We start from the raw sequence: 136,989 nt of genomic DNA on the forward strand, positions 1-136,989 counted from the left end.
TCGCTTATTGAACACGTCGCCGATGCTGAGACACACGGCCAGGTGCCACGCCCACAAGCATAACGAGTGGCACTTGTTAAAGACGCCCGTGTCTGAAGATTGTACTCACACGAGCGTTGCATATTTGGCAATTAGAAATGGATGCCAAAACAGGTGTGTGCGGCCCATTAATTATGCCACACCCTTGCCCCTGCCGCCCCCCCTCCCCCCTGCGTGCCACCCAGCAAGACCGTAATTGCCGCAAAAGGGGGCGTGCATCGGGTGCAGGCATGAACGCATGAACATTTTGCTGCAACTACGACTAGAACATGGCCTTAATTAACGACCAGGCGGCTTACAATAGGCGAACTGTAATTATCAAGATAATAACCACAATACAATTATGAGGAATGGCCACGAAGCACGCAGTTACACACACTCACACACACACACACACTAGAGAGCACCTATGCATCCATGGGCGGGGGGGCAGCTAAAATGGCCTTGCTTAAGCAATTATCCAATTATTCTGGTAGATGAAAAACACCGACTGCGAATCCGAAAAGCAAGTCATTCATAAATTTGTTTTCACTAAGGAACAAACATCCAAATTCTAATAAAACGATTGTAGAATTGTCTTATCGGAATCTTTGCTTGTGGCTACTGTGATTAAAAATATTAAATAGTCTGGCAGAAAATGCAATTAACTCACCCGAAATGTCCAAGCAGACGGAAGTTAAATAAGTGAGAAGCGCATAGAGAGGCACCAATGAAGAAAACAAAGTATCTAATATAATAATGAGAAGAATGAAATAAAATAGTGAGTAAATCAAATCAAATATATAATAATAATAAAATGCAATTTCTCTTAAGTTTCAATTAAATAACACACGACAAAGGTCAATGTACGAAAAACCAAAAGCCACAGACATCACGCTGGCATGGCGAGCAGTTAGGGCCCCACTGTGACTGATAAAAAACGCCCTAATTGGCTCAGATATTCAATGAGCTATAAAGGTGAATAGCAAAAACCCAGCGATAACATCGCCTAATCAGCTAACATAGACGATGGCTGGGCCACAGGCAGTCTATAAGTAGCCGTCCGATCGAGAGGTATGCATCCAAAACTTCTGCTGCTATTCGCTTGCCTCAGCCTGGCCAAGGGACTGGATCAGCTGCGCTATGACAACTACAAGCTGTACAAAGTTCAAATCGAGGATGTGCAACAGTCTCAGCTGCTCAATGAAAATGAGAATGCTCTCAAGGTAGGTCAAGTCAATCGAGAATGCTCCTCCATATAGCCCACACTTCTCCTCAGCTCAGCAGCTGGCGTGAGGCGCGTCATCCGGGCGACTACTCGGACTTTATGTTGCCACCCCAGAGCCAGGAGGCTTTCGAGGATCTGCTCAACAGGCACAACTTCAGCTACAGCATCAAGATTGACAACGTGCAGCGCCTGATCGATGCACAGCGTCCAAAGCAACGCACCAGCCAAATGGAGTGGACGCAGTACCACACGCTGGACGAGATCTACGCCTGGCTGGATGTGATCGAGGCGCGTTATCCTCACATTGTCACACCCTTCACGATTGGCAACTCCTATGAGAGTCGCCCAATTCGAGGCATCAAGATCTCCTACAAGCCCGGCAATAGCGCCGTCTTCATCGAGTCCAATATACACGCACGCGAATGGATCACCTCGGCCACCATCACGTATTTCATAGACGAGCTGCTCGTGCCCCGCAATCCGGCTGTGAGAGACATAGCACAGAATGTGGACTGGTACATCATACCCGTGCTGAATGTGGACGGATTTGTCCATTCACATGAAGTGGTAAGTACCAATAAATAACTGGGTGGCGATATATTCTAATGGTAGTTGATATACGCCTAGATTAGATTGTATCCAAATAACTAGGTGCCGACAAGATTACGAGCTAGTCTTATCAAGCTCTTTGTAATTTTAAGCAGTCAAGAATTGCTACCAATCAATTTATTATTTGTTTATTGTTTTCCCTTTTTTCTTTAGGAACGTCTGTGGCGAAAGTCGCGTCTACCCTCGGATCCCGCGGGCAAGTGCATTGGCACAGATTTGAATCGCAACTTTGACTATCGTTGGATGAGTGAGTACAGTCGAATATCTCTCTATCTTTCTTAGTTTTTGGGTGTAATATTCATATTAATTTGATAATTTCTATTATTCAGTGATTGGCGCCTCAGATGATCCTTGCTCCGAAACGTATGCAGGTCCCTCTGCTGAATCTGATCCGGAGATAAATCAATTGACAAGTTACATAAACAACTCCATACCGGAAGGTACCATTAAGATCTATATATCCCTGCATTCCTATGGACAATATGTGCTGTCGCCTTGGGGTCACACCGCTGACGAGTTTCCCGAACATTATCCCCAGATGATGGCTGTTGCTAAAGGATTCGCGGATGCTTTGGTCCGACGCTATGGCACAGTATTTACTTATGGATCCAGTGCCACAACTCTCTGTAAGTTCTATATAATACTTATGTATATCTAGAAGTACTCCCTATCTCTATCTTTGACTATTTTAGATGCCGTATCTGGTTCTGGCAAGGAATGGGCCTATGGTGTGAAGAACATAACCATACCATATACCATAGAGCTACGCGATAAAGGCGAGCTGGGTTTTCTACTGCCGCCCGAGGATATAATACCTGTGGCACGTGAGGTCATAGAGGGATTTGTGGGCATGATAGCGGCTGCCCGGGAAGTTGACGTCCTGTAAGCTGCTTAGCACTCAATAAAGGAACACTCGGAAAACAAGACACCTATAATCTAAGTCTCCATGATCCTTCACGATCTCTTCATATTTCCACAGCCAACCTCTCTGACACCCTCTTCTAACTGTCTGTGCCTTTGGCTGCGATTTTTATAACCTCAAGACTTTAAATAAGGCATTTGTTTGTTACATTAGACACAGAGTAAGAAGTCAAAGCAAGCCCGTTTTGGACGCAAGCAATGCCAAAAGTACTTGGCCATATTTCAAACTTATGGCCCAAAACCTTGACATGTTCCCTCCAGTTGCCTCCTGTAAGTTCGCTGCACTTCACATGTGAGAAAAGCTGTCCGAAATGTTCAAGCAAGCAAATTGAACTTGAGGTAAACATGCAACTTCCTTCCTAGTGGGGTTTTCCTTAGCTTATCCTTGGGCTCCCAGCCGCAACGAGGACACATTTCTCGCATGGCATGCAAAGCTGCCATTTTGCGGAGTCGTGAAGCGCCTGGGACATTTTAGGGCTAATTAAATCCAAAACATGTGACTGCGAAAAAAAATAGGCGAATGCTAAACACTTTCCGGCATTGACATTTCTGCCAGTTGGCTGCAAATATTGCGCATACGCCACGTCCTCCAGACAGCCCGCCAGCCAGCCGGCCAGTTAAGTAGCCCGCCGGAGAGTCCAGATTTATGTTATGTCAATGGCTTTTCGTTTTTTTTTTGTCCACAATTAACCAAATGCATTGGCGCAAAAAATGCACGCCAGGAAGCGGCTGTCCGTGATATTTATGACATTTTAAAGGCTGGCATCCGGCTAACAAGGCGAGTCCTTGTCTTAAAGCTGCCTGCCCGAGTATCCTGGCCAATTAAAAATGCGGCGCTGGCTTATCGCACGCGCAACCAGGAGTTTTCTTTGGTTAAAAGTTTTACACAATTTTCCACGCCCCTCCTCCCCCTGTGCAAAGGTGTTGAAAGTTGGGCGCAACTTTGCGCCAGAGGCCCCTTGTATACCACGAACCGGGCTTTAATCCGGCTTGCTAGCTTTATTGCGCTGATAAGAAATTAATGTGCATGAATTTATTGGTGCGAGTCGCTGCCTGCTGGCAATTAGCAAGCTAATCAAATAAGCCCCAGCTAATTGTTGTTAGCTGTTGCCACTTGCCAGCTGCGAGTTTCGACAGTCGAGTTTCAGTAGAGTCTCGACCCATCCAGCGCCAGAATCTTAAGCCCGTAGCAGAGTGTCATGGCCATTTCGAGTATGGCATACATCTGCATGCTATACACGAGTATAATCTTGACTAGAGCTCTGATAAAGTTCGCCGCATTCAGCACGGAGAGGCTCCTCATCTGGAGAAACATGTGAAGCGCGCCATTCCCAAATCCGTAGAGGCAGTGCATTATGTAGGGTATCATAAATAACCAGTTGCAATTATAGCGCACCAAAACACGGCCCCGCAACACCTGGTGACTGGGCAGGCATAAAGCCAGCACGGCGGGCATGGTATAGAAACTTGCCTGTATCAGAGCCGGCCATATGTTTAGTATACGCACTCCCAGCATTTCCTGTTTCGATTCGGTATAGAAGTACAACTGCGGATGAAGCAGCATGCCCCAGCAGCTGAGAACCAACACCAGATACATTCGATAGAGCTTCATTTTAAATCGGCATATCGATAGGCAATGGCACAATTTTTCATAGTACACCTAGCTTTTTAGTTGACTTTCTGATGTTTATATCAAAGTTCTGGGATTGTTAAACTGTAGAAACTCATAGCTGATAACGAATGGCTTACAATCCCTTCTGATTAATAGAAGTAAGCGATAATATATCGATTGGATCAAGAAATCGATAAGGTATTAGTTGGGGCAAGTATTATCTACGATATCGCCAGAACCAGGAAATTGACAAGACAGCGTTGGCGCAATTAATCGACTAAAGAGTGATTTAAACAAGTAATCTACAAGATAGCAAATTTCACAAGTGATCGATTTGTCGTTGGTTTCATCAAATAATCGAAAACATATCGATTCGAGCAAGTAAACAACAAGATATCGCATAGAAGAAATAATCGACAATATATCGGTTATAAGTAAGTAATTTATAAAATATCGGTTGAAAAACAACTCGATTAAATATTAAATAGAACAAGTAATCTAAAACATATCGATTGGGCGAGTGATCGAAAAGATTTATACAAAAGTGAAATAAAAGCCAGATACATTAAGCTAACATGGCTTTATCTGTTACCAGATTCAAAGCTGGCATAGTTAAAAACTCTTTAAAAAGTTAATTTATATAAATTTGGAGCTTAAATAAGAACACTACACTACATTATCGATTAACGATAGCAAATATACACGGGAATATCGATGTACAATAACACAATATTTAATACGCTGAGCTTTTATGTTGTTTATCAGTTATTTATATCAAAGTGCGTCAGTTTTAATTTGTAAGGGTAAATAAATCAATTTTTGGCTGATTAAGAACTGCCTGAAAGCCATTGTGTGCTTTTCTCATTATCTGATACACGAGCTTTAACATCAATTAGCAATAGATTATATTTAAGACGATGGTAAAATCTTGTAGCTATGCGAGGCTTTTAATGAATAGATATGAGGCCGTGCGCTTGGGAGCTTCTACCCCCAGCTTCGTTTTCCTTAACTGCCTCATAAGTCCCTTTGATGCGTTTCTCCTGGTCACATCTAGAAACCTCACACCCTCCGCAGCGGCGTAATAAAAAACACACGTTGGCACACCTCATGCGGTGACAACGGCAAGGGAAACTATATACAACCCCAGCTCTGTTTGTCTAAGACCCGCGCAAAATATGACCAAGCGCCGAAAGTCCTTTAAGCACTCGCCACAGGACAGCCCCGAGGACATAAAAAGGCCTAAACAGAATTTCGCACTAATGCCAGCGACAAGTCAAACTGAAGGCTGGAATCTCCGCCAGCGAGCGCTGAATTTATGTGCTCCGGGGCGGCAACTTCATTATGCAGTGACCTACAATGAAATGGGCTGCCGTTGCACAAAATTTATGTGCAAAGTTGAGAGACAGCCTAAGTACCGGGGGCTTGGCCAGACAACTTCAAGTTCCTCTAGCTCTATGCTGACAAGGCAGCCAGTTAAAAGAATCAAAGTTTCAGCTGAGATAAAAAATGATATAAAATAAAACCAAAACCTCAATTGCCGTGGATATTGAAGAACCATAGAAACCCAACGATAACATCGCCTAATCAGCTAACATAGACGATGGCTGGGCCACAGGCAGTCTATAAGTAGCCGTCCGATCGAGAGGTATGCATCCAAAACTTCTGCTGCTATTCGCTTGCCTCAGCCTGGCCAAGGGACTGGATCAGCTGCGCTATGACAACTACAAGCTGTACAAAGTTCAAATCGAGGATGTGCAACAGAGTCAGCTACTTAATGAAAATGAGAGAGCTCTCAAGGTAGGCCAAGTCAATCGAGAAGGCTCCTCCATATAGCCCACTCTTCTCCTCAGCTCAGCAGCTGGCGTGAGGCGCGTCATCCGGGCGACTACTCGGACTTTATGTTGCCACCCCAGAGCCAGGAGGCTTTCGAGGATCTGCTCAATAGGCACAACTTCAGCTACAGCGTCAAGATTGACAACGTGCAGCGCCTGATCGACGCACAGCGTCCAAAGCAACGCACCAGCCAAATGGAGTGGACGCAGTACCACACGCTGGACGAGATCTACGCCTCGCTGCATATGACCGAGGCGCATTATCCTATACATAGCAACGAGTGGATTACCTCGGCCACCATCACGTATTTCATAGATGAACTACTCGTGCCTGGTAAGCCAGCTGTTAAGGATATAGCCCGGAATGTGGACTGGTACATAATACACGAGCTGAATGTGGACGGTTTTACGTACTCGCATGGCATGGTGAGTGCCGAAAAGAAGTCACTTGCTGGCGATATAAACTCAAGATTAGATTATATCTAGAGCATAAAAGTTGCCAAAAAGTGTACTAGACCCCGTTAAGCCTTATCAACTTCTTTGTTGGGAGTCATTAAATAAATAATTGACTTTTGATTTAAGGAACGTCTGTAGCGCAAATCTAGATTTCCCTCGGATCCCGCGGGCGAGTGCATTGGCACAGATGTGAATCGAAACTTTAACTATCGCTGGATGGGTAAATTTGAATGTTCACGTACTTATTGTGGAATATCTAATAAGATAGTCTGCGTTTCTTATAAGAATCTGATTTAATTTCCTTCTATCAAAATCTTTTAATGCTAACTTCTAGTGGCTGGCGCTTTAGATGATCCTTGCTCTTGCGGGTCCCTTTGCTACATCCGATCCGGAGATAAATCAGCTGACCCGTTACATAAACAATTCGATACCGGAAGATTCCATTAAAATCTATATTTCCCTGCATTCGTATAGCCAACTTGTGCTTTCACCTTGGGTCACACCGCGGATGAGTTTCCCGAGCATTATCCCCAGATGATGAGGGTTGCTCAGGGATTTGATGATTCTCTGGCCAGTCGCTATGGTACAGAGTTCACTTGCGGCTCCAGTGCCGCAACCCTCTGTAAGTTCTGCAAGTTCTTCATAAATTCCAGCCTAAGCTATCTATCTTTGAATATTTCAGATGCCATTTTTGGTTCAGGCCAGGACTGGACTAACGGTGTGAAGAACATAACCATGCCGTACACCATAGAGTTGCGCGATAAGGGCGAATACGGATTCCTGCTGCCGCCGGAGTATATAATACCCGTGGCACGTGAAGTGACCGAGGGATTTGTAAGCATGATAACGGCTGCCCGGGGAATAGATGTCTTGTAAGCGCCTTAGCACTCAATAAAGAAACCCCCCAAACGGAAAACAGCCCCCCCGTTCGCAAGCCCATGCCAGCGACGGCGCCACTGTGCTCAGAGCTTTTGGGCTCCGCCCCAAAAACGAACGGCACGCCGAAGCTTCCAATCAGCGACGACGATGCGGAAAACTGAAACGAATGCTGCCGAGCTCTGGCCTTGATAAGGAAGAGCAGCAGCAGCAGCAGCAGCAGCAGCAGCAGCTAACAGCTAACGGTTCGGTTGCATTTTCTTTTTTATTTGCCATACTGGCTGCTTTTCCGTTTTGTTTTGCCATTTTCATTGCTTTTCTTTTTTTGCGCCAAGTGTGAAAGGCGCCGTTGGCCGCCAAGTCTCCGCCTATTTTCAACGCGCGCGCAGCATCCTGCTGGATGGCAGCTCGGCAGCATGCATGCGGCCTGGCTACACATAACTGTGTATAGCCTTATGAGAGGGGGTGTGTGGGTGGGCAGCGGAGGGGGGGTTGGGGGGCTGCGAGGCTCCTACTCGTATGCGCGTCAGCAAACAAAAATAAACGCAACGAATGGGAAGCGACCAACGAAATGCTTCAGCTGCCACAACATGGCGTCTATCCGGGCTTATGTGCTTGGCCCACATACACACACACACAGGCACACACACAGTTACACATATCTTTATGTACATGTATATATAACATGGTCGTATAACGGGCATGTCTATTATTATTATTGTTGCCTTGCACTTATTTTTTTCAATTTGTCTAATGAAATTGCTTTTTCCACTTGCACGCTGCAGAAAGCAGCCAAAAAAAAGAGGATGGAAAAAAAACCAACAGAAATCTTGGAAAATTTCGAGAAAATATCACGTTGACACTTTTCGCCATTGCGTTGGCTGCATGTAGCATAAGATGTACATACATGTGTGTGCGTGTGTGTGTGTGTGCTTGCCTTTTTTACTCACTGCTCATTCTGCATATAAATTGAAATTTACGAGGCTCGCTTTTCTTCTTGTTGCTGTTGCTGCTGCTGCTGCTGTTGTCAGTTGCACCTTTATGACAATTTTCCTTGCTGCCACTTTTCTATTTTATCGTTTTATTTTTTATTTTTTCTCAACATTTCTGTTGAATGTGTTGCGCATATTACGGTGATGAATTTTTCTCTTTGAGTTATGCAAGCGCTCAGATGCGGGCGGGTGCGGAGCTCAGGGCCAGCCAGCAATATAAGCTTACTTAGCCAAATTGCCGTAGCGCAAATGAAGGATACGAAATTTGCCTAATAAAATTGTCCAATGCAATCAGTTATGGCTTGGATTAGTCCAAATGCATCTTAAGACAAAATATCTTAAAAGCTTTTTTATACCTTCAAAACAAATAAAGTATCAAATAATCAAATCTTACGTAGAGGGCAATGCAATAACTCTCCAAAATGTGGCTCAAAGTTGATAGATGTAATGTGAAAGATTGTTGATCCCTATATACTATTCTAGAAGCTACATATCAAATTTGGTAATTCTAGTGCTCAAAAAACAGAATTTCGATATTAATTGTTATCGATTGTTTGGAAACTGGACAATTTGTCGGTATCGATTATCAGAAACAATAGATAGAAGGACCTACGTTTAAAGATTCAAGTCCCTAGTTCTTATAGATTCAAAGATCCACGCGTTCATACATACGGACGTACAAAGGACGAACAGAAAGACAGACGGACAGAAGGACATACGGACAAACGGATAGACCAAAGGACAGATAGACGGACAGTCAGATAGACATGGCTTAAAAAAAAGATTATCAAAAAATCAAGAGATTTGGAAGTAAAACTAAAGTCAAGATTGGACACATGCAAGTTGATTCAGTTTTTACTAAGTTATTGATGTTTAAAATTTAGAAGGAATATTTACTTCGGAAGCAAGCAACAAAATTGATGAAATAAAACACAATTTAGGCAAGTACATAATAGTTTTCTTGTAAAACAAATGGAAAGAAATTGAACACAATTAATAACCAAAATGTTTCGGAACCCTAAAAATCATTTCAGTTCTAAAAAAGTTATATAAGCTAGGAAGAAGTGAGTCAAGGCCAGATCAGTCATAGCTAGATGAATTGTCGCCATATCTCTGATTGTCTTTGATACATTTATAGACAATTAAAGTAACTCATTTTAGCACTCACTGCACGACTGCGGGGTGTAGAAAGCATTTGACATTGTTGGACAGCTGTATTGATTCATTAGAAGTAAGTTTCGATCCGGTTGGCGTTCAATTATGAATCGAGTGCGGGAAGGCGGCCACTCCAATTTGATAATTCAATTCTGCAATCAATGCTGATGACAGCCAATCAAAAATCAAATCAAATGCGCTGGCTTTACACATGGCCAAGCCCCAAAGCCGAAATCGCTTTAATTGCTGCCAAGGCAATAAACCTCAACGGCAATTGACGCTTGACACTTGAGCGCTGAGAACCAAGCGGATCGGACAACAGCTGGCTAAGGCACCATCCGCCAGCCTGGGGACTGTGTCTCCAGCGAAAGTATGACGACGACGATGAGGATGACGACGACAAAGCTGGGCTTCGATATTCCCAGCGCGCGTCATGAAGCTGCGGCGTCTGCGCCATTTTTGGATGCAATGGCAATGAGAATGACCAGATCGAGAGAAAGAGTCTTAGGCAAGCGCATAGTGCACCATTTCGTGCCGAACCGAGATCCAAGAGGAGCTGACGGAGCTGACGGTACGCCTACCAAGAGTTATGACAGGCCACAGAGCTGTGCCTCCTTAAAAGGCAAAAGGTGCGTCCGTTTATGGACTGACGGCGACGATGGCGTGTTGACAATGATGTGGATGATTGGTGTTTTCTGTTGTTTCGTAAGATGCAGCAGCAAGGGTAACCGTTCCCGACAACCCAACCCCATCCTCATACCCGCCCGTCAACCCAGTTGCCCAACTGGTCCCGTTCACGTTTCCTGTGAATCGGCAGAAAGCAGCACAGATCAGCAGGCCTCGGGAGTAGAGAGTCGCGTATCGAGGCAAATGTGCGTCGTCGCCGCGTTGCCTTATATGAACCGAGGAGACATTCGTCTAGACGGGCTGGAAAAAATCACAGCAGAATCATTCAGCAATGCCAAGTTTGGATGCAGCTACTCAATGATTGCCATGAATGAAACCCACGAAGCGGCCAGCGAGCAATTAGTATGCGCCGATTGTGATCACTCGGAAGTAATGCTAATTTTTCTTTTTTTTTTTCCTTCTCTCTTACCAGCTAGCCCTAACTCCCAGCCCAGCGCCTTTCACTTGCTCAGCAGCTACTGGGCTAGTTTTTTTCTCTCTCTAAGTTGCCCAAAAATGGTCTGATGCAACGGCCCAGGAGATGTCATTAACATTAGAGAGCAGGTGAATGAATGCAGCTGACAGGCGACAGGCGACAGCTGAGCTGCTGAGCAGCTCCATTATGCAGTCGGAGGCAGCTTGTCTATGCCATTAAGGGCGTTAACAGGGAGCATTAGTAACCTGGACGCAACACCTGACGCAGCGTCGACAACAACAACACCAACAACAGCAAGGAGGTCAACTTCAGACAAAGGCATGCAAATGCGATTTTCCCGCAGCCCGAACTGAAGTAAGAAAAACAACTTTTACGCTAAGCAGATGAACAACATTTGCATACAAGCCCAGTCTGTGCCCAGCCTGGCAACAGTTTCTTTTTCTCTTCTTTTGGTAGCGAAATCAAAAGCTTTTTAAAGGATATTTCATATAATTTCACGCTTAAGAGACAAGCAACATGCGGACAAGTTGTTTGCTTGGTGGCCAAGGAAATTGGAAAAAAAAAACGCCGGGAAAAGCTGGCCGTAAACACTTGAGACCGCGACCCCCAAAACAGTCAAGAGCAGCCGTTGCTTTACCCACGTGCCAAGCTGCTTAGGAAAAAATGCGACAGACCTCGAGCTCGTCCTTCGTCCTTACATTTGATTGGCGCAGCCCGTTGTTGTTGTTGTTGTTGCCGCTGCGAAATAATTTGCATGCGCCTTTTAAATCAATTATTGTTAAATATTTATTTCTTGCCAGTCCATTTTAGAGGGGTTCGCCTGTAGCCTCGTCCATATTATCCTAACATAAATTACATGATTGATTTCATTCGAGCGCAACAATAGAACTGTGCCACATAGGAGTATAAACAGGAGCAGGAGCAGGAGCACAGGACACAGAGCTCAGAGCACACAATGCGTAAGCAGAAGAGAAAACAATGGGGGCAAAAAGTAAACAAAATGCAAATACGCTTCTTTCTTGGGCTCTGACATTGGCTTTGGCTTTCGTTCGTTTGCGTTCGTTCTCCTTGGCCCCGGCTTTGGCTTAGGGCCTTGATTAAAAAGCTTCTGAATTAGCATATCATTTAGTGCAATATCTATAAATACTTAGAAGCACACGACCGATAAGCAGGGCCGTGGTCTGAGAATATGATATAAGAATGTGCCACGCATACGAATAGGTAGACTCTCAATGGATCTGTCAAGCGTGAGAGTGGAGCAGTCTATATATAAAAACTTTCCCTAATTGACTGAATTATTGACTGATTGGTAATCAATCCACAACTCAAATCGCAGTAGATTATGAAGTCGAAATACTGCCTGTAGTTATATCCCTTATGAGATGTGGAGCGCGGAGTTTTAGACAATTTCACTTTCAACTGTGAAAAATAAGTGAAAAACTAAAAAATGTTTGCTTACCATTCGATCGATTTTGAAATCATCATCAACAGATCCTGCGAAAAGTTCAAATCTTCCGAAGAATGGCGGTCGAAGGATATCAGAGCGAATTCTATATTCTTCATCAAGTCAATTTTTAAAAGCTCTACAATATAAAATAATGAGAAGGGAATAAATTAACGATAATCTTTGATTGTATTTTTTTTCATCCAATACTCTTCAAAATCATTTTTACACATGGAAGTTTCATGTAGATTTAAACAGGTTTAAATTTCACACATGTCGGGAATGGGTTAAAAAATTAATTCCAAAAATGTGTGTATATAAACTAGTCTCGGACAACGCCGGGTAATACCAGCTTGTTTATTATATATACGCCTTTATATTTTGCTTTTCAATGCTAAAAATTGCATTTGTATTTTTAACGATTAAAATGTTTTTAATTTAAAGTACACTGTTTTACTTACGAATATACATAAAGACTAGCAGTTATTCCCCGGCCTTGCCCGTGTCAAGTTCTGTGCCCATAATTTTAGACATAACTTTTTCAACCAATCCTCGTCCGTGAAAATTTTAAAGCTTACCAATCAGTCAGTCAGGAAAAATTGTTTTCTATACAGAGATTGAAATGTTATATTTTTCTAGAATAACTATTCTGGGCGATACGAAGTTCCATTCTGAACATTTGGAATTTTTCACACAGACAACCTATATCAGTAGCTATATTTATTTAGGCTCGTTTCTTTATATCTATATATATATATATTTTATTTTGATTTTTTTTCAGTCAGTTTATTTTGTATGGCTCGTCCGCTGTTGGCGCATCGCTGGAGCAATGTGTAGAGAGTCGTGTGTTTTGCTCACTGGCGCGTTGACATCGCCATCAAAATGCTTTGACGTGGTTTTTGATTGACAGGAAACTCATAAATAATTCATGTCATTAAATCATGTTACATTTTTTTTCTCCTTCAGCTTTCTGCTTCATCTTCTGCAGCCGCAGCAGCCGCGGCAGCAACATCTTCAGCTCCCTACTGGGAGCTACGGTTGGCGGGGCTGCGGCATCCCAGGTCCGGCTATTGAAACGGGTTTCTTTGGCAAGTGGACGGAGGACTGCAAGTGCTGGGCAGTTAGTCAGCTCTGCTCAGGTCTATGCACAAGACCTAGCAATTAAATGTCAAAACTGAGCCACACCACCCCGCCCCCTCAGCCCCGTTCCCCTCCCCCTCTTCATTCGCCCCCTAAGTGCATGTAACTGTAACTCAATTCACGGGGACGAAGCGCAGCACTCGGGCATTTTTTTTTTTTAATATTTCTTGCTGGGAAAACTTGAAGGAAATAAGTTTTCAATGAATATAATTATGCAAAGCAGTTGGGTGCGCCATTCTCGGACCTCTTTGGAGGCGCTAAAAAACGCATTAAAATTACCAGAACTGACGAAGATGACAAAAACAAAAAGCTCCAAAAAAAACAACACACAAAATGGTGATATGAAAGCAGCTTGGGCATATTTAAATAATTCAGCTCGTAGCCACCCCCCCCCCCCCTTCCTCTCCACTCGGCCTGTCATAATATTTTCATATTATTGCTTGTTTTAATTCCTTGTTTCAAGATTTCATATTTTTTTTATTCAGCTTTTTTTCTGGCTGCCATTTTCTTAACGTTTGCTGTCAATTGTCCTTCAGCGTGTCTGACAGGCAAAAGTTTTTAATTTTTATCAAAGATTTTCGGCGCAGTTTTTAATGAAATTTCTGTCGCTGGGCAGACGCCCGAAAAGGATTCGCCCGCTTGCCGCGCATAATTTGCATAAATTTTATTTATTTTTTTTTTGTTGTATTTTTGCGGAAGCCATTTTTAATTTGTGATTTTCCTTGCGAGTGTCCTTAAGGCAGCTTTTCCGGCAACTTTTGCGTGCGGTTTTAATTAAAGTAATTTATGAGGAGCCTGTTCCGATCGTGGCTGCTGTTTACTTAAAGCTGGGCAAATCATTTTAATTGCTTTGCGAGATTCGCTATATTTTTTTTTTTTGTAGCAGCAGCAGCATTAGTGCCACGCCCACTCGACGACCAGCCAGAGCTTTGTTGTCGATGGTATGCGGCGATAATAATTACACGTCACGCTGCCACGCAATCAAAACATTATTTGTGCAAAATCACGGAGCTGAACTGAAGCGGAAGTGATGAAGGACTTCAGCACTTATTGGCTGCACGCGTTCTCGACAACGACGACAACGACGACCAAAAAGAAAAAAGTTTAAACAATTTTTGGTTGCCCTCAACCGCACCCCATTTGCATTACCGGCCCAGAGCCAGGCCAGGCCAGGTCTAGAGTCAGCGCCAAAAACAGCAGCAAAACCAACGCCCGATGACGCCGCCCAACTCCCAACTCCCAGCTCTGCTGTCCCTGGGGCCGCCACTTCGCGCGTGTAAAATTCAACGCAACGCGTGCGGTCACGTGGCGGGCGGGCGGACGGGCGGACGGGCGGGCGCACGGACACGCCCACATGCATGATAGTCGCAATCGCTTTGCTGAGATTTCAACAAAAAAAAATCTGTGGCACGGCAACGCATCGAACATCAGTCAAAAATGATTTCTGTCCAGTGCCAATCAACGGAAGAGGAAGAGCAGCGACTAACAACGCAAAATTGACGAAAATTATGTAAATTGTTTTCCCATTTTGTGACTACGGGTGGTACGTGGGAGGGTAGTGGGAGGGTTGTTAGCCAACGAAAGGAGTGCGAAAATTTGCCTAAATGCTTTACAGCCAAACGGCGAAACGAAACATGGCAGGAGTCTGTGCCGCAGGGACAAACAAGGACATCTCCAAACTGTTGCACACAAACAATGTGACAGAAACATGTGTTGCCACAATCAACAACGGCAGATCCCCGCCTCGTGGCATGCAAATGCCGGGCTGCAACCCTTTGACAAGGCCCACAACATTTACAATTGACTGACGATATCAGATATTTTCATACTTCTGGCTGTCGCAGTGTAGCCTATTACTTAAACAAAGACGACAAAACAATATCTAATAAAAACGAGCTATTAAGATATATTTACTCTAAATAAAAATGCTCTCCCAGATAATGCTCCCAGATTAAGATGCCATATTGAGAAAAAGGCCAAATCATGAACAAAAGCAAAGCCTTATGAAAATCGGATGAGTTTTGACCAAGTTATGGGGTTGGGAAATTTTGATCCATGCATATATGGGATATCTGAGGTTCCATTTTACCATGAATTTCGACCAAAAATCATGTTCCCAGATTTAGATGCAAAATTGATCTACGAGTCAAACCATGAATAAAAATGCAAACCATATGAAAATCGGATGAGTTTTGACCAAGTTATGGGGTTGGGAAATTTTGATCCATGCATATATGGGATATCTGAGGTTCCATTTTACCATGAATTTCGACCAAAAATCATGTTCCCAGATTTAGATGCAAAATTGATCTACGAGTCAAACCATGAATAAAAAGCCAAGCCTTATGAAAATCGGTTGAGTTTTGACCAAGTTATGGGGTTGGGAAATTTTGATCTATGCCTATATAGGATATCTGAGGTTCCATTTTAACATGAATTTCGACCAAAAATCATGTTCCCAGATTTAGATGCAAAATTGATCTACGAGTCAAATCATGAATAAAAAGCCAAGCCTTATGAAAATCTGTTGAGTTTTGACCGAGTTATGGGGTTGGGAAAGTTTGATCTATGCCTATATAGGATATCTGAGGTTCCATTTTAACATGAATTTCGACCAAAAATCATGTTCCCAGATTTAGATGCAAAATTGTTCTAGAGGTCAAACCATGAATAAAAATGCAAACCATATGAAAATCGGATGAGTTTTGACCAAGTTATGGGGTTGGGAAATTTTGATCCATGCATATATGGGATATCTGAGGTTCCATTTTAACATGAATTTCGACCAAAAATCATGTTCCCAGATTTAGATGCAAAATTGATCTACGAGTCAAACCATGAATAAAAAGCCAAGCCTTATGAAAATCGGTTGAGTTTTGACCGAGTTATGGGGTTGGGAAAGTTTGATCTATGCCTATATAGGATATCTGAGGTTCCATGTTAACATGAATTTCGACCAAAAATCATGTTCCCAGATTTAGATGCAAAACTGATCTACGAGTCAAACCATGAATAAAAAGCCAAGCCTTATGAAAATCGGTTGAGTTTTGACCAAGTTATGGGGTTGGGAAAGTTTGATCTATGCTTATATAGGATATCTGAGGGTCCATTTTAACATGAATTTCGACCAAAAATCATGTTCCCAGATTTAGATGCAAAATTGATCTACGAGTCAAACCATGAATAAAAAGCCAAGCCTTATGAAAATCGGTTGAGTTTTGACCAAGTTATGGGGTTGGGAAAGTTTGATCTATGCCTATATAGGATATCTGAGGTTCCATTTTAACATGAATTTCGACCAAAAATCATGTTCCCAGATTTAGATGCAAAATTGATCTACGAGTCAAACCATGAATAAAAAGCCAAGCCTTATGAAAATCGGTTGAGTTTTGACCAAGTTATGGGGTTGGGAAATTTTGATCCATGCATATATGGGATATCTGAGGTTAACATGAATTTCGACCAAAAATCATGTTCCCAGATTTAGATGCAAAATTGATCTACGAGTCAAACCATGAATAAAAAGCCAAGCCTTATGAAAATCTGTTGAGTTTTGACCAAGTTATGGGGTTGGGAAAGTTTGATCTATGCCTATATAGGATATCTGAGGTTCCATTTTAACATGAATTTCGACCAAAAATCATGTTCCCAGATTTAGATGCAAAATTGATCTACGAGTCAAACCATGAATAAAAAGCCAAGCCTTATGAAAATCGGTTGAGTTTTGACCGAGTTATGGGGTTGGGAAAGTTTGATCTATGCCTATATAGGATATCTGAGGTTCCATTTTAACATGAATTTCGACCAAAACTCATGTTCCCAGATTTAGATGCAAAATTGATCTACGAGTCAAACCATGAATAAAAAGCCAAGCCTTATCAAAATCTGTTGAGTTTTGACCGAGTTATGGGGTTGGGAAAGTTTGACCTATGCCTATATAGGATATCTAATGTTCCATTTTAACATGAATTTCGACCAAAAATCATGTTCCCAGATTTAGATGCAAAATTGATCTACGAGTCAAACCATGAATAAACAGCCAAGCCTTATGAAAATCTGTTGAGTTTTGACCGAGTTATGGGGTTGGGAAATTTTGATCTATGCCTATATAGGATATCAGAGGTTCCATTTTAACATGAATTTCGACCAAAAATCATGTTCCCAGATTTAGATGCAAAATTGATCTACGAGTCAAACCATGAATAAAAAGCCAAGCCTTATGAAAATCGGTTGAGTTTTGACCGAGTTATGGGGTTGGGAAAGTTTGATCTATGCCTATATAGGATATCTGAGGTTCCATTTTAACATGAATTTCGACCAAAACTCATGTTCCCAGATTTAGATGCAAAATTGATCTACGAGTCAAACCATGAATAAAAAGCCAAGCCTTATCAAAATCTGTTGAGTTTTGACCGAGTTATGGGGTTGGGAAAGTTTGACCTATGCCTATATAGGATATCTAATGTTCCATTTTAACATGAATTTCGACCAAAAATCATGTTCCCAGATTTAGATGCAAAATTGATCTACGAGTCAAACCATGAATAAACAGCCAAGCCTTATGAAAATCTGTTGAGTTTTGACCGAGTTATGGGGTTGGGAAAGTTTGATCTATGCCTATATAGGATATCTAAGGTTCCATTTTAACATGAATTTCGACCAAAAATCATGTTCCCAGATTTAGATGCAAAATTGATATACGAGTCAAACCATGAATTAAAAGCCAAGCCTTATGAAAATCTGTTGAGTTTTGACCAAGTTATGGGGTTGGGAAAGTTTGATCTATGCCTATATAGGATATCTGAGGTTCCATTTTAACATGAATTTCGCCCATAAATCATGTTCCCAGATTTAGATGCAAAATTGATCTACGAGTCAAACCATGAATAAAAAGCCAAGCCTTATGAAAATCTGTTGAGTTTTGACCGAGTTATGGGGTTGGTAAAGTTTGATCTATGCCTATATAGGATATCTAAGGTTCCATTTTAACATGAATTTCGACCAAAAATCATGTTCCCAGATTTAGATGCAAAATTGATCTACGAGTCAAACCATGAATAAAAAGCCAAGCCTTATGAAAATCGGTTGAGTTTTGACCGAGTTATGGGGTTGGGAAAGTTTGATCTATGCCTATATAGGATATCTGAGGTTCCATTTTAACATGAATTTCGACCAAAAATCATGTTCCCAGATTTAGATGCAAAATTGATCTACGAGTCAAACCATGAATAAAAAGCCAAGCCTTATGAAAATCGGTTGAGTTTTGACCAAGTTATGGGGTTGGGAAATTTTGATCCATGCATATATGGAATATCTGAGGTTCCATTTTAACATGAATTTCGACCAAAAATCGTGTTCCCAGATTTAGATGCAAAATTGATCTATGAGTCAAAACATGAATAAAAAGCCAAGCCTCATGAAAATCGGTTGAGTTTTGACCAAGTTATGGGGTTGGGAAATTTTGATCCATGCATATATGGGATATCTGAGGTTCCATTTTAACATGAATTTCGACCAAAAATCATGTTCACAGATTTAGATGCAAAATTGATCTAGAGGTCAAACCATGAATAAAAATGCAAACCATATGAAAATCGGATGAGTTTTGACCAAGTTATGCGGTTGGGAAATTTTGATCCATGCATATATGGGATATCTGAGGTTCCATTTTAACATGAAGTTCGACCAAAAATCATGTTCCCAGATTTAGATGCAAAATTGATCTACGAGTCAAACCATGAATAAAAAGCCAAGCCTTATGAAAATCGGTTGAATTTTGACCAAGTTATGGGGTTGGGAAATTTCGATCCATGCAGATATGGGATATCTGAGGTTCCATTTTAACATGAATTTCGACCAAAAATCATGTTCCTAGATTTAGATGCAAAATTGATCTACGAGTCAAACCATGAATAAAAAGCCAAGCCTTATGAAAATCTGTTGAGTTTTGACCAAGTTATGGGGTTGGGAAATTTTGATCCAAGCCTATGTAGGATATCTGAGGTTCCATTTTAACATGAATTTCGACCAAAACTCATGTTCCCAGATTTAGATGCAAAATTGATCTACGAGTCAAACCATGAATAAAAAGCCAAGCCTTATCAAAATCTGTTGAGTTTTGACCGAGTTATGGGGTTGGGAAAGTTTGACCTATGCCTATATAGGATATCTAATGTTCCATTTTAACATGAATTTCGACCAAAAATCATGTTCCCAGATTTAGATGCAAAATTGATCTACGAGTCAAACCATGAATAAACAGCCAAGCCTTATGAAAATCTGTTGAGTTTTGACCGAGTTATGGGGTTGGGAAAGTTTGATCTATGCCTATAGGATATCTAAGGTTCCATTTTAACATGAATTTCGACCAAAAATCATGTTCCCAGATTTAGATGCAAAATTGATATACGAGTCAAACCATGAATTAAAAGCCAAGCCTTATGAAAATCTGTTGAGTTTTGACCAAGTTATGGGGTTGGGAAAGTTTGATCTATGCCTATATAGGATATCTGAGGTTCCATTTTAACATGAATTTCGCCCATAAATCATGTTCCCAGATTTAGATGCAAAATTGATCTACGAGTCAAACCATGAATAAAAAGCCAAGCCTTATGAAAATCTGTTGAGTTTTGACCGAGTTATGGGGTTGGTAAAGTTTGATCTATGCCTATATAGGATATCTAAGGTTCCATTTTAACATGAATTTCGACCAAAAATCATGTTCCCAGATTTAGATGCAAAATTGATCTACGAGTCAAACCATGAATAAAAAGCCAAGCCTTATGAAAATCGGTTGAGTTTTGACCGAGTTATGGGGTTGGGAAAGTTTGATCTATGCCTATATAGGATATCTGAGGTTCCATTTTAACATGAATTTCGACCAAAAATCATGTTCCCAGATTTAGATGCAAAATTGATCTACGAGTCAAACCATGAATAAAAAGCCAAGCCTTATGAAAATCGGTTGAGTTTTGACCAAGTTATGGGGTTGGGAAATTTTGATCCATGCATATATGGAATATCTGAGGTTCCATTTTAACATGAATTTCGACCAAAAATCGTGTTCCCAGATTTAGATGCAAAATTGATCTATGAGTCAAAACATGAATAAAAAGCCAAGCCTCATGAAAATCGGTTGAGTTTTGACCAAGTTATGGGGTTGGGAAATTTTGATCCATGCATATATGGGATATCTGAGGTTCCATTTTAACATGAATTTCGACCAAAAATCATGTTCACAGATTTAGATGCAAAATTGATCTAGAGGTCAAACCATGAATAAAAATGCAAACCATATGAAAATCGGATGAGTTTTGACCAAGTTATGCGGTTGGGAAATTTTGATCCATGCATATATGGGATATCTGAGGTTCCATTTTAACATGAAGTTCGACCAAAAATCATGTTCCCAGATTTAGATGCAAAATTGATCTACGAGTCAAACCATGAATAAAAAGCCAAGCCTTATGAAAATCGGTTGAATTTTGACCAAGTTATGGGGTTGGGAAATTTCGATCCATGCAGATATGGGATATCTGAGGTTCCATTTTAACATGAATTTCGACCAAAAATCATGTTCCTAGATTTAGATGCAAAATTGATCTACGAGTCAAACCATGAATAAAAAGCCAAGCCTTATGAAAATCTGTTGAGTTTTGACCAAGTTATGGGGTTGGGAAATTTTGATCCAAGCCTATGTAGGATATCTGAGGTTCCATTTTAACATGAATTTCGACCAAAACTCATGTTCCCAGATTTAGATGCAAAATTGATCTACGAGTCAAACCATGAATAAAAAGCCAAGCCTTATCAAAATCTGTTGAGTTTTGACCGAGTTATGGGGTTGGGAAAGTTTGACCTATGCCTATATAGGATATCTAATGTTCCATTTTAACATGAATTTCGACCAAAAATCATGTTCCCAGATTTAGATGCAAAATTGATCTACGAGTCAAACCATGAATAAAAATGCAAACCATATAAAAATCTGTTGAGTTTTGACCGAGTTATGGGAGTCGGAAAGAACGACCTCTGTGGGAAATGTTGACCTATGTGGAATATTTGGACATATGTCAAGTTTAAAATAAATTCTCTCTGAGACCTTAGCAAATGCGTTTTAAGCCGATCGGACTGTAAACAAAAAAGTTCTATACAAACGTTTTTGGCGGGTGGAATTTTCCGAAGCCCAATCTTAACGTGCGCATAACTACATTGTAAATTTTATAATTCGAAATTTAACATCAAGAAATTGGACATATTTAGTTGGAAAATGTAAAGTTTGCTGCACACCATTTTCTTAACTCCATTATAAACATTTGATTGAGAAATATAATATAGCTCATAGCCCTTAAGCCCATTATCCTATATAGTATGTGCCGTTAGGCTGGTAAATCTATGCATTTACATAAAATGTTATCCTCATTGTAATAGGAGGACCAGATCAATATTATGATATTGTTACGCATTTGTTGTTTATTACTTCCTGCTTGCCACTATCCATTTCATATTTTTATTCCGTTTCCCACCAGCCAGGACATCCCCCGGCGAGCTGTCCAACCCCCCTGCCAGGCTAAGCGACACACGTCCGCAGCAATAAAAGCGCAAACGTTTCAATTCCGTTGCGGCTGACAAATGCACATGAATTGCCGCCGAATCTGCCCCAAAAATATTATAATGATAAAAAAAAAAAGGAGAACAGAAAAGAAACTTTATCTCGATGCCGTCGAGTGTTTTGATTTGTAACGTTTCTCACTTCATTATTATGCAATAAATTCACATGGCAAACTCGCATAATGGGCATCGAGCGACATCTACAACATAGTTAGGGCTAAGGGCGAGTTTTCCGAATAGTTCGAGGGGGTTTGTTCGTTCGTCCTGTTGTTTCTGGCAACGGAAATAGAGCATCACGCTGGACGCTGAGTATTTGCGAAAAGCAATGATGCTGAACATGACAAAGCGCCGATTTATTTAATATATTTCACACGAGCTTCCCAGTTAATGGAGGCAGTTCTTTGCCAGAAGCTCAACATATTGGGTTGTAAAATAATCTGTGGCAACTTTTTGCTTGGCGAGTTGCCAACCACATGTATAAAGTTTTGTAAGCAAGCTTTTGTTCATTTTGAATGTTAGCCTTAACGCGCGCCCAGAGCTTGAGCATGAGCTTTAAGTTTAGAGCACAATGCCGCAAGCTTTTTCTCAAAAAATTCGCTGCCCTTGTGGATACTTCAATATTTATCTGACTGCAGCTTTCATTCAACTAACTGCGAGTACCACCCAAAAGCATGCCCGGCAGCGCTGAAAGCTTCAAAGAACTCAAACCCCAACCCAAAAAAAAAAGTTCGTAAAGGCTTTTCAGTAGCAAAAACCCACCCCTTGTTGAACTACTGTGAGAGCTGTCTTGAGCATAAAAGCTCCGGCCATGCTTTCTCATGTGCTGGCATGTAAGCTGCGCTCCGCTCATTTGTCGCTGCGCTCTCTCTCTTTGATTCTGTTCCTCTCTCGCACTCTCGCGCGCCGCAACGCGCCGAATGAGAAAAGCACAAAAGTGTGCTGTGTGTGACACAAAGAGGAGTGTCAGGCAGCATAAATTTCAGCATACAAAATTCCACACACAAGCGACGCGTCGCAGTCAAAACTTTTTCGGCGAGTTTTCCGCAGAAAATCCATAAAAATGAAAGAACCGAGTGTAAATATTCAATGAAAATTGATGCGCAAAAGTTCCTTTTTAGTGTTTAACCAAATGTGTAAATAAAAGTAAGCGATAAATGCTGTACGGCAAATATTTTGCCGCTAAACAAATGTTCTCCGATTCCGGAATCTGAATAACGGAAAACGCGCTGCGACTGGAGGCACCACCGAGTGTGTGTGTGCCCAAGTGGGGCTGCGTATAAATCAAACAAGTTTCTATAAAAACGCGCACACGAAACCGTCGAAACGCTTGAATACAAAATGCCAAATGGGAAATGAGAATCATAAATAAAGCATAAATTATGTTTTTGGCAGCAGAAACAAAAATATTCCATACAAAAAAAAAAAAAAACGCCGCGCTACAAACGAAAATACAGATATATTTTGGTTTTTTTTTTATAAATAGAAAAATCAATTTCGCACGCAGCGCGCACTCAAACACACACACGCACGCATACAGGAGCAAACAGCAGCAGCAGCAGCAGCAGCAGAGAGAGCGAGAGAGAGGCGGCGCTGGAGCTTGCTCTCGCTCTTGCTCTCCAAACGAGTGTATTGGCTTCGGCTGTTTGGCGCCTCACTGCCTGCCTCATTCGCCTGCCCATGTATGCTAGTGCGTACGTGTGTGCATGTGTGTGTCTATTATAAACTTTACTGGTGAGCAAGAGGCTGATGCTCTGCTTTGGTCAGCAGCGCGCTGCTCGGCTATGTGAGAATAATTGAATAAAATTCAAGTGTTTTTGTTGCATTATTTGTTGTGCTTATTATTGTTATTTGTTTAAATTAGCAACAACAACAGCAGCAACAACACCGCACGCGAGTGTTGAAAGCTGTAAAACGCGCGCGTCTCAACAGTAACAGCAACAGAAACAGAGGCAACAACAACAACAACAACAACAAAAACAGCGAGAGCATTTTTGTATGGCAGCCCTGGAGCCAAACCCTTTTATGGGTTTTGTCGTGTCCTGTGCCGTGTGCATGTTTACAAATTGACGCTGTAAATTGAATTTATAACTCGAACAGAGCGAAACAAGTGGTTGGGGGCGGGGCAGCACAGTGGGTCGCCCAGGGGGGGCGGCGCACAGTGTGGCCAGGCGGTGTGTGTCGCTGTTACGCTGGTCCAAGGCAAAAAGTTAATTTCCGCTACTTTTCAAAGTTTTTTTTTTGCGCTTTCGTGTTTGGTTTGAACTAGAAATGGGGGTGGGTGGGCGTTTTACGCACGACGTCGCTCAGAGAAGAAGAAGAACGACGTTGTCGTCGATGTCGACAAATGAGTTGCTCGAGCAAGTGGCTAACGTGGAATGTTCCATTCTCGCAAATGTTTTTTTTTTATTATTATTGAATGTTGTTGTTGTCGTTGTTGTTGTTGATGCTGCTGTCGCATAAAAAACAATTTCGAAACGTGCAACAACAAACAGCAGCAGCAGCAGCAACAACAACAACAAGAAATCAAATAAATTAAATTTACACACATAGTTAAATTAGTGAAAATTGAATAAAACACAAGAAAGCACACACACACACACACATCAAAGAGACGTGTGACAAAAACGTAAATAAAATAGAGGCATAAAAAGAGAGTGGGAAAGAGAGAGAGCGAGCAAGATAGAGCGAGCGAGCAGGCGAGGGCAGCAGATACAGGTCGTCAGCAGACTACGCAGAACGTGTCGAGCAACAAATTAATAAAAATATAAAAAAAAAAAAATTGAAAACAACCAAAAACAACAAGAACAACAAGCAAAACAACACACAACGCCAGCCTCAACCTAAACGTCAGCGTCAGCGTCAACGCCAGCGTCAGCGACGCCGTCAACAACAGACGCAGCAGCCGCCGCAGCAGCAGCACAGTCAGAAAATGGGCTGTGGACAGAGCAAAATACATTTATATCCCAGGAAATCGAAGAGTAAAGCAAATGGCAAGAAAGGAGGACATGGTAAGCAGCAAATCAAAGGAGTCGCGGCTCTGCATGTGTGTGTGTGAGTGCGAATGTCTGCATATGTGTGATTGTGTGTCTATTTGCCTTGGCTACACTCACGCTCGCACACAAATAACAAAAGCTTACACGCATGACGACATCAATTTGCCTGCAGCTGTGTGTGCGTGCGTGTGTCTACGTGTGTGTGTGTGTGCGTGTGTGTGTGTATAAGCCACCTGTTTTCACAATGAGGACATCATTGATTAATATGTCAGCAGCAGAGCTTAGGCCGTGCATTCACAAACTAAAGGACTAGGCTTATAACTAACACACGCATGCATGCCATAAATATAACATATGTATATATGCATGTGTGTGTGTATGTGTGTGTGCATGTGTGAGCTTATAATAAAACACTGAAAAATAAAATTGTTGCCCTAGCCTACATTCAAAACTTTCGGCAAAGCCCCGAGAGCCTTTTGTCATGTTTCTGCTGCTGCTTTTACAGTCTTTCACTAGAGAGTGGATGCATGCATGTGTGTATGTGTGTGTGTGTGTGTGTAATTAACTACTAAAAGGCAACTTGTTGTTGCAGTGGGCGCACCAGTTGAGTGGGTGTGGCCTCTTTGGGGCCCTTGTCTCTATTTGTATATGTGCCTGAATGCCTGTGTGTGTGCATGTGCGTGTGTGTGTGGCTGCGTTCAAAATGGGTTAACAAAAGTGTAGCATACACAAAGGCGCCATTGTGCCATAAAAGGCCCCATTGCTGTTGGTCCTAGGTTCGTCAGGCTCACGCTTCTTTGGACTGCCTGGATTAATTATAAAGTTTTTCATTCATATCGTATTTCGACGAATTTGCATTAAAATGCATAACTCGTCTTAATTAAATTTGCAAAGGCCTAAATGAATGAGCACCGCAAAAGGTTGGCCAATTTTGTACGTAGGCTCTAAGATCCTGGTAGATATGATGTCTTAGCTAATAATACCAAAGATTATATACCCTTGCATGCATTCAGCTAGGAAATGTTTGTAAACAAACCTTACTTCCGACTAATTCTTGCTTTAGCAGCCATATAAAATGGAAGCCAGCCAGATTGGATACGACTTTATAGATATATTGGCAGATTTTTTCCATTCATTATTTGACGGATTTTTACCATAGAGCTATATGATAAAGTATTCCAACCTAGCATATTCTGTGACAAAAGGGTATAAAATCGAGCTGGACTTCCAATTTAAGGCAGATGTTCTACATAATATAAATCGGCGATATTGACTTAAATATGCTTTAACATACCACGAATAGTTATCTAAATTCCTAAATTGTTGTTCTACTTTTCTACGACTTCTTCAAATGTACTTTGAGCACTCTCTACGCCATTTCATGAAGTGCTCCCTCCTGCCCGCACCCATAAACAAAGCAACATCTTATTGCTTTAGTTTTCCACTTGTTTACCAAACTTGCCGCCTATTTACATATTGCTTCTGCCCTCTCAATCTCTGCCCTTAGCCGATTCGGACGCGGAGACGGACGAGGATGAAGGCCACATTGAGGATGCGGAGAAGGCGCAGCAACGTGAGCGCGAAAAGAATGACGAGACCGAGGAACAAAGCAATAAGGACATACAGGACACCGAGGAGGACGTCGCCGTGTCGCTGCTGCGTGCCAAAAACCTGTCGCTGCTACAAAGCCAGTAAGTAGCAAGTTGCATGCCTCACGTGGCGCTACCCCATGCCCCACACCTAAATCCATCCAAACTAAAACTGCCTGCACCTTGCAGAGAAATATCATCAAGCCAACAGAATTTCTTTCGCATGCTGGACAAGAAGATCGACGAGGTATGTCGCTAAACACAATTAAAGATAAGGACCTGAAGTAAAGTAAATATATTCGCAGGGCCCCGACTATGACTCGGCCAGCGAGACGGAAATTGCCTTGGAGGAGGCACGACTGAATGCACTGGTGCAGCATTGGGAGTCCGCTAGCCTGACCGCATCCATATGCTCCTCCGCCAGCCGGTCGCTGCAGACGACGCCAATACGTCAGGTGGTGCAGGTGCCGATCAAGACGAGAGGCGCTGCCGGCAGCAGCGGCCCCGCTGGCCATCTGCTGCAGCCCGCCGCGGCTTGCAGCAACACGCTGCCCACGACGGAGTATCTACCTCAGCACGTGATGGCAGGGCGACAGCAACAGCAACAACATCAGGCGGCCAGTCTCTATCAGCAGCAGCAGCAACAGCTAATCCTCACGCAGCAGCTACTGCCGCAGCTCGATGCCAACCTCGTCAATACGTCCAATGCCAATGCAGCTGCCGCCGCGCAACTCAATCAGCTGCAACAGCAGCAGCAACAGCAACTGGTTCTCTACCAGCAACAACAACAGCAACAACAACAGCAGCAGCAGCAGCAACAACAACAACTGGCTGCCTATGGCGGCCACCTGCTGACGCTGCCCGCCGGCGGGAAGCCGCAAAGCGTCAGCCCCAAGCGTATGATGTATGGCGCCGCACCCTCGCCGCCAATCAGCGCCGCGCCTGTTCAGTACATTGCCGCCAACTCGCCGCTCATGCAGACGGGCGTGACGGGCTTCCTAAATGGCGCCGGCGCTACAGCTGGACGCACACCCTTGCAGCTGTCCTACTACGGAGTACCGAGCACTGCCCCCCAAAGTGCCGCCCAACAAGCGGCATCAGTTCCCATCGCCTCCGAAACTTACGAAACACAAACCGCTCCACACAGCCAAAGCCAGCAGCAGCAACAGTTGCAGCAGCAGCAGCAGCAGCAACAACAGTTGCAGCCGCAAACGTCGCAGCTGCAACAACCGCCAAACGCAGCCGGCGCCTACTACGGCGAGGTCATGCACACCGTGCAGGTGAGAGGGCGAGCCAATGAGATGGCAAATTCTGAACATAAAAGGGGCACGAGATCCTAACTAAAATTTGATTTATACTGTAGCTGGTTAAGAATAGGAAACGACTCCGACCCCATAAATTATATATATTCCTGATCAGGTCGAGTTAATACAGCCATGTCTGCACTTAAGAGCTAGAGAGATTTGGAATGTCGGTCCTCCTAGTATCCACGCAGTATATAACCATGTCCGTTTATCTATTTCTATTCAAAATAGTCTCCCATTTGTAAAGCTATCGTCATGATATATAGTTCCGCCTTTCTGTATACTGCAACTGGCCTGATCGTATCACTAAAGAGTTTCCATGGGAATGATTAAAGAAGATATGAAATGTAATCTTAGGGAATCTCAAAATCTGAATCATCTAAGAGTCAATCCCTCTATCTAAATGATCCCGAGGAACTCGGAACTCTATTTTATGATCCTAACATAAATCTGTCTGTCTCATTTTAGCAGCCCGCGCCACCACCAACGGAATATAAATTTCCGCCGGCCATCAGCGTGCAGAGATTGGCGCCTCAGGTGCAGCGGCAGCTGCGCGAGACGCAGGAACTTATAAAAGACTCGTGCCCGCAGCTGTATGCGGCGGGCTATGGCAGCCCAGGACCACCGATACGCAATCCCAACAGAAATCCAACTAGAACTAGACCCACCCTGGAGACGCAGTTCTCGCAGGAACTCTCGTGATATCTATATATGTAAACAGCAGGCAGAATCGTAGCAAACCAAACACAACATACTTAGTCAACTGCGCCAAAGAAACAAAAAATTAAGCAAAATTAACACACATTAAAAAAAAAAACAATTAAATTTAACTAGAAAAAAAAATTTAAAAAAAAGCGAAAAAAAATCGATAAAAATTGTAAAACTGCACTCAATGTTTCAGTACTCCCCCCCGAAAACTTAGAACAGCAACAACAACAACTAATACTACTGAAAATTATGCGAATCAGGAAATAAATTGCATTATAACTATATAAATATATATATATATATATAAATATGTAAAACCCGATTAATCAGCAGGCAGCCAAAAAATGCGAAACATTGAAGGTTTAGTATGCGCCAGACAAATAGTTTAAGGATCGAGTATAACACATAAAGCTATGTAATAAAAAAAAAACCCCGTTAGCACGTTACAAAGGCAACAAAGAAACACAAAACATAAATAAACAACAACAACAAAAATGACTTCTACATTCTCACAATTTTGTTAGTCATAATCATATTCATCGTGTAATTTTTAAAAATAAATTCTGTAAAATGTGTGAACTAAACAAATTTTGAAAACAAAACCAAAAAAAAAAAAAATGGAAATACGAGTAACGTTGAAGCTAGAAAAGATCAATGTATCGATGCATGGATGGATGATAGCCACTGATTAAAGATCATTTAATTTAATGATATATAATGTTGGTGATGCTGTCTAGTAATATTTGTATACTTTAGTTCTATTTATTATTATGATAATTTTGGATGTATAATAGTTTTTCTTATATAAAATATATATATATATATATTTAAAAATGAAAATAAAAGCAAATCAATTAAGTTTAGAAAAACCGATCCTCATTAATACAACAAATTGTGGAAAAGCGCCTGGAAACGTAAGTATAACACGAATGAGCTATAACTCACATCTTACCGAAAACATCTTTGACTTCTTGCCTTTTACAAAAAACACTTGAATATTAAACCAAAGGAAAATGCTTAAAAAAATGGAATACAATTCAATTAAGTTTCAGATTCTAGAGTGTGAAAGAAATTGTTAGGAGTTGTTAAAAAAAATGTCATCAAAAGAGAAAAGAAAAAACCCATCGTCTCACCCTTTGGGTTTACATAAATCATCATCAAATTTTTGCATTAGTTTTCTTGATAGTGTTTGTTTTTTTTTTCATTATTGATAAAATGATTGAATAGCTTCAAGCCCTCAATAACTTTTACACTCTAGAAGTATAAGTTAAGTTAATTACAGAACTTGGTCGTAGCACTAATACAATTAATCTGATGTTTAATGAACTCCTTTATTCATAAGTTGTAAATCAATTCATACGTTTACATATAATGGAATTATACATTTATTTTATTGTTATTTTTCTGGTGTTGTTATCGTGAAAATTGTTGTGTAAGTTTCAGCTAAGCAATTAGACTAGTCACATAATATGGTTTAAGATGATATAATACGCATTTGATTCTAAGAAATTGACATTATATTTTGTTTGTCTCTGTGTCAGTGTCGCTTGGAGCATTGCAAATTAGAAAATTTTGCATTATCGATAGAATTGGGTTATTCGAGAATAGTTACAGAAATCAAATACGCTGGGGGCTCATTATAATAAGCTAAATGCCAAATGATGTTTGGCGAACGTTTGCCCAAATGTTTCGACTAAACAATGCCTAATAACTACGTGTTAGATTTGATGATTAAATGTATATATAGAAACGTGAAGGGAATTTATCAAATTGCAAGCGTATTTGATTCCAGTTTAAACCATATTATATTGCTAATATGTTTGTGTGGGCGGAGGAGATCTACACAAGTCTGGGACCTTAGAGTGTATCTAAGATTTAAATCTATACTCAAGTTTCTTACGCTGATGTGTATGTTTCTGTTCTGTGTGTGCCTGTGTGTGTGTGTGTGTGTGTTCGTGTCTGTGTGTGTGTGTGTGAGTCTGTGTATGTATGTGCGTGGGTGTGTATGCGTGTCTTGGTGTTAGTGATTAGGAAAGGAAATTTTATTTGAGCAAAAAAAACATAGACCAAGTAATACTAAGGTCCAGTTATTTTAGCTCGTACAATTTGGCTTTACGATTTTTAGTTTTGTACGGGTAATGGTGGAGGCTGCATCACGTACGGCATCGCATACGGTGCTCGATAGGCGCTGGCCGGTATGCTGGGTGCGCCTCCATTTAGGGACACCGTCGCCATGCTGCTGGACATGCTTGTATACTGTCCGTATGCCTGGGGCGGCAGAGTAGCTGCACCGCCAACCGGCACTTGCTGCGGTTGTGGTTGTTGTGGCTGCTGTTGCGGCGGCTGCTGCTGCTGTTGTTGCTGCTGTTGCTGCTGTGCAATCGGTGGCGGAGGCATATTGAAGTTCAGGGCAAACCGAGAGCGTTTCTGTTCGATACCATAACCATAGCCAGCGGCGGCGGCTGCAGCTGCCTGAGCTGCGGCCAAATGTGGCGCCTGATGCTGCTGGACACCTGGTGCCGGTGACTTGGGCTCAAAGCAAGCAGCATTCGGATTGAAGCGCGAGAACTGTACCCCATTGGACTGCTGTGACGGCTGCTGCTGCTGCTGTTGCTGCTGCTGCTGTTGATAGCCACCGCCTGGTGGACGATAACCAGCGCCTGGAGCAGGCGGCGAAGTGCGCGACGGCTTCTGATCGTAACGTGGCGGACCGCCCGGGTTGTAGCCACCGCTGTTGCCATTTCCATTTCTTTGCATATTGTTGTTATTCTGATTGTTGCGATAGTTTCCAGCTCCGCCCATTTGAGGATTGCGTCCCTGGTAGCCACCACTGTTGCCGCGATATCCCATGCCGCCGCGCTTCTGATAACCACCGCTAGCGGCCATATTCATCAGCTTTGGATTGATAGTCTTAACAGAGAATAAACGATGTGAGTGATATATATAGATAATGGCGTTCCGAATATTTAAGCAGTACCTGATTGGCCTCGCGCAGCACCTGGATCAAATCATTGGCCTTGTTGGCATTGGAGTTCGTGAACAAGGTATAGGCAGTGCCTGTATTATTGGAGCGTCCGGTACGTCCGATGCGGTGCACATAATCCTCCGAGTTCGAAGGATAATCATAATTGATCACAAACTTGACATCGTCAACGTCTGTTTGCGTGATTTTTGGTTTTGAAAATTGAAGAAGTTATCAATATGTTAAACACATTTTCCAATTAATATGTTTGTTTGTTTTTTTTTTCGTTTCTCAATATATACTCATACTCAAGAACTATAAACAAAAACAGAAACTTATGTGTGTGTTTGTTTTTTTTTTTTTTTTGTTAAAGTTATAAATCAATTTTTTTGTTTTTTTTTTTTGTTAAACTTAAATAAGCACTTGAATAATTAATATTGTTTTATGTAATTTGTTTTGCATTGTTTTTTCTACATATTTTATCGTTTTGATTTGAACAAAAATTTCGCCATCAATACTATTTAGCGTATATTAACAACGATACATCTTTGGCAAACAGATATATGTTTTTTCTATACTGCAGAAATGTGGACCTCGACCTTTGTGTTCTCATTTTTATGCTTTTTTTTTTTTTTTGTTTTTGGAATACACAAATCTTTATTTATATATATATTGACTTTTGTTTAAGCTTAATGCATACAAGAGACGGCTTGATTAAACTTAAGATGTAGTCTAGATAATAAGTATGTGATGAGAGGGTACTAAGGATTCATTGGGTATGGAGTATGGAGATGTGGCAAGCGCTGGGATTGTGGTTGGGTCGTTTAATGGCAATGGTGATTAAAAAGAGAGGTCTGGGTAGGTGAGAGAGAGTGTGGGAGAGAGAGAGAGAGTTGGTTGATAATTAGCCTAGTACTTACCCCGTGTGCGATCTATGATTAAATTAGATAGGGCTTACGTAATAAATGTTGTTACGGCTCTGTTGTTGTTGTTGTTGTTGTATTTCGATTGTAGCTGAGCTGTTGTAGATGTAGCCTGGGCGCGGAGCTTAAGTGATGTGAGTTCCGCGTTGCTAAAAACTTAAGAATTCAACCCTCAACTTGTATATAAAGCTTAACCTTTTCTTATCTTTTTTTTTTTATCTGTTTTGTGTATACAACTTTTGGTTTTAACATTTAACTTTTTCTCTTGGTTTATCATTTTTCTTTTCTTTTTTTTTTTTTCGTTTGCCATATAAAAATCGAAGTCCATTTCAAAAAGTGCTGATGATATTTTTGTTCACACACAAATTTAGGTTTTATACATATAGGAGCGACGTAATATACAAATATACATAATAATACTTTTATGGTAATTACAAATAAACTACGAAAAATAGGCATCAGTCAAAAATTTCTTGGCCGCAAAATTTAACTAAATATTTTCAACTCCGAATTTCAAACTTAAAAAAAAAATAGTATTAAAAAAAAATAGTTTACAACCCTTCAAAGAAAGCCTTTAAGTGAGTTCCAACTGGCCAGTCTTTTAAAGAGCGTATCCAACACAACTTTTAAACGATCTTTAAGCATTATTATTAGTTTTTTTTTTAATTATTATTATTATTCAGTTACTCGTATTTTGCTAGGCCATTGAGTCCTTGACTGACAGCAAATTGAAAATATGGTACGTTAGTTTACTTGACGAAGCACAACTAAAGAACTATATAGAAAAAGGAGGGCAACAAACTAAAAATACAATAGTACACATATGTGGAAAAAACTTCAGATAACCAGCAAAATGCAGGGAGAACACATTCCCCTCATTATTTCGACCACACCATTTTTCTTGTTTTATTTATAAAAATAGCAAAAACTGAAAAGTAAAAACAAAAACAAACGCCTCCCCGGACGGAAGCTGCGGCAGGAAATGGGAGAAGAGCTAAGGCATGCAATGCACAAATTAACCTGTAAATGCACAACGCTCAACTTGTCCCCACTCGAATGGTGAGAGAAAATCGATTAAGTCAAAGAGTGAGATGTGAAAGCGAAAGCGCAGGAATAATGAGTAAGAGTAAGAGTAAGAGGCTGGTCGGTGTTGGCCGATTCATCGCTGACGGTCGCTGCCAGACGACGACGACGACGACGAATCAAATAATGAAACAAAACCATTTGGCATTATTTTTTTTTTTGGGCATGTTGTTGATCCACAGCAACACTTGCTCGGTTATTGGTTATGGAGCGCATCAAAAAAGACAATAGAGCAGCTAGTGTTAGCCAGCTACTGGCGCAAAAGCTACGAAACACTCACCCAATCCGCGAGCAGCCACATCGGTGGCCACCAGTATGGAGTGGCGTCCATTGCGAAAACTGGATAGAACAAAGTCACGCTCCTGCTGCGACTTGTCGCCGTGTATGGCACATGCGCGCCAGCCCTGACGTGAAATATTGCGTGTTATCTCGTCGACACGCTTTTTGGTCTCCACAAATATGATGGTCTTGGTCTCGTTCTCGCCAGAGATCTGGGTGAGCAGCTGTATAAGCTTGACAATCTTCTCGGACTCATCGCAGACATCGACAATCTGGAGTATATTGTGATTGGCGCTCAGCGATAGCGAGCCAATGTTGACCTGAATGTAATTGTTGAGAAACTCCTCGGCCAGCTGGCGCACCTCCTTTGGCCATGTGGCGGACCACATGAGTACCTGGCGATCTGGGCGTATCTGCTGCATTATTTTGCGGATCTGTGGCTCAAAGCCCATGTCCAGCATGCGATCGGCCTCGTCCAACACAAGGTAAGTGCAGCGTTTTAGTGTAGTTGTGCCGCGCTCCAGAAAATCAATAAGGCGTCCCGGTGTCGCTATAACAATTTCAACGCCTCGCTCCAGATCACGGGCCTGCTGGCCCTTGGGGGCGCCACCAAAGATGCAAGTGTTGCGCACCTGCGTATTAGAGCCAAACTCGCTGGCCACCTGCTGTATCTGCTGGGCCAGCTCGCGAGTGGGGGCCAGCACTAGGGCAATGGGTCCATCTCCGCGCTCCAAGCGCGGCTGATTGTTAATGTGGACTACGGCGGGCAGCACGTAGGCCAAAGTCTTGCCGGAGCCGGTTTGAGCTACAGCGACAAGATCACGTCCGCTTAAAGCGATTGGCATGCCCTGAGCCTGAATGGCCGTGGGCTTGGTGAAACCCTGCTTGCGAATCTCATTCATGACATAGTCAGGAAAGCCGCCCTCCTCAAACTCAATGCTGGGAGTGGGCACTTCATTGCCTTTAATGGTAATCTCGTTGCTGCTCAAAAACGTTTCCGTTTCGCCTTGTGTACGAGCCAATACGGACTCGCACGGCTTGTAGAAATTCTTGCGGAACGGGGTGAGCGACACCTCTGACCAAACAATTGACGGCAAATGAGCGCCATGAGTTGAGGTGCGATTACTGTTCTGACCACCGCCAAATCCGCCACCGTCGCGTGCTCCTGGGCCGCCCATATTCATGCGACCACCATTAAATCCACCACCGCCGCCGCCGCCGGGTCCACCACGAATGTATGGAGCCGATCGATTGCGCTGGAACATTCCAGCACCTCCGCTGGCGCCCATGCGATTGTTGGGCATACCACCGGTTGGTGCACCTCCCATGTAACCATTTACCTGTCCGTTATACCTGGAACGAGCGTTGTTCGCCATTAATTTCAATTTTGAGCATCAAAAGCAGTTCCAAACGTTATTTTCTACTTTTCGATGTGATTTTCACTAGCTACTCTCCCTGCCATTTTGATTTATCGATTTTTAGCCAATGTTTAAGAAAATTTTCTTGCCCACCCGCCGCACACTCCTCGCCATATGTCAATTCGTATGCCAAAATTCTCATTAAATTGATGTGTCCCCCATTGAAAATTAGTGTTACTTACATGTTCATCTTTATCAGCACTTGAATTGCACAATTATTTGCCAAATATTATATCTTTTTTCACTTTTTTTGCAATTTTCACTTCACCTTACAATTTTCCAGGTTTTGCACCTACGTCAGTATTAGAGATGAAAGAAACTGTAGGGTTATTCATGCTTCGTATCGAACATTCTCGATAGTTTTAAATCAAAGCAACTCTGTTAGACATGTGTACGGTAACACTATTAACAGCAGAGTGACACTATCGATTCAACTGTTGCAGCAAATGGAACTTAACATTGAATTTTCACAATATTTTTAATTTTAATATTAATATTTTAATCGTAATATCAATATTGTGTGTCTGTACTCTACTTAATTTTTCGTTTAACTGAATACATATTTTATTTGTATTGTGATTACAAACTCACGGAAAATACGCATACTATCATTACAACATGAGTGCGAAGTCATTTTGAATAGTGTAAATAAATATGCGCACCAGCTATAAAAAGAATCGTCCATTTGATTTCAAGCTTATTGATCATGTCGAGCCAAACACCGTATTGTATAAGCGCCAGACGGGCCTTTCGAATTATGACATTATGAAAGTCAAATCGGAAATCTGGTCAAATATAGCAGAGATTATGGATTGCGATGGTAATTTTTGGTGTTTCCCCATCAACCAGCCTTAACGTTTCCTACCCTTCCAGTGGATTTCTGCCTAATGCGCTGGAACAATTTACACTACCAGTATCGAAAGGAATCACGGCGACCTGGCGGTTCAACATGGCCATATTTCAAGCGTCTACAATTTTTGTCTGGTGTGCCATCGCGACCCAAAGCCAAGCACACGGCGCAGTGTACGGATAAATCGCAAACTGCGGAGGTGGGAAAAGAATCTTCTGTGGATCAGGATGCGTGGCAGTCGTACGAGGATTGCGTGGTGATGCATGTCAGCGATATGGAGCACAATTCCGACTCATTTATAATTGAGGAAATCATTGAGCAGAATGATCAAATCTTGCAAGAAGAGATTATTTACGAGGGAGAAGATGCGATAGAGGAGGAGCATCTTCAACCAGACTTCGAACCTTCGTCAAAAGGAACGTCGCCCTCCACTGGGGAAACATCATCGCCCGCAAGTGATTATCTCAAAATGGCCAGAATTCTTGAGCAACTCAAGGGCACACAAAAGATACGAGCGGAACGCCGTATCATGGCCTTCCTGCTCAAGTGTCAGCTGAGAGCACTGGTGGACGAGCCCATCGACGATCTGGTAGTGTGAATCTTAGGCTTAGAAGTGTATATAGACTTTAATAAACAAACTAAAAGAACATTTTCTATGCATCAACTTTACACTTGTCCAGATCGAGCCAAGCAACGTTAGGCTTCGTTATGAACTGATCCCGAGTTAAGCTATCCAACATAAACGCCTGTTCCCGTACATACTTGACTAGACGCTCAATTTTGGCATAGTCTTCGCAGTCCATTTCAAAGAAGCGACGCCACAGAGCACAGGCCAGCACTCGGTCGTCGGACATGATGCCCTCGTCGTAGGCAATGAGCGCCGCCTGAAATTGTTCTGACAGGGTCTCGATTTGCTTTCTCGTACGTGAGGGATTATTCGCCTGAAAAGCAGTAAGGAAAATAAGCAATGCACTACGTTGAACTCAAACACTTACACCAAGTTTTTTGGCGCGTGTATTCACATCTCCCCACATGGCCTCCACAATACAGTTGCGCAGAAAGCGTCCATCCTCGCCGGCTTCGGAACCCTCGGCCATGGAGCGCATCATCAGCAGCCACACGTGCAGTTCGGTGACCAGAAACCAGGAGTTGAACGTGTTTGGCAGATTAAAATGGCGAAAGAAGGCAACGTAGTTGATCTTGTCCGCTACACTCTCGTACAGCAGATGGCTGGTAACCTTTAGGCGCTGCAATGGATGAAGTCGTGACAGCTTTGTCGAAGAGTTTTCAATTTGCACAGTACTCACGGCTTTTGTATTGGGCGTGAATCCGACTTTGGTTAGAACACGTTTTAGTATGCTGCCATCTTCCGATGTTTGTTTTGCCGCTTTGCCGGGACTGTCCACAACACCGGTGGAGCAGAGTCTGCATTGGTCGGTAAATCTGGCTGCCACAGCCGCCGCCACCGCATGATGTTTATATATTTGTTGCGCTGCCTGTAGAATAAAAACAAACGTCAGTGCGGTTTATATAAGAGTGGCTGGTGCATTTGCAGGCAGCCCAATAATCGGGCAATTAGATTTAGCAATTTAATGTGTTCACATACCAATCCTGACGTGGTTAAGCCACCCGCAAGCCTCGCTGCTGCGCGAGTGCACAACATGCTTTAATTAAACCGTATTTTAATTGTTTAAACCAAAACGCAATGTTCCAGCAACATGCAGTGCTGCCAACTCGTCAAAAAACAGTTGCGCCACCGCCAGTCAACAGCTGATTTAACAGAGCCGCTCAGCACTGCCGGTTAACAGCAGATTTTACAGAGCTGCTCAGCATCGCCAGCAAACAGCTGATTTAACAGAATGACTCCACAGTTATCAAAAAAAGTGTGTTAAGACCGGGTCGCTGCTTCTGTCGTGAAATAATAAAAATTCAATAAATCAAAAATATATATATAAATAATGCTTCGTTTAAGTGCACAAATATGCAAACAAAGCTGTGCAATGCAACGCCTGCCTGGCAGCACAAACAAAATACCCACCATCAGGCTGCAACTGGTCACAAGAAAGATGACACAACAGCCTCAAAAAATTGAATGGACCACGAGTATTCCGATTGGCAACAAGGACAAGGATAAAATCACAGCGCTAGGTTGGTTCCTACTCGTAAGTAGCCTTATGTTTAAGAAATTTCTTTTACTAAGTGCCCTGTGTAGCTCATACCCGCAACCACATTTGGACTGGGCGTGTGGCAGGTGAAGCGTAAGATCTGGAAGGAACAGCTAATTAAGGACTTGGATAAGCAGCTGCACATGCCGCCGGTGAATCTACCCGATGAGTATGCCCAAATGCTGGCAGCTTAACTTTTTACACCCAGTTGTGACTGTTTTACTTTGCCCCAGCTTGAGCCAGTTGGCGCAAATGGAATATCGTCTGGTCACCTTGCGTGGTCGATTTCTGCATGACAAGGAGATGCTGATGGGACCACGCTCACTGATACGACCGGATGGAGTGGAAACGCAGGGTGGACTTTTCTCTCAGCGCGACTCAGGAAATGGCTACCTCGTCATAACTCCGTTCCAGTTGGCGGACAGGGAGTGAGTCGTGCAAATATTACGCCTAATACCATTTGCTGTTATTCCCAACTCCTACGCGAATTTCCCACAGCGACATTGTTCTCATAAACCGAGGCTGGATATCGCGAAAGCATGTGGACCAGGAGACACGCGCCTCGGGCCAGAATCGAAGTGAAGTGGAGCTGACGGCCGTCGTGCGCTCGGGCGAAAGTCGTCCCCAGTTTACGCCAGATCACAAGGATGGCCAAGTCTATCTCTATCGCGATTTGGGCAGAATGTGTGCAAGCTCTGGAGCTGCGCCCATCTTCCTCGATGCCGTTTACGACGCAAACGCTGCACCCAATACTCCAATAGGCGGACAGACACGCGTCACGCTGCGCAACGATCATCTCTCGTATCTGGTTACCTGGTTCAGTTTATCGGCAGCAACTTCTTATCTTTGGTATCGGCAGATTGTTAGAAGAATACCATTTTGAGTCATCAATTTATGAAGTATTGTTGTTTATTTTATAAAATTTACATTAGTCGTGTAAATGTTTGCTTAATGATCAGATGGTACAGAAATGCGGATCCTGTATAAAGTGGGTATCCGTTTGCAACGGCAAATGTTTATATTTATATTGCAACTGGAACGACATTTGGTTGTAGGAATAGATATAGGAATACTTAGGCGTATCTAGCGAAATACTTGAACTATTTATATAAAAAAACACAAACATAAACGCATATTTACACAGTTAGTCTCGTAAATACTGGAAAATGTTGACGACTTTAAGTCTTGATGCCACGCCTAGATACGCCTACAGCTGCGGCACAATGCCCCACGAGCGAAGCAACCCGGCCCTCTGGTACTTTTTACCAATGGTCTGCACATGGAATCCAATCTGCAGCAAGCGCTCGTGGTCTAGAATTTTGCGTCCATCGAATATGTATGCCGGTTTCATCATCGACTGATAGATGCGCTTGTAGTCCAGATCCACAAACTCATCCCATTCCGTACACAGCACCAGGGCGTGCGTGGCGCGCACTGCACTGTACGGATCGCTGTGTATTTGGACTGCCTTCTTTACGTTCTCAGGAGATTCCGTTACGCTCGGATGCGTCAGATCGTCAATAATTTGCTCTGGCTCCACCTTGGGATCATAGATGTCCAACTTAGCGCCCTCCTCCAGCAACGTCTGGCACACGGTAATTGCAGCCGTTTCGCGCGTATCACCCGTGTTCTTCTTGAAGGCAAAGCCCAGAATGGCGATCCGCTTATCCGACACTGTGTTGAACAGACTCTCGATGATCTTCTGCGAGAAGCGCCGCTTTTGATAGTCGTTCATGTCGATCACCTGCTGCCAATAGGCGGCCACCTCGGGCAGGTTCAGGTTCTCGCATATGTAGATCAGATTGAGTATGTCCTTCTGGAAGCAGCTGCCACCAAAGCCCACAGAGGCTTGCAGAAACTTTGAGCCAATGCGCGAGTCCAAACCCACGGCACGCGCCACCTCCGACACATCAGCGCCGGTAGCTTCGCAGACCGCAGACAGCGAGTTGATGCTGGAGATGCGCTGCGCTAGAAATGCATTGGCCGCCAGCTTGGAGAGCTCGCTGCTCCACGTATTGGTAGTCAGTATGTTCTTCTTTGGTATCCAGTGCTCATAGATCCACGACAGCTTCTCCACCGCCTGATGGCCCTCTGGCGTTTCTTCGCCGCCAATCAAAACGCGATCCGCATTCAGCAAGTCGTTGATGGCCGTGCCCTCGGCCAGAAACTCCGGATTAGAGAGTATATCATAGTGTATGCCAGGCTTCTGATTTGCCCGCAATATATGCATAATGCTTTCGGCGGCACGCACTGGCACCGTGCTCTTCTCGACAACGATTTTATTCGACTGCGCGATCTCAGCAATCATGCGTGCCGCACTCTCCACGTACTTCAGATCCGCTGCTCGACCTGGAAGTTAATAAAGTTGTTAGTTTATCGTTTTGCTGGACATAGACATAACTTACCCTTGCCGCTGCCGCAGGTTTTCGTGGGCGTGTTCACCGATATGAAGATGAGATCGGCATCTTTAATGGCAGTTGTTATGTCCGTGGAGAAGAACAGGTTCACATTGCGACACTTCTTGACCACCTCATCGAGACCGGGCTGCGGATAAGAATTTGATATATATATATATATTGATAAAAATATGTGCTTAGCTCGCCCAGTTTTAGATAATACGAGCGATTCAAACGCTCTGTCAACTGTTCTCTCGCCTGTGTTTGGTCTAAAGATAAGATAATTGGGTTTTTCTGTTCACGAATGGGTTCCTTTTTTAAGTAGAAAAACATATTGCCCTAAATGATGGGTAATTGTACAGAAACATATATATATATATATTTGTTCTAATGATGTTTCGTTTATGCAATGTGCTATTTCTGCCAAACTCTACAAGCTTTGCATTTTAATCAGAATTGGGAGTTTATTGAACCTGTTTACATGATAATTTATAACAAAAAGAAACGAAAGTCGCTAATTGGGAAATTTTGCAGCAGAACGTAGAATAATAACGAGCAAGCAAATCTATTCGTTATAATTAAATCAAATTCTGTAGAAATGTCAGTTAGGGCGAAATTGTGGTAAACAAATTGACGAATGGCCGCTGCCTATAATGAACTACTCCTATCTGTCTACGCGCTGATAAGCGCAACACACAAAAGGCAATTAGCGTATTTGCTAGCCTTAAAGAATTGCAACAACCAATTTGGCACCTGGGCAAACACCTGCACAGAAACAAGGGACGTTGTCGTCGCCGACATTAGCATTAACTATTCGTTTTTTTGTTTAGCTAATTATTTATTTTTACAATGTTGCGCTTACAACGCGATGATGCAACCTCTGACTGAAGTGGGCATAAATATGTATATAAAAAAGATACAACTCAAATTACGCCTTGGCCCAATGACAGATATTATTCGAAGAATAATAATATTTATTAATCATGGGACGCAACCCGTTCTGTTGGCATTCATGAATTGTTGAAAAATGTTGCTGTCAAGCCGCCCGCAGACCCTGAGTTTCACATCATCCAGCGCTAGCTGATAGCTGAGGCTTATCTGCCTCACAAGACGTAATGTGGCCTGATAAGGATTTGGGCCGCTAACTGGGGCGCGGACGGAAACAAGTCTGGAGTAACGTATATAAAAGAAACGGAAATGCGACAACAAACAGCACAGCATAAAGAGAGCGCCAGCTTTTTAGCGGCTTCCCCTGACTAGGTCAAATCGCATCGAATCGAATTTGTACGCAATCTTGTTAGCTAGTGTAATTATTTGGCACTCAATAAACATGTGAGTGCGCGTATGTACTTGCGGATGAATGTACATGTGTGTGTGTGTGTGTGTGCCTTATGAATGACTAATGAATGTTCGTCCGCTCGGTACGCGGGGCGGGGAGCTCACTTCTATTTGGGGGGAGAGTGACCATTGACCTTGCTGAGCACCTGTGATTTGCGACAGTCGGATGTACTCGATCTTCGCCGCAGTTAAAAGAGCACGCAATCGCACGCACTAAGGTTTAAGGTGAGGGCAGGCAAGGTGCGCGTTGTATACAAATCAGTTTCTCAAACAGCAGCCAGAGACGGTTGGGGAACTGGTTTGAGGTTTAGTGTGTTTTTATGGGAGCGGTGAGGGGGGGGGGGGGGGGGGGGAAGGGCTGTAAAGTTGAATGCTGGGCTACTCGAAAACATGGGCATGAGGAGTTCATCGACGTTTTGGTATTGTCTGGCCATTCGTATGCGTACTTCTGATTGATGTGTTGTTTGTTTAGGATTTTTGGTTTTTTTTTTATATTTTACAGCACGCAGCGCGTTAGATCTCTAGCCCATACACAGACACACGCACACAAACACACGCGCACACACACAGGGTCATGCATGTGCACAAGCATTATTCAAATGCAAACACACAGAAATGTGTGTGCACTAGGAAACATGATCATCCGGCCGCGTAGATATACAGCAATAACTTAAACTAACCTCATAGATGGGCAATTTCTCCGAATTCCACTGTGCGATTCTCTCAGCGCTTTTATCGACCAGCGTTATGGTAATATCCGGACACTTGAGCGCCATTACCGCACATGTCGGGCCGCCAACATAACCAGCGCCAATGCAGCAGACCTTCATTGTTGTTCAAATCGATTTTTACACACACACAATTAATTCAAAATAACGAACGAATGTGCAGAACTACCGTCAATTTACGCTCGACTCAACTTTTTCAAACAACAATACATATGCACATAAATGTTTAATGCTTCCTCCACGGCGTCCGAATAACATCTGTTAACAAAACTTCCAATCAGACTGTAAAAAGCAAAAATGCTCAGTGCTGTTGGCGAACTGCTAGACACCCTCTACTCTTTTAAGTTAAACTTACGCTTATTTGGTGCGTAACATTTCCGTATTTGAAAAGAATGTTACACTATTTGTATATATTAATATTCATATTAATATTGCAATGTTTTTGAGCAACCTGTATGTAAGGTTTCTTATACTTTTTTTCCTGCTCGAGTTAAACAAACTCAGTTCTTGGTATCCACATATTACTCCTAATAACTAAGTCTGCATACCCTATTTAAATATTAATCTGTGGTGTAAAGACAACCTTATCTCTAAAATAACATTTACTGCTAAAATTAGTGTTTGTTTGTCCAATGTTATGTTAGCACAAATCTGTTAACAACCGTGAACTAGCAGCGCAGTCTGTTAACCAACACATCCGATATCGATTATTTACCCTGTAAACACAGTTGGCGCCCAGATTCAAAATCAACACAAACCCATTGGCGTAGATGCCTTTGAGTTTACTTTTTTTAAGGTGTTCATATAAAATGTCGATTGCTGTAGTTTACAATTTTTAGACACCAGTAGTTGGTTTAATATTTAGGTCAAATTTTTTGGAATCTCCTCTTCTGGGCTAAAAAACATGCTGCAGTTATTAAGTCTTATCAAAAACCCACGTCTGACGTACCAAGCAATTCCATCATTATCCAATGCGCGCTATCGGTTTATGTCTGATAAAACCAAGAAGCCAGCCGACTCCGATAAATGCGAAAAAAAAGGTGTAAAATGATTAAAATTAATAGAAAAACCGGTTGTTAATTAATGTTTGTAGCGGAAGTAAAGAAGCCCGATTGCAAAAGCGAACCGAAAGCTGGTAGCGAACCGAAGAAGAGTGAATGCAAGAAGGACGCACCACCCAGGAAGGATGAAACTGCGATTAGTGGCGGTGCCCAGTGCAAATCCAAAAAGAAACCCCCGCCTTGCCCACCACCGCCAAAGGAGAAAAAACAGAAACAGTTGAGCTGCGAAGAGTTGGTACTCAAGCGTGAAGGATTGCAGAAAACAGAAGCCACTTGTCCTGCGGAAATATCCGGTGGCGGCCCAAAGTGTCCGTGCACACCCTGCCCCAAGCCACGTAAGTCGCTCAACTCCTCTTTGAGAGCAATATTAAATAAAAGAGATATTAAAAATCCAACAATGGTCACATAGCGCCAGATTACAAGAATTCAAAGAGGTGGCAGAAGATTTCGCTAATGGGTGGACTGCCGCTGATTGCCATACTGACGGTCCTTGTGTTCACCTCGCACAAGGAAGAGGAGCGACCAGAGTATAGGTACTGGTCGCACTTGTATCTACGTGGAAAGCCGTATTTCTTCAGGGACGGAAATACCACAGCATTCCATAATAGTTTCTGGAATCCCTTGCCGCCAGATGGATATGAGGATGAGATCGATGTTGAGGGCAATGGCAAGACACCCGAAACGGATAAGGAAAGGGCAGATCGCTTGAAGGAGTTCGCTGCCGTGCAGAAGGAATGGAAAAAGTATGATAGCAAGCGTGAGGCTGAAGCCAAAAAGAGGCAGGCTGCTGCTGAAAAGGAGGCCAAGAAGCAGCAGGAACTGGCCGAGAAGGAAGAGAAAAAGCAAATGGCTGAAGCCGAAAAGGAACAGAAGCGTCTAAACGCCGAAGCCGAAAAGGAGCGCAAGCGACAGGAAGCCGAAGCTGCAAAGGAGAACAAGCGACAGGAGGAGGAAATGAAAAAACAAGCAAAGGAAGAAGCTAAAAAAGTCGAATTCACTTTCAAGTGATCCCAAAAATTAATTTCAAAATTAACCTGTGATTAAATTCCTTTTTTAGTACATGCTCTTTGTATTTATTTCAAGCAAATGCTTTGAACAGTGTTAAGCAAAATATTAGATAATTATTAAATCACCTAACACTTCCTGACATCCGGCACAATCTTGCACTCGGCGAAGGGATCAGCAGCCTTGGCTTCCTTCTTGGCGCAGGGCGGACACTCAACACAGCAGATGTCATCCTTGGGCGTTGCTTTGAGCAGACCATTGATATTCTCGCCGGGCGCAGGCTTCAAACGTGTGCCGGAGTCGACGCGTGACTGAACTACCTTGCCTTTCGGCTGGGCCTTGGGCAGCTGGTAGCTGGGCCCATCGGCTGGATTGGGACTACCCCAATATTCCTGGGGCACATCCCAAATGATCAGTGAGCCATCCGTGCTGCCTGTGACAAACATCTTGCCGCAGGGACTGTACGCAGCGCTGATCACAGACGAGGCATGTTCCGATCCCACGCCCACCACATCGCCGCTGTTGTAATCCCACAGCTTCACTTGCAGATCGCTGCCAACGCTAACAAAATAGTCGCCGGTGGCATTCATCGACAAACAGTTCACAGATGACTTCTTCGAGGCGGTCAGCTCGCGTATCAGTGCTCCGTTGTACACCATCCAGTAGATGATTCTGCCATCCGAGCCGCACGTGAGTATCTGTACTCCAGTCGGGAAGTATAGGACGGACATGAACTGCGTGTTGGAAGTGACCACCTGCTTGCGGGTCATGCGATTGATGTCCCAAATGACGCAGGAGCCGTCAGTGCAGGCGGAAATCACTTCAGTGTCCAGATAGTTGATGTCCAGCGAGGTAATGGGACCCGAGTGATCCTTTAGCACGCCGACTAGATCCTGACGATATGGCTCGATCTTCCACACGCGCACCTGTCCCTCGATGCCGCCAGTTACGATGAAGCGGCCAGTTGAAGCTACCGCCAATGCACTACAGCCTGAATGGAGTGGGATTAGTTTAAGGATTACTGAATTACGAATTGAGGGCTTACCCTTATTGTGAGCATTGGGTATGGCATAGATGAGACGGCCAGTGATGGGCGTAAAGGCGCGTATGATGCCATCATTCCACACGGACACAATGCTGGTGCCATCCTGGGCGAAGCGCACCGCAGCGCAGTTAAAGTTATATACCATGATGCGCAGCAGCTCCTGCTTGCGATTCAGGGACCAGATGCGTATGCTCTCATGGCCCGCGGTGGCAAAAACAGCTGCATAGTTTCTGAAATAGTTGCAATTGGGTATCAGGAGATCAGGAGAGATCAGAGCAGCTAGCCAGCAGCACCTACTTGGGAAATGTAATAAAGTAGACTGCCTTGGCGTGACATGTGCGCAGCAGCTTTAGCACCCAGGTTGATATGTTCAGCATGTAAATCTCGTTGGTGTCCGTGCAGATGTAGAATTTCTCTGGCGTGGAGCGCACAAACGAAGAGATGCGACCCGAAACGCGGGTTCTCTTCACCTGCAGAAAGACGGAAACGTTTTTAAGATTCATTCAAGCCCAAAGACGATGACTTACCGTGCGCAAGTAGGGCCATGTGGGTCCCGGATATTCTCGGAAATTGATCAATGGTATCTCCGTGCGCTCCTCCACCAGCTCCACCTCACCATCGCCGGCACCAATTAGCAGACGTCCCTCCTCCAGCACATATATTGCACGCACGCCGTTCACATAGCGATTGCAATCGCGACCCGTGGGCTTGCGTGGATTATGTGTGCCGAAGGCGCCCAGTATGCCGCTAGATGAACCTGGTCGGGTCACATTGTCCCTGTCGCAGCAGTTGAGCACGATCTTAACAATATCGCCCGTGCCGGTGCCCAGATAGGCGAACTCATCCTTCTTATCGATGCGGGCACAGTAGAACTGGCGCGACTTGCTGGCCAACTGGACATCCTGCACGTACAGCTTCTTCTGCTCGCGTAGAATGCTCCACAGGCGCAGGTGCCGATCGCCGGCGGTTAGAAAGAAAAATGGATTGTTATGTAACGGACGCACAGTAAGGGCATTTCCAGAAATGGCGCGCGAGGCGGGCTGGCGGCAAATGGGCGTGCTGCAGGTAGAGAGGAGCACAGGTTGAGAGAGAGCACAAAATGATTGGGTAACAGCAACATATTTACAATGTTTGCATATCGAATACGATGACGGAACCGTCGTCCTTGCCTCCAATGGAGATGACAAAGCGTTCCTCGGCCGTAAAGCAAATGGCCTGCACTTTCACTTTGTGCAGATCGTGACGTCCGATCTCCTTGCGCGACTCATAATCCCATACGATGACGTAGCCGCGAAAGCCCATGTGATTGACCTGGCCGGAGGCGATATGCTTGCCGCTCTTGCTGACATCCAGGCAGGATATGCTGTTTGTGTGTCCGGCAACGAATTCCTGTGTGTTCTTTTTGAAGTCGGCAATGGCAATCTTGTTGCCCAGTGGAAATATGGCCGCCTGGGTAATGGGATGCTGACGCACGCCGTTCTCCACTTTGCCATTGATGCCGAAAATTGCGCGCGGCTGTAGCTGCTGGCATTCTTTGACCGCGGTTGCCATTATCATATAAAATATATATTTTAATTTTGTTTTTTATATGATTTCTATTATTGGAAATGCTCCACCGGTTGCTGACAATATGAACAGCAACTGCTTATATATTGTTTGAAAATTAAGCAACCGTTGCCTGGAAGCCGTTTTCAAACAAGGTGGCAACGTTGCGCCTTTCATTTTGCTACTTTTCAAAAAAGCGAGCAACGCTTCTATGCCAACACTGGGAACATTCTAAACGGCCGCGAACTAGCGTAAAGAAACATAACTAGGTGGCAACGCCGCAGTACAGCCGGCAAGTGTAAGAGAATAACAAAACAACAAAAGCATAAGGAAAAAGTATGCGTGTGTGTGTGTATATATACCACACATATATATGTACATAAATAGAACTATATAAGTTGCAGTCTTGCTCCGTTTTCACAGTTAGTCGGACAAACGCCTCTTGTGCTAATCAAATAAAAACCAACTTGACCCGCAACAAACAATAAAAACAAAAGCCACGGAACGCACGATTGTGATTAAGCTGCAAAATGCTGCGAATTCCGAACAATCCCGAAGGTTATTGCCTGCTGCTGCTGCTGACTTGCCTAATTGCGCAGTCGAGCAGCTTGGGCAGCTTTCGACTGGGTCGCCATGTGAATGGATTTCTGGGTGGACCGAGTAAAATTGCCACCCTGCAGCAATCGATGGATGTGGAGGATTTGTGGTTCGAGCAGCGTTTGGACCACCTCCAGCCGGACGACACGCGCACCTGGCAACAGCGCTACTTTGTGAACGATGCATTTTACAGAAATGACAGTCATGCTCCGGTGTTTCTGATGATTGGCGGCGAGGGGGAGGCCACCAAGAAGTGGATGCATGAAGGCGCCTGGGTGCGCTATGCCGAACACTTTGGTGCGCTCTGCATTCAGCTGGAGCATCGTTTCTATGGCAAGAGTCATCCGACCAGCGATTTGTCCACCAGCAACCTGGCCTATCTCAGCTCGGAGCAGGCTTTGGCCGACTTGGCCAACTTTGTTACGACCATGAAGACCAAATACAATATGGATGCAAGCCAGAAGTGGATTGCATTTGGCGGCTCCTATCCAGGCAGCTTGGCCGCCTGGGCGCGCGAGAAGTATCCGCATTTAATTGACGGCTCCATCAGCTCGAGTGGTCCGCTGCTGGCCCAGGTTGATTTTAGCCAGTACTTCGAGGTGGTTAAGTCGTCGCTGGCCAGCTACAAGCCGGAATGCGTGGAGGCTGTGACGCGCGGCATTGCTCAGGTGGAGATACTGCTAAAGCACATGATTGGACAACGTAATCTCGACGAGAAATTCAAGTATGTAGCCCACTGCACAGCTGCGAATAGATAACTTAACATTGGCCTTCCGTTTAGAACGTGCACGCCCCTCAAAGACTCGATTGAAAATCAATTGGACATCTCAAATCTATTTGAAAATATTGCTGGCAACTTTGCTGGCGTGGTGCAGTACAACAAGGACAACAGTCCACATGCCAACATAACCATCGATGAGGTATGGAGAGGAGACGCTGATTAGAGCTGCGCAGGATTTGTGCTAACATCCTCTAAATGCTTACAGATCTGCGATGTTATGCTGAACACCACAATGGGTCCGCCTGTGACACGTTTGGCTGCGGTTAACGACATGCTGCTGAAGCAGTCCGAGTCGAAGTGCCTGGACTACAAGTACGACAAAATGATAGCCGATATGAAGAACGTTTCGTGGGACTCGATGGCAGCGAAGGGCATGCGCCAATGGACCTACCAAACCTGCACTGAGTTTGGCTTCTATCAGACGTCGGAAAATAAATCGGACACATTCGGCGATCGCTTTGGCGTTGACTTTTTCATACGTCAGTGCATGGACATATTCTCGGAGCGCATGGACGGCAAATTCCTGGAGCAGGCTGTGGCCCAGACGAACAAGTACTATGGCGCACTCAAGCCGGCGACCACCCAGGTGCTGTACGTGCACGGCTCGATTGATCCATGGCACGCACTGGGCTTGTATGTCTCGCCCAATGCCAACACGCCCACCATTTACATAGAAGGTAGAGTCCAGAGTCTCAATTCAGATGAAATTCGATGCTCATGCTGATAACTTTTACAGGCACCGCACACTGCGCCAACATGTACGAGCCGGTCAATAGCGATCCCCCACAGCTGAAGGCGGCGCGCAATAAGATACTCAAGTATCTGGCCAAATTGCTGGACGGCTATGCCAGCTTTGCAAGCTTCACCTGAATTTGAAGCAACCAAAAATGAAATGTGCAACCTAAGCTATAATAATGTATACAAATACACATTGGAGCGTCTGCAAATATGAGATTTAGCTTTGTTTAATGTTTTGTGCATTCGACATGATATGCATGTTCGACTTTTATAAAAAATTTCTTAGCTGTGCTTAGTCCTTCTTAGCCTGCTCCATTTTCTCATGGAAGCGTTTCCAGTAGTATCTGACTGTGTTATTCTGCACTATCTTCTCGTCGACAAAGCGTATGGTCCAGGTGGCCGTCAAGTAGATCAGGTCATATAAAAATGCCACCACTCGAAAGACGAACTTCTCGACCTGTTCCTTACTGGGCAGATTGGCTGCCAATTCCTGCAGCTGCTTAACTGCATCGTCAGCCATTTTATTGCCAGTAGGTCCATCACCTGATTGCCCAACCGCTTTGCTCGACTCACTCGCCTTCGACGACGACGACGACGATTTTGCTCCAACAGACGACTCTTCGGTGCCAATCTTGCCACATTCTGTTACCGAAGGAGTGATAGGCACCTGTGAAGCAACCTCGCCCGTCTTCTTGGCAAAGTTACCGTCGCGGGCGGGGTCACCTGCGACAGCTTCGGGCTGCGTCTGCGCATACGCAGTCGACTCATTGCCAGTAACACTGCCCAGACTCGTCGATTGACCCACGTTGCCAATTATGCCAGCCGGGCTGCTGCCGACCGATCCCTTAATCTTGTTATCGCCGCTAGCAAAATAACGCACAAGTGGCCGGGAGTAGGAATGCGACAAGCGTATATGGTTGTGCGCTACAATGGAATCTATGCAAATGTGATCGACAGAAGTTTAATCGGAATATACGCGATTCGCACTTACCAACAACGCCCCTGACCGACAGCAGGGTTAGTGGAAGCTTTCCACGTTGACCAACCGAAATAACTGCGCGCAGCATATTGTTTAACTAAACCTCGGCTTCGAATTTGTATACTAGCGTCCTACACAATATTAAACAGAGCTCCTCTAACTACCTGAATATTGTACAAATTTAAATGGTTTAGAAAATTAAAAAGCCTCGACCTACTTCGACAAAAGTTGACAGCAAAAGAAGGCACTTCTGATACAGGCACAAATTCTCCACAGTAGCAATGTACAGTGTTGTATAACGGCCCTAAAAGGACCCCACTACACGTTCTGATTATTGTTATTACTAATTGGGCTATCATTAAAGTTGTGCTTTGATTGTTTGTTGTAGTTTGTCTTTATTAAGGCTATTACTAAGAGAATTAGTAAAATTTCTAGTTAAATGTAGAGGGCATACAAAAATTAGGCCCACGCGCACTCTTCTTCCAGTGCGCTAAGCTCTTGGCAAATTCTCGACAGTGTTATAAAACGTGGCCAAAATGCATTGCATAAAGAAAAGGAAGCCCGTTGAGACACGCACGTGCTCAAAAGTTCACTTGCTTTGCGCGATGCAATTTAGTCACATGAATTACTTAAATCTTAACTAAATGCAAAGTTAGCTGGCCAAATTTATGGGCATTATGGGAATTACATACATATGTATCTGGGCAGCTATCTTTACCAAGCTCCTGGCGTCGTCTACTTTACACACTTGTTAAATTACATACAATACATATATGCGTATTTTAATTAGTTCACTTCTAGCATTTTAACGGTTAACTTAATTAATTGCAGTTGGTTATTTGTTCCGAGACTGACTACTGGCAACAAAATCGGTTTACATATGTAAGCATATAAGTATATCAAGAGCTTGTAAAGCGTTTTCAATTCTATAGCATATACTACATAGAGTATATGCATAAAATTACAGATTAAACAGATTATATATATATAATGTCGTTATAGTTAATTAATTATAATGTAATGGAAATGTTTGCGCGTTTTCCTTTAATACTAAGACGCACTCTAAACTCGTATCGCAACTGATCTCTCCCCCGTTTAGAACAGACCAATTTGTTTCAGATTGTTCTTGATGATGACATCGGTGACTGCATCAAATACAAATTTAACATTATTTGTATCTGTTGCACAGGTGAGATGCGTATAGATTTCTTTTTGGTCTTTTCGTTTGTTGAGATTTTCGAATTTCATGCGTATATAGTTGGCGGCCTCCTCGAACGTATTGGAACCTGCAAAAGATAAACGCATTTAAGCATTCCGTTCAACTTCAGATTTCGTGTCGTTTTACCAGTGTATTCCGGAAAGCATATCGTAAGGGGAGATCGCTTGATTTTCTCCTCAAACAAATCCTTTTTGTTCAAGAAGAGTATTATAGACGTTTCCACAAACCATTTCGAATTGCATATGGAATCGAACAGTTTGAGTGATTCAATCATGCGATTCATTTCCTCATCCTCAGCCAAAACCAAGTCGTAGCCTGCATGAAAAGGACACAGATTAGTGCAACTTATTTAATAAACAGTTGCTGAGCCTCACCTGACAGCGCCACACAGAAGATGATGGCCGTCACGCCCTCAAAGCAATGAATCCACTTCTTGCGCTCCGAGCGCTGACCGCCCACGTCAAAGAGTCTACATAGAGGATACGGGATTGTCAAAGTTGACCAAAGAATTTTACGACAAGAAGCTCACTTGAAGTGCAATTGTTTACAGCTGAAATGCGTCTCGATGATGCCGGTGGTCTTGACACGTGTCCGCAGCACATCCTGCTGTGTGGGTATATAGTTGGGCTGCGCGATGCGGTCCAGCGAGTTCAGATAGTAGCCGGCCGAGTCGTTGAGCTGATATTCGCGCGAGCGTGAGAAGGATTGCTGCACGCCGGCATCGGACCAGAGCTTCTTCATCAGCAGCACAATCTCCGGCAGCAGGATGCCCTCGTCCGCCGCGGAGGCGTGTGTGAAAAACTGGCGAGCAATGTCCGTCTTGCCAGGATCCGCAAACTCGATCTTTAGCCGGCCCATTGCGCGTATTATGACCATCAGGCTCTGTACGGTGTTGCTGTAGACGACGCGTCGATACTCCTCGCACTCCTCCTGTGAGTAGCCCGTCTCGTGGATGATCTTCATCTGTTTAACTATGGTCGATTTGCCGGATTCGCCGGCGCCTGCAAATGAACCAAAAAAAAAACAAAACAACAATTACAATTGTGCAAATGTGCATGGACGGATGTTGGCTCTAGTAGGCGTGACCCCTGTCAACCAGCAAACAATTGAATTTGTAATCGGGAATGGTCTGTGTCATGCGTAAAAAGCGCCAATGAATGAATGAATGACTGGAACGAGAAGGCAGCAGGCCTGTTGTTGTTTTTTTCATGAATGAATGGATGCCACAAATTGTTCAATTGTCTTTGGGTTCAAGAGGCCAAAAAGCTAGCTGCCGTCGTACGTGCTCAATTGCGTTGGTCATGTAATTCCGTAAGTAACTCAACTACTCGAATATATTTGGAGATATAGGAATTTGCAAACAATTGGCATGTATTGAGCAGCGCTGATTGAAGTGCTTTATTTGTATATTGGGGCAAATAATCGTATTTAACGGGAAAAGGTGCGACGTTTTTATCGTATATAGTCAATTTTTCTTATATACTGCAAGTCAATAACTCAGAGTTGCACGATTAAAATGCTGAATACTCTAAATCGATTGTATAATTCCCGAAAACTTCAGACACATCTAAAAGTACCGTGTCCAACTGCCACCTTTCTATACATTCGCCAAACCTAGCTTTGAGCCAGCGACCTCTCGCTTCTTGGTTTGACGCTCCTAAACTAAATTGATTGTTTAATTCTCGCCAGCTTTAGATATATGTATAAGAACTCTTTCTAAATGCCACCCCGCCTACATACATTCGCTTCTGTTTGATTTGAGCCGGCGACCTCTCGTTTGCTGGTCCGACGCTCCTACACTTTAGACACACACAGGCTGTGCGTTGTTGCTGGAATTCTTCTTCTGTGAACTTTCAGCTTATCATTCAGACTATGCCCTGATCTGCAGTCAGATCCAAAGATACTTTTATAATTTTTTCTATAATTAACATCAGCTGTACTTTTTATTTGACTTTTAACCAATTGGCTGCAGTTCATTGAACTCTCGCGACACACTCAAGTTATCAAAAGACGTACAAAATTTAAATATAACTTGTATACAAATAAAAATATCAAGCATTTTATAAAAGTACATAAAAGATATACATATGTACTGCAAAGCGAAAAGTAAACTAAAAGAATATGCTGACCACACACAGAAGTTGTTTTGGACGATAAAAACGGATGTTACGTGTTTTCTAGTTTCCTTCCCATTAAAAAAAAAAAAACAAAAAAAAATAATGTTAAAAAATTGATGTTTTTATCGCAGACTTTTGTTTTGTTAGCTACCGGTCGAAGTTTTTTTAAATGTTATAAAGCGATAGACGATGTCCACGATTAAGCCAACATTATTTTTATTATTATTATTTTTTTGCAACATTCGATGCTTTTGTCGTTGTTGTGAGGTTGTGGGCCCATTCCCAGACAGCAAGAGCTTTGCCAGCGGAGAGGCAGACTGTTGATTAGGTAATTGCAAGAGCAGCGCGGCTTAGTACTTTCACTTTTCCAGTACGGCCCGCCAATGCAGCATATGTATGTATACACATACACAAGTATGTAACTTTAACAATGCGTACTAATTTGGCAATAGAAACTATGTCGTTATTATAATGTAATGGCTTAAAAGACGGTCAGCTGGGCTAAAATGGGGGCCCTGGGCAAGCTGAATAGGAATTATGAAACATTCGATGTTCGAAGCTTGCCACCGAATAATAAAGCAAAACAAAAGGCAAAAACAAAAAACAGTTCGCAACAATGGCAAAAAAAAGGTCAATTTAATAATAACAACATAAAGATATGCAGAAACACATACACACGCACAGATAAATCGTGTATTCATTTATCAAGGCACCGTTAGCTGTGCCATAATAAGCGGTCAGTGCGAAGAAGAAGCAGCGCGAGCAAGAGAGCCAAGAACTTTGCAAGGCGGTGAGTACAAAGCGAACAAGGAGAACAGCCGCAAAAAGCTCATTATCATCATCGCTCATCATAATAATCAGCGGTATTAAAATTAACTTCATTAGTTCACACACACACACATACACATACACGCAGCCACCGTCACCCTGGGCTACACTTTGAGGCGTGTCGCACAACTCAACGCTATTTCTATGATTGCAGTTCCTGGGCAATTAGATACTTATATATGTATATGTATACATACATATATGTACATTGCCGGTGACTAAAGGCAAACACAGATTTGGACAGGAAAAGTTCACAGTAATCATTATTCCATAGCATTTCGCTCATTTGTTCGTTGCATGACTAATCGTTATCGACTTTTATTGGCGCCGCCAAGCGGCTGGCGGCTGAACTTTAAGATAAGTGTAGTGAGAAGAGAAATGTGTTAATCAGACGTGCGAGCAGAGCTGGAAGTAAACATTTAATCGTTGCAAAAATGAACATAGGAAATGTCCCACACACTCAAAGGGAATTTTATCGAACTACACACACACACACACACACACACACACATATGCAACTACCGTTAAGACGGCCATTTAGAAAAGAATTCGGCGTTCGCTCAATAATTTAGCTGAAAATAGCTGTTTAAAAGTGACGCAAAGGTCATTTATTGATAATATTGATAAGGCGCCGAATGAATTATGGCGACAGGCGACTCGAACAGCACATTAAGTACATTATATATGTACAGCACATACATACGTATGTATGTATGTGTAAATGTGTTTATAAAATTCTTAAAAATTGTTGATTAAGTTGTTTGTGTTGACAGTTTGTGTTGGGTTTCAGGGGCTTCTCTTGCTGTCAGTGTTCGAATATTGTTTATGTGTGTGTGTGTGTGTCGATAAGTAATGGAGCGCTTTATATGCCTGTTTATTTGTTAATTTACTTAGTTTACTTATATGCATATTATATGTATATGTATATACATATGTATATGTATATACATATGTATATGTAGCTAACTAATGCGCCCTGCCAAGCCTCAAATGCAAATACCGTAAAAAAATGACATTCCCCTGTCCCAAAGTGTTTATCAGCAAAGAAAGCTTCAAATTGCACTTTCAATTGAATGGCGTGTCAAAGGGTGGGCGGCGGCAGAGGGAGAGAGAGAGAGAGAGAGGGAGAGTGAAACCGACAGAAAATTAAGTGCCGTAATTTAACTGGAGAGGCTGCTGCCAGAGTAGGGTGCAATGGTCAGACAGACAGCTGCAGCAACAATAGCAAAATTTTATTAAATCTACACAATAAAACGAGGCAATGTTGCGGCGGCTGCCAAAGCACAAGCATAAGCCAAACACACACACACACACAGCTGCATTTGATGTGGGGGCCATTTATTTGCGCTAATATCGTTCACCCCACTTTAAATGTCAGTGTACAAGCAACAACAACAACAACAACAAGAGCCGCTGCCCCTACCAATTAGGTCTGCGCGCAAGAGCGCGAGGAAGAGAGGTAGAGACTGAGGGAGAGAGAGAGCGCGCGCGTTGAATGCGGCTGGAATAATGAGCGTACGCAGGCGCAGCAGCCAGCGGCGGCAGAGATAATGCCATACAAATGAAAACATAAACAAAACAACAACAACAACTAATACTAGTGCATATGTGTGGATGCTTGTATGAACAATAAAATAAATACGAGCGCAAACGTTAGCAACTGGTGCAAGGTGTTTTCTCATTGCCTGTGTTTGCCATAAACTACACTAACCAACACTGGCCAACACAGGCGCAGTTCATGCGCTTGTCACTTTTGCTGTTTGCACTTAACGAGCAGCTGCAAATGCAGCTAAATTCTGCCTAAGCAGCTGATATTTATTAAATATAAAAATATTTAATAACAAGTGATTGTGTTCTTAGAAAAAATACATATATCATCAACGTAGTTAACACTGGAAAGAACAGTTATACATATATGTAACCAGTTTCTATACTTCTTCATACGAATACCCAATTTCCTAGGGGATATATATATTTGGGATTGCGAAATATGACGAAATATATATAATATGAAAATGAAACAAAGATCTATCTACTGATGTTTAGTTGTTGTTACATATTGTGCGACACAGCTAAAATACCCAATGCAAGGGTATACAAATGTATTTAACGACTTCTAGGCGCTTCTGGTTGTGGTCACAGCAGATTTTTTGTTGACGAGTGTTGTGAATTCATTTCGCGCAAATATCATTTAACTGGCATGTCGAATGTACCCCCCGCGCGCAACCCCCCCGCGCTGCAATCTTTAACCGCTCGTCAGCCCCTTTTGAGTCATCAGCGAGCGAACGGGGCGCCGCTTCATTAGCAAAAGCCACCGAGTTGCTGTTGACTGTTACTTGAAAAGCTGGAAAATCCATTGCATTGTTTGCAACATTGAATGAATGTATGAAAACTGGGCTGCGCACTCACAGATAATTTCTCGGCTTGCCGTTTGCATAGAAATTTAATTGCAGAAGGCCAAAAACGCGACGCGGCGCGGCGTCCAATTTCACTGCGCAAGCGCTCTGCTAGTGGCAGAGGTCAAAGTTGAAATAATGGCGTCGCAACGCCTCAATGCACATTTCTCACCAAAAGAAACGCAACAGCAAGTGCCACTCATCACACACACACACACACACACACATACAAACACACATACGTCTTCTTCTTTTGTATATGTAAAAAGAACCGCAGCACAAACATGTTTCCATTGGCAAGCCGATTGATGGCGCCCCACTTGTTTGAGCCGCCGCAGCCGACATTTGGTTTCAATTTACTTTCAATTTCTTATCGCAATCGAATTATTAGACATGTGCATTGCATAATGCCAGACCATCACTGCCAAAGATGAACGAAAAACATTCGATTCGATTGAAAACAAAATAAATAACAGCATTTAGTCAGGCAAGTTAAATAGGCCCGCATTGCAACGGCTTTCATCCAATGGCGAAACCCACCCCACTGGAAAGTAGTTCACCAATATTTGTGCATGGCGTCGCAATTTTGGACCACCGACTAAAGGCCTTAGTTAATGCATAGGTGTTGGAAAGTTCTGGGGGGGACGGACGCACCTAAGAGCAGCAGCTTAACCTCCGAGGCGGCGCGTTCTCCTTCGGCTCTGAGCGCCCGGTCGATGTTTTTGGAACGTTCGATGGCTTCTTTATCTCGTGCTGTACTCACGGCACAACCCATTTTGTTATTATCGCTGTTTGCGGCTTGTTAACCAACTCGTGATCTAATTTTTGGCGAAATTTGCGCCTGTTATTTAATTAATTTTCACTCGCGTTTTTTGGTACTTTTAATTAGCCACTGCAGATCGTCGCGTCTGCGCGTCGTCTGTACACTTTTTTTTTGTGTTGCTTCTCCTCCTCCTTTCACACAAACACATACACACGCATGCACACGCGCAGTCAAGAGTTTGAGCCGACGCAAACGTAGCGGGCTGTCGTTTTGCACTTTCGAAAACACTTGCGGCTGCCTTATTAAATTATTTAAATTCTCTAATGGTATGTCTGGCGGCAATGCGAAAACTATTTTCTATTTGTTAATATTGCTATTGGCGTTCGCGAGCGTGAATCACTTTTGGGCAGCTACTGCGGTTCTCACTCAGATACCAAAAAAACACCAATAACCCGTAGCAGTTGGTCACACTGAAAACGATCGGCGCTTGTCAGTGCTGTTAAGCGCCAAATAGTTGAGCATTTTCCAGCACAGCATATAATGGCAAGTGTGACGTCAGCATGAACTGCTGCTACGCTGCCAGACCGTTTCGTAAGCCTTGCAAATTGCTAACTGCTATAAAATTCGAAATTCAAATATTTTAAATTTTAGAAAATATATTTAGCAAAACCTTTGATTATGTGTGTCAATATATATTTAGAAAACTATTTGACAAAGACGCTGACTAATTGGGCGTATACTTGTATGTGTGTGTACAGGCCAAGTTTTCTAAACTTGTCTGTATGTACATATATGTATGTATGCTTTATAATGCCATGCTATGTTTTGTTATACCTTTTTTAAAAAAGCATTTAAAAGCGGCGAAAAGAAACAGGAAGAGCAGGAAGAAATGGAAGAAAAGTGACACGAATAAAATGAGAAGAACATAAGGATTTGAAGGAGAAAGTTAGCATAGCAATGGGATAGCAATGGAGGAAACAGGACAGTCTGGCAAGTCCACCACAAGTCTAGTAGGTGCGTATGCATGTGTGCATGTATGTACATATGTGTATACCAGAAGTGCTTCCTATAATTGTTGTGTTAAAAAAGTGTGTTGGATAATTCGTTAATTTTCTATTTGTATGTGTTCATGCATGCATATGTATATACATATATGTGGATTATCTTCAAGTATGTGATAATGATAATAAGTAAATCAGCAAGTTTAGACTTTAAGGGAAGCAACAAATTATTAGCAACAAATTATTTGGTTTAATTAAATAATAAAAATGCTGGGCTGTCGTTAGAACATAAAAAAGTTGCATATTTGGGCTGCACGTTTTTGAGAATGTAACAAAATTTCAATATCAAAAATTTGCCCTTTGCCATGATATGTTTATTGAAATAACGCTTTAAGTATAAACAAACAAAAAAAAAAAACACACACACACAAAAATGTGTGCGGCTCGGAAGTGCACGGCCTTTGCCCACAAACCGTATGCGCACAAACCGAAAAAAGTTCTCAGAGCCCGAGGAGGCGCGCACACACACACACACACACACACACACACACACACACACACACACACACACATGCACACAAATAAATAATATTTGCTTTAGCCTTTTGGGACAATACGATTATGGGAATGGGAATGTCGAACTACGTTGGCGGCCAACAACAGCCAACAGCGCCAAATGGCAGCAGTTGCATTCCGAAATCGTTCGTACTTATTGGAAATCGAACGAGAACTGGAATGGAATGAGATCTGCAGGGCGGCTGTCAGGCTGGAACAGCTTTCCACAACTCATTTATCTACATAAACTGGAAAAGCACTGTAAGCGAGCTGGGGTCGCAGTGCAAAAGTTGCCGACGTAGCAACAACGTCAGCGGCGAGGACGTCACATGTTGCGCCCTGCGCCCCCAAGCGCATTGTCTACGTGGAGGCCATCAACGGGTCATGATTTACACATGTTTACACCACGCTTGAGGACGGCAGCGGGGGGCTTGGGATCCCCGCATGAATGAATGATTGCAGCATTGCTTTTGTAATTTATCGTAAAAAGTAAAACGGCGTTCGCGACGCTGGCGAAGACGACAGCAGCAGCAGCAGCGGCAGCAGCAGCAGCTAGAGAAATATGGATTTATGCGGTTAGGGGTTGGGGGTTGGGGGATGGGGTGGATAGGCAAGAGGAGCGCGGAAGCTCAACGCTTTGGGTGGTCCAATTGGTGGCAGTCGCGCGAGTGCAAGGCGGCGCATGCAAAGCGCATGCCGTCTTCCTCTTTCTCGCCTGTCTTGCTCGTCATCGGCATCATCATCAGCATTGCTGCTGTCGCTGCTGCTGTTGTTGTTGTTCTTGTTGTTGTTGTTCTTGTTGCTGTTGTTTCGCGTTGAATAAAAACCGTTTGCTGATGCCAACAAATTTGACGAACGTCGACGTCGGCGTCGGACAAACTTCAATCGGCGCGCGCACAAAAACAAAAACCAAAGCAAACAACAACAGCAGCAGCAGAATCAGCAGCAGCAGCAGCAGCAGCAACAACAACAACAGTTAAAGGACGCCAAGGCCTTGAAATAGATATGTATATATGTAGATGTATGTGTGTGTGTGTGTGTACATGCACATGTACCCACACCTATGCACACACACTCAAGCAGGCACCGTTTAGCACATGTGTTGCCAGATTGCCAGGGCAAACTCAAGATTAAGATTAATTTCGTCGATAATTTGAAGAGAAGAAAAAAATCGTTTTTGGAAAACTTTGCGCAGCGGCTTTTTATGCGTTGAAAGGTCGAACAGACACACGGCGGCTGTTCAACTGGAACAGCTATAGATGGCTCCTCCACCCCCAGCTGCACTTCCAGCTTGATGGATGCCCGACCGCCCGTCGATCGTCGGCTGCGTCAATCGTTTGATTTTCGGTACTTTTCAAAGCCGTCGAGCAAGTCAATGGGCTGACAACTACAGAAAATAAATACCAAAACTTGTAAATGTCCGTTGAAAGAGTTGAAAATCCGAAAAGTACTAAAAATCAAAAATACCAAGACTGGAAATAATTGCGACATTCCAGTTAATACACAAACTGTTGAAATGATTAGGCCAGGGCGTTTAGGTTAATTTCCCGGCAAAAACGAGGGCGCAAAATCGTAAAATCAAGAATTATGTGCAAGTATTTAACTAAAATTAGCAGCATTCAAATTGTTTACATTGAAAAAAGTAATAATTACCCAAAATACAGAGAGCCCAACAAGACAAAAATGTGCGCAACACACACACACATACATAGAGAAGATGTAGAAACCGATCGATCGGAAAAGACTGGGAAATATATAGAGGAAAAATAGTTTTTCGACTATTGAGTCTTGGGCACAGAACGGCAGCAGTCGACACACAAGTGCGGGCCCGTGTCTAGAATTTGTTTACATGAAGCATAGGGAAAACCAAATCGTATATGGCCATACGGCTGCAACCTGCCCGGGAACGGGTGCACGGATCTGGGCAGAAGCAGCAGCAGGAAACAAATATCAGTGCCAGTGCAATTGAATTGCCATAAAAACGGTTTCTTTGGCTCTGGGTGTGAAATTTATGAATTTCCCGTTGCTGCAGCCTAACGGTTGAATATTTTTGTCATGGTTGCCAGATCAGATGGTTGCCAGATCCGAGCAATGCGGCTACGTGGGAGCTTTTAAGCACCTGCCAGCCGATATGATGCAGTTTTTCCAACGAACAATGCAATTATTAGAAAAGATGTTTTTCTTTTTTTCGCTTTTGCAATAAATATATATTTAAAATTTGTATGCGCTTCCATCTTGAGATCAGCATATCGTAAGACTTCAGCGTGCCCGCATGGAAATTCACAGTTTCGTTACGACTTTTATCACTCTTTATGGGATTTCTTCTTCTTATATTTTTTCTTGTTGTTGTTGTTGTGCGCCGATTTTACTTGTTGCTTTATGGCTTTATAATGTCTCGAGCGTTCGCGTTTTATGATCTCAGTGTGCTCGGCCAGCTATAAACTACAACTGATTCATGTTGCGTTTGGGTTTTTGGGTAATTTGTGATCCATTATGTGGACTGCTCTTCCGTTTGCACATTTGCAAAGGCGCCAGGCCAGGTCAGTGTCCAAAAATACCCAACATTTGGAATGCAGGAGAGCGCGTCTTGCACATGATGAAGCCTACTTTTTACCCTTACCATCTTTACAACGTGGCGCGGTCGATACATTTGCTGTAAAGGATTACATACATATTTTTAGAGTGCAGATGATGTGTGATACGCACTTTTTTCGCAACCGCCCTTGTCCTTAGAGTCTTTTCCGCCTTTATCATCCTTTTTGCTGGAATCTTTCTTTTTGTCGCCATCCTTTTTGCAGGGATCTTCCTTTTTGCAGGGATCTTCCTTTTTGCAGGGATCTTCCTTTTTGCAGGGATCTTCCTTTTTGCAGGGATCCTTCTTATCGGCCGAATATTTCTTACCGGATCCACTTAAAGTTCGACTGTTGCCTATCAAGTTGTCGGTCAATTTTAAAACCGAAATATTTATCAAACGATTCATTATTAATTTATTTTTTTGTTTTTTGGAATTTCAATTTGATGTCTACGATAGCTCGTTTCTGTATATACTAAAGCAAATCTTTCTGAATACTAAATGACATGGATTAATGTTTTCATCGCTTGCTGGGATCTTGAACTGATTTTCCAGTTTTCGAAAATCTTGATGGAATATTTGATTTTTTAAAGGAACTATGATATTGTCGAAATGCTAGGGAAAGTTCAGGTTTTTGCACAGGTAACCTTATGTTTTCTTTATGAATACTTTCTTAACCTCTTAGAACTTATTATTGAATAGTTTATTTTCTGGACAAAAGTCTGTTGTTTTTTGACGGGCGCAATTTCGATTATTAATCTCAAGATTAATTACCCAACTGACACATGTCATTCAATTCGATTTGTGGCTCGGGTTTTGTATTTGAATTTTTCGGTATTGGGTTTCACATTTGCCCGACCCCGCTACCGGATCTCAAGTGGCGACCACACATTAGCCCGGTCGCCTGGTCGCCCGGCTGCCCGGCTGCCCGGCTGTCCGGGTCCGAGCATCAAGTGGACTCGAACCACAGCGACAATGTCTCGGCGACGCCATGTCAAAATATTTGTCAGCGCCTCGTTTTACGCCGGATAATCATTACGGACTGTTGCTGCGTCAGGATGTCGCCTACAATTAACCCAAATTTACATATTGGCCTCCCTCCGAGCCACTTGAGCCGCAGCCCATGCATTGGTTGATTCCCTGCACTTGGGTTTACTTTACTCTGGTTTTACTGTATTTGATCTTGAGATATTTCATTGACTGTATGGAAATTTGTGGCCCAGTTTCTTCAAGCATTGTGCTGTCAATAAGTCGCAGCGTTCACATTTCTTGTGCCATTTCCGTTGCCACATGCCGCACAGGTGCGCCGACCCGCAAGGCCGGCCAATAAAAAATGTCGAAAGGCGGAAAGAGCTTGAGATTAAAGTGTACAAAAGGCCAAGAACAAAGCAAAATATGCGAGCGACAACAGCAGGCAGCAGCAACAACAGGCAACAACAACAGGCAACAACAACATGCAACAACAACAGGCAACAGCAAATTCCCAAGAATCAATGACGACAACACGCGTCAATTGAAACGAAACAGATGCCAAAAGTTCGAAGATCGTGGATCGTGGTTCGGTTGCACGTAGCAAGTCGCTGCCACATGCCACATACCACAAGCGAGACGTTTGACCATCTAACTAAAGATTAATTACGGCCAAATTTGTAATTGAAGAACGTTGAAAAGCGCGTAAATCGCAGTCATAAATTCGGTTTGACTGCCTCTGTTTCCTGTTGCAACTCTCTTACCTGTGCCACGTTTCACCTTCCGTGTTGCTCGTTCACCTTTGCGTGAGTCAACGCATTTTTAAGTGCCGGCTATTAAGCCAAAAGCTAAACAATGCCAACCAAGTGCCAAGTAAAAATGGCTTTAGCTGAGGCTCGACAAACAGACGGACAGTCGGACAGTCGGACAGACGGACGGACAAACGGACGGACGGACGTATCGCACGCCTTGCTGTTGGCGCTTTTGAAAGAATTTGGCTGTGTGTGTGTGTGTGTGTGTGTTTTTTCTCCTTCTTAATTTCTGTTAAATTTGGCGCAATTATTGCGCACCAAATGGAACGCAAGTCTATAAATTGTTCAATTTTATTGCGCCAGCTTCGACAGCCAAACGCCCGGTCAGCGCAGGCTTCCCGCAGCTTCCCGAGACTCTGTGTGCGTGTGTGCGTGTGTGTGTGTGTGTGTGTGCTGTAGCTTTTATTGTCTTGCCACAGTTTGCATAGTAGTTTGGCAATGGCAGCTGGCAGCCAAACACACGTCGTATTGGCCATCTTGCGCAAAAGTCGGCGGCCATTTTGATATTGTAATCGCACGGCAAGGTGTTAATGGCCGCCCCAGAACCTGTCTCCGCTCCGAGTGCCAAGTGTGTGGCAACAGCAGCGTGACGAGGCACTCGAAAATAGATGAAACGGCCAGAATTAGCCTTGTAATTTGTTCAATTCTTATCTGGCACTTTGGCATTTCGTATATTAAGTCCACAAAAGAGCCAAAGCGTACTTGTGAATGGGTACCATTGCGATTGCCTGATGATAAGTTGTCTTCGAGATCAATCAAATGGCGAGCATCAGGGCTCAAAGCCCATGAATCAGTTAAAACAATAATGATATTAATGATGATATTAATAATGATAATATAAATAATAATGATAATAATAATAATAATGATGAAAATGATAATAATAATAATAATAATAAAAAAATTAATGATAATAAAAATAATAAAAATGATATTAATTATAATGAAGATGATAATAATAATAATAATAAACAAAATTAATGATAATGATAATACGAATAATACATTAATAATAATATTACAATAATAATTCTATAAATTTGTTCATAATAGTTTCTTTTAAAGTTTTCTGCTATTCTAATGTCTCACACATCAGTTAAATAAATAATAATTTCAATGAAGCTAATAATATTAACAATGATAATACGAAAAATACTTTAATTATAATTAAAGTAATAATAAAACTTGCGACCTTTTCTTTCTATACCTCCATAAATTGTAGATAATAGTATATAGTTTATATGTTAGTTTTCTTCTATTTATTATTCTCACCGATTTTTTTTTATTATTTATTAATTAGTTTGTTTGGCTGTCACCAATTCCATTCCAAACATCAGCCCAAAAGCGATTCTCCACTCAAGCGTAAAAATATCTTATAAATATTTACAAAAAAAAAAAAAACATCATTAAAGTCGTGGGAAAAACACAATAACCAAGCCATAGGGAAATGGTATTTTAATTAAAAATGTATATAGAAATAAATATAAATTGTTTGTAATTTTAAATTTTTTCCTTTTTGTTGAATTCTTCTGCAAATGCGTCTCACGTGATTGAATCTCTGCACAGAAGCTGGGGCATAAACAAATCCATGACTGTGCTTATAAAGTCATAAAGGCAAACCAACTATTTGGCCAGATCTAAGCAAGAATTTGCACAGCAAAATTGTAAATATTTAAACAAAAGCCCAATAGCAAAAAAACAAAAAAAAAACGAAAGGAAGGAACTGCGTGTGAAAAAGAAGGAAATTCCTAACTATAGACGGCATATTTTGTGCACGCCGCAGCTTGCGTGTAAATATTTTGAATTTTGGACTATTTGATTATTTATTGTCCGGCGGATCAACAGTTTAATAAACGTCTGAGCTGGGGGACGGCCAGGTGGCAGGGCGTGTCCGTGGAAGCTGCAATTGTTTGCTTTCCCAGTTGTTGTAGGTCAGTGTGCAAAAACAAAGGCGCCGCAGCTCCAACTTGTATACAACTGGCCAGCTAAAGGGGGCGAGGGAGGCGGGGGAGGTGGTGGGGGTGGTAGGTTTATCCAAGACCCGAAGGAATCGTGTGTTTAATTGTTAGATGTTTATTAAACTACAGCACGAGGCAAGTTTAAACAATGCTGGCCATGGCCGGCATTTGGTATTGTTTGGTGTTCTTTTGCATTACGCGGAAAGAGAGAGACGGCGAGACGATAGAGAGAGAGAGCGAGAGAGAGCGAGTGAGTGCGAGTGAGAGAGGATGTATCAATGGGATTGGCCGCTTTGTGTACTACAACTCAACTTGTTGCGGCAGACGCGTCGTATACATAATTTTGTTTACAAACGTCCATAATAGTAAACAATTTGGCCATTTAATAACATTAACATTAAATTAAAAGCAAAACAAACGCCGTACAAGAAGCCCATAACAACAACAACAACAACAAGAGGAATATCAAGAGAGAGAGATGTATTGTATATGCTTATCTTTATTATGATTATATTTGAACTTGAAAACTGAATGGAGAAGATGACGAGTTTTGTTTGGGAATTCCCTCATCGGACTTGTTGTTTGTTATGCACGTGCTTAACGGAGCACTCGCATCCGGAATTGCCAACGGACCACACAGCATCAAATCCCGACTACCAAATGGCAAACCTATATATATATATATATATCTTGGCGGAACTGTTGACCCAGTTAAAATGACGCACAGTTTGGCTTTGCATTGGATACGATTTGGCTATAAATACAAGGCGCGATGTCATGTCAAAGAAATTTTCCAGCAGCAGGGGTGGAGGGGGGGGGGGGGGGGGTGGGCACAAAGAATTCGGACAAAATATAAAATACAAACGTTTGCAAAAAGACAAAAATCAAAATGGTTTTCCAATTGATGTGAAATCAATTTCTGTTAGAAATCAATAAAAACATATTTCTCGAAATATATTTTTCATCAAAATACTTAAGTTATTTTCTGGGTCGTTGTTTATTGATTAATAGAACCTGCTATGAGTAATACCTTTAGGCTAGTCTTATTTTTTTTTGACTTCACCCAATGTCATTTGTTAACGTGAGCGATTTCTTTGAAATCTTTCTTCACACCTGGGCAATTAATTAATCGCCTGATTTAAACTGTGGCCATGATGCCAACCAGCCCAGCTATGGCACATTGTATTGTATTGTATTGTTCGGTTCGCAGTGCGCGATGCCTGTTTAATTTATTCCTCACTCACAAATAAATTCTGGATGGAACGAATGGACGAAAACAGCACGCAAAAACCCAGAATAAGAAATAATAATAATCAAACGTAAAAATAATTTATAGCCCCTGTGTCCGCAGAGGCCAACAGGCAGCTAGCCAAAGGCTTTAATGCATGGCAGAAGTGTGTGCGGGCGAGTGTGCACACAAATACAGTGAAAACTCAACAAACGGACGGTCCACTTAAACATGATAATGGAGCGGGCCCTGCCCATTTTACCCTCTAATAGGCGTACCTTGCTTTAGAGTGTGCAAATGTAACCCTACGGTCGTCCTAGGCAGCTTTCACTGTATGCACATTTGTGTGTGTGTGTGTGTGTGTGTCTTGTGCCCATTGACTTTAAATGCTGTGCTGAAAAATGCTCCGCAATTGCCCAATTTGTAGCTGTTGTTGTTGTTGCTGTTGTTGTTGTTGCTTTGCGGTTATTGTCTGCGGTTTCCACGAAATACTCTGAAAATGGCGAGTGCTTTGGAAAATTGTCTGATTGTGATATATTTGCAAAAAGAAATTAAAATATCTTTCAGGCCGCACAAAAGTCAAATAAAATTGAACGCAACAAAAAAAAACATTATATAGCTAACAAAATGTGCGTTGTTGTTGTTGTTGTTGTTGTTGTTGCCTCTGCCAGCAGCGCCAATCGTGCCTGACGCGTTCGACAAATAGAATTCGTTTAATGTAAACAAAACTCCGCCTCCGTGTGTCTCTCGCTAGCTGTGCGTGTGTGTGTGTGTGTGTATGTTTGGGGATTGAAACGTTGCTCGATCTCTGCGCACCGAAAAAAAAAGAATACAACAAAATATGCGTGTGGAGAGCAGAGAGCGAAGAGCGCAGCGCGAAGAGCGGAGAGCGGCCGCGTCGCCATCGTCGTCGTCGTCGTCACGGTCGCGAGTCGGCGTAGTGCTGACAGCAATGGCGGCACTCAGGGAGCAGCTACGAGACACACAACCCCCAGCTGGAGGCGGTGAGACCCAGGTCCGGACCCGGGGCCGGGGCCGAGCCGTACGAACGACTAAATCAATTAACAGCTCGTTTGAATGCCGCCAGCATTGGAAGCAAACGGCGAACGGTTTGTTTCCTTTCCATGAATGCTAAATGTTAATTCATTCGCAGTAATTGGGGTTTCGAGTTCGGGGTTTTTCGACTATTTATTAACTGTTGACTGTGCAAGGCGCAGGAGACCAATATACGCTCGACGGGAGCTAAGACAACTCAATGCTAATGATGTGTCTCTCATTGTGGCTGCCCGTTTGAGCAATAGAACTCCTTGAGATTTTGTTGAGAATGACAGCGTTATGGTATTCGGGAATTATTTTTCTACTTTTTAAGTGCTCGATTTCACAATTGAAACTCTTTCTAGACTTTAAAACTATTTTAATCTTGTCGAATAGAAGAGATTATAATAATAAAATCCTAAAATCATTTTATAGAGCGAGAAATACTTGATCGCATAAAGAAGACATATATGCCAGCTTGGTAGAGTATAGGGATGTGATATTGTCCTAGCCGAAGCCTATTGATTCAGAGCTATTTATTTTTTCAATATCTTGATCAAACTATCCATCTATCTATATCTATATACTGATCGAGCTACAATGAGCTTCCAAAAGCAACAATAAATCGAAAATTAAGTTTTTATAAGCAGCCCAGTTTCCAAATACTGCCTATGTATATAGCCTATGTATGCAGTCTATATACACACATGCATAAATATATATATGTATACTCCAACGAGTCACCATACAACACGCCGCTCTCTCAGATTGCTGTAATTCCCACTTAAGACCCATCCGCCCACTCCCACTCCCTGTACCTGGATATCTTGCATGCCAATGCATAGACCAGGCTCCAATAACAATTACCACAGTCATGTCACAGACATGCAAAAGCAGAGAAAGGGGGAGAGAGAGAGAGAGCAAGCAGAAAAAGAGAGCAAACAGTTATGTGAACAAAAGCCAAGCCAATTAGCTGCAAGTCAAATTGGAATGAGAGGCACACAGAAAGAGAGCGTGGGAGAGAGTGAGCGTAAGGCGTAGGCGAACTAAAAAAAGAACACATACAGCTTCAAGTGGAGCGCCGCGTCGTAGGATCGCAGCGTCGCCGCGGCCCGAGCAGAATGAGAGCAACGCACGCGTTGAGAACGCAAACAGTTTACAGTTAGGCGAGTAAAGCGAAGCCGCGCGGTTCTATCCATTACGGAACGGATAAAACTGTTAAGAAAATAAGAAATAAAAAAAAACGACAAAGCTTCGGTGCGTCCAACTAGAATAAAAAAGAAAAAAAAAACGTAATTATTATATTAAAGAAAATGATCAAAAGTGAAGAAGTGGCATCCGATTTAAACAGCCGCACAATGGGCGTTGATCAGCTAGGCGGGTTTGTCAGTGGCGCCCACTATCATCACCATCATCCGCACCATCACCTGGGCAGCGCACAGCACACACAAGCGCATCCGCACGCACACACCTTCACGCATCACACACCCACGCACTTGTATCGCGCTGGGAACACGCTGCCCGCTGGCAGTTTCCAGCTGATGGGCGGCGATTCACCCACGGAGCTGGTGGATGAGAAGCCCAACATCAGCTACATGGATCGCAAGTTCTATGCAACCACGGTGGATGCCGCTGGCAATGTCACGCCCACCGCCCAACAGCAGCAGCAGCAACAGCAGCAACAGCAGCAACAGCAGCAGCAGCAGCATTACGGACTGAGTGCGCTGCACAGCATGGGCACGCCGCCGGCATCCTCAAGTCCGATACCAGCATATGGCGTGCTAATGACTGCCCATTCGGTGGGCTCGGTATCACCCAATTCCAGCTCGAAGACGCCCACCGATCAGGAGATGTACGTGAGCTCGTCGGTGGTGAAGCCGCTGCAGCTGCAGCCGATGAATCATCAGTACACCTCCACGATCAAGTACTGCTCCAACAACACCATACTGAGCGCCAACGACTATCATCAGCTGGCCATGCACGAGGCGGAGCAGCAGCAGCAGCAGCAGCAACAGCAGCAGAACTCTCCGGTATCCGGCAGCTATTTGCCGCGCATCTCGTCCTCGCCCACGCAGGTCATAGCCAATGCCCATGGCCACGGCATGAACTACTCGAGCGCCAGCTCCTCGCCAGCCAAGTCGCTTAACGGCTCCGAAACGACGCCAGCGAATGCCACACATGAGAGCTCCAGCGCGGCGCAGTCCAAGGCGACGGGCTCCAGTGCACAGGATAACAGCACGCCGGACACGACCAAGAAGTCGGGCACACGTCGGCCGGAGAAGCCAGCCCTGAGCTACATCAATATGATCGGACATGCCATCAAGGAGTCGCCCACGGGCAAACTGACGCTCAGCGAGATCTATGCATATCTGCAAAAGAGGTGGGTCCAACATATAGAAATCTATCAAAACGGAATGGGAATCGAGTTCCCTTTTGACATAATCGCAAAAGGGCCACTTGAGATTGAGGCTCCAAATGGAGAGTATCCAATTTCAGGGACCATATGTTGTTGAGCTTAAGAGCTTGAGAGGCTTTTAGTGTTTGCGGGATCGTCAATGTCCAAGACGGAGCTATAGAAGATTGCCTTATCAGAAATCATAAAGTTATTGGGAAATGTAGGGATTGAAGAAATTATAGAGTGTTTCACTTTAACAGAATTTCTAAGAGCTTGAATATGATTGAATATGATGCTTAAGATTTAACCAAAGATATAGCTAAAGATATAATCAGAGATATTATCAAAGATACAACCAAAGATATAATCAAAGACTTAATCAAAGATATAATCACACAGATCTTGTTAAAGATTTAATAATAGATATATTATCAGATATTATCAAGGAATTAACCTAAGATAACCAAAGTTCCTTTCACATAACTCTATGAAACTTCTCTTGGAAAAGATACATTCCATAGGCAACTGAGAAACTTGATTATATATTTCGGAAAAAATTTGAAAACATAAAGTCCAAAAATAGGCCCATGTTGTACATAATCTATGGGTTATATGATATATAAAAATCAGTTAAAATTCAAGAGCTCTATGCTTTAAGATAAAAGATATTTAGAATATCCTAAGTCATCTTTTAGCAAGTGATAAGAAAACATCCAAAGCAAAGCTAGCTGCAACTCTATAAAGTTTAGATATATATATATATTGTATATATATACAGTATATCTGCTTGATCTGGAGCAGCAGCCTAGAAGATTTCATATATTTCAATTAAACTAAATAAATATTTATACTTTACTTGGTGCATCTATCTGGCCTGTCTGTCTAAAAGCTATATGCTCTCTTTCCGATCTTTTTATTCTCGTATACCCTACGCAGATGCAGTTCAATTAAACTTGTAGACAGCCTTCCAAGTTCCATTTTCAGTTCCAAATCCTTCTCTAAGCTTTTCGCAGAGAGCTTTTAGCTTGCTGCAGAGCATCTTCCAGTTGGGCATTCCCGATCACAGCACACACTCGTTTGTTGCATAGATAGAGCAGGAACTTAGTTTAGTTAGTTCTTTCTTAGTTGCTACGCTTATAAATGAACAGGTATCTGGTATCTGGTTAAAGCCCCTAAAATGGCTCCGTCTTGACATTTGTCGATCGTCGCATTCCCAAGCGCCGAAGGCAGCGGCGCGGGCTCAAGTAACGTGCTGGGACCCATTACCGACATCGACACCCCGCCACCGGGCACCGGACACAGATACAGCCGACATGAGAGTGGGCCGGGGGTGATCGAGGGGGGGGAATTGGCAACCGGCAACGCGAGGCACCTAAAAGTGTTTCGATTTTCATGTGTGTCGCTTGCGTTTATTTACTTGCCTCCGATTTTATTTAGTCAACAAAATATGAGCAGCTCCCCCAACCCCAACCCCAACCCCAGCCCAAGCCCCGACTGAAGCCCAGCCAAGTCGGGCCACAACAAGCCGGGGCCAAGACGCAGCTCGAGCAGGCGCATCCTTTTGATTGCTCATATTTCTCAGCGCATGGCACTTTATATGTTTGGATAATGGGCGACAATCGCGACTGGGAACCAGACAGAGACCAGAGAGACGACGCGGAGCGGGGCGTGGCTGGGACTTGACAACGCGTGAATGCGTGAGAGGATTTCGCGCTGACGTCGTTTGTTTGTTGTTGCGCTCGTCTGTGAGCCCGAAAATCTTTAATTGGCTTTTGTGACGGACACCCAAAGCTCATTAGACCGGATCGGGAATGGAGGGTGGGCAGGCGATATGGAGGGAGTGTTGGGCAGCTGAAACCAAGTAAATAAACTTGCATTATCTGTTTTGCCGGCAGCTATGAGTTCTTTCGCGGACCCTACGTCGGCTGGAAGAACTCGGTGCGTCACAATCTCAGCCTGAACGAGTGCTTCAAGAAGCTGCCCAAGGGTATGGGCGTGGGCAAGCCCGGCAAGGGCAACTACTGGACCATTGATGAGAATTCGGCGCATCTGTTCGAGGATGAGGGCAGCCTGCGACGTCGTCCGCGCGGCTATCGCTCCAAGATCAAGGTCAAGACCTATGCCGTCAATCCGAACAGCTTCTACAGCGGCAGCTACGCGGATGGGGGCATGGTAAGCCAAGTGTGAAGCTATTCTATACTGTGATCCTTACATTGCAAATACCTTCCAGGACACGGCCAACTTCTATGCGACGCCCACGTATGCCAGCTATGACTATAGCGCTGCGGCCGGAGCAGGTTCCACGGCGGCTCAGGGCTTCGGCGATGCCTGGAACGTGCATGCGGCGCACAGCGGCGCGCCAGCTGTGGCCGTGGGCACACTGCCCCAGTACTCGAACATAACCTGCCTGACGTCGGTGGGCAACAATCTGAATGGCTCACCCACGCCGCCGTTGGCGCACTCGGCGCTGGGCATGTCCTCGACGGCGGGCCCCTCCAGTTCGCCGGTGTCGGCGCTTCAAAGTGATTATGCGCCAGCCGCCAGTCTCGTGGCCGCGGGCTACTCCTATGCAACAAGTGGCAGCGGCTTGGATAACGGTAAGTGCCCCACCGCCCGTCCGTCAGTCTGCCTGGGTGTTCCTGTCAATCAGAGCCAGCTTATTGCTCGCTGAGTTCACGGTGAATGTGTGTGTGCGTGTGTGTGCGCGTGGTTGTGCGCGTGTTTGTGTGTGCATGCTGGGCATTTGGATCTCGGATCTCGGATTACCAGCGCATAGCAACACATGGCACATGGCCCGTCCGTCCGTCGATTCGAACGTTTTTATTGCTGCCGCTGTCGACGTCGACGTCGACGTCGGCATCGCGGCGCTGTGTGTGTGAATTTTAACGCCGGCTCATAAAACGAAACGCTTTTTAATCGCATCTTGTTTGTTGTTCTCCTCCCTCCTCGACTGGTTTCACAGGTCTGCGCTCCATGTCGCTGCAGCAGCTGCCCGCCCTGTCCTCAATCCAGACGGGACAGTCGCAGTCGCACCATCATCATCCGCATCATCCGCATCATCCGCATCATCCGCATCATGGTCATCATCATGGAAGCATGACGCCGCCGCCATCGCAATCGGGCAACCATGGCACAGATCGCTCGCCCATCGATCTAAAACCGGTTTACCTGACGCCCATGACCCCGCCCCCGACATCGGTGAACGGCGGCTACTACGAGACAATCAAATATTCGAATTAGTGCAGCCCGATCTTATTGGGCATTACTCCCGTACATACAAACATGTGTATAAGTTATTTTGCATTATTACCTCAAAGGATAATCAAGTTTAATGTTAGCCTTTAAGTAGTTGCAGACAAAGTTAGTTGCTTAGTGCGTAATCCAAGGAATTCTTATCAAATAAAATATATCATATAATTAGCATGTATTTATAAAGCAAATAGTCAAGCATTATTTGTGATCAAATTGTTCAAATTTAAATAAATATGCATCACCATGCATACGAATAACAGGTAGCCGAGCGTACTCGACTAGCAGATGCCCTGTATCCGGCGCATATGCGTAGGTACACCTTCCGTCAATGCTTCCCTCTGCTGCTTACTTTCCTTTGCTTATAAGCTGATTCTTCTGTAAAATACATATTTGCAAATATCGAGAATCATAGATTGAGATTCTGTTTGATTTTCTTTCTTTTATGTTGTTTATGTCTAGTTGATAGAGATATTTTTCTTATTAAAAGGCTTAAAAAGTCTTCAGTTGGGCCTAGTATAAACCTAGTATAAAAAGTTATAAACGTAGGGAACAACCCATTGTTTATCAATTGAGTATTTTTTTAAAATCTTATTTTTGAAATATTTAAAAAATGCGCGCATTTTGCTTCAGTTGAGTCAATTTTGCGTGCAGCCAACTTCAAGTGTGTTCGAAACTTGTTTACAGTGAAGTTGGCTGCACTGCGTAAAATTGCGGCACACGTTATGTAAGCAGAGTGCGCAAGCAGTGCACTGCTTAGCGGTGCGCTGTTTATCCATAACTGCTTGAAACTAGACGTTCATTTTAACTGAATTTTAAAGTCAGTTTTTAACGATCTGGCAGCACTGCGCAGTAGCTGACATTAAGTAAAAGTGGAATATGGGGGTAAAGTCGGGCATTATATATATATGGCATGCATTCATATACGCAGACTTGTATATAAGCATATCTATGAGTATTTCCTTAAAGGAGTCCGTCCATTGCGAAGGAGTATGTTTAACCATTTCCTCAAATTAAACGAGTCCTTGGGTAAATCTGATCCTTCGCAATTGGAATTCACGAAATTAACATATGCCACTCAATTAAATAGCCTGTTAACATGCAAATCAGTGCGAAGTATATGTATAATAGGTCCATTGACAAATACCCTCTCCACAAGGCAACTAACCAGCTCAAGGGATAATAATGCTCGGCTCGTAAAATGTATCTAATTGCAAGGCACATGCCCCGGCACATTGTTCACGAGATTAGCAATCCAATTATTCAGTTAATTGTCTCACCTTTATGGGCAAATTAAAATCTCACCCAGAGTCAAATGGAACACAGCGCAAAGTCCTGGCCATTGTCCCGGCCAGGGAAAGGCAGCAGAAATCGCATCAAGAAGTCGTCGCCATTGATAATTATCGCCAGCGACGAGAACGGGGATGCGGACGAGGACTAGGCTCTGGACGGAGACAAAATCTTGGCAAAACCGAAAGGCAAACAGAGGAAACGGCAGTCGAGGTAACTTTAGCTGAGTGAAAAATTGTACAGTCAAAGGATAATCGGGATTAAATCTTCTTGAAAAGTTAATGTTTACACACGCACCTACCGCTGGCGATGCGCCGATGACAACGGCAGTAGCAAAAAAAAAAAAAAAAGATGCAAAAATTATGAAAATATTGTCACAAGTGCACAGGCAGGACGCGCTGGACGAGCCAGTTGCCAGGACAATTGCATGCGGCAATCAAAACATGCAATTGTCCTTTTCGTCCGTTGCGAATCGAGAACCGAGAGCTGAGAGCTGCCGGCGTAAGAGGATTTGTGCGTCAAGTAAACATACGAACAGGACCCAGAATCGAACCAGGACCAAACCCGACCCGAAAACCAAATTCAAAGATGCAGCCACAGCAGCCGCACCAGCCTGCATAAATAAATAAATAAAATGATTTGAACAATTTTTATTTTGTGCAAAAAAATAATGGAGAAAACGAACATTTTTCTTTGCGTTAAAATAAACAAAATTTCATTTGGTTTTTGGTTTTTTTTTTTGTTTTTAAATTGTTGGAAACGAGTTTTATTTATTTTAAATTTATGCGAAATTAAAAACGTTTTTTCGCCAGGATTTTCAACTGGCGAATGTTTTGATAGGCGCGCATAGCAAATTTGCCAGGTTCCAGTATCTTTTCGAAACACGAAAAATATCTGTGTATCTTTTATAAAGAACATTCATAGAGAATTCTATTGGCAATTTTCAATTCGAATCGTACACACACACACACACACACACACACAAAGTCTTGAGTATGTCGCGCGTATTTCCCCATATAAATAAACAAAAGTCTTGTTCGAATAACATGGCATCGAATATTTATAAAATAAACATTAGACCAGCAGCAACTGCAACAACAACAACAACAACAACAACAACGAAAGCAACATCAAGACAAGTTCGAGTTTTGAATGGAATACCTCGGCAGACGGCATTGGAGAGCCCGTTTTATGAATGAATTAAGCGCTGTAATGCAAAAAGTGTTCGAGTTATGCTCGGGCAGGTATAACACATTTATTCAATGGGTGCATGTGAATGGTTCGCAGCAGCATTCACGATTTGCAGCATGAATATATATATGGCCTACTAGGTAACAGATCCAGACAAGTGAGCACTTTATGACACTCGCTTGAGTAAAGTCTGAAAGTAAATAGAACATAAAACAGACAGTTTTATATAGTGCTGTTAGTTCCAAGTGAAACAAATTTAAACAGATACTAAAAAAATTATAAAAAAATATTTAAAAAAAATATTATATAATATTAATATTAAAGATCACCATGTTGTATATCTAATGCTGGATTCGGGAACCTTTCCTTATTATAACATAAATATATGCTTGACTGTCTCGAGTTTCGGGATTCTTTTATTTAGGACAAAGAAAGGAAACACAATTTTCCTTAAATATTCGTTGTATATCTTTATTTCTGGATAACCGCTGGAAAAAAGCTAACCAAAACAATCGTATTACAGTTGACGGCCAAATTTGAACAGTTTCCGGAAGGTCCAGGATCTGGTTAAGGTTCCAACGACCTATAAAATATGTACTTGGAAAAAAAGTTTAAGATCCAACTGATATTACAAAGGTTTAACTACTGAAACTAAGCTGTAAATAATAGTTGCTTATTAAACTTTCAGTTTTCCGTCTACTCAAAGCATTAAAGAACGTTTACTTAGTACTAGCAGAAGTTACCCGGCATTGCGCGCGTCGAATTATCTATAAGAATGCAAGCTACACAAAAACCAAAGTTTTTTATTTATTTTCATATTTATATACAAAATACAATTTTTTATTTATTCGTATATACAAATATAATTAAATCTGCGTGAATTCTAATGATGCACAATATTTGCTCAATTTCAGTGCAACTAGCTGGAGTTGAGCTCAAAGGTGTAATTTCCTGGAAATGCGCATAAAACTCAAGCATCGGCTCATCACTTAAGCAAAAAGTCCACACCTCAACGCTCCCATCGCCCGCAGCCTGTGAGCGAGAGACCAGGAGCGGCGGCAACTCCCACACAGCCAGCCGGGCCGGGCCGGGCTGCTGCTGGGCAATAAAAACTGTAAAACCGCAAATAAGCCACAAAACCGCAGGACACGCGCGGCATAAGTAAACCAACCATCATCATCATCATCATTATCACGATCTGGCAGCCGGCAGGGGGGAAAAACCGACCACATGAAGTAGCACGAGTAGCACAGCCAGGAGTCCGGAGTCCAGTTCGGAGTTCAGGTAAGTGTTGGGCAGTTAAGCCCATGGTGAACCGTGGAAATACCCAATCGAATGTCTGTAGGTTTCATTAAGAATTCCCGCGGCGCGCATTAAAGTCTAAACATGCCAACCCCGCGCAAAAGCAAAAAAGTTTTCCCCTGCTGATCAAGCGCGCTTAAGCATTGATGATTAGCATCCGGTGATTGGTGTTTTGCTGGCCAGGAATTAGGCGGCAGCTTCAGGTAGCTGGGCGACTTAGCGCCGCCGTCGTCGTCTTGGCATGAATTTCCGCTGCTTATGGCCAAAGACGACCGGAAGATTTTCGCCATGATTATGATTGCGATTATGATTATTATGATTAAACTAATGGCGGAAATTTTCCCAGCTGCGTGCTGCGCCGGCAACCCCTTTTCAGCCACATCCAGCACATTAAATTTCTTGGAACAACAATACCTAAAAATTTGTATCTACAACTAATCTGCTAAATTGGCTATGCAAAAAAAGTACGAACTATGTATGCATAATGAGAGCTCGAACCATATACAAATCATAAATTTTAATGAGTGGCCAATATCGAGCGAGCCAACCCACCCAAAACCACCCCCACCCACAACAACAGCCACCACTCAGCACCTCCCCCCTCTGCTTACACCCCAATTCACTGCCCAACGACAGAAGCCACCACGAGGCGGCCTCGTTGTTTGCCAGTGCAGTGTGCAAGCAGTGCAATGCATGCGCCATTGCTGCGCTCTTGCTCTCTCTCACTCTTTGCTGCTTGGCTATGTGTGTAGTGCAGGCCACGCCTACCATTCGCTGCGCATTCGTCTGTGCAAGCCTGTGTGTGTGTGTGTGCGCACTGCGTGTGTATGTGTGTAAGTGAGTCTACGCTTTATTGGCTCAGCGGAGCCAGCAGCGACGCAGCGTCGCCGCATGCATATTCATGAGAGAGCAGCAGTGAGCAGCGAGCAGAGCAGCGCCAGCGCTGTGTTTGTGTTAGTATGCGAGCTGTTCCATGTGTGTGTGTGTGTGCGTGCGCATATTTCGCCTTATCAGCATTTTTAGGAGTGCGCGTTTTTCAAGCGAAAGATATTTTTCAATTCCTTCTTTTTTGCTAGAAAATTTATTATTGTTGCAGCTTAAATCCTGTTTCTCTGTGTCTGTACATGTGTGTGTGTGTGTATGTGTGTTTGCCTGGTTCAAGTGCCGTTAACTGTCTGATTAGGGCACTCCGTGCACTCAGCGCTTTAAAATAAATATTGTTTTTAGATTACTTCTACTAAAAATACTAAAATCTGCCCAAAAAAGAAAAACGGAGATGAGGAGAGGAAGGCAAAAGAAATTGCTAAATTTAATAGGCAATGAATTGCCATATGGTACGCCCTTTGTCCGTCGCGCCCTCTGTCTGCCCGCCCCGACATGTGTTGCAAATTGTCCTCCACACTCTTAACTATCTGTCCGTCTAGCAGCGCTCCCCTGCCCTCCCCGCCGAGTGGACATCTGCAGCGTCGCCAGCTCGACGGCGGTGTCAACGTTCTGTTGACTGCCTCAAATTGAGCGTGCAAAATTGAGAGCTATTCGCCCTTTGCCCTTTGCCCCCCAATTGTACCACAAAATCATGTATGCCAGATATGAACTTTGTCTTTCTGCACAGCTTAAATGTTTGTCAAATTAATATGTTTCATATGCTGAAACCGTGACGGAAACTTTTTATTGCGTAATCCACATTTGGAAAATGATCAAGTTCATCAAACTCTGTTATTTGAATGTTTAGAGAAGGCCAGCAGATCATAAATGTGGCAAAAAGGAGGGATCAGATACATAAAACTGATGTAAGCATTAGTTAATGCAATTAGGGCAGGTTCTATACTAGAAAAATGCCTAATAGTATGCTAACTCTCCGATGACATGTTCCCCCTTAGATGGGAATTTATTTATTTTTTCTAGATATGTATTTTTTTGTAAAAAGAGATACTTGTAAGTTCCTGATCTCAACTGCTAGGGCTTATATAATAGATCATATAACAAAGGCTGCAAGAAATCAAATTAAATCAAAAGAAATCGCTGGTTCGATTCACAGTTCAAAGCAACTCCTTGACTTGAGGTTCGCCTAATGAAGCTCATTTTCGAAATTTATTTTAATTTAATTTAAAATTGCCTGTTGTTCTGAAAATATTGCAAGCTGTAAATATATATATATAATTATACACAAAATGCAGGCTAAATTGGAGCTCAATTGTTTTTTAATTTAAATAAAATCTGTTTTGAAAAGAAATATAGTTTGGATCGGAAATCGGAATGTTTTGTATTGCTGGACAGTCAATAATTATATAAGTGCATACAGAGGGCCCATTTAATTTAAGTCACTTTTAGGTGACTAAAGGTGATTAAACACCTCAGCTTAAATGAAAAATGTACCTTGGCAACTACTTAAAGTCTGATTAAACTTTCACTGCAATTGGGAAACGTTACGTTGGAGTTGGAGAGAGATTAAAACAATATTTTCATAGGTCAAATGACAGACAAAATGGAGCGGGAGCTCCAGATACAAGTGCTGCAACTGGAACTGGAACTGGATGTGGATGTGGAATTGAGACCAGAGACGGGGGCACAGATTGGGACAGACGGGCGAGGCAACTGCGCAAAGAATAACATGAACTGTGCAAAATGCAGAGGCAGACAAAGTTACACACACACACACACACACACGCACACACACACGCACACACACAGTGCGGGCGCCAATGCCAAAAGACAAAAATTTGTAAAATCAGCAGCGACGTTTGCGACGCCAAAAAGCAAGAAAATGAAATGCGAGCACAGGGGGAAGGGGAGGGGCAAGGGGTGATGAAAAGCAGAGGCAGAGGCAGAGACTCATTCGAATTTCAAATGCAGCCAAGGAGCACTTCAGCAGGACACGGACACGGACATGGACATGCGATGTCTGCGGTCCATTTGGGGTCCTTCATGTTCATGCAGCCTGCATTCAGCTCGCATGCGAAAAATTATGTTAAAACAATACAAATATTTGTCAATATAATGCGATTGCGCTAATAGAGCCAAATATTATTTTTGTATCAATTATCCAGGTTATCGAAATACGCATAGAAAGCGAGAAAAAAAAAACCGAAAGACTGAAAGTTAGAAAGAGACCAAAGCTGGATAATCATATCGTTTTCTATGCTGCAGCTGTGTGTGTGTGTGTGTGTGTTTTTATGAGCTGCCAATTTATTGAATGCAAATGAAATTAATTATACTTTTAAATTATCACAATATATGCAAGTCCCACACACACACACACACACACACACACACACACATGCAAATAACCAAACAGAACCGTGGGAGATTCGCCCGGTTCGACTTAGTCTGAAACTCACACACACACACACACACAGTCGCTCACACACACACTTGCCCAAATAAACATATAAAATTTACTTTAAAGCTGACAAAGTCAATAAATATTGTTGTACGAAAAAATATTGTTTCAATAAGCAAAAAACAAAATACCATTTTTTTTTCTCTGCTTAAAAAATTGCCTGTGCTCATAACAAAAACAACAACAAAAACGTGAGAACATGTGGGCCAGAACACGTAGGCAAGGGGAAACCCCACCCAAAGGGCTCTTCCTGGCGAGTCCTGGAAGATATCCTGCTACGGGTTAATCGATTCAGACGGGCAACTTTTAATTAGGCGCACAATTAATTTTCAATTTTTTGTTTAACAAAAAAATTGTTCTGTTAAAAATATGACAAAAACAAATATAGTCATATTAATTAGCAGGCACTACGCTTTTTGAGAGTTTTATAAAGCATAACATAAAATATAAAATTGACATAATATAGTATATATATATATATATATATATATATATATATATATATATATATATATATATACTGTGCAAAATATATATATATATACTCATAGCATCATAATTTAAGCACATTTATTATCCCACAGAGGGCTTTTAGGGATAATAATAATAATAAATATAATTGATTCGACATATGGCAAAAGATAAGGCCTTATAAAGCCTGTTGAAATGCCGCTTTTATTCTCAGAATATCTTATTTAAATATCGGTAATACTGGGTACTAATAATAGTTATATGTCTCTATCCTATGTTATAAGAATAATCATAATAATAATAAATTAAAATTTTATCTGGAACATAGGGCATGCTGGGTTCCAATTATATTTTTATAGGTATATACCTATACTATAATAATAATATATTATTATTATACATAATAATGTATATATTATTAATTTGAAGTCCTTAAAGACTTTATTTTGACACCTTCGGCTTTGTTTTCCTGCACAGTATTTAAGCAAAGGCCAGCCTAATAACCCACCTTGCTGGTCAAAACCAACGAAAGTTGCTTCAAGCAAAATAAAAAAAAACACGCTATAAATTAACAAAAAAGTGAAGCAAAAGTTGTTGCCAACCCGCAACCTTTAGCTGAAATCGAAAAGGCACAAAACCTTATGCGAAAACCCAAAGAAGTGGCAAAAAAGCCAAACACATTTTTGGTTCGCCAGCTGAGCCTGGCACTTGTCTGCACCTGGGAGTCCAGGTACTACTGCGACAAATGTTGCTCCTCCACTCTGGCCGGCCAGAGTCAGAGCCAGAGCATGTGCGAGAGCGAGTGCGCTAGGCCTTGGCTAGGCCGCATTTTAAGCATTAGTTTGAACAACATAAACAGTGCCAACTGGCAACGAGGAGGCAGAGTCTCCCTGGCAGAGTCTCACATGGCCAAGCGAAGGAACAACTATTTCCACCTCCACTTGCCCAAAACACAGGCCTGCAAACCATGCCAAAACCCTGGCTGAAAAAGTGCCACTTTACAGGGGCGAAAGGCGGTCGCACGTACAAAATCATGAATGGCGGCCACCTCGCGCGCTCTCTGCTGGTGTATGTGTGTGCTTGTGTGTGTGTGAGAGAGTATCTGTGTGTGCACATAGCTGTAGGTCTTCACTTACTGACTGCTGCAGCAAACAGAAAGTGCTGCCGTCGGTGGTTGGTCACAAATACACACATAGATACAGAGTACACACTCGCACACTTGCCTGTTCGTGCTATAGATACAAATACAAATACAGATACAGATACGGATACACACTGTGTTGGAGCGCTGATGTGCTCTGCGCTCTGTTGACGCTGGCGTCGCAGTCGCTGCCGCTGCCGCTGCCGAGATTCGTTGCTGACGTCGCGTCGCACTGACTCGAGCTATATGTTATTTCAGTTACACAGATTCAGTATCAGACGTGTTACTATCCCGAACGGTTCTTCGCCTGCGCTGCGCTGTGCCTGCACGTCCGATGCGATACAGATACAGATGCAGATACACACACGCACACACACACAGCTATACTTGATACAGCCACAACTTGTTTAAGCAAATATTATTAGAACAAATAATAAACGCGCCGCCGCAGCCGCAGCAGCAGCAGCAGCAAAATAAAAAAAAGAAAACCAAAAAACTCTGTGAAGTGCGCCAAACAAAACAAGCAAAAAAAAGAAAAAAGAAAAGCAAAAGTATCTGCAAGATACATCCGAAAGTTGTGCTGCAAAGTGGCGGCTCCGTCCGCAAAGTTGAACTGAATTATCTTCAATATTAACTATAATCCCCACATACGCTATAATGCACACGCTGTTCAGTGATCAGAACTCTTTCTCCCGCCACTATGCCCAGACGGCCGCCGGCTATACGTCCGCCTCGGCGGTGGCAGCGGCCAGCAGCGCCTCGGCGGCGGCGGCGGCACATTATGCCTACGATCAGTATTCGCGTTATCCGTACTCGGCCAGTGCATACGGCTTGGGTGCACCGCATCAGAACAAGGAGATTGTGAAGCCGCCGTACTCGTATATCGCACTGATTGCCATGGCCATACAGAATGCGTCCGACAAGAAGGTGACACTGAATGGCATCTATCAGTATATTATGGAGAGGTTTCCCTATTATCGGGACAACAAGCAGGGCTGGCAGAACTCGATACGGCACAATCTCAGCCTGAACGAGTGCTTCGTCAAGGTGGCGCGCGATGATAAGAAGCCGGGCAAGGGCTCCTATTGGACGCTGGATCCGGACTCGTACAACATGTTCGACAATGGCTCGTTTCTGCGGCGACGTCGTCGCTTCAAGAAGAAGGACGTGATGCGCGAGAAGGAGGAGGCCATCAAGCGCCAGGCCATGATGAACGAGAAGCTGGCCGAGATGAAGCCGCTGAAGCTGATGACCAATGGCATACTCGAAGCCAAGCACATGGCCGCGCATGCGGCGCACTTCAAGAAGGAGCCACTGATGGACTTGGGCTGCCTCAGCGGCAAGGATGTCTCGCATGCGGCCATGCTCAACTCCTGCCACGACAGTCTGGCGCAAATGAATCACTTGACGGGCGGCGTGGAGCATGCCGGCTTCACCGTCGACTCCCTGATGAACGTCTACAATCCGCGCATCCATCACAGCGCCTATCCGTATCATTTGAACGATGACAATCTGACGGTGGCCAGCAGTCAGATGCATCATGCCCATCATGCCGCCGCTGCCCATCATGCCCAGCAGCTGCGTCACGTTGCCCACGTTTCGCATCCCCTTACGCCCGGCAATGGCAGCGGTGTTCAATCCTCGGGCGCCTCACCCACCACGATCTCAACGCCGCATGGACCGGCGCATGGCGGCTGGTATACGCCGGAGACGCCGCCATCGGAGCCCATTACGAATGGTGCTGGCCAAGGCGGCACGCCCACGCATCCCAGCAACAGCAACAACAACAACAACAGCAGCATGCACAACAACAACAACAACAATAACAATAATAACAACAACAATCCGGCTATCTCCGCCTCGGTGCTGACCAGCAGCCCCAGTTCGGCGCTGGGCTTCCGCGACATGATCTTCGAGCAGAACCAATCCTGCCAGCTGGACACGGGCAGCCCAACAGGCAGCATACAATCGGCCAGTCCGCCGGCCTCGGCCAGCGTCGCAGCTGCCTCCGCCGCCGCCGCCGCGGCCGTGATCAATAGTCATCATCATCATCATCATCATGTGTCGCACCTGAGCGGGAATCTGGGCAATCTTGGCCAGCTGAGCAATCTGAGCCATTATAGGCCGCATGTGGGTCACTATCAGGAGTATGGCATCAAGTATGGCGTCTAAGGCGGCCTTCTGCCCAGGGGGCGTGCCAGCTGTGCTCTCTTGTATATTCCTGTAAATATATTTTCAAGCACGACTCACAGCAGCAGCAGAAGCAGCAGAAAGTATCTCAATGTCAATGAATTAATTATTGTTTACCGAATTGTTTTTTGCATTTTTGTTTTGTTGCGCGGTTCAGAAGTTCTTTGGCAAATTGCGTATACGAAGTGTGGGCCAAGCGAGCGAGTATTTAGTTGTTAATTTTATACAATCTAATAGCATTAAACACTAATATTAATAACTACAATTAACTAACTATTAATAATTGTTATCAACCTTAGGGCGTAGTTATGTCTGGTATGCAATTTGTGATGAGTTTTTGCAACGATGCGAACAATTTTCATTTCCCCGTAGCGGAGTTTTTCCAATCAGAAAATGAGAATTACATTTAATCAAGGAAAACCCTATTTAACATCATATTATATGATAGTGAATCGCTTAGTAATATTATAATTAACTAGCCTAGCCTACGTAAGCAATAATAAATTATAAATAATTATAAAAAACAAACAAACAAACAACAACTATTATCAAATTAGCGTATAATATGAAAAGTGTATTTAACGAAAAAGCAAAAAAAAAATATGTTAAAATATCAAAAAAAAAAAAAAAAAAAAAAATGATTGCGAGTTTCATTTCCATCTACGCCAGAATCAAAGTTGCACTTCCACATGGCATTGCTCGAAAAACAGACTTTCCGATGAAATCGATACATCTACTAACTAAATCGTTGCATATACGCAAATTCCGCTGCCCGGCTGGCTGATAAAAAACATAAAGAAATCAGACTCGGATATTGAATGACCAATGGGAGTAGGAGTCGAATAGGCCTTTCATTAGCTGAATGAATGAGTCAGGCAACTGAATTATTATAGAAATATGACAATGGAATATCAGATGGACTGCACTCGGTCATATTGCACGTGCTACCACAATGCCCAGACAGCCGTCTATTAATGTCTAATGCTGGCTAAAAGTCCAATACGCATTGGATTGCAACACACGACAACAATTACTTAACGATCGATCGACTTATCCAGCCTGAAATATACCCAAGATTCATATAATAACAAAGCAAGCGCAGAAAATCGACTCTGTGCTTGCAATTCTCAACAGGTTAAAGTCTCCGAAGGGGACAAACTGGGAGGTTCTTGAGACATCTATTCAGACAACCTGTTCATTTGTTTGTGTTTATATCTTGTTGCTTATTGTTTATAATAAATATTATAACCAACATTGACCTCCAGCTGGTTAGCTTTTTATATTTATATCATATAAATTCTGTCTTTAGTTATACGATTTCTTATGAATTACTTTTGAATATTTTACCTTATTCAGATATCCTTAAATTTATAGATATACAAATATTTATATATTTTTCTTCAAGCTGTTATCTTCAATCGAGCTACAAATATGTGTAGCATACATGAATCTGGGCGATTCTTCCAAAGTGGACAGATGAGCTGTTTATACGGAACTGGAACAACTAAAAACAATTCGTTTTCCTTTTAGCAGAAATTCTAAGTAAAGTTGACCCAAACCTTAAACAAAAGTATTTCAAAGATATTCAAAACTAAAACTAGTTTAGATAACCTTTGATTTTGGCTCATGAAAAAGGAGTTCCGCTTAAGAGAAAGACAGGGCCAAAAGCAGCTCAGAGTACTTCCTACTGGAATGGAATAAAAGCAACAATTACATTAAAAATTTTACAATAAAAACCTAACAAAGCTAAAAGACATTTCCTAAATGCTGCTGCGCCAAAGCAAATGCTTAACTTTCACTAGAGTTGGGCTTTTCAGTTGGCCAACAATTGGCGGTAAATTATAAATCTTTAGTTAAAATAACTCACAAGAAATGCCACTAACTAAGCCTATGCCACGCCCCTAATTGCCAAACAATTGCAGTTAATTGGTAGAAAGTAAAACACAAAAGTCGAATCTCAAAATGCGTAACGCTAATGATGGCTGCAAAAAAAAAAAGGTGGAAAAAAGATTGTTGAGGACAGCTTATTAGCCGAATCGTCGAACCAGTTACCCAACCAATTCATGGAGCGATCCATCAAAAGATCTCTCGACTGATTAACTGGCAGAAAAAAATTGTGTGTGGCTGCTGCCTGTCAATATCGCTGTTGATGATGATGTTGTTGGGCAAAGCGTGGAGAGTGTTGTCATGGTCTACTCTGGTGTCTGCGCCTCCATTATGCGGCTGTCATGTCCGAGCCATTGTCACTTGAGATAGCCGCCTGGCGCCATAGCGGCATTGAGATTGCGATGACCACGACTTCGATCACGGCGACGGTATCGATGTGGGCTAAACTATGCTCAGGTGTCGCTTCAGCTGAAGCACGAGCTTGTCTAAGGGCCATTTGGCCTATTGTTTTCAATGGCGTACAGCGTCTTGAGACAGGCCATGCCCCAGTCTCCCTCTCTCCCTCTCTCTCTCTTTCTGGGTGGGCACAGTCATCACACAAATGAGCGCTCAAGTGCGAACCAAAAGTGTGCCAAAGCTAGGGGCTTTGGATTTAGGCCTACAAAACGAGCTGAATGCCAACTACACTGTGCAGCAACACTATTTAAATTTGGCAAAGAGCAAATAGGCAATGATCTATGATCTATCTCAGTCAAAAGTATTCTGTGTTCTTACAAGCATGTTAAGCAGCTGTTAGTTAACATATGTAGATTAACATAACTCTGCTGACTGCTGCTAACAGTCAATCAATCAAGATCCCTTTAGTATAAGCATTTTCTGTTAGCTCAAGTTTTGGCCTAATGACAAGTACTTTAATTAGGCTAAAGGCTTTCTTTTATACAAGAAATCTATGTTCGGTAAATTGTTCTTCTGGCAGCTTTATGCCGTTTTACATGGACTATGCAAGGTCTTATCAGGATGGCTTAAGAACAGACAAACAGGCCAATGGACAATCAGACATGGCCTTGGAGCTTGGCTATTCTGACTGATCGGGAATTTATATAGTCAATAGGTTCTGAGATGGGAAATTTCGAATATCCACGGCTGGACTATAAAAAGTGTAGTGTGTTCTGCAGTGTTAAAGCTCAGTATTCATCGCTGTAAAAATCCTGATCGTGTGTACGATTACTTGCTGTGCATCCCTCTTTCACACACTCTCTCGCTCTATCTCGCTCTCGCTGCTCTGAACTTGTGCTTGGCATGCAAATTCGGTAGAATTCAGTTTTTCGGCTGCTGCGATTGCTGCGTTGACAAAGCCGCGCCGGGCATGAGTCCATTCGGTGTCAAAAGCAACAAAATTAAACGCGAAAACAACAAACCGAAAGAAAATGAAAAAAGAACAAAAAAAAGAAGAGAACAGAAATCGCTCGAAAATGAAAAATATGCCCAGAGCAGCCGTCGCGATCTGCGGATCTGCGGCAGATTGCGCGGGTGGTCCAAGCGGAGGACAAGAATAACAAAGCGATGGCGACAACAGCAAAATGCTGCACTGTTTGCTTAGCGATAAGGACACACACACACATGCACACACGCGCGCACACACGCGCGCACACGCACACAAGCGCACGCACACGCAGCAGCAGATGATGCAGAACAACAATGCTGGGCATTTGTATATGTACATATATGCGTAGCTGTAATCAAATCATTGACAGAGCGGCCCAAAAACGGGCAAGCATAAATATTGACAGCTGCTGTCTGCGCTCGTCCTGGAGCCAGGCCCGATTTACATAAATATTATTGCAAGCCTAATTAAATGCAAGTATTAGCCTCCTACGCCCGCCCCTCCCCCACGCTGCCCTATCATGTCAGCTGCACGCGGAATAACTGTGAATTTGTTTGCTTCGCAGCTCCTTTGTAATTTTCACGTTACTCTCGCGTTTGCCAACCCACCTCCCTCCTTCAAACTGGTGTCTCTCGCTCTCTCGCTCTCTCTGTCGCCGTCTCGCTCTTGCTGGCCATATTTATTTACCTGACCAGTTGTGTTGATGACCTGTTATCATTGCGCCGTTATAACAATAAATTCTACTGCCATCGCCTGGCGACGACGATGACAACAGAAGCGTGTAATATTGTTGTCCTTGTTGTTCTTGTTGCTCCTCTCGTTGTTGTTGCTGTTGTTGTTGTTGTTTGTCTTGCGCGGTTTTGCTGTTGTTTTGGCAGCTGTCGTTGCAATTAACCAGGCTATAATAGAGACACGCGGACTCTAAAGTAAATTTATATTGCGTAATAAGAAAATATAGTTGAAAATATATGTCATAGCGACAACTATTAAACATATAAAGTTTCCAGCAGCTATTGCCCAGCTTTGCTCGGGCCCAGACAAACTTTATATTATCAATCATCAACTTCACTTGCAACAAACGAATTCTCACAAAGATCTTTGACATTAAGCTTAAAGACGATGGGTCGTTAAGCAGGTAAATCCGCCAATTTTCCACAGTTGCGCGTGGAATTACGAAAATCGATTAAGCACTTATATCTAAGTTCTTAACGTTCTATTCTGGTGCTATGAAAATAGGTTTCTTTTCGCACAAAAATCATAATTTCATACTTAAGCCCATTTACCCCTATTTTCCACCCGAAGGAAGGGATTTTACCGAAAGTGTGAAACAAGCCTCAAGTGAAATTTGAAGTTTCCAGCGTTCATCCAATCTTTGCCTTTTCTCATATTCCCTGTTAACTAAGCTTATTGATCCGCTGGGCTGCCTGCAATCCAATTGTTTTAACTTTCAAGATCAAAGCCCCAAAATTGTACACTTAAGATCCTGCTCCAACTTTTGTGGCGATCATTGAGCAACAACAACAAGGGCAACAAATAATACTTGATATCCCATACAAATGCATACAGTAAACTTCCGCTTCCCTTTGTCAGTTATAGAGTCCATAAAGCTATGGACCAGTTTTAGTGTCTTCAACAACACCAACAGCAACAACAACAACAATAGCAACCCACAACAACAACACCAGCAACAACAACTGCATTTTTATGGCATTAAACAAACTTTGAGAGCGAATGTTTTCGAACACTTTTGAAGTTTTATTGAGTTATAAATACGCAAAATGGCTTTGGAGTTGCCTCGCCCCAAGCGAACTAAACTCGGCAATTTTCAAATTAAATTTATGATCGATTTATGCCAAAAACAAAACAAAAAAAAAACCCCAACCAAACGCGAGGCAAATATGCAAATGAAAATGGGAAAATGGAAAGAAAAAAATCAGCGCCAGGCGTCGACATTTCAGTAAATTAGCCCCTCAGCAGAGCGGGGGCCAGAGGAGCCGCAGAGATCCGAGAGCAGGCAATTTATTGGCCCGGGCTGACTGACGTCGACGGCAACAACAAAAGCAACAAGAACAAGAAAAATGCAAATGCAAAATTATATACGCAGCCGGCAAGAAAATGGCAAGAACACAATTTTTGATTGACTGTTGCGCTTGAAATGCTTTGATCTGGGTCTTGGCAGAGGATGCACTGCATCAGCAGCAGCAGCAGCAGCGGCAGCAGTTGCCAGCTGACGCCAGCAGATGGCGCTCAATTGGTGATTAAACGACGTACCCCATTCGATGGAACCGAATGAAGCTATCGCCCGGGCCATATTTGATTATTGCAATCTGATGTGCCGTTTATTTTGCTTATCAGCTTTGGGTGCTTTGATGTCACATTTGGATATTTGGTATTAGCTCGTCAGCCGGGCCAAATGTTTACGTGTCGCCAGTCCGGCCACGGTTTTTGGCCATTTGATGCTGCCGCCGCCGTAGTTGCCAACCAGTTGGCGCGACATAAGCAAATAAATAACAACCAAATCGGAATCGGATTTGGAATTGGAATCCACAATCCGTATCGGGAATAGAATCTGCAAATTCAGCGCAATCAAAGTGCCAGGCCGCCGTCAGGTCCAAGTCAAATAATCACACAAGTCCCTCCCGTCATTCTCCGGCTCAAGATATCGTAAAAGTCCAAGACAAAAAGAGAGAAGAAGAAGAAGAAGCAGAGAAGGAGTAAGAAAACAAAACACACGCACCCTGCAAATACTTACTAAACGCATTCATTGTTTATTTTCGAAATGTTGTTGCGCGTAAATCACGGAAACGACTTCTTCTGGTTTCTTCTGCACGGCCAGACAAATTGTCGACAATTTCCGTGGAAGTGCCATAAATCAATTGAAAGCTTTCCACAGAGTTTGTGGAATTGTGCGTAATTATGTTATTTACCATTTACATATTTTTCTGGAAATTAAGCAAATCAATTAAATACCATCAAAATTCGAAGCTCAATTATCAAAAGTGAGTTCCCATTAAAAGCTGATGAAAAGTTTTTTGTATCAATATTTGTAGTCAATATTTTTTATAGATCTTCAACTTATTGTTCTCTTGAATTAACATGCCTAGATTTTAGATATATATTTTCTTATATATTCTCAGGAATGTTTCATTTTCACCTCAGTTTAACCCCGCGTATACGTGATTTTCTATGAATTGAATTGGAACACTCGCAGCTGCTGGCACAGTTCAATGTATGAATGAAAGGTGAAAAAATAGCCATTCAATAAAACAAAACTCACAAGTTAAAGGCATTTGGCTCCACATTTCGTAACATTGCACATCCCAGCTACGGCCCCGGCCCCGGCCCCTGGGCGAATATCCCATGCAGAGCACACGTAGAACAATTGGAGCTGAGGCCTATTGTTTAAACAATTAACAATAACATAAATGCATGCATAATTGCAGCGATATCGTGTGTAATTTCAAGCGCTCCCCACGACGCCCGCCAGCGAGTCGTCAACCTCACGAGCGTCTGGCTCCTGCAACTCGAGAGCTGCGCCTTGGCCTGGCCAACAGGTGAGCTGCTGCAGCACTCAAGTGGTTTTTGGCACTGTCAAACTGTGCATTATAATAAGTGCATTTGTGGAAGAACTAGCTGGCTGGATGGATGGTTGAGTCGCCCAGACCAAGACTGGCGCCAAGGTGTTTATCGTCGCCTGCAAACTAAACAAAGCGCAACCGGACGAAGGCAGCGGACGGAGGTTGTTGGCAATAATGCATCGGGTGTGAGTTCATTGCGCCACGGGCGCACTGCAGATTTATCGCCCACGGAGGTGGTAAAGCGTCTTCCACGTGGCTATAAAACAGACACCCAAACACCCAAACTGAGCTGCCATAGCGCCAGCTCGTGCTGCGCGGCAGCCGCGTCTGGACTGGGCCAATCCCTAGCACATGGATGTGGTTACGGGGGCGTGGCTGCTAAGTCCAGAACCAAGATCAAGAGTGAGCAACGAAAAGTAAAAGCCAACTAACCCAGTTGCTCAAGGAAATCTCAATTAGCCCGAGTCCAAGTGCTGACAGTGAAAAGTGTTGCATGTTGCATGTGGTAAGCGTCCAGTTGGCCATCAGCTGCCACTTGCCCAGTTGCAGGTTCCCTGCGATCATCAATCTAGCTCCGGCTTTAGCTGCTCTTCGCTCAAGGGCATGCCTGGCCGCTGGCCTCCTCTGGCTCTTGTTTACGGAAGCAGCCCCACAACAGCGAAAATAGTTTTCATTGTAAGTATAATAATTGGAATTGCAACAGCAACAGCAACAGAATCTGAATGAGGCACAATAAACTGCGCCTGAGCGACTCATTTGGAAATGGATGGGCAGATAAATCTTTCGGCTGCATTCTGCAGTTTACATAGAAGCCATATGGCAGCCCGGGCTCGTCCACAGGCGAAGGAGGTGCTAATTTATGGTTACGACAGCCTCCAGCACAAACAAACACCCAATAATTTTTGGCATTAGAATGTCTGAAGCCGGCGTTCGCCGGCGTTCAAAGTAACCACCTAATTGGCATTGGGATTGGATCGGATCGAGCCGATCGGACAGATCGTGCAGATCGGGCGGCTTTAGCACATACATCGAGCAGAGTAGAGCGTCAAATATTTAATGCTTTGTTTATCTAACATAAATTATAAAATTATAAAGCCAGCAGGCAAATCTTCAATTCCGATCTGATCCGATCCGATTTGATCATAGATCATAGCTATCTGGCAACGCTGTCTGGCAGTTTCAGATCGATGGATATTAATTTGTTTGCAAACACACATTTCATGCGCTTTGCCCAATTTGTAGTCGAAAGTATCTGTAAGATACAACACATGTCCGTATATCTGTATCTAGCTGTATCTGTATCTGTAGCTCTGGCTGTATCTCTGGCCTCCTCAATGTCTGCTGCACTCATGCTGAGCGTCGAAAAGTCTACGATTTCCGTTCGTCGTATAAATCAACTGAAAAACCTAAAGCAACAGCATTTCTACATTTTTATCGGTGTTGAGCATTTTCTATTTCTTTCTTTTTTATTTGTGCCCCGTGCATAATAAGTTTTTGGGCAGGCCCAGGGCAATGGGGCAAGGGTCGGGGGCATAGACGCCAGCCTGGGGCGTGGGTGTAGCCGATGGCTGATGGCTGAAAATTTGTTGTCGATATCAAAATACCAAACAAATCGTCAGCTCGTCATTTTTCAGTCAGTTTTTTCCTTCAATTTGTTATGGGCGAGAATGCGAGCAGCTAGCACGCACAAAGTGGGCGCAAAAAGTATGCAACCAATACGAATATGATGGGATAATATGAAAACTCCAAATTTATCATAATGTTTGATATGGAATTTGTCAATGATGGGATAATAGATAAAGAGAAAAATCAAGAATCTATTAAGTAGCAAATTCTTTTTTGACTATGATTTTTTAAGCACAAATTAACTATAATGAAGATATGTTTTTCTGATTTAGCTCTTATGAGAACAACATAATATTAAGTTGAGAGCTCCAATCCTACTAAAATGATCTAAAGCCCATATGGAAGCCAATAGACAATATAAGTTTACGCTTGAAACAAGTTTAAAGATTAATTTATTTTCTCTTAAATTAATCAACAAATCTCTAAAAATAGAATAATGTATTCTAATATACTATAGATTTCTTTTTACTCGAAGCCGCCTTTACTTTATTGAAAAATGTATTTTTTGTTTTGCCCAGTCAGCCGTGCATTTACTTCTGTTTGGCACTGTTCACATGCCAACCTGCTTCATCATTTAGACATTGGGGCGCGCATTTAGCTGCTTATTTATGTACATATGTAGTTTTTGGTGCTCGTGTTGTTGTTGTTGTTTTTGTTGTTTGAGAAACAATTCATTAATGAATTTTAAAATGCTTCTAATCGATCGTTTGCGCTATAATTAATGTCAGCCAAAGGCAATTGGAATGTGTGTTGCGTGAATTTTGTTGCGCCTCAGCTCGGATATGCCACTTGATTCATGGATGAACAGATCCCAGAGTGCCACGGAAGGTGAAGTGCCAATGCATTTGAGTGGGTCACCTGCTGTGCCACTTCGGGCCCAAAGACAAAGGCTGACCGACATGGGCAACTGGCTTTTCGACAAATGGAGCATATGCAGCTGCCGAAGTAGTCCGACTAGAAGTAGGAAGTGCACTATCTCTATTTTTGCCAATGCCCGGAATGTGTCTGACTTCGTTTCCATGCCCATTTTCCATTCCCGCTCGCATTTGGATTTACAATTGGTTGTTGTTTTTTTTCGCTCACCGCCTCGTGGGATGTGAAACACTTGGTGCCGCGCTGTCTGCACGAGCCGCAGCAACAACAGCAACAGCAACAGCAACAACAACAACAACAACAATAACAACAACAATAATAACTACAACATTGGCGGCGGCAATAATTGTAAGAACAACAAACACACGCGTCTACTGCATATTTATGCAAGAGGCAACCACCAGATGCAAATGGATATAACTCAAAATCGGGCCTGACCCGGCGTAGGCTGTGCGTTGTTTTTCCACGCCTAGCGTGAAAAGTGAAAAGTGTTGAGAAAAATTAATAAAACAAATGCCAAAGTCAGGCGAACGCACGAGAGACAAGACACCAGACCAGATCAAAACCATGCCAAACGAGTCGCAGTCGAGAATTGTTGTAATTTTTAACCAGTTTACTGAGCAAATATTTTATCAACATATTTTCAGAGCAAACAATCAAATGTTTGTCTTCAAAATATTTAAATATTTACATTGTGAAAACGACTGCAGCGAACGAAGACGACGACGACGACGTTGAGAACGATGACAACAAAGCGACTTGTTGGCTCTTTAAGAAAACTGCGAATAGCAACATTTTCTACCTTAGACATGTGTGAAGACAAGGGCAGTTGGGAGGGGGGCTGGTCCAGATAGGGGTGTGCCTGGTGGGGCAGGTCGCTGAATGTGGCTGTTGTGTCTGAGGCTGAATGATAAAAACAGTTGCCATGGGAGCAAAAGCATCTGCTTGATTTCTGCATGCTAAAATTAATTTTAAGGTGTTTTAGCATAATTAAAAAATATTTATAAAATATTTGTACATTTAACTAAGTAATAATATTCGCAAGAGCAACTTCTTTCAACCTGATAATTTTTTATTTATTTGAATCAATTTTCAATTAATCATATTTTTATTACCCGATTAATTTATATTTAGCTCTTGATCAAATTGTTATGTTAAATACTTAATTTAGTTAACTAAAAGTATCTGTAAGTAGTTTTTGTATCTGTCAGATATATAGATATATCAGCCACATGAGCTGCAAACAAATCAATTTTCAATTAGTCCAAAAACACGTATCTGTCAGCTACTTGCGCTATAATCAATTATGCCCGAAAAATAAGCGGATAGGCCATAAAAACATATAAAACGAGCGACAATGATAACAAACGAAAAGTATCTGTATCTGTGCAGCACACTGTATCTCAATCTGTGGAAACTATTTGAGCGTTGCAAACGCCGTTGCAGCTGGAAAATGTGTCGTCAATGGCGCGCGCTTAAACAAACAAAATCCAGCCAAAGACACACAAAAAGCAGCTAAAAAAGAAATAAGATGCAGCCAAGGCCTTGAGATCCAAGATGAATACGTGGGTGCGAGCTGCTCTGACACACACACATACACGCACACACATAGATACGGCTCATCAGCGATTTCGCAGTCAATTTAACAAACGCCCCTGAAATGATTACTAGGCGCGTGTGATGATGATGATACCCTTACCCAAAATGGAGCATATTAATTGGTTAACATTTTTTGGCACTGGCAGCAAGGTAGTTGGGCTGCCGTATCTCAACCCTGGCTAAGTAGAATGGGCAATTTCCTGTCGCATTGGCTGCCTACACACACTCACGCACACACTCACACACACACACTGACAATTTGTCCTAAATAAACATTTCAACACCAACGACAACGACGTTGACGACGACTCTGACTATGTTGGCAGCGCAGCCTCCGCAGCAGCTCGGCGTTAAAGCATTTCCCAAAGTGGCGCGCGACGTGAAACGGGAGTGTCTGTTAAATTGTCTGCCCAAACATACCACCGTTTAACCGCAGCCAGACGCTTCCCCTGGCTCTCATTTCCGCAGCCGAACCCTCCCCTCGAGCTGTGCCCTGGCAGCCAAGCGTCTCTCATTCGCCGTCGCAATATGCTAAATAAACATTGGGCCACGTCATGGCTTATTGAATTGTCACTTATGCCCGAATTTGAGTTTTTGTTGCCATCACTCCTGCTGCTGCTGCTGTCGCTTCTCCCTTTGCTGCTTCTCCCTTCCTCTTGGCAATATTTGTCAGTATTTCAATGGGCATTCATAATGGCGACTATCTGACGTTTCCTTCTGCCAGCGGCTGCCAGTTGCCAGCAAAGTGCTTCCATTTAATTAGTTTTACTCCCTGGAAATTCAATTTCAACAGTTTGCAACTTTAAAGGCTCATATCCCAACACCAGATACCCTGCCACAATCAATAATCGATTTATGTTGTTTACTCGGGAATGGGAATCGAGTCGGATACGAGTTCAATATTGCTTATGTGGTTGAAGTAATACAGAGAAGTTTCTGTATACAGATTTTAAATAATTCATTATTGAAGAACTACGTCAGTTTTACAGTAGAGTTCCAATATGACAATCCCGTAACTATTTAATAATCTAGGAAGAATAAACCTAGTCCTTTTTTCGTTCAGATACAATTCTTTATTAGATTCTATTTCTTATCATATCTTTTGTGTACACTCTCCATTATATTTGAAGCAGTGACTCTTATCCCAAAGCAAATCGGCGCTGTTTCAATTCACGGTTTGAACCAATGCCCGTCTTTAAGTTCGGCTGAAGAAGTTAATTTTGCATATCCTTTGAGACAGGCTTTGATTCGTATATAAGGTCGATTTTATTTCAAGAAAACTACAACTCAATTCTTAATTTACAACTGCCCGTTGAAAACATGTTGAAAATATTGTATTTCATTCATATTTTCACTTACAAGAGTCGGGCTAAATTTTCATCTCTACCCAAAATTGGCATCTACCAAATATGCTTAGATGATTCAATGATTGGGTCAAAGGTATTTAGACCTGATCAAAAAAATTTGGCTTTAAATTTGGCTCAAGTACTAAAATAGTGTAAGTTCTGGGTTTGAACCAGACTGGTTCAACTTCAGTTAGCAAACTTTATCAATATTTAAGTATTTTAAAGTAAATCGAATTGAATCTATTCAATTTATTGGCATTTATTTGCCTAGCACTTAAACAAACTATAAATACCACATAAATCAATCTTTAAATATAGCCAGCAAATCAATCAATTCTCACGTTTGGCTAAATATTAATTAATCACACACACACACACATACACGCACACATGCGTACACTGATATTGAATCAAATTATGCACTGACAATTTAATTGAAATATTGCAAATCTATGCGCTATAAAAATTTAGAACAAATCTTCCACAAAATAACAACATCATCGACAGCAACAACAACAACAACAAGGACACAAAGGCAATAACAATCGGAATAACAAACAATAAATGGCAATCAAAATTGAAATGTTTCAAGCTTCATTTAAAAATAAAAAGCATATACATATGAGTGTATTTCGACCATAGATACAAATTGCAACATATGTGTGCGGGTGTGTGCGGGTGTGTGCGGGTTTGTGCGGGTGGGGGGAGGGCTACAAATTGATTCGGCGGATATATTTCAAATAAATAACAACAAATGCGAAATAACAATGGTAAATTACAATTACAATTACAATTTGAATTTGAATTTGAATTTTCATGACTTCCGTTTAATAACAAATAAATCGCATAATCCAAAGCATAATATTTTCACAATTAAAATTTCAAATAAATTTTTAGCAAAGCAGCAGCAAATCAAAGCAATTACAACAACAACAACACACACACACCCCGTCAAATACAATAAAATAAATTAGCACAATCGTCAAAATTGAAGAACAACAAAAAAGAATAGATACGTAAATATAAACGATTATTGACACAAACACAAAGCCAATAAATGATTGGGTCCACAAAGGGGTAAGCGAGTGGGCGGGGCGGACGGTGGGCGAGAGAGAGAGAGATCGATTGTGCGTTGCGCGCAAATAAACAGCAAAATTAGCGAAATTATGCAAAACGATAATAAACATTAAAAGCCGGAGACAGGAGCTTGGAGACAGGAGAAGACGGAGAAGGGGCCGGACCTGGCTTTTGGCGGCGGCATGTAAAAAATCAAAAATCGCAGGCAAAATAAATAAATAAGCGCGGGCATGAAATACAAATTAATCAGCAGGAAAAAAAAAAGAATTACATATCGAACAAATCACAAGGCGCAGGGGCACAGGTGCACGGGGGGAGGGGGTGGCCAAAGTCGAGCAGCCATTTTCGATTTGCATTTTGTGGGTCGTTTGGCAAACTTTTTCATAATCTTCGCCAAGCAACAGAAGAAGAAGAAGAGAAAACAATAACTACAAAAAAAACGAGAAGCAGAAGAAGAAAACTTTTGCACCTTTTGCGGCATTACAGCGCGCTATCTCGCTCGCACAGACGCACGCCAGCTCTCTGTCGCACGCGCGCTCTCGCTCTCTCTCGCGCTCGCTCTCTCTCACTCAGGCGCAGTTCACACCTTGGCTAAACCTTAGCAAAAGTATCTATCGTGCATAAATATTTATGTATCTAACTGGGGCGTGCCGCTACAACAGCAGCAAAACAACAACAACAACAGCAGCAACAACAACGAAACAAGTTTTAGCATTTAAATGAGCGCCAAAGTTCGCCAAAAATTGTTTTGGTTGGCTCCGCCCACTTGCGGCCACAAAAAGAGCGCAATGGCAACGCCAGCGCCGACATCGACGTTGACTTCGCTGCCAGCTGCGACTGCGACCGAGCACAGTTGTACAAAATGTTATCTCTCACAGATACACACGCACAGCGACGCTCAATGCTGCCTGCTGCTGCTTAGAGCATTTATGAAAATAACCACCTCGACTGCGCTGCCAGCGCCAGCGCCAGCGCCAGCAGCGACTGCGACAGCGGCTACAACAATTGGCATCAGCCAGCAGCATCAACTCGTTCGGGCCGCGCAGTCTGGGTCGCAGCAGAAGCCACAGTCACAGACATAGCTAGTGGTTATTTCAGTTGTTGTTGTTGTTGTTGCCGTTGTTGTTGTTATTATTGTTGTTGTCTTTGTTTTGACCAGTCGATCGCCAGTGATGGGCGCTGCCATTGCCATTGCCCAGTTCGTTACCGCTCGTTTATGGCCGCCAGCTCAGCCCGCACATAAATTACTTCTGCTGCTGCTGCCGCTCGTCTATCTCCCTGTCCAACTAGCTGCCTATTTGTCCATCTATCCATCTGGCTGGCTTACCTGTCGTCACATAGATACATTGCACCAATGTATGGGTGCCATGTGGAGCAGCGCGTCCTTCTGTTTTGCCGTCGCATATTCCATTCTAAGGTGAGTTCGCTTGAAAACAATTGAAGCTAGAGCTTGTTTAAGATTTACACGGTCTTCTGTTCTTCCAAAAAAAGAGTTTGTTATCATTTAGTACTTTAAATTAAAATCTGCTTATTTGCTTAATTAATTAATCCTTTTGGCAAGTCGGTTTAATGAGAAAGTAACTGATAAAGGCAAGGATCCTGCTTCGAATTACATTGTTAAATGAAACATTTTGAATAATTTTAAATTCAAATTCAAATTGTTAATATTATAATTATAATAATTAAATTATTTCATTTATTTTTTTGATTTTTCATTCCTTTTATTATTATACTTATTATTATTAATATTGTTACTATGCTATATTTAATACAAAATTAAAAAAAAAAAAACCCTATTCAAAAAACAATAATCAAAATGAAAAATACATTTTACTAAAAAAATGTTATTTCTTGGGGCCTATTAAACATTATTATATTAAACAAATTATATTTAAATACTTCAAATTTGGATGAAATATTATTACCTATTTAAGGTTCTGATATACTCTCTTCCTTATAAAAGAGACCCACAGCAAGCTATCAAAACCCATGAATAAGTTGCTTTAAACGCAGAAAGTGTACAGTTTGTATATTTGAAGTGTTTAATGTACTTTAATGTACCCAAAGCCTTGACGCTCTGGACTCAAGATGCATGAAAAGCCATAATAAGTGCAATTTGATTCGATGCGGCAGAAATCGAATAGATCACAGCTGGCGCCCATTAAACCTCAAACCACTGCAGGCAATTGCAAGCCACAGTTGGAAAACGCGTCAATGGAAATTTTAAACCAATTAAAACAGCTGCTGCAGTTGCTGCTGCTGCTGCTCCTGCTTCTGCTCTGTACAATGCGGCGTATGCGTAATGAAAAGCAAATATTAATAAATCATACGTGACCAATCAATTTCATACTGCAGCGTATGCCCAGGCAAAGATACAGACTCACACATAGATCACATACGCATACATATATACGAGAGTATGTATGTGTGGGTGTGTGTGTGTGTGTGTGTGTGTGTGTGTATGTATTTACAGAGCTTGTCCAACTGGCGTGGAAGGTTTGATGAGCGCCAGCAACTGTCGCCCGCGCGCTCACGCCGCAGAATCAATATTTAATTTATAATTAACTTTACAACATGAAAAACAACGCGCACAGCCATGACTCGAGAGGGGGGCGACAGAGAGCTAGACCCAGATCCAGAACAGATCCATGTTTTGCAGGCGCCGTCGCTCGTTTATCTTTTTAGCACACAAACCGAAGCGTTTTGAGGCAGAGGCAAAAAGCCGGGAAGAGGGTGGCCGCTCTTGACATCACGTTGGGGCGGATTTGTGGCGGCTTTAAGCGTTTGCCACTATGGGCAATTAACGCGCCCATATGCAAACACGGGCCTGATCCTTTACAAAAACACAGGGGCGCTGGGCAGGCACACACAAAAAAAAGAAAACGGAAGCATTACGCAAAAACACAAAGTCTGAACAAAAAGCAGGCGAGGGTAAGTTTGTGTCGGAGAGAGACAACTAGAGAGAACGAGAAAGGGAGCGTGAGAGGGAGAGAGCGCAACTTTTGCGGGGATGCTAATTGAAAAACTCAATATTTATCTATGCGAACAACTTACAACAGCGTCAACCGAATCCCCGCTCTCGGGGGGTGGTTCATGGCAGTTACAACTGGCGGCCATTTTGAACAGCTCTGAGAAAACTCCAGCTAGCTCTTACCAATGTTAATGATAATAATAATAATGAAAATGATAATGATAATGATGACTAAGTTTGGTTACCATGATCGTTGACAAATTGTGGATCAGAAGTGGGAACCAACTTTTCACAGAGGAAATGTTGTGACCTCTTGTAAGTGGAAGTGGAACACAGAAATCAGTTAAATAAACAGGAAGTGCTCTGGCTGTAATTGAACTGGCCAGGCGGCTAAAGCCAGATGTCAAGGGCACTTTTCAAGCTTCAAGTGTGGAAGAGAAACCAGTGTTGTAAAGTACAAATCGTAATTAGAGTTTCGACTGTAAATGCTGACTATCGGAAACTAAATCTGAAGTATAAAATAAAAACATTTAAACGAATTTCTATTTAAATAACATTTATTTTCCACTTCCCGACCGTTAAAAATGCAAAGCTCTCAGTACTATCTTAAGCTCTACGGGTTCTTAAAAATATATTTAAAGTTTATTATTATCAACAGTATATATAGGCCTTCTACCCACATTTCCCTTGCAATAGAGGTGGGTTTTGCGAAAAACGTATCAAATAAATTACATCAAAGATCTTTTAAAATAAGTTTTAAACCGTTTGGCTCGGACATGGCTCGGATATACTGCCTATGTATGTTCATTTATCCCTAACGCAGACCAGGTTTGCCTTTTTATTTTGTACTCTATTATTTGTGCATGTATGTTAATATATATATATATATATATATGTGGCTAAACATATATACATAAATGTATAAATGTATATACTATATAGACGTGTATGCTTGCATGTGCGCTGCAAAATAATAAAAAAAATTAAATTTGCCCCCATAATTTAAATAAGACTCGCAGCAATGAAGAAGGCGTCAAAGGAGGAGGCGGCTTGGGAGGAGGCAGCGCAGGAGGGGGCGGCAAAGGAGGAGACGGCATGGCAGGAAACGGCATGGCAGGAGTCGGCTTAGCAGGACGCGGCTTGGGAGGAGACGGCATAGGAGGAAACGTCTTTTCAATTGGTGCCCTTCTACTCGATTCTCATGAATTCAAGTAGGCCTTGCATATTTTCATGATTTGATTGTACATTTTTTTTTGGTGTTTTTTTTTGGTGTTTTTTTTTTGGTGTTTTTTTTTTTGTGTTTTTTTTGGTATATTTTTTTGTAACTTTTTTTTTGTTTTTATGTTATTTTTGTGTATATATGTATATGTATGTATATATGTATATATGTTTATATGTATATATGTAAATATGTATATATGTATATATGTATGTATATATGTATATATGTATATATGTATATATGTATATATGTATATATTTATATATATATGTGGAGCATCGATAATAAGGACATTTTTTGTATGCTGCGTTGGTTATGGGGACAATTCGCTCTTTTGGGGACTGACCTTAAAATTTTTAGGACTGGAATGTCTCTTTTGGGGACTTTTCATAATTCTTCATAATTCTTAGTTCTTAGAAGAAACCTAAGGGTTAATAAAAATAACAATACCTTTTCTTAACATTATCCAACCAGCACTTTGCCTGTACCTCAAATACTATAATTTTTATATTATCTTAAAGTTGGTCCACTTTATGGCGAGAAGATTTTTCGGGAACACAGATTTTAAATGCGTTTGCTGACATCTGCATAACTATGATGTAATCTGATTAGGTTTATTTTGCATGCATTTGATCATTAAAAAAGAACAAAACACAATTCGTACGCTAGTTCTCCCATAATATATGTTTTTTACTAATATGTATATATCCTCATTTGGTCGATGTGGCAACTCTACGAAATGAAAATGAAATGAAACAAACTCCATTTAGGGTAACGTGTTTTATGGGGACTCAGTTCCCGAAATACTCTCAGTATATAACACAAAAATTGTTCGTTATAATGTACTTTATATATAAGGTAAGTTTTAGGGACAAAAACGCAACGTGTATTATAAGGACACAGGAACGATGAGATTTGGTCCAGTTCACACTTCAATTTAGTAAATAACAGTCAAATAGCTGTCCCCAAAAACATACTGATTTTATATAAATATAGAGACTCATATATAGAGGTTATGAGGACTAGGGAACAGTGAATTTCGATAAAACTCACTAAACTAAATAAATATAACGCGAAACCACATAAGACTCAGCAATATTTTATTAAATTTATACATTTTAAATTTAGTGGCAGACTGGCTTAATTGAAATTAAGAGTCAAATTTATTTTGAATGTAGTTTTGGATCACTTTAGGTTAAAGTAAAATTAATAATGTGAATTAACATAAATGACGTTATTAAATACATGCATTTAAAATGAATTTTTTTTTAATTCCAAAATTTTTTAACATAAATTAATATTAATATACGAAAAAGTATAATCCACTTATTTTAAATATGGTCAACATATTTATTATTTAATCTATTTGCGGAGTTCCTTGATTTAGCCTTGCGCTGATTATCTATCCATGTTTTTACTTGCGCCGGTGTCCTACATTTTAGATATGTAGAATTATTTATAACTGTGTTGCATTGATTAAGTGACGGCAATCCTTTAAGCGACAACAGGTCGCCAAAAGCCTGGTATATTTCTTCACGCTCTTCATTCGACCACCGGTTTCTTATCGTTTTTCCAAATGATGATCCTGTTAAATAATAGAGTTTAATACAATTTAGTGTGAAAAAGAATAACGTTTTAGTAATATAGAAAAATATTAAAAACTTTGCAGTCGGTTGCAACCGTCGCAATACTCAATCATAGACCAATAACAGATTAATACAGCCTACCAGAACAATTTATTAGGTGATATCAATTTTAAACATTCGCCACGCACCCAGTCAATCGTAGGCAAACTAATTTTTATCGATCTTCAGAGTAGTCCATCAATAGTATTCATGAAAAAGTTAGTCAAGCTCTAAGATTCTGTAAGATTTGCGATTGTGCAATTTAAAACGATTTTTAGGATTTACAACGCCCCCAGTGGTCGTCATTATATAATTGTAGCACTTTACCTATCGTGGATATATACGTGTATATATTTCAAGCCCAAAGTTTCTAACTTCAATGGGCCCGCAAAATAAGCACGATATATTTTTTCACTTTGCGAATGAGGATAAATAGGACAGACTAATCGCAATGCATGTAAGCACGTGACAAAAATATGTAGGTTGCAATTCAATACTCACTACTTGGACGCTTTCCTTTTGCATTGGATTTTTCTACAATTTCATCATCGGAAATATTAAATTCGCTTTCTGATCGCTGTTCAGAATAATCTGATTCCGAATCCTCTAAAGGATCATCTGCAAAATACATTTTAAGTATAATGTAAAAACATTGACAATAGGGCTTATTGGATAAGTAATTATTAGATAAGTTAAAATATTATATTCTACACAATAACTACACTTAGTATCACTCACAACCTTGATGAATATATTTACTCACTTTCTTTTAACTGATCAAGGGCTACTGTGTTTTCATCCTCAACATTATTTCCAAGAGCTGCCATAAGCATCTGGGATACTTCGGCAATCTCCGCTACTGTTACAGGGATTCTGTAGATTTCTTTGTGTATATCTTTATGATGACCCATAAAATTGGCAAGCCTATCAATTTGGACATCTTCGACGTTAAGCATCGATGTATAGGTAGCTAAATGCTTTCGAAGCATCGTTCCCCTTAAGGCCCCTGGGCAGCGAGCCCCACACTCCAGGGCAAATCTTTTTAGAATGGGGCAAGCCCGTACATACTGCTTTGCTAAAGGCTTGGCGTTAGGCACGCTAAATATGTAATCATTATTTTTCTTAACACCAGCTCTTTTACGATATTTAAGAATAGTTTCAATACAATACTTGTCAAACGGTGTGAGCAGCACTGGCACAGTTCGATTTAGTTTTCCACGGATAGTCAACCTTGTGTATTTTTGAGCAATTTCTCTAGTTTCTTTCGTGAGACGGTCGAAGTTTTCTTTATCCACATTTTCATCGATGGCGTGGCCTGTTAGATAGTTCTCAATTGTTAGTCTTTCAATTTCACCAGCTCTACGGCGGTTAAAAATTTGAAGGCCAATTAGTGTGCTTTGTATTAACGATGTCCATGACAAAAAATCAAACTTAATTTTCAGCACACTAAGAGAATTTTCAGACTTTTTTATCACATAATCAAAAAGTTTTTTGATGTCTTCTTTACATGGTAAGATAGTTGGTAGAGCTCTCTTTTTCTTTGACTGATCTTCTATAGCTTTTTTGTTTATAAAAAGAGGGATTTCGGTTTCCCATAGAACAAGAAAATCTTTAATTATTTTTTTTTTTTCATGATTTTGTGTTTTTATGCAATGAGTCCATAATATTTTTGCGCACTTTTTAATTAAAGTTGTAAGGTTCGTTGCGACTGAAGGTGTTTTAAAAAACAACAAAGAAGAGTCCCACTGAGCCACTTTTCTGATACAAGATATCATTAAATCCAAATGTTTGGGATTAATGGCGTCTTTAAGTTCCTGTATCTCATTGGGTTCAGATTTTTTTATTTCACATAATAGTCTGCTTAGCAATCTCATGTTTGCTCTGATCATATCGTACTGAAGTTCGCCGTGCTTCATAGATTCTGCGTTTGCGAATAAAACAATCAATTCATCATATATCAGATTCCGAGAAATTGGATCATCATTTAAAACAGGCATTATTTTTGTGCGCACAACGTCGTTTGCACTTTTATGCATAAAGCCGGTTTTGGAGCGACCTTGTTTAAGCAAGTCACGAGTTCCTTTCTTATGATCGCTGCCTTTGCAATTATTAATATGACTTCGTATTGTGCTTTTGGGAAAAAATCCAGAACATCCCTTGCAACATATGAAATCAACAACTTCATTTTTAGAATTAACTCGCTTTTGACGGGGCACGATTAGAGTTCCATTATTTAACGATGCATCGATATTATGGATATAATCACCATTTTTTCTAATTTCATCAATAAGTAATCTCCGAGTTTTGTCATTTTTCGGCAGGCATATGAATTTTTGTACTTGCGGCTCATTTTTATGAACAAGCTGCAAGTGACGAGCGAATTTTGTTTGCAACTTATTGCAAAATAAGCAAAAATGTTTCTTACAATTTTTTTGGGTTTTCGCAGTTTGAATAATCAAATCCCTGACATCACTTAGTGGAGTTTCAGTTGTGTAAGTAAAAACTTGTTTATTGGTTGAATTATTTAAAATGCTGGACTGGTTAGTTATATCCGGAGTATAACTGGAATCGAATCCATGAGTGGAATCTGGACAGTTAGTATTAAGCGATTGAAATGTATCATTTATCGTTGAATGATTTTGATTTTTTGCCGATGAATCTAGCCTATCATAGCCAAATTCGTTAAGTAGTTCCAAAGATCTTCTATTAGTCGATGAATTTTTAGTTGTATTGATAAATTCTTCGGATGCATCTATTTGAATATATTTAATAATAAATATATAACGAGGAATCCATATTAATTATTACTGGACATAATTCAATATTTTAAGTAAATATTTCGTATCTAATATAGTAGCACCAGGAGCTGTGCCTATATACATATTTAAGAACATTTATTTTACTTAACTTTCAGACCTGTAAGGATGTGATAGTATGACATAGTGTATACCTCCACTTCACTTGCAGTTAATTAATCATTCGGATGTGTCTCTATTACATCTTATATTTTAATGTATACAATTATTTTTATATTACGTTAAGCAGAATGAACGTTATTAAAAAATGTATATCTGTACTGATCATGATAAGCATTTTATTTATATATAGATAAATATTTATATTTTTCATTACCTTTACTAGAAACATATTAATATGAGACGAGAACAAGACAGCTGATAGGAACACAAACTAGCTGGAACGAACACGAATCAGTTAACAAACTATAAATTGGGTGATGTCAAGTATATAAAGTTAGCATTAGTAAATAAATATTAAAATTAGCAAAAAACGGTTTAGATATGTCGGGAGGCATATAGCTTAAAAGAGAATATACTAATCCAAGTAACGCAATGACGGATTGTTTCTTTGATATAGTAATTTTATGATAAGTTAATCAGATCTTACCAATATGAAAAATTTTTAATTCATAACATATAAGGTATTGAATCTTTTAATGTATATCTTCAGATTCTGGCTTTGAAACTGTGCTAATCAAAATTATACACATTTAACGCTTAAAATTGTGAAGGATTGCATTTATTTGCTGTGTCACTATTTGACTTATCTTTAAAAGTCAAATTTAACATTAGAATTTTAAACGGACATTAATATTGCAAGTACTGGATTTATCTTCATTCGTTGCTGATTCACTTTCATTTAATTTAGTGCCTGCTTCTAGTGTCTATAAATATTTTAGGTATAAGGGAAAGTTTCCTTTCATTTTTGTTTCATAATTTTGTGTTTAATTGCAATGAGTCCATAATATTTTTGCTTACTCTTTTATTAAAGTTGTAAGGTTCGTTGCGACTGAAGGTGTTTTTAAAAAAAACTTCGAAGAACTGAGCAACTTTTCTGATACAAGATATTAAATCCAAATGTTTGGGATAAATGGCGTCTTTAAGTTCCTATATCTCATTGGAATCCGATTTTTTATTTCATGTAATAGTCTGCTTATCAATTTCATTTTTGCTCTGATCATATCGTACTGAAGGTCGCCGTGCTTCATAGAGTCTACGTTTGCAAATAAAATAACGTCACTTGCACTTTTATGCATTGGGCAGGTTTTAGATCGACCTTGTTTAAGCAAGTCACGAGTTCGTTTTTTATGTTCGCTGCCGTTGCAATTATTTATGACTCCGCATTGTGGTTTTGGGGAAAAATCCAGAACATCCCTTGCAACATTTGACAAAATATTAGTCTTTAGAGTTAACTGGCTTTTGACAGGGCATGATTAGAGTTTCGTTATTTAATTATGCATCGATATTATCGATTTTATCGCTATTTTTCCAAATCTCAATAATAAGTTATCTGCTAATTATATCATTTTTCAAGGGTCATAAAAATGTTTTTACTTGCAGCTAATTATTATGTACGAACTGCAAGTGATGAGCTAATTTTGTTTGTAATTTATTACAGAAAAAGCAAAAATAAAAGTTACAATTTTTTGGGTTTTCGCAGTTGGAATAATCAAATCCCTTACATCACTTAGTGGAGTTACAGTTGTGTACGTTGAACCTTTTTTGTGTTGGAACACTTTATATAGTGCTGGACTTACTTATATCCGCAGTATAGTTGGAATCAACTACTTGGGTGGAACGTAGATAATTAGTACCAAGCGATTGATATGTATAGAATGCTTTTGCTTTTTTGATGGTGAGACTGGCCAACAAGAGGCCAGGCAAGGGATAAGTATTTTATTTATACATTTATTTCTTTTACATATTAATACAAGACGGACACAAGACAGCTGAATCAAACACATAATAGCTGGAGCAAACACAAAACAGGTAAGAATCCATAAGGTGAGTATTCTCAAGTATATAAAGTTAGCTTTAGTTAAAATATACAAATATATATAAATAATATAAATAATATATAATAAGGATGTACGTCAGAAGGCATATGGCGTACAAGAGAATATTCTAATTTAAGAAATGTAATGACAAATTGTGTATATTATATAGTATTTTTATGATAATTTCCTCAGATGTTGCCAATATGATTAACTCATAATACAATTTAAGACTGAACACTCAATAATAAATATATCACAATATATAACTCTGCCAGAAATTTTATGCAAATGATTTTTTATTTAGTCCTATTGGGCTTAATTTACTTATTTGCATACATACCGAAAGCTTCAAATTGGCCCGGGTTGCACTTATTTGTTGTGTCACTTTCTAAATTAAAGTCTGCTACTGGCGCGCCTTTAAAAGACAATGTTAATTAATTAATTTTAATATGACGTTAGTGTTTTACTTACTGGATTTATCTTCGTTAGTTGTTGATTCACTTTCACTGAACTTAGTGGCTGCTTCTAGTAATTCTATAAATATTTTATGTATTATTAATTTAAAAGTAACAAAATTGTTATATATGTACACACCATTATTAAGTTTCTGACATTGCTTCTCCAATATTTCTCGATCTTCTAAAGAAATATAAGAACATATACATACAAATACATATAATTATTGAAGGGAGAAATGTCAAGCCCAACTTACCATTCGAATCAATAATTTCCGCTTCAAAACTGCCTTTGCTGAATTTTGCAATGCAAATTTTACACCCTTCGTCTATTTTAATTTTTTTTTTTGGCAATACATAATATTGCTCGCACTTAATTAAGAAATACATCCTCTCGCACGCTTTCCAGAAATTTAATGGCGCCAAGTTTTCGAGCTACGCGACGAGTCAACACACGACAAGTCAAGTCATTTCTGTAAATATACTTTTAAGGCAGCTCTGCACTATCAAATTGAATACTCGAAACGCGTTCATTTTGCTCGTTTAATGGTAATCGATATTTATGCAATTAAAATAAGAGTAAAATAAGATGTGAGAAATATATTTGATTGATGATGGATGGTGATCACGAAAGCGGTCATAAAGAATAACTGCTAGCGGAAATAACTGTTTTAATTGGGAAAAAAATTAAGCCCATTTTTTGTTAATAGATTCTTATTTTCATGCTACTATCGATATCTTACTTACATGTGAAGCAAGGTTTGTATTACGTCATAATACAAATAGAAAATACATTTTACTCTTCATGCATTATTATTAAACATTTCATGTTGCTTAATTAAACTAAGTTAATAATAATGCTTATAAATATTAAATAATTATTTCACTAAATTACCTATAGATGCCCGATTAATTGTAAGCATTTTTAACTAAAGACTCTAACTTAAAAATACGTTTTACATATATGGGCCTTGTACGTGATTTGAGTTAATAAAAAAACCAAGCTTATAAATAAAAAATTTGTTTTATTTTTTTATACTAAAATCACGTACAAATATATTTATAACAAAATTTTATTAGGTAAGAGTCGATAGTTAAATTTTCTTACGATAACTTGACTTTGGTCAAGATATCTTGAAAAAAAAAAATTATTTTTTCTTACAACTTAATTATCGACCAATCGTTCCTCTAGCAATTATACGTTAAAATGGTCCGATGTTGACATGATTTTGCGTATATATGAGGAGTATAGTATAACTAATAAGTGCCGAGTTTGGTCAAGATATTTTAAAATACGAAAAAATTTGTCATACAACAACTTAGTTTTCGACCGATCGTCCCCATGGCTGCTATATGTTAAAATGTTCCTATGTTAACATGATTTTGAGGAGGAGTTAGTCAAACTAATAGGTGCCGAGTTTTGTCAAGATATCTTGAACAACAAAAATGTTTTCCATACAACAACGTAATTTTCGACCGATATTTCCTATGGTGTGTAACAGGCAGAAGGAAGCATCTCCGAGCCTATAAAGTATATATATTCTTGATCAGCATCAATAGCCGAGTCGATCTAGCCATGCCCGTCTGTCTGTTCGTCCGTCCGTATGTATGAACGCAAGGATCTCAGAACCTGTAAGAGCTAGAGATTTGAAATTTTTTGCTGTTGGACCTCCTAGGTCCCGCGCAGATCGAGTTTGTTTCCGATATTCAATAACATGCCGCGTTTCCATGTAATCGATAAAAATCGATATCGAAGTCTGATTTTTTGAGAAAATTGGGCAAATAATAAGAGCTATAGTCCCCAAATTGACTCGTAGCTTGCAGAATAGAATGTATATATCAAGTATCTTTTCGTTTTATATATATCACCCCCTCCCCTTTACTGTGTCGAAAGAAGATGGTTTAGGGTATTCCCTAGTCGGGAGCTTCCGACTAGAGCCTCTTACTTGTTTTAACATATGTTCTGCGTGCATAAGAAAGAGGAACTTTTGCAAAGTTTCATAAAAATAGTTTCAAAACGGAAAGACTAGTTCTCATAGAAACAGACAGACGAACAGGCGGACATGGCAATATCGACTGGGCTGTTGATACTGATCAAGAATATATATACTTTATGGGGTCGGAGATGTCTTCTTCTATGCGTTACATATTTCACGACAAAATTATAATACCCTCTTCAAGGGTATAACAAGGCCTACACATAAAATATTTGTTTTATTTTTCAATAAACTCAGAATACATAAAATGCCCAAATATATTTAAAATATATTTTATTGAGTCTTTAGGTAAATTTTCTTACAATTAATCGAGCATATATCGGTAATTTAGACAAACATGTATTTTATAAATATAAGCATTATTATTAACTTTGTTTAATTAAGCAACATTATAACATATAATTGCTAGAGGAACGATTGGTCGATAATTAAGTTGTAAGAAAAAATAATTTTTTTTTTCAAGATATCTTGACCAAAGTCAAGTTATCGTAAGAAAATTTAACTATCGACTCTTACCTAATAAAATTTTGTTATAAATATATTTGTACGTGATTTTAGTATAAAAAAATAAAACAAATTTTTTATTTATAAGCTTGGTTTTTTTATTAACTCAAATCACGTACAAGGCCCATATATGTAAAACGTATTTTTAAGTTAGAGTCTTTAGTTAAAAATGCTTACAATTAATCGGGCATCTATAGGTAATTTTTATTATTAACTTAGTTTAATTAAGCAACATGAAATGTTTAATAATAATGCATGAAGAGTAAAATGTATTTTCTATTTGTATTATGACGTAATACAAACCTTGCTTCACATGTAAGTAAGATATCGATAGTAGCATGAAAATAAGAATCTATTAACAAAAAAAGGGCTTAATTTTTTTCCCAATTAAAACAGTTATTTCCGCTAGCAGTTATTCTTTATGACCGCTTTCGTGATCACCATCCATCATCAATCAAATATATTTCTCACATCTTATTTTACTCTTATTTTAATTGCATAAATATCGATTACCATTAAACGAGCAAAATGAACGCGTTTCGAGTATTCAATTTGATAGTGCAGAGCTGCCTTAAAAGTATATTTACAGAAATGACTTGACTTGTCGTGTGTTGACTCGTCGCGTAGCTCGAAAACTTGGCGCCATTAAATTTCTGGAAAGCGTGCGAGAGGATGTATTTCTTAATTAAGTGCGAGCAATATTATGTATTGCCAAAAAAAAAAATTAAAATAGACGAAGGGTGTAAAATTTGCATTGCAAAATTCAGCAAAGGCAGTTTTGAAGCGGAAATTATTGATTCGAATGGTAAGTTGGGCTTGACATTTCTCCCTTCAATAATTATATGTATTTGTATGTATATGTTCTTATATTTCTTTAGAAGATCGAGAAATATTGGAGAAGCAATGTCAGAAACTTAATAATGGTGTGTACATATATAACAATTTTGTTACTTTTAAATTAATAATACATAAAATATTTATAGAATTACTAGAAGCAGCCACTAAGTTCAGTGAAAGTGAATCAACAACTAACGAAGATAAATCCAGTAAGTAAAACACTAACGTCATATTAAAATTAATTAATTAACATTGTCTTTTAAAGGCGCGCCAGTAGCAGACTTTAATTTAGAAAGTGACACAACAAATAAGTGCAACCCGGGCCAATTTGAAGCTTTCGGTATGTATGCAAATAAGTAAATTAAGCCCAATAGGACTAAATAAAAAATCATTTGCATAAAATTTCTGGCAGAGTTATATATTGTGATATATTTATTATTGAGTGTTCAGTCTTAAATTGTATTATGAGTTAATCATATTGGCAACATCTGAGGAAATTATCATAAAAATACTATATAATATACACAATTTGTCATTACATTTCTTAAATTAGAATATTCTCTTGTACGCCATATGCCTTCTGACGTACATCCTTATTATATATTATTTATATATATTTGTATATTTTAACTAAAGCTAACTTTATATACTTGAGAATACTCACCTTATGGATTCTTACCTGTTTTGTGTTTGCTCCAGCTATTATGTGTTTGATTCAGCTGTCTTGTGTCCGTCTTATATTAATATGTAAAAGAAATAAATGTATAAATAAAATACTTATCCCTTGCCTGGCCTCTTGTTGGCCAGTCTCACCATCAAAAAAGCAAAAGCATTCTATACATATCAATCGCTTGGTACTAATTATCTACGTTCCACCCAAGTAGTTGATTCCAACTATACTGCGGATATAAGTAAGTCCAGCACTATATAAAGTGTTCCAACACAAAAAAGGTTCAACGTACACAACTGTAACTCCACTAAGTGATGTAAGGGATTTGATTATTCCAACTGCGAAAACCCAAAAAATTGTAACTTTTATTTTTGCTTTTTCTGTAATAAATTACAAACAAAATTAGCTCGTCACTTGCAGTTCGTACATAATAATTAGCTGCAAGTAAAAACATTTTTATGACCCTTGAAAAATGATATAATTAGCAGATAACTTATTATTGAGATTTGGAAAAATAGCGATAAAATCGATAATATCGATGCATAATTAAATAACGAAACTCTAATCATGCCCTGTCAAAAGCCAGTTAACTCTAAAGACTAATATTTTGTCAAATGTTGCAAGGGATGTTCTGGATTTTTCCCCAAAACCACAATGCGGAGTCATAAATAATTGCAACGGCAGCGAACATAAAAAACGAACTCGTGACTTGCTTAAACAAGGTCGATCTAAAACCTGCCCAATGCATAAAAGTGCAAGTGACGTTATTTTATTTGCAAACGTAGACTCTATGAAGCACGGCGACCTTCAGTACGATATGATCAGAGCAAAAATGAAATTGATAAGCAGACTATTACATGAAATAAAAAATCGGATTCCAATGAGATATAGGAACTTAAAGACGCCATTTATCCCAAACATTTGGATTTAATATCTTGTATCAGAAAAGTTGCTCAGTTCTTCGAAGTTTTTTTTAAAAACACCTTCAGTCGCAACGAACCTTACAACTTTAATAAAAGAGTAAGCAAAAATATTATGGACTCATTGCAATTAAACACAAAATTATGAAACAAAAATGAAAGGAAACTTTCCCTTATACCTAAAATATTTATAGACACTAGAAGCAGGCACTAAATTAAATGAAAGTGAATCAGCAACGAATGAAGATAAATCCAGTACTTGCAATATTAATGTCCGTTTAAAATTCTAATGTTAAATTTGACTTTTAAAGATAAGTCAAATAGTGACACAGCAAATAAATGCAATCCTTCACAATTTTAAGCGTTAAATGTGTATAATTTTGATTAGCACAGTTTCAAAGCCAGAATCTGAAGATATACATTAAAAGATTCAATACCTTATATGTTATGAATTAAAAATTTTTCATATTGGTAAGATCTGATTAACTTATCATAAAATTACTATATCAAAGAAACAATCCGTCATTGCGTTACTTGGATTAGTATATTCTCTTTTAAGCTATATGCCTCCCGACATATCTAAACCGTTTTTTGCTAATTTTAATATTTATTTACTAATGCTAACTTTATATACTTGACATCACCCAATTTATAGTTTGTTAACTGATTCGTGTTCGTTCCAGCTAGTTTGTGTTCCTATCAGCTGTCTTGTTCTCGTCTCATATTAATATGTTTCTAGTAAAGGTAATGAAAAATATAAATATTTATCTATATATAAATAAAATGCTTATCATGATCAGTACAGATATACATTTTTTAATAACGTTCATTCTGCTTAACGTAATATAAAAATAATTGTATACATTAAAATATAAGATGTAATAGAGACACATCCGAATGATTAATTAACTGCAAGTGAAGTGGAGGTATACACTATGTCATACTATCACATCCTTACAGGTCTGAAAGTTAAGTAAAATAAATGTTCTTAAATATGTATATAGGCACAGCTCCTGGTGCTACTATATTAGATACGAAATATTTACTTAAAATATTGAATTATGTCCAGTAATAATTAATATGGATTCCTCGTTATATATTTATTATTAAATATATTCAAATAGATGCATCCGAAGAATTTATCAATACAACTAAAAATTCATCGACTAATAGAAGATCTTTGGAACTACTTAACGAATTTGGCTATGATAGGCTAGATTCATCGGCAAAAAATCAAAATCATTCAACGATAAATGATACATTTCAATCGCTTAATACTAACTGTCCAGATTCCACTCATGGATTCGATTCCAGTTATACTCCGGATATAACTAACCAGTCCAGCATTTTAAATAATTCAACCAATAAACAAGTTTTTACTTACACAACTGAAACTCCACTAAGTGATGTCAGGGATTTGATTATTCAAACTGCGAAAACCCAAAAAAATTGTAAGAAACATTTTTGCTTATTTTGCAATAAGTTGCAAACAAAATTCGCTCGTCACTTGCAGCTTGTTCATAAAAATGAGCCGCAAGTACAAAAATTCATATGCCTGCCGAAAAATGACAAAACTCGGAGATTACTTATTGATGAAATTAGAAAAAATGGTGATTATATCCATAATATCGATGCATCGTTAAATAATGGAACTCTAATCGTGCCCCGTCAAAAGCGAGTTAATTCTAAAAATGAAGTTGTTGATTTCATATGTTGCAAGGGATGTTCTGGATTTTTTCCCAAAAGCACAATACGAAGTCATATTAATAATTGCAAAGGCAGCGATCATAAGAAAGGAACTCGTGACTTGCTTAAACAAGGTCGCTCCAAAACCGGCTTTATGCATAAAAGTGCAAACGACGTTGTGCGCACAAAAATAATGCCTGTTTTAAATGATGATCCAATTTCTCGGAATCTGATATATGATGAATTGATTGTTTTATTCGCAAACGCAGAATCTATGAAGCACGGCGAACTTCAGTACGATATGATCAGAGCAAACATGAGATTGCTAAGCAGACTATTATGTGAAATAAAAAAATCTGAACCCAATGAGATACAGGAACTTAAAGACGCCATTAATCCCAAACATTTGGATTTAATGATATCTTGTATCAGAAAAGTGGCTCAGTGGGACTCTTCTTTGTTGTTTTTTAAAACACCTTCAGTCGCAACGAACCTTACAACTTTAATTAAAAAGTGCGCAAAAATATTATGGACTCATTGCATAAAAACACAAAATCATGAAAAAAAAAAAATAATTAAAGATTTTCTTGTTCTATGGGAAACCGAAATCCCTCTTTTTATAAACAAAAAAGCTATAGAAGATCAGTCAAAGAAAAAGAGAGCTCTACCAACTATCTTACCATGTAAAGAAGACATCAAAAAACTTTTTGATTATGTGATAAAAAAGTCTGAAAATTCTCTTAGTGTGCTGAAAATTAAGTTTGATTTTTTGTCATGGACATCGTTAATACAAAGCACACTAATTGGCCTTCAAATTTTTAACCGCCGTAGAGCTGGTGAAATTGAAAGACTAACAATTGAGAACTATCTAACAGGCCACGCCATCGATGAAAATGTGGATAAAGAAAACTTCGACCGTCTCACGAAAGAAACTAGAGAAATTGCTCAAAAATACACAAGGTTGACTATCCGTGGAAAACTAAATCGAACTGTGCCAGTGCTGCTCACACCGTTTGACAAGTATTGTATTGAAACTATTCTTAAATATCGTAAAAGAGCTGGTGTTAAGAAAAATAATGATTACATATTTAGCGTGCCTAACGCCAAGCCTTTAGCAAAGCAGTATGTACGGGCTTGCCCCATTCTAAAAAGATTTGCCCTGGAGTGTGGGGCTCGCTGCCCAGGGGCCTTAAGGGGAACGATGCTTCGAAAGCATTTAGCTACCTATACATCGATGCTTAACGTCGAAGATGTCCAAATTGATAGGCTTGCCAATTTTATGGGTCATCATAAAGATATACACAAAGAAATCTACAGAATCCCTGTAACAGTAGCGGAGATTGCCGAAGTATCCCAGATGCTTATGGCAGCTCTTGGAAATAATGTTGAGGATGAAAACACAGTAGCCCTTGATCAGTTAAAAGAAAGTGAGTAAATATATTCATCAAGGTTGTGAGTGATACTAAGTGTAGTTATTGTGTAGAATATAATATTTTAACTTATCTAATAATTACTTATCCAATAAGCCCTATTGTCAATGTTTTTACATTATACTTAAAATGTATTTTGCAGATGATCCTTTAGAGGATTCGGAATCAGATTATTCTGAACAGCGATCAGAAAGCGAATTTAATATTTCCGATGATGAAATTGTAGAAAAATCCAATGCAAAAGGAAAGCGTCCAAGTAGTGAGTATTGAATTGCAACCTACATATTTTTGTCACGTGCTTACATGCATTGCGATTAGTCTGTCCTATTTATCCTCATTCGCAAAGTGAAAAAATATATCGTGCTTATTTTGCGGGCCCATTGAAGTTAGAAACTTTGGGCTTGAAATATATACACGTATATATCCACGATAGGTAAAGTGCTACAATTATATAATGACGACCACTGGGGGCGTTGTAAATCCTAAAAATCGTTTTAAATTGCACAATCGCAAATCTTACAGAATCTTAGAGCTTGACTAACTTTTTCATGAATACTATTGATGGACTACTCTGAAGATCGATAAAAATTAGTTTGCCTACGATTGACTGGGTGCGTGGCGAATGTTTAAAATTGATATCACCTAATAAATTGTTCTGGTAGGCTGTATTAATCTGTTATTGGTCTATGATTGAGTATTGCGACGGTTGCAACCGACTGCAAAGTTTTTAATATTTTTCTATATTACTAAAACGTTATTCTTTTTCACACTAAATTGTATTAAACTCTATTATTTAACAGGATCATCATTTGGAAAAACGATAAGAAACCGGTGGTCGAATGAAGAGCGTGAAGAAATATACCAGGCTTTTGGCGACCTGTTGTCGCTTAAAGGATTGCCGTCACTTAATCAATGCAACACAGTTATAAATAATTCTACATATCTAAAATGTAGGACACCGGCGCAAGTAAAAACATGGATAGATAATCAGCGCAAGGCTAAATCAAGGAACTCCGCAAATAGATTAAATAATAAATATGTTGACCATATTTAAAATAAGTGGATTATACTTTTTCGTATATTAATATTAATTTATGTTAAAAAATTTTGGAATTAAAAAAAAATTCATTTTAAATGCATGTATTTAATAACGTCATTTATGTTAATTCACATTATTAATTTTACTTTAACCTAAAGTGATCCAAAACTACATTCAAAATAAATTTGACTCTTAATTTCAATTAAGCCAGTCTGCCACTAAATTTAAAATGTATAAATTTAATAAAATATTGCTGAGTCTTACGTGGTTTAGCGTTATATTTATTTAGTTTAGTGAGTTTTATCGAAATTCACTGTTCCCTAGTCCTCATAACCTCTATATATGAGTCTCTATATTTATATAAAATCAGTATGTTTTTGGGGACAGCTATTTGACTGTTATTTACTAAATTGAAGTGTGAACTGGACCAAATCTCATCGTTCCTGTGTCCTTATAATACACGTTGCTTATGCAAAAAGGTCTGCATATGGCAACCCTGCGTTTTTGTTCCTAAAACTGACCTTATATATAAAGTTCATTATACGGAAAATTTTTATGTTATATACTGAGAGTATTTCGGGAACTGAGTCCTCGTAAAACACGTTACATGGTGTGTACCCAAAATAATGGTTGTATATAAAATTTCTCATAAGTCACGAGGCTATGCTTCTAAGACCGTTAAAATTTCCCAGAGGTTAATTTAGAAGTTCCATCATGATTCCCCAAAGAGAAAACCCCCACTTTTTGGGGTCCCTGAAATCGATGCTCCACATATATATATATGTATATATGTATATATGTATATATGTATATATGTATATATGTATATATGTATATATGTATATATGTATGTATGTATATATGTATATATGTATTTATGTATATATGTATATATGTATATATGTATATTTGTATATATGTATATATGTTAATATGTATATCTTTCTTTCCCTTAATTTTAGTGATTTTTCGTCCGATCTCATTTTAATAGATGACAATACATAAAGGTGGGTAAGTACATATATGTATATATATATATATATAATATTTCATAGCATTTATAGTTAATTATATGAACCTTAAGCCCCTTTATGAACCTCAGTCCTTTTCCTTCAGACGAATTTTGTACCACATAATTCTCCCCCACTATTTAAATTATCAATAAATTGCTCAGTTTCCCTCCTCCAATAGCTCGTTCAGAAGACGCCACGAGACGTCAATTGGTGTGATCACCATTTAGCACTAAAATGTATATGTGTATATATCACATTATAGTATATAAACGATGCGGCCATAAACTGGATCGTTCTGCACCTTTTTAATGATCATTGCAGTTATGCGCTCGCCTGAGTTTTATGGACCTGCTGCACACCGTAGACGTTGCGTCGACAATTTTTCCCAGAAAAAAAAACATGCAATCAGCCCCCGGTCAAATGCAGCCACAGATACAGATACAATGGGCCCCAGGCAAATGTACTCGGCACTTATTAGGCTTTTGATATATGTATCTGGCAAGCGGGACGACAACCGGGACGTCTACGATGGTGAAGTTTTTTTTTGGGCGTATGGCGAGTGGGCATGGCTGGTGGCATGATGTTTGTATTATTGTTGGAAATAAACTCTGATTTTATATTGTTGGAATTAATGATTTTGTTCCCCTAAATTTGTTAATTACCAGCAAACAAATTTGTGTATACAAACCATGCTTGAGTTTTTATGCATTTTCTATAGAATTTTTGAGTGATTACAGCGGGCCAAATGCGTGCATTGTGGCATAGAATATGTGAGTTGCCATAAGAGGCATTGGTCCTATCAAATACTGGCTACATATATACAAAAATATCACATGATCTGCAGTCAAGTGGGTGCTGTAATGGGTGCAATTGAATTTGACAACTCTTAAATGATTTTGGGCTTGGCAAATACTCTTTCATCTCGTATTATATGATGAGAAATTAAAATATGAATTTATAGATCATCTCATTACTCAACTATCGCATATCTCATTAGCATTAGCCTCCTTAAATGGGCTCCAAAAATGTTCTCCTAATCATTCGATTAATAGAAATAATTTCGTAGCCTGTTAACGATTTACAATATAATTTGTAGTCCCCAAATGTTATACAATAATAAGAGGCAGCACTTGATGCACTCCAAATGGAAAACTGCAGCGATCAGCATTAGTTTTAAAACAATGCAATGTAAACAAACAAGAAAACAACATGTGCTTAGACAATGAGGCTGCGGGCCAGGAATTAATGCTCCCCGTTAGCAGCAACAGCCAATATATCAATTACATGCCCATGTCGAACATAATGCCAGATATAATGCAATGCAGAACATGCCAATGACTACCGGAAAACCCCAAACAACAACAACAAATAGTGGAAAAGTGCCTGGGCATCAGCCAGCAGGAGGAGAAGGAGGCAGGAGCTAAGGCCGATTACGAGCTGTGGGCGGGGTTCTGTCAGCTCAAGTCAATCAAATCGTCAGCTCGGATCGCTGAAAAGCTACAAATGCCTTATTGTCAAAACAAACGGCAACAATTAGTTTACCAAATTACAAGAAAATATTTTTTAAACGCTCCACAAACATGCGGCAGGCAGCACCACAACTAGACTTGACACATGGTCTCTGGTGGGGATGCTTCCCACCTTCTCCTTCTCCTGCTGCTGCTGCTGCTGCTGCTGCTGCTCCTCCTTGAGACGATCGGAGGGGCGCTGTCACAACGCTGTCTGAATGTCGGGGCAGTCCATTTGTGGCATGTCGCCGTCATCTGTGGCCATGGTAGCTGCGACTCGCCTCGAGATTTACAAGATTTTGTAAATATATATCGCCAGCACTTTGCCTTTGCCCCGCTTCCAATACCCCCCTCCCTCTGCTGTCTCCCTCTCTCTCTCTGTTGCTCCCGCGAATGCGTGCAGTGTGTTTTATTTCAAATTCACACGAATGGCGCACGCGAGATTGCCTGCTTACACACTAGTTTACAAAGTGAAAAGGGTAGATTAGCTTTCTACATTGTTCGTCCCGCCCGCCCGTCCGTCCATTCGATTCAGCTACTGAATCTAGATTCTCGACCTTTTGGTACATATATATAGTTAACTATATATACCATATCTTCTCCTTCAGTCTAGAATGAATACTACTCATGAATTCCCCCTTAGATCGATTCCAGAATATAACAAAAATAATAAATAAATATCTTAATTAATAGGACAACCTTTTTGAATCTCTTCTTGAACGAGTATCACGAAGTCGGCTGCATTCGACTGCAATATATTTCTACTTGTTTTTGGATTTGCATTTGGATTTGGATTTTTGTTTTTGGGCTATTTGTATACAATAACGAGTATAGCAAGACGTGAAAAACCATGGGGAGTATATCTCGTAAATTAACGGCGTTCCTAGCCCCAGCCCATATTGTTGCCGCAGCCATAAAATAAAGTTTCGAGAAGCGTATAAAATTTATAGCGCCCGCTATCCCAAGAAAATCTGACAGCGCACACCTTACCTCTTGTGATTGACAGGACCGCAGGGGCGTTTGTTCTTCTTCTTCTTGTTGTTGTTGCTGCTGCCCTAATGCAATTCGCATTTCAATGCAATTTCACAGGCATTTGGCAGCGAATGCACAATGGGCCTTAAGCAGCTCACAGCCTGCAGCTCAGCTGAATTCCCGCTTGGATTGGGCCAGACCCGGGCACTGGATTAGGCCCATGTGAGAGAAATGAGAATTGAGCAATGTGAACAGTTACAGTTAGATCAGTTATTTAAGGTGCTTACACGGGTTGTTCTTTTTTCTATTTTTTAGCTGGCCCAAACAACATTCAATTGTGCAACAATTTGTCTTGGTGGTGAGCTTAGCCTGGCCGCTGGCTAACAGAACAAAATTTCTTCTTAGTTTTATTTTTCCGCTCTCAAGCATTCGGCACTCGGCACTCCACTTTAACCTGGTTGTCCTGGCAACCCCTTTTTTTGGCTGAACACACCCCGGCTGCCTTCCCCTTTCCGCTCTACACACTCCTCAATTTAGCATAACAATGGCGTTGCGACTTCTTCCGTTCGGGGTTTATGGAAATTAGCCCTATACACAGCCTCCAGCTGGTTGGAGTTGAGCATCGTCTGCAAATTAATTCATTTATATGCAGAAAATTCAACGTTTTGTTGTTGCGAGCAATGTTACAATGTTATCAATTTTGGCCCAGCGGCCACTGCGGCCCAGGCCGGGGCTTAAAGGTGTGTGGCCCGAAGATACTCTCGCACAAACGTTTGGTTTTAAGCAGCCGCTGGTTGGGTTCGAGTTAATTGATTGTGGGCGTCTGCTGGTTAACTGAAAGGGGCTCGGAATAAAGGCTTGACTGGGCTTTGATTGACAAAGGCAGGAGCTGATTATGGACATCTAAAATGCTTAGTTTCTGCCAAACACAGTGGGGGATTATGTGAGCCAAGTTTCAATAGAGTAAACGCGCTGCCTACACTTGAAACTTCTATAACCTGATATATCTAACATTGCTCATAGTTCTCAAAAGTGATTCTGAGTCTTAAGCACTTTGGTTAACCCAAAATAAGTAGTCGCTGGTTCGATTCATAATTTGAACCAACAGGTTTCCTTTAAGTTCAGCTTGTGAAGCTTGTTTTCCACACCTTTAGGCTGAGATTTTGGTTCAAATCTTCGTTTGTCACAAGTTCTTAAAGCTATATCGAAACAATTAAGTTTTTAATTTACAAATGCCCGTTGTACTGAGAATATTGCAAGCCTTGAATATTTTCGTATACAAAATGCGGGCTAGATTTGACATCTACCAAATGTGGTTAGATAAATGCAAGGATTAGAGCCAGATCCACTTTTTATTTGGGCTGGATCTCCCTTAAAGGTAATTTATTATAGCTTATAGCTCTATTTAATGATTTAATAATAATTATACTATGTAATTAATAATAATTATTTACGCATATCTAGCAGATCTCACGGCTGTCACGCCCATTTCCCTTTATGAAAGTAACCCAAAACAAATAATTATTCAAGTTGAAATTTTGGGTTTTGTCACCGTTTTAAGTATTTCCGCATTGCAATAGAGCAGACCGGAATAAGTGTAGGAAAGGCGCGAGAAATACTAATTTCCATGCAATTTCAAGTGCATATTCAAATTACACACAGCAACACATACACGCACACACAACAAGCACACACACACTCGCATGTGATATACTTAACTGCCCAAAATATTTGAATTGGGTAGCAAACGGAGCCCGTTAATGAAATGCGACACGTATTTCCCCTGCGCCGCCGCTGACCCAACTTCAAAGTGTGGATATGGATGTTGTACTCAAATATGGATGAGACTAACCAGGCCCGATCCCTATAGCCAGCCAGCCAGCCAGGCAGCCCGTGCCCGTCGTCAGTCCAATGTCAGAGTGTAATAAATATGAGACTCATTAAGAAAACCATAAATAAATGCAGCGTCAGTGCATGACCAACAATTAAGTGCGAGAGGAGAGCTGCTCCGGACCCAAGATCGAACCAAGGCGATCCGAACCGGGGGGGAAACGGAGGAACGGAGGCAGACAATGTAAGAGCCGATCGTGCTGGCTATTGATGCAGCCCAAGCTCATGTGTAACATGAGCAAATACTACGACATAGCTGAATGATGTTTAGAAATTGTCGCCCGGCAGTCTGGCATGGTCTCAGCTCGGGATCGGGGTCGGGGTCGGGGTCGGGGTCTCTCCCTCTCTCTCTCTCTCTCTCTCTCTCTCTCTCTCTCTGTGTATCGTCCACTTGAGGCCAACAGGCGACAAATTTCAGCCCAAAAATAGCATGACACTTGAATTTGTATTGGTTTCTCAGCCAGGGACAGGTTTTATGGTTACGCATTCATTGTATAATTTACTGTATGCAGATGTTGGCCAGGGAATGCCGCTTGCCCCGAAATTCTATTGAATTTCAACAGAATCGAAAGGGTCCAAGTCCAAGACCAAGTCGCAGTCAATGGGCCATGTGAACTTTTGCACCTGTGCAACAGATACAAATACAAGCCACACGTACATCGAGTCTATTATAAATGTGGCCTGAGGCTTGTTATGGATAAAAAACAATCAGGCACAAAAAACACATTCGTGAACTTCCAATCCTGAATATGTACATAAATATATATATATATATATATATGGATATGGCCTGCACATGTGCTCCTAGCCGAACCGATGCGAGGCGAACCTTTGATTTCCTGACAGCAGCAGCAGCTCCCTTTGATTTAACTTTAAGCCGGAACAGGCAGATATCCGGGCAACATTCTCCTCATATGCCCTGGCTTTTTGCTTGCCAATCGATTGGGCAATTTTTCGCATTGTCGCGCGCCCTGCCCAAGCAACCGGAGGCTACTTGGCCGCGCCCTCTGTGTGTCCGAGCTGTGCCCCCAGCGTGCATATGAAATGTTCCCCCTCCCCGGCCGGTTGGGCAATATTTACAATCATAATATTATTCGCGCATATGGACTTGAGGTCGTAATCCATAATTGGTTTGCCTCTTACGCAATGTGTGTGTACATTGTTTTGCGAAAATTCCTGCAGCTCTTCACGCTTATTTGGCAGTTTTAATTGCAATTTTTATAGAGCTTTAATTTATATATGTATATATATTCTGGTTCAGCATCTACAGCTCAGCTGATATAACTTTGCCCGTCTGTCTGTTTCTCAATTTTAGAGCTAACTTCATGAAACTTAGCATAAGTCCCCCTACCCATGGTGGACAGTACATATGCCGGATTCGACCGGATCGGATTACTATATCTTATATGAAGAATCAGTCAAACATTGATTTAGTGTAGAAACTTATTATGTTGCTTAAAGTATTAGTATCTAAACCTCAACCGGCATTTATTAGTTTCATAAAAAGCCAAATATTTTGTCAACATCGGTTGACTATATCATATAGCTTTATGGGAGGAATCGGTTATCAAGTGAGTGTTCTTCTTCTGTTTCTTAAGATATCTTTGCTAAACCCAGCAATTATGACTTTCCTTATTCTGCAAACATATCCGCAAGATCTAAATTTGATAGCTCCTTCGATCAGTAGAAACCTTTTATTCAAAAGCGCATCTATATAAACTTGGGTCTGTATTCTTTCGCCTACCTTTTCTTGCTTTTAAAAATGAACTAACTATTAATCTTAAGGAGCCGAATCTGAGTAAATAAAGAGCTTAACCTATAAGTAACTAAGTTATAAATTAAGATTTTGATCCTGATCTGTCTCTTGGCATGTTTAGCTTTGCCTGATTTGCGTGATCAGCCGCAAAAGCCACATCGTTAATCATTTACACAAATGCTTTTCAAATTGGCTTGCCAACGTTTAACAGATCCGTTGGGGGAAAGCCAGTCCAGTCCAATCGCGCATAGCCCATTGCATCCGGAATGGCATATGAATCATTCCGCCTAATGAATGTGTCTGTCACTCGCTGTCAACACGTTGCTTAGTTGGAGCCCCCTCTGATCACACATGATCCCGCCGGCCCCAAAGGCATATGACGCCTCGCGACTCCCAAAATATGAAATGGAGCTCTCCGTCTTGCGGGGCACACAAAATGTGCGCTATATTTAATACAGAGTGACATTAATGTCGGCCACAATTAGACGCGAGGAGCGCCAACGGATAAGAGCAAAATGCTACCCAAACAGAAAAAAAAAAAAAAACAATCAAAAAACGATCAACGAGGCGCGCGGAACGCGCCACCAGAAATAATTTGACATGCCCCTGCCCAGAAGAAGATGCATTGCTGGCGAAGATGATTTTGTTATTGCAGCTTTGGATTTTGACTCAGTTTTTCTATTGGAACGTGTGTGAACCGCTGAACTATAAAATCTTTTGGCCATGGCCTTTTGTCTGGGCTTTGTTGCAAACTCGTAAACAAACAATTACACAACAAAGCGGCTGCAAATGGGCCACAGATACAGCTAGAGACACCTAGCTAAATAATAGAGCGCACAATAGACAGCCCGAAAATTCAAGCACGGTGGCATCGGCATCGGCAACATCATCGTCATCCCCCTATCCGGGCAATCCAGCATTGTTTCACCCTTAATCCCAGCCTGCGGCTTCCAGACAACTCAATATACACTTTCCTCTCGTTCAGCTTCAGTTGCCATTTGCCGTTTGCGTTTGCGAATTTGCCGTCGCTGCGCTTGGATTGATCTTCCTCCGGAGCCCAGGGGGACTCTTTGCCGTTCGGCCCGGGAGCTGCTGGCTGCTGTCTCTGGCTGTTCCCGTTGGTGTTAATATATAAAAAACAGCGCCCCCCGTTCGCAATTTTGCACCGTTGACGCTTTTTTCACAGCCGGCGCGTGGTATAAAAACCAAATCAGATAAAAGATATACTACTGTGTTTATATTGAGAATAGCACAAACGATAGCAATGCGGCACAGTGGTAATTGCCTGAAATATATAGTGGATATATTGAAAGGTGAACACAAATTCAAACTTATTAAATAAATTATAAAATAATTTTTAACCCGACGACCTACCTACGAGGCGTAATATTTAAATATCTCCCTGCCCTTCATTGTAAATATCATAAAAGTTACATAATTGTTACTATGCATACTTCCTTCCTATATATATCTACATAACATGTATCTATATGATATGTCTGAGTGATTCGAGCAATTAGACAAACGAACATGAAGAAACCAGGCTCAATTCCCAGGCTTGCAATTGTCTTGGCCAAAGGTGATGGAATAACTGCCAATAATTAGTAGACGCATATGTATCTTTGTATCTGTATCTCCGCTGCATGCATTTTGCAGCCACTGTGCGCTGATCTGCCTCACAGAGTCAAGTAGCTGAGCAGCAGCAGCAGCAGCAGCAGCAGCAGGCTCCACAGTGGCAGCCACATAAACGGCGTCGGCGGCGGAGATCAAAGCGGCCTGCAAAACGGTTAAATCTTTTGAAATGTGCGCACTTTTTGACACCCAATTTGTTTAGAAGTGTAGCACGCCCCGCCGCCCAGTCCCCATGTATCCACGCAGTCCGGGGGCAGGGCTGGGCATATATAGTCAGCAGAGTAGTTCATTAAAAATGAGACGTGGCTAGGTGAGAGTACTTCGTTCGGCCACTTTTTCTGCGAATTTCATTAATAAAAATGTCGAAAGTGTTGGGCGTAAGGCAGCCGACCCCCTGCCGCACGCCGCCCCACAATCTCCCCCCTTCCACACTCTCACACACACAGGTAGCACAATCAAACGAATTTTCATTTGTGTGGGGTTTTTGTTTTTAATAAAAATTCAAAAGATTTACAGCCCACAAGTAATTCCACTTAAATTGAGTGTAATAGTCGGGGCGGGGCTGGGAACGGAACTGAGCTGAGCTGGGCGTAGGGGCAGGGTCAGCGAAGAAGAGGAAGAAGAACTCGTCATTTCATTCATGAAAACGTAGCAAAAGTACAAATGCTTAATTAAGATTTTTTCCAAATAAAAATCCAAGAGTGGGGCTATGGCATGCGAGATCTATATGGTATGTAAGTACGCGTAATAATAAGTTTATTGATTTGGGAAATGCCACAGCCGGATGTTTACGTCTCGGCAACTGGATGCGCTACGGCTAAGGCGAACGTAAGCAACGTGTGAAATGTGCAGGGATTATTTGCAGGCTATGCCTCTGGTTTTGTTACCCATTGCCATTACCCCGGCAAGTTGGCAAGTTGGTAAGTCAATCCGCGCTTAGCAAGTTGGCCAAAAAAAAAAGTAATAATTATATACGCCGGAATTTCCGTGCGCATTTCCAAATACTCTTTGGTGGCAAAGTCAAAACATGCGGTTTGTGCGTTGGGAAAACGACACGACACGGTGCAGAGGCTGGATTTATTTGTACAAAATGACTTCGCAAATGAGATTCTGTGTGCTGACCACCAGAATGTGTCAATATTATCATGGGCACAGGCCTATGCAAACACTAAACCAGCCATAGAGCTCGCACACGGTGCTACCTGCTGTGCGAGGTGTGCACAGTTCTGTTAATGTCCAACACCTACGCACTCGAATCAGCCGCAACGTGACCTGTGGCCCCGGCACTGGATTTTGTCTTTGCAGCAGCCGAGAGAGAGTTATGAATGGATGCCAAGTGCCAGCCATGTACATGCACCGATAATCGATGTGATTAGGCCGTGTCGTAAACTGTAACCCCCAGTCGAGCAATCAATAATTTAATTCCAAAAAAACGAAATATCGATGACGTATTTGGACAGCCACTGACAGCCAACCAGGCAGGCCCACGATAAACAAGAAATTATTACTATCCTCACCAAGCCGAACCTATAATACCCTGAAAGAGCAATGCAACAGAAATTGGTAAGCAAAAAGTTGGCCTAATGACAATTTTACCTTCATTTAGGCTTTGAGAATCAGATAGAAAGGCAGCTCTCATATTCAAATATATGTTTATTAGAATATAATGCTCAGTAAGCCATCCTATCAGTGAAGTATTAGCCCATTTACGCTAAAAAAAAGATTGTTTGAAAACAATTAGAACATAACTTAATAGTTGAGAACCAGATAGAAAGGCAGCTTTCATTTCCAACAACATTTTATAACAAACTGTTGCAAGCCTTGTGGTAATTTTAATATGCCCCACCTTAAGTTAGAGCAGAGATACGTCTTAGTATTAAAAATAGGTGCATGACAGCGCACAATATTTGGCTGCCCCAGGGCGATAGAGAAGGAAATGAGCTGCACTTAAATGCATGCGAGAAAACCACTCGATGCCAACAAGTGGATAAGAAGCCACCACCACGACACAAACGATGCCCAAACGAACTATCAATGTCAGTGAATTGGCAAAAAATTTAAACTCAATTTGTATGCAGGCCAGAGTCCGGCCCGAGGAAACCCTTTACTTGACACACCTCAACAACGGCTGCGGCTCAAGTGGCATCCACAGACACACTCACACACACAAACACACACACACAGCACACATCGATACCGGTGTGCCGTTGCATTAATATGTGCTGAACACCCAGTTGGCCAGTCCAGTAAGCCCAGCCGAGCTCCATCCAGGGGCTAAGCCCCTGAAGCATGCGTATCATCAGTGCACAACCAAATCTTAATGATCGTTATGGCTGTGCGAGGCGTTGATGACGCGACCATGGCCATGATCAGGCACATTTTGAATATCCAATAAACGCCCAACAAAATGTGGTGCTGAACTCCAGCCCATTCATTGATTCATTCATTTCATGCAGTGCCCCGAAATGAAGTACTCGAAATGCTTTGTTGAAAGGATTTTGGCCTGCATTGATCTTACATATTTTTTTCGTTAATTTTATATTTCATGTGTATTATCATGTACCGTCGTATATTTATATATTTTGTATGCCTTCCTCTTAAACTTAAATACATTACAAAGCGCTTGCAAATGAGTTTGGAATCGTTTTAAAACATGCTGCTAACAAATTTGAGAATGCGCCACACTCTATCAATATAATACAATACAAAGTGCATTATTTATAATAATAATTATACATATATATAGAAAATATAACTTGTTAGAGAATAAGTATATATAACATATGGATACGTGTATGTGTAAGCGCCGCTTAACTGTGTGCTAAATACTTTTCGATACATGCAACTGAGTTGGCCAATTTCGCCATAAGTTTTCCCGTGTTTAGCCAATTTTTTTTTTAAAATTTGTTTTTTGTTTTTAATTTAAATTGAAGTATTAAAGCCACAGATGCGTCTAAAGTGCCGATAGGGGACCTGCATGGGGCAACACTTGTCTTTTCACAAACAATTTACTAGTTTTTATTTAAATGTGTAGATGCTTTCTAGTTTGATCGTTTCCAATGTTTAGTTCTTGAACTGAAACACCAGTATCAAAACGATGGCCAAAAGCACAGCGCTTAGTATGGCAACCAGTATCAGCTTCTTCTTTCGCACTTTGTTCTAAGATTGATAAAACACAATTAAGTAAAAAATGTATATGGCATAGAGGCAGCTGCTATTTACCTTGTAAGAGCTGGCCTTGCGCAAATTATCAGTGCCCTGTGAGACAAAAATGCTTGTTTGCTCCACCTGTGACTCGATTGAATCGACTGTCAAGCCCTGTTCGTAGACCATAGCACCAAGATTCTTGTAGATTTCATTGACGCCCACAATGTTGCTTTCCAGTTCGCGTATGGCACGCTCCTGTTCCTCAAGTGCTTGCAGATCCCCATCCTCCTGCATTTGCGTTTGCAATTGCTGCTGTTGCTGCTGATTTGATTTTCGATTGAAAAAGTTGTCCTCAAAGAAGGAACCATTGTCATTGCTACTGCTATTGGTGCTGGTGCGCGTCGAGCCAGGCGGATGTGCAATGCTATAGTTATGGGCCCGCGCCTGATGCAATGCGCTCCTTTCAATATCAGCTGTTTTACGTTGAATTGCCTGTAAATCAAATACATTAATTCGCTTATTTCGTTGCTAAGCTCTGCGCTAAAGACATTCAACATACCTGAAAGGCGGTCAATGCCGCTGTGAATTCATCCACCAGACGATCACGCTGTATTTTCAAGTGCCGCTCCTTGCACTTGTCCACCTCCTTCAACTGATTGTTGGTATCGGTTACCAGTTGCTTGGTATAGGTCATTAACTGATGACTGTGTATAGAGTACATTTTTCGGTCAGTTTTTACAAATTTACATTAGCTTTGCTATTTGATAGCTCAAGCAAGACTCGCACGAGCACTTACAGTTTCTTTTTCAATTCAGGCGAGTCCTGTGGCGTGTTCAGCTGATTGACCATTCGCTGCATAGTGGACACTGCGCAGCAATAGTAGAGTGGGCACAGCGATTAGTCATAGGTTAGAAATGGGAACACGCCCCAGAGTAGTACTTACCATTTTGTTGGACTTTTTGTATGCTTGTCGCGATTATCTGGGCCAATCGCTGAAAGTCAATCTCACTGAGGCCACCGCCCCCTCCACCTCCTCCAGCAACGCCACCTCCGCTGAGGCCATTCTCCATATGCTGCAAATCCATGCTTTCGTAGGCAGACACCTTGCTGATATATTTTTCAATGTGGCAAGAACCAGTTGTTTTTGTTGCAATGCTGCAAATGTCTAATATATTTTTTGCAATTATAAATAACTGTGCAGCATTGAGGTTTTCAACTTATATCATTATATGCGTTTCAGCGCAATACACCTGTATGCGAGCTTATGTGTCTGTATGTGTGTGTGTGTGTTGTTTTCTGTTTTTGCTCGTCGAAGGGGACATGAGTAGTCTTTGTTTTACTTATCGCGATTACAATGTCATCACACCGCTCACCTTGCTTGCCCTTTGTGTTCTATGCAGCAACCTTTGCCAAACAAAACGTTCTCTAGCGCATGTCAATTAAATAAATTTATTTACTCATACGACAATTTTCTCAAAATAAAACATGAAATTTTGCAAAGAAATTTGTGAATTTATAGGGATGGCTAAATTTTTCGATGCACAAATTGAATCGATGTTTTAAACAATCGAAACGTACTCACTAGTGTGACCGCGCACAAGAAATCAGCGCTGATACGGCTGTATCGATATATCGACGAATATCAGTGGTAAACAGCGTAAAAAAATGAAATTCAAATGCAAATGTTTACTAACAAATGAAGCAAGCATATGTGTAAACTGTTTTTGTAATGTTTCACGTACAGTAGTGAAGTCCCGAAATTAAATTTGAGTTAGGGAAACGCATATTATAATCTGAGCTTCTCACCACAAATTAAGTCAATATTCCTCTTAACATATTCTATGGGTGCAGGGTATTATTGGCAACGAGAGTGAACGTAATAAGGTGAAGGTAAAATTCACTTGGATTGCCTTGCTGCCAAATGACCCTTTCCTCAATTTGATCTACGGTCTTTGCGCTGACATTCAATTTACAAATGTACAAGTTTTTATCACCACATGAATATCGTTTTAGTACAACAAAACAAACTAAATAAATACTGCTCAAAACTGGCATAAGGGTTCCCTGCCCCCAAAATTAAATGTCCATCCGTTAAAATCAGAATTTGAACAATCTAATAAAATGCAATTAATCTGAGAAAAAACAGGCATGATTAATATTATGTTATTAACAATCAAAAGTAATATATGAAAACAAAGTAATATAGGCAATTTCAACAAGCTAAAATTATTTAAATCGAACCTGTTTCCCGGGGAATTACCTCATAGTATTTCCATTAGTTTTCCACCCACAGACAGTTATCAAAGGTAACTATGTAATAAATTAAGTAGCCTAAAAAAATGTTAGATATACTTAGTATAATTGATTAAAGGCCTTAGTTGTAGACCGGAGCAGTTGTAGACAACGATTTACAACAGCTGCTTGATCAATTAAACACATCTAAATGGAACGTATATATATTTATTGGATATGCAGTATGTAAGTATTTGAAAGCGTTGCATTAAGGTTACCTAATGAGACCGGTATTTTAGCCCAGAGCGAGTTTTAATCTACCGCTCGTCTTTGCCATTAATACAAATTTGCAATCTACTGAACTTATATAAATAAGCACGTATTCCCTTCAACGGCGCTTAAACAGTTCTCGAGCACCGCAGTCGAAAGTTATTCATTTAGAGTTCATCAAAATTCGTTTACCGCTGCGACAATGCGTGCTTTCTGGTTAACGCTCTCGATTCAAGTTGCTTTCAGCTATTGTCAGTACATTTATGGGCCAGGTGCGTGACATTTAACGGTGTGCCACATATATTAAAAGTCCAAACAGTGAGAGTGCGAAAGATCGACAAAAGAATTCCAACACAAAACAAACGAAATACATATATATGCCTAATCGAGTGATAATCAAAACAGATGTGCAAATGTGATAATAAATTAATTAATATAAATAATATACAAAAATTTAGAACTTTCGCTCAACTTCGTTCTCGCTATGCTGGTTTTGCAGATCCCACATGGAATATTCGCTCTACAAACGATCTTAAGAGCAAGGACTTCTGGTTCCACGATGCGCAGCGCACGCTCTACGATAAGCTGACGACGCTGCCCAACCAGTATTTGGCCAAGAATATAATCTTCTTCCTGGGCGATGGCATGTCCGTGCCGACTGTCACAGCCGGGCGCATCTACGACGGACAGCAGAAGGGCATCATAGGCGAGCGGAATCGCCTGGAATTTGAAAAGTTCGACTACGTGGGACTATCAAAAGTAATCCAAAAACCCTGCAGAGCCAGTTATCGGTAATTCATGCCTCACCGTTATTTCCTTCAGACATACTGCGTGGACAAACAAGTTTCCGACTCGGCCTGCACGGCCTCCGCCTATCTGTCCGGCGTAAAGGCCAATTATCACACGATCGGCGTCTCAGCCGATGTACAGTTAAATAACTGTGCCGGAGCGAAACTACCCCAAAATCGCCTTTCCTCCATTGCAGCCTGGGCGCTACGCGGACGCAAGTCTGCCGGACTGGTGACGACAACGCGCGTTACCCACGCAAGTCCGGCTGGAGTTTATGCACACACATCGAATCGAGACTTTGAAAGCGATTTGGATGTTAGGGATCTGGGCCAGAATCCGAGCAACTGCCCTGACATTGCGCAGCAGCTGTTGGATGAGATGGGTCAAGGCTTGAGGGTTGTATTGGGTGGAGGCACCAAGAAATTTCTGCCCAATACAATGAAAGATGTGTATGGCAACGTGGGCGAGCGGCTGGATGGACGCAATCTAATTAATGAATGGCAACAGAGCAAAACTGGCAATGCGCGGGTTGTCTTTAACCGCACGGATCTGCTAAGCAACAATCCTTACGATACAGACTACTTATTGGGTTTATTCAATGCCTCACATCTGGCTTACAATTTGGATGATAGCATAGATACCCCGTCGCTCGAGGAGATGACCGAAGCTGCAATCGGAGTGCTGTCGGGAAATCCAGCTGGGTACTTTCTGTTTGTCGAAGGCGGTCGCATCGATCATGCCCACCACGAGACCAAGGCTAAGAAGGCCGTGGACGAAACAGTGCAATTCTCAAATGCTGTTAAGAAAGCGCGCCAATTGACCAATCCTTGGGAAACTCTAATTGTTGTAAGCGCCGATCATGGACATACTATGACCATTAACGGCTACCCCGATATAAACAACAGCATAACCGGTCTTAACTCAGAATTAAGCGATGTAGACAACTTGCCGTACGCCACTTTATCTTACGCCAATGGCCCGGACTACCAAAGGTTCTATAAATCAGTAAATGGCACAGTTGAACGCGTTGATCTCCGTACGCTGAACATTGGTGATAGGAACGAAAGGTATCCACATGGCGTTCCCATGTCTGAGGAAACTCACGGGGGTGGTGACGTTGCTGTATATGCTAATGGTAACAGAGAAACTTTATACAAATTTTGTTTCATTAACCTAAACTGCTTTTTTAGGTCCTTGGGCGCATTTGTTCAGCGGCGTTTACGAACAAAGCACATTACCTCATCTAATGGGTTTTGCTGCATGCATTGGACCAGGAATAACATATTGCGATCTTCGCCCCAAGAAGACTTACAATCCTTAAAACAACCCTTCATTTCATTAATACCAAGTATTTATAGTAATAAATAAGATCCCTTTAAACCAAATATTGTATTTGTCTCGGAAGTTCCTCATTTGTACAAGTTTTAAATAGCCGTTACGCATTTAAAAAAAAACTGTCGTGTTAATACTGAACGCACGACCCTATAGTGCTGTATAACATCCAAATGTGCTAAATATGGATTTCTTAGACATTTTTCGGAATTTCAAGAACGGTCACTCTGAACATCTCCGCCATTTTAGCTGTAGCTGCAGAAAATTTTTCGCAACAATAGTCGAAAAAGCTGTGTTGTTTATAATGTAAATATAATATATGTGAATATCGCATATTAGTAACAATAAAATAAATAGTTACTTGTCAACTACGGGCTTTACTTGCATTCGTACGTAGGCCGCACGCCGGTGGCTGCTTGTTCAACTGTACGAGCGGCTTTTGATTGTGTGTGTGTGTGTGAAAGTGGAAAAAGTGTGCACGGCACCGCTAAATAAGTTGGTCGCGTGCGTTTAAAATCAATTTTTGTCCAGTTAACACTCACGCAACCATGGCAGACGGCGTGGTGCTGGACTTGTATGCCGAAGATCTGGACAAGGATTTTGCCGGGCAAGCTCAGGTTAGTAAGCATCACCACGCTTTGCATATGCAAATGTGTGTGTGCGTGTGTGCGCGCATTTATATGTATGTATGTATGAAGAGGGTATATTAAATAACATTGTTGATATTTTCACAAATATATATGTTTATATATATGTGTGTACGTACATCTGTCAATTTATTCAACATAATCATATTTTGCATTAGGATGAATTTGGTGGCGACGGCGTTGATTTATACGATGACATCGGCGGCCCCACCGAGCCAGCAGCTGCGGGCGGCGGCGGCGGTGGTGGCACCCCTACGGGCGATAATGCTTCCGGGCCCGGATCCATCGATGGTTCTTCTAGTGTCGGTCCAAATGGAGTTTACCATCAGGGCAGTGGTAGCCAAACTCCAACGATGAACCGCCGCTATCAACTATATGTGGGTAACCTGACCTGGTGGACCACCGATCAGGACATCTCCAATGCCTTACGCGAGATTGGTGTCAACGATTTACAGGAGGTGAAATTTTTTGAGAATCGCGCAAATGGGCAGTCGAAGGGTTTCAGCGTTATTTCCCTCGGCTCGGAACCTAGCCTGCGCGCTGTACTCGATCAATTGCCCAAAAAAGAGATGCACGGCCAGACCGTAGTAGTCACCTATCCAAGCAAGCAGGCCCTTACGCAATTCGAGAGCCTTCAAAAAACACGTCCGGTGCCGCCACCGCAGCAAAATGGCCCACCACGTGGCCCCGCACCACCCAATATGGGCGGACCGATGCCGCCACATCCGGGAGTGCCTCAAGGTGTACCGCCTGGCCATGCGCCACGCATGAATCCCAACATGCCGCCGGGTCAATACCGGCCCCATATGTCGCAAGTGCCGCAGGTTGGACCAAACTCTGGACCTCCACGCATGCAGGTGAGTTTCTCAATTTTATATTTGTTTTTCCCCCATTTCGCTTTTTTTGCCCTTAAGTCGTAGCTGCGTTTTGCAATTGCCCGTTAGCAAGTGAGCATATCATAAAGTTCTTGAGTTTGTTTGGGAATGTTTGGCTCGTCAGCCGGTATTAACAACGCCATTAACATATATTTTTTAACTTATACTCATTGAAATTGTTCTGAATGCAAAATTTAATATCACAAAAGTCGAATATTTGATAGCGTATATACTTCATTAAAGATTGCTAATTTAAATATAACATAAATAAGTGAAATTTAAAGTAATCATTAAAATCATACCCTATGTTCCTTATTAAATGATACAAGAAAGTAATATAAGTCCAAGCACAGGACTTATATAAATTAAATATTTATTAAAATGTATTTTTATAAACATGTTTATAGTCGACAAAATCTCAGTTCATTTCTGAAACCTGACTAACACCAAGGTGAAACAAATATTCTTTAATACCTTAGACCAACAATTTGATTTTGTTTTAGACCAACAATTTGATTTTGTTTATAACTGTGATAACTTAAGAGAAACTAGACATGCAAAGATTCGACTGTAAGGCTATTGTTGTTTATGATTTTAAGTAAAATACATGTTTTGGTTTAAATAAAATAATTTCAGAGCAATTTTTATAGAACTTTTTGAGTTTTAAGACATTTTATATATGTATCAATCCTTTATGCATAAGCCTATACATTACCATTTGTTTTACATGTAATTTAGTGAAAGCTTTAATTGCAATTTGTCGAGGCTTTGAAATACTTTGAGTAAACCTAATGGTATCTATATTAAGGCAATATTTATGATTTTGTAATTGTGCTGCATTTGTTTGCGATCTATATGTACTTAATATCTATGTACTATCTATATATAAAAATGTTTATGT

The 136,989-nt window shown here is 41.3% G+C and overlaps 20 protein-coding genes, 1 long non-coding RNA gene and 1 pseudogene across 25 annotated transcripts in view; 12 read left to right on the forward strand and 10 right to left on the reverse strand.

Moving 5' to 3' along the window:
- Window positions 1-1,094: 1,094 nt before the first annotated feature.
- LOC115771234 (zinc carboxypeptidase-like) lies at window positions 1,095-2,742 on the forward strand. Its single transcript, XM_030716835.1, has 5 exons — window positions 1,095-1,244; window positions 1,298-1,813; window positions 2,009-2,102; window positions 2,185-2,481; window positions 2,548-2,742. The coding sequence occupies exons 1-5, from the start codon at window positions 1,095-1,097 to the stop codon at window positions 2,739-2,741; spliced, it is 1,251 nt and encodes a 416-aa protein (XP_030572695.1). The 3' UTR covers window position 2,742.
- Window positions 2,743-3,758: 1,016 nt separating this feature from the next.
- On the reverse strand, window positions 3,759-4,452 carry LOC115771198. Its single transcript, XM_030716796.1, has one exon. It carries the CDS (start codon window positions 4,386-4,388, stop codon window positions 3,921-3,923), a length of 468 nt encoding a protein of 155 aa, XP_030572656.1. The 5' UTR covers window positions 4,389-4,452; the 3' UTR covers window positions 3,759-3,920.
- Window positions 4,453-6,035: 1,583 nt separating this feature from the next.
- On the forward strand, window positions 6,036-7,552 carry LOC115771235 (annotated as a pseudogene).
- Window positions 7,553-10,061: 2,509 nt separating this feature from the next.
- LOC115771197 lies at window positions 10,062-11,554 on the forward strand. Its single transcript, XM_030716795.1, has 2 exons — window positions 10,062-10,728; window positions 10,799-11,554. Exons 1-2 carry the CDS (start codon window positions 10,072-10,074, stop codon window positions 10,868-10,870), a joined length of 729 nt encoding a protein of 242 aa, XP_030572655.1. The 5' UTR covers window positions 10,062-10,071; the 3' UTR covers window positions 10,871-11,554.
- Window positions 11,555-24,793: 13,239 nt separating this feature from the next.
- On the forward strand, window positions 24,794-28,699 carry LOC115771037 (hormone receptor 4). Its single transcript, XM_030716573.1, has 5 exons — window positions 24,794-25,003; window positions 26,496-26,679; window positions 26,767-26,824; window positions 26,883-27,857; window positions 28,353-28,699. Exons 1-5 carry the CDS (start codon window positions 24,925-24,927, stop codon window positions 28,581-28,583), a joined length of 1,527 nt encoding a protein of 508 aa, XP_030572433.1. The 5' UTR covers window positions 24,794-24,924; the 3' UTR covers window positions 28,584-28,699.
- A 1,262-nt stretch (window positions 28,700-29,961) lies between these two features.
- Window positions 29,962-35,717, reverse strand: LOC115771032 (ATP-dependent RNA helicase dbp2). Its single transcript, XM_030716567.1, has 4 exons — window positions 35,437-35,717; window positions 33,838-35,189; window positions 31,567-31,745; window positions 29,962-31,499 (listed from the first exon to the last, which is right to left on the reverse strand). The coding sequence occupies exons 1-4, from the start codon at window positions 35,442-35,444 to the stop codon at window positions 30,711-30,713; spliced, it is 2,328 nt and encodes a 775-aa protein (XP_030572427.1). The 5' UTR covers window positions 35,445-35,717; the 3' UTR covers window positions 29,962-30,710.
- A 191-nt stretch (window positions 35,718-35,908) lies between these two features.
- On the forward strand, window positions 35,909-36,743 carry LOC115771036. The gene is made up of 2 exons (XM_030716572.1): window positions 35,909-36,074; window positions 36,128-36,743. The coding sequence occupies exons 1-2, from the start codon at window positions 35,909-35,911 to the stop codon at window positions 36,700-36,702; spliced, it is 741 nt and encodes a 246-aa protein (XP_030572432.1). The 3' UTR covers window positions 36,703-36,743.
- Window positions 36,716-37,907, reverse strand: LOC115771035 (ubiquinol-cytochrome-c reductase complex assembly factor 1). Its single transcript, XM_030716571.1, has 4 exons — window positions 37,711-37,907; window positions 37,412-37,600; window positions 37,100-37,351; window positions 36,716-37,045 (listed from the first exon to the last, which is right to left on the reverse strand). Exons 1-4 carry the CDS (start codon window positions 37,765-37,767, stop codon window positions 36,758-36,760), a joined length of 786 nt encoding a protein of 261 aa, XP_030572431.1. The 5' UTR covers window positions 37,768-37,907; the 3' UTR covers window positions 36,716-36,757.
- A 95-nt stretch (window positions 37,908-38,002) lies between these two features.
- On the forward strand, window positions 38,003-39,163 carry LOC115771034 (SURF1-like protein). Its single transcript, XM_030716570.1, has 4 exons — window positions 38,003-38,266; window positions 38,317-38,438; window positions 38,503-38,697; window positions 38,768-39,163. Exons 1-4 carry the CDS (start codon window positions 38,063-38,065, stop codon window positions 39,150-39,152), a joined length of 906 nt encoding a protein of 301 aa, XP_030572430.1. The 5' UTR covers window positions 38,003-38,062; the 3' UTR covers window positions 39,153-39,163.
- Window positions 39,164-39,454: 291 nt separating this feature from the next.
- LOC115771033 (UDP-glucose 6-dehydrogenase) lies at window positions 39,455-42,985 on the reverse strand. The gene is made up of 3 exons (XM_030716569.1): window positions 42,684-42,985; window positions 40,675-40,813; window positions 39,455-40,618 (listed from the first exon to the last, which is right to left on the reverse strand). The coding sequence occupies exons 1-3, from the start codon at window positions 42,831-42,833 to the stop codon at window positions 39,477-39,479; spliced, it is 1,431 nt and encodes a 476-aa protein (XP_030572429.1). The 5' UTR covers window positions 42,834-42,985; the 3' UTR covers window positions 39,455-39,476.
- A 553-nt stretch (window positions 42,986-43,538) lies between these two features.
- Window positions 43,539-44,851, forward strand: LOC115771080 (triadin-like). The gene is made up of 3 exons (XM_030716631.1): window positions 43,539-43,771; window positions 43,825-44,127; window positions 44,202-44,851. Exons 1-3 carry the CDS (start codon window positions 43,636-43,638, stop codon window positions 44,798-44,800), a joined length of 1,038 nt encoding a protein of 345 aa, XP_030572491.1. The 5' UTR covers window positions 43,539-43,635; the 3' UTR covers window positions 44,801-44,851.
- Window positions 44,844-47,463, reverse strand: LOC115771078 (cilia- and flagella-associated protein 52). Its single transcript, XM_030716630.1, has 5 exons — window positions 46,969-47,463; window positions 46,370-46,901; window positions 46,140-46,312; window positions 45,843-46,072; window positions 44,844-45,788 (listed from the first exon to the last, which is right to left on the reverse strand). The coding sequence occupies exons 1-5, from the start codon at window positions 47,397-47,399 to the stop codon at window positions 44,926-44,928; spliced, it is 2,229 nt and encodes a 742-aa protein (XP_030572490.1). The 5' UTR covers window positions 47,400-47,463; the 3' UTR covers window positions 44,844-44,925.
- A 303-nt stretch (window positions 47,464-47,766) lies between these two features.
- On the forward strand, window positions 47,767-49,717 carry LOC115770857 (putative serine protease F56F10.1). Its single transcript, XM_030716297.1, has 4 exons — window positions 47,767-48,708; window positions 48,766-48,904; window positions 48,971-49,442; window positions 49,502-49,717. The coding sequence occupies exons 1-4, from the start codon at window positions 47,918-47,920 to the stop codon at window positions 49,633-49,635; spliced, it is 1,536 nt and encodes a 511-aa protein (XP_030572157.1). The 5' UTR covers window positions 47,767-47,917; the 3' UTR covers window positions 49,636-49,717.
- Window positions 49,713-50,700, reverse strand: LOC115770879. 2 transcript variants are annotated; one of them, XM_030716325.1, is made up of 2 exons: window positions 50,495-50,700; window positions 49,713-50,427 (listed from the first exon to the last, which is right to left on the reverse strand). In XM_030716325.1, exons 1-2 carry the CDS (start codon window positions 50,568-50,570, stop codon window positions 49,796-49,798), a joined length of 708 nt encoding a protein of 235 aa, XP_030572185.1. In that variant the 5' UTR covers window positions 50,571-50,700; the 3' UTR covers window positions 49,713-49,795. The 2 variants fall into 2 exon arrangements, with proteins under 2 accessions (XP_030572185.1, XP_030572177.1); XM_030716317.1 differs by having other exon boundaries at window positions 49,713-50,439; window positions 50,495-50,698.
- Window positions 50,701-50,845: 145 nt separating this feature from the next.
- Window positions 50,846-58,246, reverse strand: LOC115770868 (G protein alpha i subunit). The gene is made up of 5 exons (XM_030716308.1): window positions 57,697-58,246; window positions 52,231-52,702; window positions 52,076-52,170; window positions 51,828-52,016; window positions 50,846-51,768 (listed from the first exon to the last, which is right to left on the reverse strand). The coding sequence occupies exons 1-5, from the start codon at window positions 57,815-57,817 to the stop codon at window positions 51,578-51,580; spliced, it is 1,068 nt and encodes a 355-aa protein (XP_030572168.1). The 5' UTR covers window positions 57,818-58,246; the 3' UTR covers window positions 50,846-51,577.
- A 3,297-nt stretch (window positions 58,247-61,543) lies between these two features.
- Window positions 61,544-62,405, reverse strand: LOC115771203 (sperm-specific protein Don juan-like). 2 transcript variants are annotated; one of them, XM_030716803.1, is made up of 2 exons: window positions 62,068-62,405; window positions 61,544-61,984 (listed from the first exon to the last, which is right to left on the reverse strand). In XM_030716803.1, exons 1-2 carry the CDS (start codon window positions 62,339-62,341, stop codon window positions 61,965-61,967), a joined length of 294 nt encoding a protein of 97 aa, XP_030572663.1. In that variant the 5' UTR covers window positions 62,342-62,405; the 3' UTR covers window positions 61,544-61,964. The 2 variants fall into 2 exon arrangements, with proteins under 2 accessions (XP_030572663.1, XP_030572662.1); XM_030716802.1 differs by having other exon boundaries at window positions 61,544-62,014; window positions 62,068-62,404.
- A 6,797-nt stretch (window positions 62,406-69,202) lies between these two features.
- On the forward strand, window positions 69,203-73,763 carry LOC115771116 (forkhead box protein biniou). Its single transcript, XM_030716680.1, has 5 exons — window positions 69,203-69,587; window positions 69,630-70,315; window positions 72,226-72,502; window positions 72,561-72,927; window positions 73,293-73,763. The coding sequence occupies exons 1-5, from the start codon at window positions 69,249-69,251 to the stop codon at window positions 73,568-73,570; spliced, it is 1,947 nt and encodes a 648-aa protein (XP_030572540.1). The 5' UTR covers window positions 69,203-69,248; the 3' UTR covers window positions 73,571-73,763.
- Window positions 73,764-82,843: 9,080 nt separating this feature from the next.
- On the forward strand, window positions 82,844-84,557 carry LOC115771136 (fork head domain-containing protein crocodile). The gene has a single exon (XM_030716707.1). It carries the CDS (start codon window positions 82,972-82,974, stop codon window positions 84,484-84,486), a length of 1,515 nt encoding a protein of 504 aa, XP_030572567.1. The 5' UTR covers window positions 82,844-82,971; the 3' UTR covers window positions 84,487-84,557.
- Window positions 84,558-129,344: 44,787 nt separating this feature from the next.
- LOC115770919 (syntaxin-7) lies at window positions 129,345-131,483 on the reverse strand. Its single transcript, XM_030716376.1, has 6 exons — window positions 131,317-131,483; window positions 130,887-131,108; window positions 130,740-130,809; window positions 130,503-130,647; window positions 130,019-130,435; window positions 129,345-129,955 (listed from the first exon to the last, which is right to left on the reverse strand). The coding sequence occupies exons 2-6, from the start codon at window positions 131,026-131,028 to the stop codon at window positions 129,860-129,862; spliced, it is 870 nt and encodes a 289-aa protein (XP_030572236.1). The 5' UTR covers window positions 131,029-131,108; window positions 131,317-131,483; the 3' UTR covers window positions 129,345-129,859.
- A 1,112-nt stretch (window positions 131,484-132,595) lies between these two features.
- On the forward strand, window positions 132,596-134,630 carry LOC115770913 (alkaline phosphatase). The gene is made up of 4 exons (XM_030716362.1): window positions 132,596-132,717; window positions 132,945-133,204; window positions 133,268-134,369; window positions 134,425-134,630. Exons 1-4 carry the CDS (start codon window positions 132,648-132,650, stop codon window positions 134,553-134,555), a joined length of 1,563 nt encoding a protein of 520 aa, XP_030572222.1. The 5' UTR covers window positions 132,596-132,647; the 3' UTR covers window positions 134,556-134,630.
- On the reverse strand, window positions 134,609-135,004 carry LOC115770926. The gene is made up of 2 exons (XR_004018908.1): window positions 134,928-135,004; window positions 134,609-134,856 (listed from the first exon to the last, which is right to left on the reverse strand). It is a non-coding gene; the product is annotated as an uncharacterized LOC115770926 (long non-coding RNA).
- The window catches only part of LOC115770897 (cleavage and polyadenylation specificity factor subunit CG7185), a 4,475-nt gene continuing 2,335 nt past the window's right edge, over window positions 134,850-136,989 (forward strand). For all 3 annotated transcript variants that reach the window (XM_030716335.1, XM_030716344.1, XM_030716351.1), the window contains exons 1-2: window positions 134,850-135,183; window positions 135,372-136,070. In XM_030716335.1, coding sequence (XP_030572195.1) covers window positions 135,115-135,183; window positions 135,372-136,070 — 768 coding nt within the window. In that variant the 5' untranslated portion in view covers window positions 134,850-135,114. The remainder of the gene's footprint in view (window positions 135,184-135,371; window positions 136,071-136,989) is intronic.

The sequence above is a fragment of the Drosophila novamexicana genome, unplaced genomic scaffold (assembly GCF_003285875.2).
Source record: "Drosophila novamexicana strain 15010-1031.04,08,12 unplaced genomic scaffold, DnovRS2.1 tig00000024-arrow-pilon, whole genome shotgun sequence".
NCBI lineage: Eukaryota > Metazoa > Arthropoda > Insecta > Diptera > Drosophilidae > Drosophila > Drosophila novamexicana.

Excerpts from the sequence above, each read along its gene's own strand:
- LOC115771234 (XM_030716835.1), top strand. The coding sequence starts at position 1,095 with ATGCATCCAAAACTTCTGCTGCTATTCGCTTGCCTCAGCCTGGCCAAG. Across the intron at positions 1,245-1,297 it reads AAAATGAGAATGCTCTCAAG|CTCAGCAGCTGGCGTGAGGC; the intron begins GTAGGTCAAGTC and ends ACTTCTCCTCAG. Across the intron at positions 1,814-2,008 it reads TTGTCCATTCACATGAAGTG|GAACGTCTGTGGCGAAAGTC; the intron begins GTAAGTACCAAT and ends TTTTTTCTTTAG.
- LOC115771198 (XM_030716796.1), bottom strand. The coding sequence starts at position 4,388 with ATGAAGCTCTATCGAATGTATCTGGTGTTGGTTCTCAGCTGCTGGGGC.
- LOC115771197 (XM_030716795.1), top strand. The coding sequence starts at position 10,072 with ATGACGACGACGATGAGGATGACGACGACAAAGCTGGGCTTCGATATT. Across the intron at positions 10,729-10,798 it reads AAGCGGCCAGCGAGCAATTA|CTAGCCCTAACTCCCAGCCC; the intron begins GTATGCGCCGAT and ends CTCTCTTACCAG.
- LOC115771037 (XM_030716573.1), top strand. The coding sequence starts at position 24,925 with ATGGGCTGTGGACAGAGCAAAATACATTTATATCCCAGGAAATCGAAG. Across the intron at positions 25,004-26,495 it reads TGGCAAGAAAGGAGGACATG|CCGATTCGGACGCGGAGACG; the intron begins GTAAGCAGCAAA and ends CTCTGCCCTTAG. Across the intron at positions 26,680-26,766 it reads CTGTCGCTGCTACAAAGCCA|AGAAATATCATCAAGCCAAC; the intron begins GTAAGTAGCAAG and ends TGCACCTTGCAG.
- LOC115771032 (XM_030716567.1), bottom strand. Across the intron at positions 31,746-33,837 it reads TGTGGCTGCTCGCGGATTGG|ACGTTGACGATGTCAAGTTT; the intron begins GTGAGTGTTTCG and ends TCACGCAAACAG. Across the intron at positions 31,500-31,566 it reads TGCTGCGCGAGGCCAATCAG|ACTATCAATCCAAAGCTGAT; the intron begins GTACTGCTTAAA and ends TTCTCTGTTAAG.
- LOC115771036 (XM_030716572.1), top strand. The coding sequence starts at position 35,909 with ATGCGCACCAGCTATAAAAAGAATCGTCCATTTGATTTCAAGCTTATT. Across the intron at positions 36,075-36,127 it reads AGAGATTATGGATTGCGATG|TGGATTTCTGCCTAATGCGC; the intron begins GTAATTTTTGGT and ends CTACCCTTCCAG.
- LOC115771035 (XM_030716571.1), bottom strand. The coding sequence starts at position 37,767 with ATGTTGTGCACTCGCGCAGCAGCGAGGCTTGCGGGTGGCTTAACCACG. Across the intron at positions 37,601-37,710 it reads GCTTAACCACGTCAGGATTG|GCAGCGCAACAAATATATAA; the intron begins GTATGTGAACAC and ends TTTATTCTACAG. Across the intron at positions 37,046-37,099 it reads CACGCGCCAAAAAACTTGGT|GCGAATAATCCCTCACGTAC; the intron begins GTAAGTGTTTGA and ends ACTGCTTTTCAG.
- LOC115771034 (XM_030716570.1), top strand. The coding sequence starts at position 38,063 with ATGCTTCGTTTAAGTGCACAAATATGCAAACAAAGCTGTGCAATGCAA. Across the intron at positions 38,267-38,316 it reads CGCTAGGTTGGTTCCTACTC|CTCATACCCGCAACCACATT; the intron begins GTAAGTAGCCTT and ends TGCCCTGTGTAG. Across the intron at positions 38,698-38,767 it reads TTCCAGTTGGCGGACAGGGA|CGACATTGTTCTCATAAACC; the intron begins GTGAGTCGTGCA and ends AATTTCCCACAG.
- LOC115771033 (XM_030716569.1), bottom strand. The coding sequence starts at position 42,833 with ATGAAGGTCTGCTGCATTGGCGCTGGTTATGTTGGCGGCCCGACATGT. Across the intron at positions 40,814-42,683 it reads AGAAATTGCCCATCTATGAG|CCCGGTCTCGATGAGGTGGT; the intron begins GTTAGTTTAAGT and ends TCTTATCCGCAG. Across the intron at positions 40,619-40,674 it reads AACCTGCGGCAGCGGCAAGG|GTCGAGCAGCGGATCTGAAG; the intron begins GTAAGTTATGTC and ends ATTAACTTCCAG.
- LOC115771080 (XM_030716631.1), top strand. The coding sequence starts at position 43,636 with ATGCTGCAGTTATTAAGTCTTATCAAAAACCCACGTCTGACGTACCAA. Across the intron at positions 43,772-43,824 it reads CGATAAATGCGAAAAAAAAG|CGGAAGTAAAGAAGCCCGAT; the intron begins GTGTAAAATGAT and ends TAATGTTTGTAG. Across the intron at positions 44,128-44,201 it reads CACACCCTGCCCCAAGCCAC|CGCCAGATTACAAGAATTCA; the intron begins GTAAGTCGCTCA and ends ATGGTCACATAG.
- LOC115771078 (XM_030716630.1), bottom strand. The coding sequence starts at position 47,399 with ATGATAATGGCAACCGCGGTCAAAGAATGCCAGCAGCTACAGCCGCGC. Across the intron at positions 46,902-46,968 it reads GTATTCGATATGCAAACATT|CACGCCCATTTGCCGCCAGC; the intron begins GTAAATATGTTG and ends CTCTACCTGCAG. Across the intron at positions 45,789-45,842 it reads ACCCAATGCTCACAATAAGG|GCTGTAGTGCATTGGCGGTA; the intron begins GTAAGCCCTCAA and ends CACTCCATTCAG.
- LOC115770857 (XM_030716297.1), top strand. The coding sequence starts at position 47,918 with ATGCTGCGAATTCCGAACAATCCCGAAGGTTATTGCCTGCTGCTGCTG. Across the intron at positions 48,709-48,765 it reads AATCTCGACGAGAAATTCAA|AACGTGCACGCCCCTCAAAG; the intron begins GTATGTAGCCCA and ends CCTTCCGTTTAG. Across the intron at positions 48,905-48,970 it reads CCAACATAACCATCGATGAG|ATCTGCGATGTTATGCTGAA; the intron begins GTATGGAGAGGA and ends AAATGCTTACAG.
- LOC115770879 (XM_030716317.1), bottom strand. The coding sequence starts at position 50,570 with ATGCTGCGCGCAGTTATTTCGGTTGGTCAACGTGGAAAGCTTCCACTA. Across the intron at positions 50,440-50,494 it reads GTCGGTCAGGGGCGTTGTTG|ATTCCATTGTAGCGCACAAC; the intron begins GTAAGTGCGAAT and ends ACATTTGCATAG.
- LOC115770868 (XM_030716308.1), bottom strand. The coding sequence starts at position 57,817 with ATGGGTTGTGCCGTGAGTACAGCACGAGATAAAGAAGCCATCGAACGT. Across the intron at positions 52,703-57,696 it reads GGTTAAGCTGCTGCTCTTAG|GCGCCGGCGAATCCGGCAAA; the intron begins GTGCGTCCGTCC and ends GTTCATTTGCAG. Across the intron at positions 52,171-52,230 it reads TGTAAACAATTGCACTTCAA|ACTCTTTGACGTGGGCGGTC; the intron begins GTGAGCTTCTTG and ends TCCTCTATGTAG.
- LOC115771203 (XM_030716802.1), bottom strand. The coding sequence starts at position 62,341 with ATGAATCGTTTGATAAATATTTCGGTTTTAAAATTGACCGACAACTTG. Across the intron at positions 62,015-62,067 it reads CAAGGGCGGTTGCGAAAAAA|CAAATGTATCGACCGCGCCA; the intron begins GTGCGTATCACA and ends AATCCTTTACAG.
- LOC115771116 (XM_030716680.1), top strand. The coding sequence starts at position 69,249 with ATGATCAAAAGTGAAGAAGTGGCATCCGATTTAAACAGCCGCACAATG. Across the intron at positions 69,588-69,629 it reads CTGGCAATGTCACGCCCACC|CAGCAGCAGCAGCATTACGG; the intron begins GCCCAACAGCAG and ends CAGCAGCAACAG. Across the intron at positions 70,316-72,225 it reads TATGCATATCTGCAAAAGAG|CTATGAGTTCTTTCGCGGAC; the intron begins GTGGGTCCAACA and ends TTTTGCCGGCAG.
- LOC115771136 (XM_030716707.1), top strand. The coding sequence starts at position 82,972 with ATGCACACGCTGTTCAGTGATCAGAACTCTTTCTCCCGCCACTATGCC.
- LOC115770919 (XM_030716376.1), bottom strand. The coding sequence starts at position 131,028 with ATGGATTTGCAGCATATGGAGAATGGCCTCAGCGGAGGTGGCGTTGCT. Across the intron at positions 130,648-130,739 it reads CCTGAATTGAAAAAGAAACT|TCATCAGTTAATGACCTATA; the intron begins GTAAGTGCTCGT and ends CTCTATACACAG. Across the intron at positions 129,956-130,018 it reads GCAAGGCCAGCTCTTACAAG|AACAAAGTGCGAAAGAAGAA; the intron begins GTAAATAGCAGC and ends TATCAATCTTAG.
- LOC115770913 (XM_030716362.1), top strand. The coding sequence starts at position 132,648 with ATGCGTGCTTTCTGGTTAACGCTCTCGATTCAAGTTGCTTTCAGCTAT. Across the intron at positions 132,718-132,944 it reads TCAGTACATTTATGGGCCAG|ATCCCACATGGAATATTCGC; the intron begins GTGCGTGACATT and ends CTGGTTTTGCAG. Across the intron at positions 134,370-134,424 it reads CGTTGCTGTATATGCTAATG|GTCCTTGGGCGCATTTGTTC; the intron begins GTAACAGAGAAA and ends CTGCTTTTTTAG.